Source organism: Muntiacus reevesi, chromosome 2, assembly GCF_963930625.1.
Source record: "Muntiacus reevesi chromosome 2, mMunRee1.1, whole genome shotgun sequence".
Lineage (NCBI taxonomy): Eukaryota > Metazoa > Chordata > Mammalia > Artiodactyla > Cervidae > Muntiacus > Muntiacus reevesi.
The window spans coordinates 61,155,433-61,299,611 of NC_089250.1; the positions used below are offsets into that span (position 1 = coordinate 61,155,433).

The window sequence follows — 144,179 nt, forward strand, 5'->3', positions numbered from 1 at the left end:
TGGATGCTTTCACAGGATGATCCGAGGAGGGTCTGGTTCAAGCTCACCCTGAGGCCCAGCACACTGGAACTCAGCTTGAGCAAGGCCATCTGTCCTCTGGGCTCATCCACAAAGAGTTATGATCAAGTCCTCTGCGGCCCTTGCCTGTTGTGAGAGTTCACTGCCAGTCTGAGAGCTCAGACCGCGAACTAAGCGGTGGATGATATGCCATCCTGGGGTTGTAAACACAACAGACAACAGAGGGAGCAATACTGGCAGCCTTGGCACATCAAATAGGAAATCTCCTTACGTTGCCCTTAGGAACATCCAATCTCACCAATAAACAATTATTTTTTTATGGCATTTTTTGTTTAGCTTCCCTTTCTAATTGAAAAGTGAGCACCAAGAAATATTTCTTTGATAGGGATGTGACCACAGAGAAATATATCTCTGTTATACAAGAAACATATTGTCGCCCTTATAATGATGCACAGTAAAATTGCACATGACCCTCGGCCTGGTGGGGACTGTAGTAAACTGGAGCGCATGTGGCCCATGTCCCGCTCACATCAGCCGCCCTGTGAGGACACTGACCCAGAGCTGCCAGACCTTTTAGGTTTTCCCAAAGTTGGAACTCCGTGTTTTTAATGAGCCCTCCAGACAACGGCAGGGCCCCACCTGCCGGTGAGTTCTGGACTCTGTCTTGGGCTGTGATTTGGAGCCTGCCCAGACACGCTGTGCCTATAGGATCCTGCGGCTCAGAGTCATCAAGAACATCCGCATCGGGGCTCGGCTGGAGCAGACGGGGAACAAGACCCACGTGGCCTTTGAGGAGTGCCACACCCCACCAGGGTACCTGGGCATCCAGGTTCTGGAGCAGTGAGTACCCACCCCCTTCCTGTACTCAGCCCTCCACTGAGACTCCAGGCGGGGGCTGCCTCTCCCCAGCCTAGCCTGTCAGGGACAGGGTCATCTCCGAGGCCACCAGCTGTACACACCCTCCATCAGCATCTCCTGCCCCCGTGCTGAGTGTTATGGTCAAAGTGTGCATCCATGCACGTTGAATCTTGGCTCAGCTGTTTCCTAACACTGGGAGCCCTGGCCAAGCTATCTGACTTCCAGGAGCCTCAGTTTTCTCGCCAATAAACAGCATCACTCAGAGAACCCTGGCCACCCAGGGTGGTTGTCGGGGAGAGATGAGCTAACCTATGTGAGCTGCTGAGCACAGAACGTGCCACATAAAGTGGCCACTGCCTGTGACTCTTTTTAAAAAGCTAATATGTATGTATTTATGGCTGTGTCGAGTCTTCATTGCAGTATGCAGGCTCTAGAGAGCATGGGCTTAGTTGTCCAGCGGCATGTGGGATCCTAGTTCCCTAATCAGGAATCAAACCCAGGTCCCCGGCCTTGGAAAGTGGATTCTCAACCACTGGGCCTCCGAGGAAGTCCCCTACCTATGATTCTTAGTATACCTAACACAAAAGCCACCTCCTCCAGGAAGCCTTCCATTGACTTCCACTGCCAACTGTGATCTCGACCTCTTTGAAAATCCCAGAGAACTTTATCAGAGAGAGAAATAAAGCGACAGAGGCAGAGAGGAGGCTCACGAAGAAATAAAGTTGAGGAGGACAAAGTCTGGGAGAGAGAAAGCGAGAAGGCAAAAAGGGGAGAAAACAGAAGAGGAAAGTGGAGAAAGAGGGGAGCGGTGAGAAGAGGAACGCCAAGCTGGGAAGGAAGCAGCCATCCTGAGCCTCCTTGTTACACAGACTCGCTGGGATCGCCTCTGCCCTGTCTGGACTACCCCCTCTGGCCTCAGTCTCCCCTTCCATGGTGTCTGAGACCCCGTCTGCTCTCCACGCCCCTAGGATGAACCCCCTCCTGGTGAACAAAGCTCTGCAGTTGGTGACAGATGTCCTGGATGAGGCATTGCCCTTCCTCCTGCAGAAGATAGTGAGTTGCTCATTGTCCCTGTCCCCTGAAAGAGGGGTATGTCTCCTAGGTTGGCCCCTTGACCTCACACCAACCTCAACGATGACCCCCTCATGCCTTTGCTCCAGGTGTGCCCCACTGCCACAATCCTGCTCAACTCGCTGCTGGAAGTCCTGTTACATATCACTCTGCGTTCGTAGCTCCTTGCCAAGGGGAAGTGGGGCTTATCTGCTGCCCCTCAACTGCATGCCAGGAACTCATCTAGGCTCTGGGAATATGGTGGGAAATAAAACAGACAAAGCTTTCACATGGGGAGCCTACTTCCTAGTGGATAGGGGAAAGGGGAATTATTATGCCTTATGACCTTGGTAACTCATTTCCCACTCTGAGCCTCAGTTTCCCAATCTGTAAAATGGGATTAACCACAAGCTCGCAAAACGGACTATTGTGATAACATGTATAACCTGGCGCAGAGTTATGGCTCAGTAAATGTTCATTGTTACAAGTTGCTCAGGCCATCCCACAATGAACATAAAGCTAAGCAGAGAAGGAAAAGGAATTTCTACTGCTTCTCAGCCTCCCCTTCCATCCTTCCCCCTTCCATCCATCCCCCAGGGTGGCTGGGGCCCAGCTTCCATTTCTTTGTTGCAGCTCCAGCCAGCTCGGGCCCTGAAGACTTCCAGTACTATGTCACCACCACAGAATTCACAAAAGAGGCCATCCTGATGAAAGTCCAGGTGAGCCAGCTCCTGGCCAGGGCAGACCCTCTAGAGACATCCACAGGTCTGGGGGAGGATAGGCATGGAGGAGAATGAGGTGAGGCTTCTCTGGATAGGAAGAAGACAAGGAGCAAGTAAAGAAAGTGGTGGGCAAAAGAGGAGGAAAGAGGGGAAGAGAGAAGAAAGGACAGAAACGGCAGGCCCTGCCCTCCAGGGCTCACAGTGAGCCTGGGGAGTCCTGCTCAACCCTGGAGAGCAAGAGAGGCCACAGGGTTGTGTGTTCCATGAGCGAGAATTAGGATCCAACATAAGGGCAGGTGGGGCAGCCCGGGAGCAACAAGACAGTGTATAGTGCTCAGCTGGAAGGGACCCTCAGATGAGGAATCTGAGGCCAGGAGAAGGGACGAGGCTAGCTGCCCCCTCCTCTGTGGGATGGTAGCAGGTGGGTCAGGAGGACAGGAGAATTTGAGTGGACAGGAAAGAGGCACTGTTAACAAAGTCACAGAGAAAGGAATGGAGTTACCTGAGCAATAAGCAAGGAAGCTCATGGTTTCAAAACCAAGCACCACCTCTTACCATGTATAGGATCTTGAGAAAGTCACCCCAGACCCCTGGGCCTCACTTCCTTACCTATCAAATGGTTTCCATCTCCCGGTGCTACTGTGAGCTTGAAATGTGCCTGTAAGTGTTCAGCACTGTGTCTGGCACATAGTGAATCCTCTACGTATTAACTGTAACCAGGTTTTGGCCAGGGAGGTTGTTCTCACTGAATTTCTCCTTCCTCCTTCATTTTTCTGAAGCTTGTGACCCCATGCGGCCCAGGCGAGACAGTCCCAAGGCCTGACTATCTGACCCCCAAGCCCCTCCCAAAATTAGCCCAGGGCAGCCTAGCAGACCTGGTCTTTTCACTGGAAACCTACAATGACATCCTGTCCTGCCTGTACACCAGCAAGGAGATCCATGTGAACTCCCAGGACCCCATGGTGAGTGCTTGAAGAAGGGGAGTATATTACTTTATTGCTCTATTTTTCACATGAAGAAACTGAGGCCCAGATGACAGAAGTGCCTTTTTTTTTTTAAGAAGTGCCTTTCTGGTGGGCCCAGGTAAGTCACTTTCTCTCTCTGGAGGGAGAGAACTCCTGGGGAACTCCTGGAGAACTCCTATTCATCCTTCAGAACCCAGTATAGAAGCTTCCTCCTCTAGAAAGACTTCTTTGAACACCCAGGCCCCTTTGTTTTTCCTCTCTTCATAACATTTATTCTGCAAATATGTATTGTAGGCCTACTATGTGCCACGCCCTGTACACACAGGGTCTCTGCCCTTGAAGAGGTCAAAGTCTATTGGGGAAATAGAAGCTAAACAAGAAAACAATCAGATAAATAAATAATGTATCTATTTATAATGAGCAGAGCAGTGGATAAGCAAGTGACTGGTGGAGGTGAGAGGGCTGCCCTGGACACTGAGGTCAGTAAAGATGTCTCTGAGGAAGTGGCCTGAATGGTAGCAAAGAAGCACACACACACACACAAGTCTACAAGAAGAGCAAGTTCCCAGGGTCTACAAGGGGGTCAAATGGAAAAATCCAGATCGATTACTGCTCAATAGCTCCCAGCATCTCCCCATCACACTCTGAATAAAATCCAGCCTCCTCTCTGCAGCCCTGGAGCCTTGTGTGGTCTGGCCCCGCCCACCTCTCTAGCTCTGTCTTCTCACCCACTAGACTCCAGTCACACAGGCTGGACTGGTGCTCACCTCAGGGCCTTTGCACACACTCTCTCCCGACCTGGAACAATCTTCCCTCCACTGTTGTTCTCAGTGCAAATGTCATCACCTCAGAGAGCCACTCCCCGGCCACCACATCTAAATAGCTAGAGTAAGTTTTTTCTCTCTCCACCCTGCCTCTCTCTTTCTATTCTCTTCTCTTCAAAATATAGATCAAACTGTGTATATGTGTATGAGTAAAGTTATATGTGCAGAGTCATATATTATGTATACATATGTAATACATACACATAAACACACACATGTATATTTGTGTGTTCATTTCCTTAGCTTTGCCTGTTCACTGTCTCCCTCATTCTGAGGTTGGGGACTGTGAACAGTATACTCTGTGAATACTCTGTATACTCTGTACACAGCGAGTGCTCAGTAAACATTGAAATACAGAATCCCAAGATCCATATCTGGAAGAAATCTAGTGTTATTGCTCCATTTTCTACATGAGGAAACCAAGGACCAGACAGGGAAAGTGACCTTCCCAAGTCACCCAGCAGGTAGGATCAGGGCTAGAGCCAAGACTCCTGCTTCTCCACACTGTTCCCTCCTTTTCACACAGGTGATACCTCTAAGTCTAGATATGAACCCTGTGAACCCATGTCCACAGAAATTTTTACACCACTGGGTGAGGGTACAAATGCAAGGGTACTTTGCAGCTTCACTTGTTACAGGGTGAAAAATAAAGTTAAACTAGGAGTCCATCAATAAGGAATTGGTTAAAAAAAAAAATAATAAGTCATGTTATGGTCATATACGGTGGAATACTAGGCAGGTGTTTAAAAGAATGAGGTTGTTCTATATGGACTGATGTTGAGAGGAATAAACAAGGCGCAGGACCATGTGGTTAGAATGTTCCCATCTATTCATTCTTCTGTGTGTGTAGAAAACAGTCTGTCAGGATATACTCCAAAATGTCAACAGTAGTTACCCTGGAGAATAGGATTTAGGGGAAAAGGGTTCAGATGGACTTTTAATTTTTACTGTATACATTTTATAGTGTTTGCTCTGGTGATTTATGATTTTCAAAAATCAATAGAGCACAGATAGTTAATACAAACATGATAAAGCAAGTGCAGGAAAGTGTTAATAAAAGAATCTAGGTACTAAGTATACACATGTTGTCTATAAAATTCTTTTAACTTTGCTGCATGTGTGAACATTTTCACATAGTACTTCCCTGGTGGTCCAGTGGCTGGGAGTGCAAGCTCCCAATGCAGGGGCCCAGGTTTGATACTTGGTCAGGGAACTAGATCCTTTATGCTGCAACTAAGAGTTTGCATACAGTAACTAAAGATCCTGTGTGCCACAACTAAAACCTGGTATAGCCAAATAAATAATTATTATTATTTTTTAAAAGAAAGAAAATTTTCACAATAAAATATTGGCCGGGGACTGGGGGGAATCATTGAAACAATAACGTCAACCTTTCCAGGTAAATCATGGTGAGAAGCCAAATGAATGGCTCCTCCTATGCTGAGACTGAGTGGTGTGTCGGTATTACCTTCAGCCAGGGACAATTACATCTCACTGAACCCCACTGACACCCCTCCCAACCCATGAACCTGCTCAGAAAGGATCTGCAGGATTCTAAAGGCCAACGCATATCTTGCCCTTTTTCCAGGCTGCCAACCTCATCCAGCTATTGTCACTGAGTGCACTGGAGCCTGAGCCCAAGGTGGGTGTGTTGCCTGCTTCTCCCCCAGCACCTCGGGCAGGATCTCAGGAAAGATTCTAGAACAGAGGACAGGACTGGACCACACAGGCACGTTGCATTTGGCTAGACTTTCCTACTGTGGACTCTGGAAATCACTGTACCTTCTTCATAAGTGATTAAAAGGGACAGTTCACTTAGCTCATTGTCCCACCCAGGTGACATGGCCATGAGGCTGTCATTATTCAGTACTGAATAAAACCCCAAGCCTGCTAAGGCATACCCAAACACATGGCAGATAGCAGTGACCAGAGACTGTGTGCCAGACCGCTCTACCTACATCAACGTAATCCTCGAAAACCTGCCCTCTCACCCCCTTTTGACACTTGTGCAAACTGAGGCTGAGCAGAGTGACTTTACTTGCCCACACTCACATTGCTCAGTAAGAGGCAGAACCAGGATTTGTTCTGGTCCCAGACTCCAAGATCCATGCTCAGCATGCGCTCTCCAAAGGCTCTGAGAACAGGGAACCTGATGAACACAGAATAATGACAATAACTACAGTAGACAGGGCTTCCTTGGTGGCTCAGATGGTCAAGCATCTTCCTGCCACGTATGAGACCTGGGTTTGATCCCTGGGTCAGGAAGATATCCTGGAGAAGGGAATGGCAACCCACTCCAGTATTCTTGCCTGGAGAATCCCATGGACAGAGAAGTTCATGGGATCACAAACAGTCGGACACAACTGAGCAACTAACACACACACACACACACACACACACACACACACAATAGATAACAATAGTGCTACTAGGAGCAAAGTTCCTTTCTAGGCACTTTACATTAATTTACTCATTTAACCACCACAACAACCTGCTGAGGTAGGTATGAATATTATCCCCATTTTACTGGGTTGGCCAAAAAGTTTGTTCATTCCAAAAGCTGTTATGGAAAAACCCAAATGAGATTTTTGGCCAACCCTATGCAAAGCATGAAAGTTGAGGCACAGAGAAATTAAGAGAGTTGTCTCAGGCCACACAGTTTAGAAGCAGCAGAACTAGACTCTGGCTCCAAAATCTATACTCTTATTCACTTTGCATGTCCAGGAAAAGGGGGATGTCATTTCATGTCAGAGGAGCTCAGGGAGGGTATGTGACCTTCCCAAGGTCACACAGCAAGTTGCTAGAGAAAGAGAGTGAAAACTCAGACACCCTGACTCCTAAGATGGCCTTGTTCCCGTCCTTCCCAGCCGGGGGCTAAGGAACACCTTCTTCTGTCCCAGCCGGCACCTTCTCTGCTTTCACCTTATTTAGACTTCTGATCAATCCAGAGGGAACGTGGGACTGACCATCAGCCTCCCTGAGCCTCCCATCGTCCACCTTGACGGCCACACAGCCTCCGTCATCCAGCCGGGCTCCCTGCTGCTGCTGGGGTCCAGCAACACCTCCCCCATCTCAGTTTCTTGGGTGAGTAAGCCTCTAGGTTCTTTGTTCCTCAAGGAACTTGGGGTCACTTGAGGGCCCCTCCAGGGCCAGCTGACTGAGGCAGTGTGACAGAGGGCAGTGGCAAACCTTGCCGCCATGACATCTGCTAACATTTCATAGCCGTGCCTGTTGTGAGAAAATTAAAATACTTTCACACCTGCTCCCCTAAGTCCAGCCCCCGTGCTCCCCTAGAGATCTCTTCAGCAACTAAAGAATTTTGCCTCTGATACCTTCTTGACTCTCTCTTCTGGACATGGCTACATTTAAACCTTTGTCCACAAAACCAGGAGAAAACTCAGAGAGATAGAGTTCATGAAGGGCTAAATGTGATTGTATTCTCCGCTCCCCGAGAGAGAGAGAGGTGACCCAAGCTAGAGAGGAGTGGACCCTGGGAGGAATTCTGGGGAAAGACAGCTCCATCGAAGTTTCAACCCCTCTATCCCGAGCCCCGCTGGGGTTCCTACTTCCCACTCCGCAGACCTTGAAACTGGGAAGGTGCTGTGTCTTAGCAACTAAACAACTGTGGGGCAGAAAGGTCGCTCCACTATAGGTGAGTTTAGGAGCATCTGGTGTGTGTAACTGGATCCTGGGAACTTAGCTGGCATGATTCTCTGGACCAGAGATCAGTCATATCTGACTGGCAGTAAAAATTCTAGTTTAGGAGGTAACCGTATAAATTATGGAGACCCAGGGACAAAACCAAGGGGTCCTCTGGCTTCCAGCAAGTGATTCCACCACCAAATGACTCACTGCAAAAAGCTTTCCCTCCACTGAGCTGAGCTTCCGCCTCCTCTCGTATCCAGCCCTGGCCTCCAGGAGCACCCAGCACCCCACCCCCGGCCCCAGTGCTCTCTCCCATGGCAACACCCACACATTCGTGGTCTGAACTCACAGGAGCCAGCAGCTGGGGCTGGGGAGAGGATGGGGTGAGGGGGGCTGGCCCTGGACAATGTAGGGTGGGGGTGTAGGAAATCCCTCCGTCTGGAATGTGAATTCCTCTCCTGTTCTGATCTAATCTCCACTCCTCATAGAAACTCCTTTCAAAGGCTGTGTTTTCCTCAAAAAATCAGGAATTAAAACTTCAGTTCACTCCAAACAGGTAAATATTTTTTGGTTTGGGATGTTCAGGAAAAAAATGAGAGGGTTGACAGAGAGTGTGGTTTCGGGGTGCAAGTCTCCCAGCTCACTGTCAGCTGAATGGAGCCATTGAGAGGAGGAGGGAAGGAAAGGGGCAGGGGGAGGTGTGTTGTGACTTGAAGTCACTGAACATTGCACCCTTCTCCCACCCCAAGCAACTGCCATGACCTAAAGGGGTGACTTCTTTCCCAACAGCATTACAGTCATTCTGGGCCCTTACCCCGCTGGCCTTGCAGAGCAGGTGAGCCTCTTTCCTTACCCTTGGCTTCTCATGGTTCTGAAGGACCCACGCACAGGCCTGAAAGAAGGCCCTGAGCCTCTGATGTGGGGGTGGGAAGCCTCACTAGCTTTCTGGGTGATCTTATCCTGCCCACAGGGGTGGGGAGAACCCTGAGAATGTCAACTTGTCTGTTTCATTCTTTGATCCACTTAACAAGTTGGTCCCCAAGAAGCTCTGGCCCTGGGGTTTTCTCTGGCCCAACCGGTTTGCTGGACTGCCCTGGAGAGAAACAAAGAATCTTACTGTGACCTGGGGTGAGGCGACCCTTTTTCAGGGCCCCCAGTGTTCCCCAGTCCCTTCACGAATCTGGTCGTCTGGCTCCAATGCCCTTTAATAGTGGAGTTCCAGAACTACTCCTGATCTCCTGTGGGCACCTGGACACTGGAGTCCCCCCATTCCCATGGTCGGAATCTGCCAAGCCAGCAGAAGTGACCTTCTTGTTCCACTTTCATTTCTTGTAGAAAGAACGTCTGGAGGCCTTTCTCTTCGAGCTTCTGAACTGGAGGGTCCTGCCCCATCACAACAGTGAGCACCACTGTGTTTCTACTCAGGCCCGCATACCACGCGGCTGGGAGCCACATCAGCCATGCCTGCAGCCCCACGCAGACAGCTGGCTTCTGCCTTGTCCCCTGGGTTCACTTGAGAATTGCAGAGACCCTGAAGTCTGGGGGTGGCAGATGGGGGGGTGGGAGAGGGGCCACCTGTGCCCTCCTGTTCTTTGCTCAGGCCACTAGTGGTAACAAGAGCTCAGAGTGGGGCGAGGAAGGGCTTCATAGGGAGGTGGGGGTAACATGACGGAAAGTAAGAAAAAGAGAGGCCCTCAGAGGTGGTGCAGCCCACAGCTCGGAGTTCCTACACCTGCAGAGGCCAGGTAGGTAACACACCTAAAGGAAGCAGCCCAGATCAGGCCTGTGGAGAACACGTCCCATGTTTAGTGGGCAGCTAGCACTCAGCGGTGGCTTCCCAGGTGGCTCAGTGGTAAAAGAATCCACCTGCCGTTGCAGGAAACAGGAGAGATTTGGGTTCAATCCCTGGATCCGGAAGATCTTCTGGAGGAGGTCATAGCAACCCACTCCAATATTCTTGCCTGGAGAATTCCATGGACAGAGGAGCCTGGCAGGCTATAGTTCAGGGGGTCCCAGAGTCGACACGACTGAGCAACTGAGCACGCATGAGCACTCAGCTCAAATGAGAGCAGGGAAGATATTTTTTACCTTTGCAAGACGCCAGAAAGCTGAACTTTTTGAGACATCACCTCCATCTTAGATAACAGCAACAAAATCAAACTTTCCCGAAACACCCTTGTCTTAGTTTGGGTTTCCTGGGAAGCAGACCCTGAGGTAACAGAGTGCAGGCAGCAGGAAGTGGTCCCAGGAAGATGGAGGGGTGAGGAAAGTAAGTCTTCCAGAAATGCAGAGCGCAATCAGGCTCTTCTGCCCCGTGGCACTCACAGCTTCCCTCTCCCCTTCCACCTCCCCTGATGCGGCCTGTCTACCCATCACTGCCTACCCAACACCCGCTGCTCATCACCCGTCTACCCACATGATTATTTAGCCATTGCCTATGACCCAGCCAGAGGGTGAGCTGCCGGAGGGCAGGGACCCCTGGTTTTGTTTTTTGTGTTCCTACACCTTGTCCAGGACTCCCACCCAGGAGACCCTCAGGAAAGACTAATACAAGTGGGATAAACAGTTCAGACCTCACTCACCTCTGAGAAATCATCTGCCTTAGCCTCCTCCTCTTTCAGAGAGACCCAGAGATGTCCCCCATGGAATTACTCAAGGTCACTCTGCAAGTCTGGCAGATCTGAGCCCAGAACCCTGGCTCCTTGTTTCCCTGACATGAGCTTTCCTCTGTGCTCCAGCTCCAGGACTCGAGTTAGAACTGCAGAGTGAAGCCAGAGAAGCAGAGAGCAGCTCAAATGCTGAGCAGGCAGAAGGATTTACCATCTGTTCTGTGACCCATGGTAGCCAGGGAAGGTTCTGGGCATGAAGTTAGCCAATTCATTTTCAAGAAGGGGAACCAACTGGAGGTGGAGGATGGTAGTTACAGACAGTCCAACAAGGCAGCCAGAGTTCAAGTGGGCAAGTGTTAGTTGTATCCGACTCTTTGCAACCCCATGGACTGTAGCCTGCCAGACTCCTCTGTTCATGGAATTCTCCAGGCAAGAATACTGGAGTGGGGGTCTTCTTCTCCTTCTCCATGCCCTTCTCCAGGGGGTCTTCCTGACCCAGGGATCGAACCCAGGTCTCCTGCATTACAGGCAGTTTCTTTACCATCTGAGCCACCAGGGAAGCCCCCAGGTGGGCAGGGATGCAACTTTACTTGGGAGAGCAGAGAGGAGGACACACCCAGCCCCACAGACACCTGCCCACAGCACACTGAGCTTCCCCGCCCTCCCCTCCTGCAGACCTGCTCAGAGAACAAGGCCTCCTGCTGCCCAACATCAAGGGCATCTCCTTTGACCAGGCGCAAATGGAGCCCTCCGAGGTAAATGCTGGGAAAAGGAGCTTCCCGGGGCCCACATGGGAGGTCAGAGCTACAGGGGCCGTGGGGTCCCATAGGGGCTTGTCCCCATCCCACAGATGGGGACGCTGAGGCTCCAGCAGAGGAGGTGCTCCCTTGACCTTGCTCATCTCACTGTCTGTTCACAGCCATACTGGGTGGGCTGCCCCATTTACAGATGAGGAAGCTGAGGCTCTGAGAGTGGGAGGCTCCATGAATCCCTCCAGGAGCCATACCCCTGGCTCTCCGAGAGCTTCTAGGCCTTACACAGGTGATCTTCACAATTAGCTCCATGAAGCTGATGCTATTACTTTTCCCATTTTACAAAAGAAAGGTAGAGAAACTTGCCCAGGGCAGCAGAGCCAAGATTCCAACTGGGGTTCATCTGACTTCAAAGCCTGTACCCTTAGCCTGGAACACCCACCATGCTAGAATTGGGTATCCTGACCCCCAAAAACAGGGCTTCTGCCTCTTGCACCTACTATCTGAATGCCAGGAAGGGAAGATGCAGGTGATTCCATTGGCATTTGCCAGCTCTGAATTTTCCCCCAGAGTCGCCTCGCCCCTTCGGCCCTCTGGTCTTCCCTCTGTGCGTGAACCTGAGAAGAGGCTGACAGGAAAGGACAGAGCTTAGAAATACCCTTCATTTCTTTGTTCCTGCCTTTAAAAGACCCCCACTCTTAAACAGCAGCACAGGGAAGGATGTTTGGTGCAGGGTAGAGAGAGTCACAGAACTTCCTGGTTCTGAGCCTGTACAACCTCAGGCAAGCCACTAGCAGTCTCTCAGCCTGTTGTCTCTGTTTGCGTAATGGAGAGAAAGATAGTTCTCCCCCTGGGCCAGAAGTGAGGGTTCCCCTCACAAACACAAACAACCGATAAGGTCAATATTTGACAGAATGTGACCCACCACCCCAGACATACAGTTCGAGCTTCAGGACCCCCAGTTATGCCAAATCCTGGACCCAGCACTCCTAGTTCTCAGTCCTGACATTCAGGAAACACTAGAAATCTGCTTTCAAGGACCAGAAGTTACTGAGCAGAAGGAGGCAGGGGGGACAGCAGCAGTTCCTATCACAAAACCTCAGCTCCTCGCCTGGGCTGCTCCCCACCCCCAACCTCATACTCTGCCCTAGATTCAACCCAGGATGGCCCTAGTTGGGAAGGGTCGGCTCCAGGTGACTCTAGCAGGTCAGGGCTGGAAGGGCTACTAGAGGTAACATAGGGGCCCAACTGCTCAGAAATGATGCCACAAATCCTGGCTGTTGGGGCCACTACCCGGAAGAATAATCAAGGCATAGCCCCTGCAGCTACTATATAACCCAGACCTATAGAGGCAGAGGGAGAAGGAAATGGCAACCCACTCCAGTACTCGTACTTGGAGAATTCCGTGGACAGAGGAGCCTGGTGGGCTGCTGTCCATGGGGTTGCACAGAGTCGGACATGACTGAAGCGACTTAGCTGCAGCAGCAGCAGCAGCAGCATAGAGGCAGGGAGACTTCCTAGTGGCTTAGTGGTGAAGAATCTGCCTGCCAGTGCAGGAGATGCAGGTTTGATCCCGGGGTCAGGCAGATCCCTTGGAGAAGGAAATAGCAGCCCACTCCAGGATTTTTGCCTGGAAAATCCCATGGACAGAGGAGCTTGGAGGGGCTATATTCCATGGAGTTGCAAACAGTTGGACAGGACTTAGCAACTAAACAACCATAACAACAACCAAGAGGCAAGGGGAGAAAGTGTGGGTGGGCTCAGTGGCTCACTCGTTAATTCACTTCTAGACTGTCCCACAGTCAAGTTGATGACATATGGTACAGCTCTAGAATGCACCACCTATACTATAGTGTACAAGAATGACACCACCTAGAGTTGGACAGTGCACAACCTCCACATCCTTCCATGGCTGCCCTCATCACTCACTAATTAATTCAGTCAATAAATGTGACTGGCTGCTCTGTGCCTGGCCCTGTGCTAAGTGATGCTGAGATACAAATGAGTTAGACCCAGGGCCTAAACCTTCCAGGAGCTCCCATTCTTGTGGGAAAAGGGTGCAGGAATGGATGGATTCCAGCAACATGGTCAGGTCTGGCAGAGGTTTAAGCATTGTGGTTGCAAACAAGTGAAAGGCTCCAACCCACCTCAGGGTGACCCAAGCAAGACAAACCCCATTGCTACAAAAATATGAGAGTCACCTTGATACACAGGCTCTCAGGACAAACCCCAAAGACTGGTCTGCCCCTTCACTCACAAACATTCCCAAGAACCTCCTCCCCCTGTCCAGCCGGTTCCTGACTGTGCCCTCTGGCCACCAGGGGAAGGCATGTCCTCAGGGCACACAGTCCCTCTCAGGGGTGCCAGGAGCAGTCTCGGGGAGAGCTGGCTTTGTGCATGGTGTGGACTGAAGGGACTCATCTCCCTCCTTCTATCCACAGGACTACCTGCTGCTGACCGTTCCGAAGGAATAACCAGTTCTTACTGAGAGCCAGTCCCTCCCCTCAGCCACAAGTACTCCAGGCCCTGAGAGTCCAAGAATGGCTACAGTCACAATGGGAAATCACAGTTGCAGTAAAGATGATTCTTGCTTGAGGACTCTAGTTCTGAATTTGTTAAGGGGTTCTGGGAAGTGGTCAGGCTGTTCTGAAATGTTTCAATGAAGGGGTTGTCTCCCTGGCCATTCCTGTTTTCCTTTAGCCCCTCAGAGGGGTATTCTGAGTTCTGTATTCAGTGTCTTAGATGGTGGAAGTGCCTCAGAAAATGTAAAAGGGACTTGAACTCTGAAAGCCTAGCCCCTGAGAGGATGGAATATGGACAGGATGGGAGGAACATGTGCACACAGGAACGCTCCCCTGCTCAAGAGGGAGGAAGAAAAGGAAGCAGGAACAAGAGTCCCTAAGAAGAGAGGGACCACAGGAGACAGATGTTTGGGAGGCCCTGAGCAGAGAGGGAAGCAGGCAGACCCTCAAGCAGGTGAGTGCCTGTGAGATGGCCACACCTCAGAGCTCCCCTGGCCCCAAAGGCATGGTGAGCAGCAGAGTGATTTTCATGTGCCCAAGAGCAGGGCCTTGGAGGGAGAGAGCCAGAAGCGTCCTCCTCACCAACCTGCCAGCCCCATGTGGCCCAGGCAGGGCAAAGCAGTGAGCAGAGAAAAGCCAGGCACCAGAGGGCTTTGCAGTCTGAACTGTAAACAGCACCATGGTTGCCAAGGATGGAGGGATGGCCAAGCAGAGGGATGCCCCCTCCCACACATGGGCACCTGTCAAAGCCCACAGCAGGTCGGGCCCCGCCCCTGAAAAAGGCAGATGGGGGGAAATTTCAGACTCTTATAGAGACTCATAGCAGGCTCTGCCTTGAGAATGAATAGGTAGTCAGTCGCTCAGGAACCCCAGCTGGCCTGTGAAACTGGAGAAATTGCTGGGGAGGCCGTTCTGGGGCTGATTCTCTACCATGCAGCCCAAATAATGGGGGAACTCACAGGTCTGCTGCAGGGTCCCTGATGGTAGGAGAAGGTGGGGGCCCAGAGCAGACCACTTGTGAGTTCTTTACCTGACTCCTCAACCTGTTTTACAAGCCTCACCTTGAAGGAAAAAAGCCCCCCACAGGAGCCCCCAGTGCAGGAGCCACCAGGAGGACTTCGGGCAGGAGGGCAGGACCGTCCTGATCTTGGATCTCACCCTTGATGTGTGTATGACACACCCAAGATAAGGTGGAGGCTGGAACATGCTTTCCCAGAGGAGATGCGAATCTTTACCCCCAGCCCAGAATTTTCCCACCTGTGTGTGACCACATCACCTGGCACAAGGTAGATACTAAGTGCAAAATGATTGAATGAAGACTTCCTCAGGACCCTGGCTTGCTCGTCATCAGGAACGACCTGTCCAAGCAGGACAGAGCCTCTCCCTCAGGCCTTAGAAGATCCTCATTCCTCTCCTATGGCTTTACCAGATGCATGTCACTCTGCAGTCTGCAGACACTGTTATCCCATTAAACCTCGTGATAACAGTGGGTGCTCCCTGATAGGGTGTGAGATCACTCCCTTCTGCCAGCAGAGCAACACCACTTCCGATGCTAGAAGTCAAGACAGGGGCTCCAAAGACCACCCTCCTGCTCTCTCCACCCCACGTGGTCCCTTCCGGCTGCCACCCCCATCCCAGGCCTCGAAGCTCAGCTAAGGAGCAAACAGCCCAAAACACCTCCCCTGCTCACCTGCTCTGGTGATCTAAGGTCTTCCCCAAAATGATCCCCCCTGAAGGTCTTCTTAAGAAATACATCTTTATAAGAAGTGATTTTCAATTTATCAAGGCTCATGACCCATGTCTTCAAATAAAAGCTTACAAAGAAATCTGATACATAAAATAGATGACAAGAGAGCTCCTCTGATGGAATGAGACAGGGGGCTGGATCTCTGCCCTCTCTCGTTCCACTTTCTAATCCCCAAAGTGGGCACCTCTGAGAAGCCTCTGTGCTCCATGGAGTGAAGTCATTGAGTCACCCAGGAGGGAGGCCATCAAGAACCCAGAGTGTTGAGTGACATGACATAGGATGGATGTGTTTTTACCAACTGGGATAATAGCCTAAAGAATGGGGAGAGATTTATTGGAAGAAAGAAAAAGGCCCAGAATGAAGAACATGGAAGGCACTCACTCTTCACCACCCAGACCACAACTCCCCAGTTAAGGGCTCTGATTCCTCCACACCCAGTCCAACGCCTGGTCCAATCCTGTTGTCCTACTTTCTAAATAGTTCTCAGATCCACCAGCAGTACCACATTGAACAAGGCTTCCACCATCTCTCACCTGGATTATTCCAGCTGCCTTCCCCCTGGACTCCAAGTAGCAGCCAGAATAGACTTTTCATAACATAAACCGAATCACGTCACTTGCTGGTTAAAAACCTCTAATGGCCTCCAACTCAGAAGAAAATCCATGGTCTTCATCACGGCCCACAAGGCTCTTCCTGACTGGCTCCAGATCAGCCCTCCATCCTCCTCAGTTTCACTGGCCTATGAGTTGCTCAAACACACCAGATCTTCCCTACAGCAGGCTGACCCGAGCTGTTCCCTCTCCCTCATCCCCTCACCCTGTCTTGGGTGGTTTCTTCTTATCAACTAAGGAACCATCCCCTCTGAGAGGCCCTCAACTACTGTCATCTCAGGCTTCATTTCTTTCAAAACTCTTAACACAACTTGTCCTTTATTTCATTGAATTTTATTGGTCTGTTTACTTGGTCTATGTCTGTCTCTCTGACTATAAATCATGAGGGGAGACACCATGGCTCATTAATGCATTCATGGTGCCTGGTACATAGCTGGTGCTTAATAAATGTCTGAGGAATACATAAATAGATGAACTGATGGATGGATGGATGGATGGCTGAACTCTCCTTGCCTCACATGTGGCTGTCACTTTACACACTCAGAGCCACCGTGTTATCTGACTCCCATAAGAGAAGCAGGCAAGGAACTGGTAGCCAATTTAACAGTCAGGGAGAGAAAGTGAGGCTCTGAGAAGCTGAGCCATTCATTCATGCAACCATCCCTTCCTTTGTTCCATGTTTACTGCACACTGAGGGAGACAGGGATGTACAAGATGAGTGAGACAGGCCCCAGCCCTCAAGGATCTCACAGACCAGTGGCACGAGAAGACAAATGGCATATCCTAGGTCAAGGCTTCAGTTTCAGGCACATCTGCCACTTTTGTAGAGAAATAACAGCTTCTCTGAGCTCCAGTTTCTTCATCTCGGAATGGGGATGTAGGTGAGGGTAATGTGCTGCTGCTGCTGAATGCAGGTTGTTGTAAGGATGGAGAGCATTTTTTGAGTGCTTAGGGTTTGGTGGTTGTGGTCACGGTCTTGTATCTTTTCAGTATGATTTCCATGACGTAACCCTCTCCCCATCTCAGGCAAAGCTAGATCCATCCACTCCTCCACCCCTACCCCCATAAAACCCAAGCTGGCTGATATGTAAAATGCCATCAGAGCAACACCTGTAGCTATATATGGAGCCAACTTGTTGCACTTTCAAGCAGCGAAATGTAGCCCATGGATGGTAAAGTCACTCAGAGTGAAAGCAGCAAAAACAATGTGTAGCCCCTCAGGGAATGAATGAAAAGCTCCTCTAGGCATAGACATATTCAGCTTTGACCTACAAACAAAGCAGAGACCATAGCCCTAACACATTGACATCTGTGGGGCAACTGGGTGGAAAAGAAACAGAGTCAAAACAAAGACATCTGCAAATGTCTTAAATACTTAACCTTTTGAAACCACTCATGTATCTGTGACAAGATATATTCACATGTATCATTGTAGTAGGATGTGTCAACAAAACTCTGTCCTCCCACTGAAAGTAAAAACTTTAGTGACATTAAAATGTCTCTATGCCTGCCTTAATTCTGGTAAAAGCATTATAAAGAATCCAATATTTCAGTAAAAAAAAAAAAAAAACCAAATCCAGATTTTCTTAAAGCAAATAAAGTATAAATAGTTGCCAAAGTCTAGGAAAATGGTATAAAATCTGAGAGAAAGGTAGACAAAAAAAAAAATTCTGAAAAAACTAATGCAAGATTACATGATGATGATGACGATAATAAATTATATCATATATGCCAAGCGGCATTCCTGGTAGCTCAGATGGTAAAGAATCCACCTGCAATGCAGGAGACTCAGGTTTGGTCCCTGGGTTGGGAAGATCCCCTGGAGAAAGGCATGGCAACCCACTTCAGTATTCTTGCCTGGGAAATCCCATGGACAGAGGAGCCTGGTGGGCTATGGTCCATAGGGTCGCAGAGTCAGACATGACTGAAGCAATTTAGCACACTCACACGCATATATGCCAAGCATGGTGCTAACTGTTTGACATATTCACCTCACTTGATCCACAAGGCAACCCTATGATAGGTACAATATTATCCTTACTTTATGGATGAGGAAATTAATGCACAAAAAAAAGGTTGGATGACAGCCCAAGGCCACACAAGAGTAAGTAACTAAACCAGGATTCACAGACAGGTCTATCTGGCCCCAAAGCCTGTGCACAGAAATTTTGCCTCTTCCTAAAACACTAACCTTTCACCTTTGATAAATCACAAAGCTCACTGAAAATCTCATGAAAGATATGTACCCTAAAAATGAAAATTAACCCAAATTTTACAGGCAACTGAAGAGTTCAGGGATGTAAGTTCTCACAGGAGGCCTCTGTGAATTCCCATTGCTGGCAAAGATCTGAGAGCAAGTACACAAGAGAAGGAAACTGAGGAAGGAAAGTTACACGTGACCTACAAGGTCCAGGGGACTAGATGACATAGACAAGCATATATGCAGACCAACAAATAAGTATGCACACGGCTGTATGCATGTCACTAAAAAAACACCTATGGGACATCCCTGGTGGCCCTGTGGTTAAGAATCTGCCTGCCAACGCAGGGGACACGGATTCAATCCCTGGTCTGGGAAAATAACACAGGCTGCAAGGTAATTAAGCCAGTGCACCACAACTACTAAGCCCACACGCCCTAGAGCCCCTGCTGTGCAACGAGAGAAACATTGCAATGAGACGTCCACACACCGCAACTAGAGAGCAGCCCCGCTTGCCACTAGAGAAAGAAAGGCAGCACAGCCATAAATAAGTGAATAAATAATTTTTTAAAAAATACCTATGAAAGGTCAAAAGCCTGATGCCAACCAAGATACCCATGGCTCAGCCAGGCCTATTAAGACACCTTCACACAAAGGTCATTAAGAATTGGTCTCTGCCTTATCTTCTGGAACTGTGATCCAGCCAAGACTTGGCTGGACTTGAAAGGGCCCTACCCTTTGAGAATCAGCAGGCCAAATCACTTAGAGCTTGGGAACAAACATGTCCTTGTGTCCAGCCTGGTAAACCATACCTGCCTGAAACACCTTTCCATGAATCCTGGATTAGCAGAATTCAAAGGCTGCCCCACCTCCAAAAGTTCAAGGAGGGAGAGAGACAAAGACCTGGGAGGCCCCCAGGGCCTTCAGAGACTGCATTCTGGATATGCCCCTTCCAGACCATGGAGTTGGGTTCATTCCTTGGCACCAAAGAATCAATGGAAGCACCGATATCAAAGTTTACACCCACCAACAGGCATGACAAATTTCACCTAAAAGATGATTCTGTTTCCCTCAAAGGTCCAAGAAAAATAAAAGCCAGGACAATTGGTTTTGTCTCCTGCTATCATCAGGTACACGTTCTGCCCTCTGAGAAAAGGTCAGCTGTCATTTGTTCTAGGCATCTGACATTTCAGCAAAGACGAAAACGGGACCTTTGGCAACCGAAACTGGAGCTGAGGTTCACAGTATGAGACCAGTGAGGTCGGAAGGGCCCTGCAGCAAAATGCTGAGCCTGCCTGAAGGCAGGGACCCAGCCCAATCCCCACCCCAGCCCCCAATCCCCGCTTAAGACATTAACCATCCCATGAGTCCAAATCGCCCCCTCTCCCCTTCTCTTACATTGTAAAGCTGCAGGAATACCATGGCATGATCATGTCAGGATACACCCCATCACAGAACATGGAGTGCTAGGAACCTAACAGATGACTGGGGCTTCTCTAAAATACAGAAAAAGCCCAAGGCCCAGGGGATAGGCTCTAGAATTGTGGGGGCCATTAAATGAGATAATAAGTGAGAAGTCTGGGCTAGAGACTGGGAAATCCTGAATACAGATGAGCCCTACAGCAGGCTCCTGACACCCTTCAAGCCTCATTCCTGCATGCTAAGTCACTCAGTTGTGTCTGACTCTTTGCCAACCTATGGACTGTAGGTTCCTCCAGGCTCCTCTGTCCATGGTGTTCTCCAGACAAGAATACTGGAGTGGGTTGCCATGCCCTCCTCCAGGGTATCTTCCCAACCCACGGATCAAACCTACATCTCTTAGGTCTCTTGCATTGGCAGGTGGATTCTTTACCACTAGCGCCACCTGGGAAGCCCTCAAGCCTCATTCCGGGGCAATTAGGGAAAGGAAAGGGGGCTGAGCAAATCATGTAACAAGCATGTTTAAAGTCCCCCAGGCCTGCATTCATGCTCCTGCCCACTTGAGACACGGCGTACTTTCATCCTGCACCCATTACTTCTCTCCCAAATCTCTGTATGTTTGGATCCTTCATGTCATACATTTCTGATACAATAATGTCACTTGACTTGGAGGCCATCCCTGATCACCTTGTCCAAAGGGACCCCACACCCTCTCTCTCAGATCCCCCACTGTAGTGAAGGTCACTCAATGCTGAGTGCCAACTATGACCAAGGCATGGCACTGGCACCATGGGGTGAATCTTCAACCATAACACCTAAAAGCCTGCCAGGGGTCAATGACATATTCGTTTCCATTAAGTCTAATGTACAATCCCTGTGAGGCATTTGGACAATGATAACCATGTCCTGACTAGTAGGACATGCCCAGCACAGGTCCAGACACTCAACAGACAGTATAGGAGAAAACAGAAAGTGTCGGCTCACCCACCCACCCATCTCAACCACCCAGGTAATGCAAACCTAGACCATGAGGAGTACTGAAGAGAGGGAAGGTTTTGGGCCCACTTCTGTGAATCCATCTGTCCTAATCATCCTAAGAATAGATATATTAAAGAACAATGAAATACAGATACTGCTGAAGGGGAAAGGGAAAAAAAAAACTAGAAAAGAATAAAAAGGAAATATTCAAGCCAAGTATGAGATCATTAGGTGTTTCCCCAGGGGCTCAGTGGTAAAGAATCTGTCTGCAATACAGGAGACTCAGGTTTGATCCCTTGTTCGGGAAGATCCTCGGGAGGAGGGCATGGCAACCCACTCCAGTATTCTTGCCCGAAGAATCCCATGGACAGAGGAGCCTGGTGGGCTACAGTTCAAGCAGTCACAACAAATCAGACATGATTGAAGCAACTTAGCACACACACACATGAGATCATTACAAAGTTTTCAAAAATTGTAATGGCATACAAAAAATGCTTTTGATGGTACAGCTAATTTTTCAAAAGCAAAATAAAAATTATATTCAGTATGCAAAAAAAAAAGAAGAAATACAAATGCTGTCACTCAGAATCTCTTTTCCCTTCTCCATATTTCTCTGAACTTGAACTTTACAAATTTCCTGCCATGTGCTATTTGCATCTTTTTATAAATAGAGAACACAATGCATATGACAGGAGGAGGTGTTATTCAGTGGAGGCCAGAATTCCATATATAAGATGAGCCTTGAGCTTGTCTGACAAGAAAGTCAGTCTAAGGTTCAGAGAACTGTGAGTTAGTTACAAACATGCATACACACACATGTTACTTGAAGCGATACTTAAAGTAGGGAAGAATTCACCTGAAAAATGAAAATGTCTCTTGGAAAATCAGAGGTTGGAGGACCGAGTCATGCTGTCCCAGAGCTAATCAGCTGGAGACAGCAGTGTTTCCTCCTGTATAAGGGGCTCCTCTGCCCCGCTACTCCTCCACAATCCCACAGCAAGGGGGCTGGGAGGTCAACTGCCCTTTGTCTTCTTGCTCATCCACTGCTATGTTCACACAAGGCCACCTCCATCCTCAGAAACAGTGAGATATGACTACACTCATGACGATGTATCTACTAGAATGGGTGAAATACAGAGCACTGACAACACCAAATGCTGGCAACAGGAACTCACATCCATGGTAGTGGGAAGACAAAATGGTACAGACACTTCGGAAGACAGCTTACAGTTTCTAACAAAGCTGTAATACATATACAGCATAATACATCTACATATGTGTAATACATACACAGCATACAGAATTTAGTCCATAATATTGTTATACTTTTGTAGGGTGACAGCTGGTAACTAGATCTGTCACAGTGAACATTTCATAATATATAAAAAAGTCAAACCACTCACTATGTTGCATATCTGAATCTAATATAATGTTGTAAGTCAATTACACTTTAATAAAAAAACTGAACATACTCATACCATATAACCCAGCAATTACGCCCTTTGGTATTTATTCAAATGAGTTGAAAACCTAGGTCCACAAAGAAACCTGCACATGGACATTTAGAACTGCCGTATATGTAACTTCCAGAACTTGTAAGCCCCCAAAATGCCCTTCAGTGGTTGAAAAAACCATGGCATGTTCAGACAGTAGAGTGTATTTAGCATTCAAAAGAAATGAGCTGCTAAACCATGAAAAGATACGGAGGAAACTTAAAGATGTATTTCTAAGTGAAAGAAGCCGGTGTGAAAAGACATATATAGTATGATTCTGACTATGTGGAATTCTGGAAAAGGCAAAACAAGAGACAATAAAAAATATTAAAAAAAACAGTGGTTGCCCAGTGGATGTGGGATAAATAGGTGGAACAGAGCCAATTTTTAGGGCAATGAAATTATGCCACAGATCGTGAATCTTAGTGTCAACTAAGGACTTTAGTTAATAATAATTTTTCAATACTAATTCATCAGATGTAACAAATGTACCACATTAATGTGTGTGTGTGTGCTCCATCATGTTCAACCCTTTGCAACCTCATGGACTGTAGCCCACCAGGCCCTTGTGTCCATAGAATTTTCCAGGCAAGAATACTGGAGTGGGTTGGGAGATGTTAAAAACGGGGTAAATTGCTTCAACAGAGAAGAAACATGGAAACTATGCACTTTCTGCTCAACTATCTTCTATAACCAAAATTTCTCAAAAAAAAAAAAAAAAGGTAATATTCCTCCCTTTTTCCCTCCCTTCCACCCTCCATCCCTTCCTTCTTCCCTTTTCTTCTCTCGTTTTTTCATTATCTTATTCCTCCTAGAGTGAGTTTAATTAGAATTACACAGTATGTAGCCTTTTCAGATTGATTTCTTTCACTTACTAATATGCATTTAAGTTGCCTCACGTGTTTTTTTTAAGGTTTATTTATTTATTTTTGGAAGCACAAGCTGGAATCAAGATTGCCGGGAGAAATATCAATAATCTCAAATATGCAGATGACACCACCCTATGGCAGAAAGTGAAGAAGCACTAAAGAGCCTCTTGATGAAAGTGAAAGAGGAGAGTGAAAAAATTGGTTTAAAGCTCAACATTCAGAAAACTAAGATCATGCACCCGGTACCATGACTTCATGGAAAATAGATGGAGAAACAGTGGAAACAGTGGCTGACTATTTCTGGGCTCCAAAATCACTTCAGATGGTGATTGCAGCCATGATATTAAGATGCTTACTCCTAGGAAGGAAAGTTATGACCAACCTAGACAGCATATTAAAAAGCAGAGACATTACTTTGCCAACAAAGGTCCGTCTAGTCAAGGCTATGGTTTTTCCAGTGGTCATGTATGGATGTGAAAGTTGGACTATAAAGAAAACCGAGCGCCGAAGAATTGATGCTTTTGAATTGTGGTGTTGGAGAGGACTCTTGAGAGTCCCTTGGATTGCAAGGAGATCCAACCAGTCAATCCTAAAGGAGATCAGTCCTGGGTGTTCATTGGAAGGACTGATGTTGAAGCTGAAACTCCGATACTTTGGCCACCTGTTGCGAAGAGCTGACTCATTTGAAAAGACCCTGATGCTGGGAAAGACTGAGGGCAGGAGGAGAAGGGGATGCCAGAGGATGAGATGGTTGGATGGCATCACCGACTCAATGGACATGGATTTGGGGGGACTCCGGGAGTTGGTGATAGACAGGGAGGCCTGGCATGCTGCAGTTCATGGGGTCGCAAAGAGTCGGACACAACTGAGCGACTGAACTATTTATTTTTGGCTGCACTGGGTCTTTGCTGTTGTGAGCAGGGACTGCTCTTTGTTGTGTTTCACGGGCTTCTCACTGCAGTGGCTTCTCTTGTTGCCAAGCACAGGCTCTAGGTGTGCAAACTTCAGTAGTTGTGGCACCGGGGGTTAATTGCTCCAAAGCATGTGGAATCTTCCAGGGATCAAACCCGTGTCCCCTGCATTGGCAGGCAAATTCTTAACTACTAGACTACCAGGGAACAACCCCCCACCCCAAGTCTTGCTATGGCTTGATAGTTCTTTTTTAGTGTTAAATAATATTCCACTGTCCCTATTGAAGGAAGGGCATCCTGGTTAGTTCCAAGTTTTAATTATGAATAAAGCTGCTATAGACATTCTTGTGCAGTTTTTTTGTGTGGACATAAGTTTTCAGCTTCTTGGATAAATACCAAGGAGCACAATTGTTAGACCATATGGTAAGAGTATGTTTAGTTTTCTAAGAAACTGCCAAACTGTCTTTCCAAGTGGCTGTACCATTTTGCATTTCCACCAGCAGCAAGTTCCTGTCACTCCATATCCTTGCCAGTATTTCATGCTGTTGGTATTTCACATTTTGGTCATTCTAGTAGGTGTGTAGTGGTGCAAGATTTCTTTTGGAGGAGTTTTAAGTTATGAGCTCAATTTCCTTAATACTTATAGTGGTACTCAAATTATCTATGTCATATCAAGCAACATGTGGTAGTTTTTATTTTTCAAAGAATTTGTCTTAACAAAACATGCACAGAACTTCTATGCTGAAAACTGGAAATTACTGATGAAAAATATCAGAGAAGATCTAAATAACTAGAGGGACATACCACAATCATGGATTGAAAGGCTCAACATAGTAAAAATGTCAATTATGCCCAAATTGATACAGGATTAACACAATTCAAACACTTATCAAACTCCCAGCAAGATTTTATTTTACCAAATAAATATCAAGATTTATTTCACCAAAATCCCAGCAAGGTATAATTTAAACAAGAGTATTCTAAAATTCATAACGGAAAGGCAAAGGAACTAGGATGGCAAAAGTAATTTTGAAAAGCAAGAATAGGGACTTCCCTGGTGGTCCAGTGGTTAAGACTCTGTTCTCCCACTGTAGGGGCCACAAGTTTGATCCCTGGTCAGGGAACTAGGATCCCACATGCCACATGGGGCAGTCGAAAAATTTTTTTAAATAAAAAAGCAAGAATAACATGGGAAGAACCAGTCTACCAATATCAAGACTTATATAGCTATAACAATCAAGACTATGTGGTACTAGCAGAGGGACAGATATATAGATCCATAGGTATCTCATTTTTATACAAAGGTGGAGGGTGGGGTGAACTGGGAAATTAGGATTGACATATAGACACTACCATGTGTAAAACAGTTAATTAGTGGGAAGTTGCTATATAGCACAGGGAGCCCAGCCTTATGTTCTATGTTGACCTAGAGGAGTGGGATGGAGGGTGGGAGGGAGGCTGGCTTAAGAGGGAGAGGATATGTTAATATAGATAGATAGATAGATAGATAGATAGATAGTTATGACTGATTCACGATGTTACACTGTTAACATAACAGTGTAAAGCAATTATCCTCCAATTAAACATAAATTAAAAAATTTTTTTAATTTTAATGGTGAGATCCTAGAGAGAACATCACAGGGTTGTTTTTTGCCTGCTGAATTTTGAGAGTTCCTTACATGTCCTGGACACAAGCCCAACTTCAGATTCTCTCCCAATCTGTGGCCTCCCTGTTTTTCACTCTTTTGACAAACAAAATTTTGTTGTTCTTTTTAGAATTGTTCTGGTTATTCTAGTGCTTTGGGTTTTCAATATTAATGATAGAATCAGACTGTCAGCTTCTAAGAAAAAGTCTGCTGGTTCTTGGGATTGCAATTTGTAAGGAATGCACTTCTTAACAATATTATACCTTCCAACCCATAAACACTGTGTCTCTCCATTTTTTTTAGGTCTGCTTTGATTTATTTCATCAGCTCTGTAGTTTTTGACACAAAGACTGTTTAGGAACAGGTTTTGAGGGATTTATATCTGAATAGTTTATTTTTTGAGCTACTGTAAAATGTAGTCTTCATTTTAGTATGCAGCTCTTAATTGTTAGTATACAAATGCAATTGATGTTTGTATCTTGACCTTCTATCCTGTTATTGACTTAAAAAAAATTGTACAACATGAGAGTTGCAAGTTAAGTTTTATCTTGGGAAATATGAGAACTACAGCACAGAGACAGCACCTCACATAACTCTGAGAGACTCTTCCAAAGAGGGTAGAGCGGAAGGACACTATATACATAATTTTGACAAAGGAGGACTACATGCAATCAAGCACGTCTATTAGAAAGTTTCTTGTGGCCACCTGATGTGAAGGGCCGACATTGAAGAAGACCCTGATGCTGGGAAAGACTGAGGGCAGAAGGAGAAGGGGGTGACAGAGGATGAGCTCATTGGATGGCATCACCTACTTAATGGACATGCGTTTGAGCAAACTCTGGTACAGTGAAAGACGATGCAACCTGGCAAGCTGGAGTCCATGCGGCCGCAGAGTCGGACACGACTTAGCGACTGAACAACAACAGTAATCAAAGAATATACTTTGATTTTTTTTAAGTTTGTTTTACGGACCAGCATACAGTCTGTTGGTGAATGCTTCATACAACCTTGAAAAGACTGCATTCTTCTGTTGCTGGGTAGATTGTTCTGTACATATCAGTTGATTCAAATTAGTTTGAAGTGTTGTTCAGCTTCTTCATGTGTTTGATTTTCTGTGTACTTTTTCTATCAACTGAAAGAAGAATGTTGCTTAATCATTGGTTAATCTGTTGGTTAATCAAAGAAATCTCCAAATGTAATTGTGGGTTTGTCTATTTCTCTTTTCATTTCTGTCAGATTTTCCTTCATGTATTTTGAAGATCTGTTGTTAGATATAGACATGTTTAGGATTACTATGGCTTACCAGTGAACCGACTCTTCTATTATTATATAACGTCTCTCTTGATCCCTGATACAATATCTTGTTCTAAAATTTACATTGGTTTGATATTAAGATAGCCCCTACAGCCATACATATATATTTGCTAATCTTTAACATTTTTCTTTTTAATCACACTTACACATGCCGACAGTTTAATGTCCTTCAGACACTGGCTGCATCCCCAAGCTGTTACCTGTGCTCCTGACCAACCAGCTACAAACTGAAGGTTTCCATGGCCCCCTTCCTTGGGTTTAACCTGTTAGCACAGCTCACAGAATTCAAAGAAATTCAGTTTATAAACTCAGTTTACAAAAGGATATGATAAAGGATACAGATGAACAGCCAGATGAAGAGATGCAGGGCAGAGTCTGGGATGGTCCCAAGCCCAGGAGCTTCTGTTCCTGTGGATCCAGGGTGCATCAACCTCCTGATGTAAATCTGTTCACCAACCTAGAAGCTCTCCAAATTCTGTACTTCTGGGATTGTATAGGAGGTTCCTCAATTTGGCATGATCAATCATTAACTCCATTTCCAGTCCATCTCCCCTCTCTAGAGGATGGGAGGTGAGGCTGAAATTTCCAACCTTCTAATCATGGCTTGGTCTTTCTGGTGGCCAGCTCCTATCCAGAAACCATCCAGGAGCCACTATCCAGTGTCACTTCATTAGAACAAAAGATGCTCTTAGTGCACTTATCACTTAGGAATTTACAAGGACTTTAGGAGCTCTGTGCCAGGAACTGGAGGCAGAGACCAATATACCTATTTTCTATTATCTCATGAGCTCAAATGAAGCCCATTTATCCGGTCCTCTAGCCAGAATAATGGAGAAGGGAATGGCCACCCACTTCAGTATTCTTGCCTGGAGAATCCCATGGACTGAGGAGTCTGAAGGGCTACAATCTATCAGGTCACAAAGAGTTGGACACAACTGAGTGACTAACCCTTTCACTTTCATATGACTTGGCTTCCATGGTGGCTCAGACAGTAAAGAATCTGCCTGCAATGTGGGAGACCAGGTTCGATCCCTGGGTTGGGAAGATCCCCTAGAGAAGGAAATGGCAACCCACTCTAGTATTCTTGCCTGGAGAATTCCATGGACAGTACAGTCCATGGGGTCACAAAGAGTCAGACATGACTGAGCAACTAACACTTTCACTTTCAGCCAGAATACAGAGGAAATCTTACGGAGATTTTGTAGTCCCATGTGCTGCACACTTCCATCACAGGGGCCCCCCATGAATCAAAGAAGGAAAACTAAGGGAAAAAGGAAGTTTATGCCTGAAAACTTTTACCTCCTTCCCTTACCTATTATTATTTACTCTCAAAGCTTTGGGGTATTTTCCTTTTATATTCTGTTCAGAGTTTTAAATTGTGATTAGTGGGCAACATAGCAGGTGGCTGGCTTACATCATCTTGGCTCACGCATAGCCAAAGAGCTCATGAGTTCTTCATCAAGATAGACCACATGCTGTGACATAAAACAATACTCAAAGAATGCAAAAAGTTTAAATACATAATCACAATATCATTAATTAAAAATCAATAACAGATCAAAACATTAGGAGACATGAAGATGATTCTAAATTAGACTACAAACCTCTAAGTAACTCAAGGGACAATGAAAGCAAAAGGAAAATTGGAAATGTTTAATTTTTTAAATTGTTTTACTAATTTATTTTTGGCTGCACTGGGTCTTCCTTGTGGCATCCACGGGCTTCTCTTGTTGTAATGCACAGGCTCAGTAGTTGCAGCACACAGACTTAGTTGTTCCGAGGCATGTGGGATCTCAGTTTTCTGACCATTGGAAGGTGGATTCTTAACACTGGACCACCAGGGAAATCCCTGGAAATGTTTATAACAGAGTAGTAAGGAAAAGACAACATACCAAGAATCAAAGGTAACATTTGCCCATATAGTCCTGCCTTACAGTCATTCTACCCCTCTTCTCTCCTCTAGTACCTGACTCCTAAGATCCAGTAGAGAAAACAGAGGCAGGTTACAGCATTAGCATCAGAACTGGGGTCTAAAAAGCACTAAATCCAGAGTCATAAATGAAAACCCCAGAAAAAGTAACTCATACCAAAATGAATTTAGAGAGAGAGAGACAATGGGAAACAGGATGCCCCCAACTTGACCTGGTTCGTTGTGACATCTTCACATAGAAGCCATCAAGGGCCTGCACTCACCCAGCCTCCTGTGGGGCTAAGTCTCAGCCAGACTTGAAAGGGCCCTACCCTTCAAGAATCAGCAGGTCAAATCGCTGAGAGCTTGAGAACAACTACACCCTTGTGTCCAGCCTGATAAACCACATCTGCGTGAAACACCTCCCATGGATCCTGGATTAGCAGAATTCAAAGGCTGCCGAATCTCCTAAAGTTCAAGGAGAGAGAGACAAAGACCAGGAGGCCCCATCAGAGGTTGCATTCTAGATATGCCCCTTCCAGACCATGGAGTTGGGTTCATTCTTTGGCTCCAAAGAATCACTGGAAACAATGAAATCAAAGTTCACACCCACCAACAGGTGTCACAGATTTTCACTTAAAAGATGGTTCCATTTTCCCTCAAAGGTCCAAGAAAAATGAGAGCCAGGACAGTTGGTTTTGTCTTCTGCTATCATCAGGTACATGTTCTGCCCTCTGAGAAAAGGTCAGCTATCATTTGTAGGCATCCAACATTCCAGCAAAGGCGAAAACGGGCGGGACCTTTGGCAACCGAAACTGGAGCTGAGGTTCACAGTAAGAGACCAGTGAGGTCGGAAGGGCCCTGCAGCAAAATGCTGAGCCTGCCTGAAGGCAGGGACCCAGCCCAATCCCCACCCCAGCCCCCAATCCCCGCTTAAGACATTAACCATCCCATGAGTCCAAATCGCCCCCCTCCCCTTCTCTTACATTGTAAAGCTATGGGAACACCACAGCAAGATCATGTCAGGATACATCCCATCACAGAACATGGAGTGCTAGGAACCTAACAGATGACTGGGGCTTCTCTAAAATACAGAAAAAGTCCGAGGCCCAGGGGATAGGCTCTAGAATTGAGGGAGCCATTAAATGAGATAATAAGTGAGAAGAAGTCTGGGCTAGAGACTGGAAAATCCTGAATACAGATGAGCCCTACAGCAGGCTCCTGACACCCTTCAAGCCTCATTCCTGGCGTTATAAGGGGAAGGAAAGGGAACTGAGCAAATCATGTAATGGCCCTGCTTGAAGTCCCCCTGAAAAAGAAGTTCCTAGCTCAGGGTAGCACTGAGGATGCCTCTGGGCCTAGGCTCATATTTGTTTCCCTTCACTGGTGTCCAGAGCAGGAGTAAAACCTATACTTGTCTCCCAGGGAAGTTTTCTCTACCTTCAGCCAAGCATCTTTCCTCCCACCTCTTGAACTAGTCAAGTTCTTGCCCGTGTCAGGTTCTTTGTACTTTTCCAAGCCCCAGACCTCTGCATGCCTGGATCCCTCATATTTCCCCCATCAGGGATAAAATGTCACTCATCACCTGTCACCCTGTCCAAAAAGAACCCACTCCATCGTTTTTTCATATCACTATCAGAAGTCAACCTATTAACAGTGTCCCCCACGTGAGCTCCGTGAAGGAGAACCTTGCGTGTCTGGCCCACTGCCTAGTCCCCACAGCATACCACAGTACATGGCAAAGAGAAAGTACTCAGTGATATCCACTGAGTGAACACATGCATGTACACATGCCAAGGGTCACTGAGGGCTTCACACTTTACTTCAGGGATAGGAAAGAACTCACTGACGATCCCATCTCCCTGGCTCACAGAAAGTAACAGTGGGTTCGGGGGGAGATGATTTGATATCTATTAATAGCAAGAAGATTTGCATTCAGATCCTAAATCAGCTGGACTTCTTGGTGTCCTGAGGCACATACATAACCTCCTCTCTAAAACTCAGTGTTCTCATCTGCAAAAAAAAAAAAAAAAAAACAAGGGCATGGAATGCGCTAGACCAGTGGTTCTCAAACCTGGGCTACTGGGCCTGGACGATTTGTGGAGGCTTTTTAAACAAATTTCTTCACATCAACCCTGACTTACTAAAGTATTCAAGAGTTAGAGAAAAGGATCCAAGAACTAAAACTTTTAACAATGACCCATCCCCACCATCCCCTGCCAGGTGATAATGACGCCTGCAAGGACATCCAGTTCTCTCCACTAGGAAAAGAGGGCAGGGCCAGGCCCACACCTGACCTGAAGACTCCCAGAGAACCTTCCAGATGCTCTGCCCAATGCAATCCCAACTAGTGAAGCTTCCAGAACCAGCTTCATTTGCCTCAGACCCTGATCCATGATCATTCACTCATCTGTGGGTAGGTTGGCGAGTAGCAGTCTCTCTCACTTGAACCATCAGCTGCATCAGGGCTGGGACCCTGTCTGAGCTGTACACCTTTCTACCACCTCCAGGAACAGTGTGTGTGTATTAGTCGCTCAGTCGTGTTTGATTCTTTACGACCCCATGGACTGTAGCAGCCTTCCAGGCTCCTCTGTCCATGGAATTCGCCAGGCAAGAATACTGGAGTGGGTAGCCATTCCCTTCTCCAGGGGATCTTCCTGACCCAGGGATCGAACCCAGGTCTCCCGCCTTGCAGGCAGACTCTTTACCCTCTGAGCCACCAGGGAAGCCCCCAGGAACAATGCCTGGTACAGTATATATTTGCGGCAATAGAGGAATGACTGAGCACACAGGTCCTTTATGGTGGACAGCTGAGAGGCCTAGAGAGGCAAATATACTCTGAGAATCTCCAGGAGAGGGCTCACCGTGATGTTACTACCCAGCTCAGTTGGACTCAGAGCCCTTTATCATGAAGCAGCAGATAATAAGCATGTTACAGGGGACAAAGACTGCCCAGTGCGGGGCACGTAAGAGGCAGTCAGTACCAGAGGAGTGCAGGGGAATTTCATGTGGCTGGAGAGCTGCTTAAACCCAAGAGAGAGGGACTGTCTAATCCCTTTGAACTGAATTCTTAGCCCAGACTCTCTTTTTTTTAATTAAAAACTTCAATTATTTATTTATTTATTGGTTGTGCTGGGTCTTCATTGCTGCACGTGGGCTTTCTCTAGTCATGGTGAGCAGGGGCTACTCTATAGTTGCGGCGCACAGCCTTCTCATTGCGGGGGCTTCTCTTGGTGAGGAACACAGGCTTTAGAGTGGAGGCTCAGTAACTATGGCCCATGGGTGGGGTTGCATCGAGGCATGTGATACCTTCCGGGACCAGAGATCAAACCCAAGAAGCCTAGAGCCCCTGCTCTGCAGCAAGAGACGCCACAGCAATGAGAAGCCCGTGCACTGCAACTAGAGAGTAGCTCCCACTTGCTGCAACTAGAGAAAAGCCCAGACCAAAAAAGATAATTAAATGTAAAAAAAATTTTAAAGATAACAGGCCTGTGAAGATTAAAAAGAAGGGAACAGTTACTTGACCTGCCAGCTCTCTCCAAAAGAATTCCAAGAACCCTGAACATCTCAGAAAGACACTGACAGACATCAAAGCCATTAGTAGGTGCTGATCTTGGAAGTCAGCCTGTATCACATCACCCTTATCAGCAGGCTTGGATGGTGTTCCTACATGTCCAACAACTTTTCCGAGAGACACTGGTCTATAAAAATGGGATGGAGCTTTTCCTCTGACAGACTGGAGGCAGAAGCAGGAGTAACGCACCTCCTGAAAATTTTGCCCACCAACACCGACCGATCGGCACCAGACAAGGTAAGAACTCTCAACAAACAATATGCAAGAGAAAAGGTCGAAACTCCTTCAAAATGGAAACAAGCATAGGACAGCTTGTCAAAGGATAGATAACTTGGGTTCTACGTTTTGAAAGCATAGGACAGCTTGTCAAAGGATAGATAACTTGGGTTCTATGTTTTGAATCTCCTTAGCCATACCACTCCCCTGCTAAAACGTACAGCACTCTGCCTAGCACAGTAGGGTTAACAGGGGCCTGTTAGGCAACTGCTTTTAAAAAATGGGAGATTTATTACTAGAATTATCAATGGGCTCCTCTCAAGACGATGTCTAACAATACTGCCATCGACTCAAGTCACAGGCATAGAATTTTATTATTTTTCCCTCACATGACACTTACATGTTTCATGAGACACTAATTCTAATTCCTTACTGATGAGGATAAAATGAAAAAATAATGAAGAGGTGAGTTTTTTCAAAAAGCAAACTTATTCAATGTGAAGGATTGTTAGTGGAGTCCCATATGTCCTTCCCAACATTTCCGCAATAGCAGTTCTTCCTCTGGTGTCATAAATAACAGGCAGCTTGACTTGGGCAATGCCAGCACATGGCGAAAGTCGACAAGCCCAAATTTACAAAACTTGACTGATTAGGAAATCCAAACAGAGAGGAGCTCAGAGTCTACTTGCTTCACTGAGAGGAAATGCCCCAAGACACAAACCTCCATGTTACCCAAAACATGAGCAAAGAGAAAGACAGAGAATCATGAGAACAGAGGAATCTGACCAGTAGGGGAGGGAAGTGATCTCCACTGGGTCACACAGCTGAGCTCAGAGTCAAACACAGCTCTCCTGCCTGGGTCTAGACCCTGCCTTCTCATTAGCACTGAGGCTCCTCCGCTGCAGAGGATGATAATAATACTGTCTAGTGCCAGATTCACTGGGAGAATTGTTGCAGATGAAGGGCTTAACACAACTGACTAGTATGAACATGAACCAATACTCATTAAGGAAATACCTATGGACACATCCCAAGAAGTAGAGTGGAAATTTACACAGCTTATACATTCACAGTCACTAAGGCTGCTCAACCCCAGCCAAGAGGAAGATGCCCCAGACTCAATGGTCAGCAGGAGCATCCAGTGCCCTGCCCACAGGAGGGCCCCAAGAAGTGGATGAATAGGTTAACTCAGTCATTCAATATACACACAGGTGAGCTTCCTCCATTATGGCTGCCACCAATATCATAGTATGGACTGACCAGTGCCACCATCAGAACAAGCCAGTGGCTCTCCCAGAACAAGGGACTGGGCTTTAAAAAGACAGAGAAGCCCTGAGATGGTCTCACTCATAGGGAGATGACTCTGGCCTCGATGCACTGAGCTAACATGCTAGGATAGCCCAATGACCAAATGAGTAGCGGATGCCAAGCCTAGGGCTGATTCCTTGGGTGGTTTAGTCCTGATCAGGCAAAACTACCAGCTGGGGGTGGACAGTGGGTAAAGGTGAGCATGCTGGCCACTCTGTAAACACAAGTTTCACCAAGTGAAAAATGAAAACATAGGCCTTCCATCTCAGCACTATGCAGAGTTTAGAGCAACTGATGTCCATTCACACTCCACAAAGGGACTGGCACATGATAAGCTCACATCAACATGGACACTGCTATACATTAGCTGCCTGAAAACAAGGAGAGACCTTGACTACCATAGGAGTGATAACTCTCACAGCTCGATCATTTAAAACATTTGAGTTCCCCAGTTGGTGACTCAGATCACTGCAAGCTATTTGAATCTGGAAGACGGGTAGGAGAATGTGGGACTATACAGTTAAGATCTGGGCAGGGCATAGCCTGTACTCAAAGGGTGCCATCAGCCCATAAACACCTCAGCACAAAGTTAAAGAAGCTGCAGAAAAAGGGGCCCTTTCTCAAGATATTGACTGTCATGGGCTAAAACGCTGTCCCTCGAATACGGTATACGGATCAGAATATTGACAATGTGAGCGGCACCTTCCTACAAGAGCTAGGACCCTGGCATGTGGACAACCAATACAAATATACTGGCAGCCCTGTGGTCCACTGGGAATGTGGTGTCTGACGAAGCCCTCCTTTGCAGATATCGGCCACAAGATGCTGACCCTGTGGGCCTTGGCCATCATGCTAGCTGTCCAGGCAGGAGCGCTTGACCTATCGACCTCACCTTCACGGCTGGGAGCCCTTCCTGACAAAATAACCTCTGGGCTCCCCATTCATTTCCCGATCAGTGTGCCTGACCCACAAGTCCCCAGAATTTCCTCAATCAGAAAAGGCTCTCCACCTCCCAGACGTGCAGCTGGGACCTCAGGAGGCAGATGTTCACCCGTGGCCAAATACCTTGTGTCTAGCAGCAAACTCAATGACTGTAAGTAAGATTCATTTTACCTGCACAGGTTTGACTTTCTACCCCTTCACACATGCTTTTCATCTCCAAGCCCAAAGGCTAGTTACACCTTCTGGACAGGTGGTTCTGAAATAAGAGGTGATAGCAGTATCATCTCTGGAGCTTGTTACCAAAACAGCTGCCTGGACCCCACTCACAGACATTCTGGTGCAGCAGTACCCCCGAAGGCCAGAGGGAAGTTCAGACAGTGGTACACGTGATAGTTCTAACCCATCAGTAACTTGGTGGTAGAGGCTGTTAATTTCACTGTCAGACATTAAAAAAAAAAAAGCCTTAAAGATATGAATATAGAATTAACACCCTTGTGTTACCTTGAGCTACCTTCCCCGGTAGCTCAGTGGTAAAGAATCCACCAGCCAATGCAGGAGATGTGGGTTTGATCCTGGGTCAGGAAGATCCCCTGGAGAAGGAAACAGCAACCCACTCCAGTATTCTTGAGTTGGAAATCCCATGGACAGAGAAGCCTGCCAGGGTTACATTCCATGGGGCCTCAAAAGAGTCAGACAAGACTTAGTGACTAAACAACAGCAACACCCTTGTACCCACCACTGAGATTGAGGAATAAAATGGGCCATAGGACTGAAGACCCCCAGGCTCGTACTGGGGGTGCACTGCTCCACCCTCCCTCTATCTCCTCTCTTGAGGAGGCTTCTGGCCTAATTATTTTCCTCCTGCCATTTCTTTATGTTTTATGACATGTAGATATTCCTTCTCAAGATAAATATTTGCACTAAATGCTGTAAAGTTTTCTAAAGGTGACCTGCTTGCACTGTCTCTCAAACTTACCTTTCTGAGGTAGTTCATCTGTGCTGTAATGAGAAATTCTGGTCCATTCATTTTCGCTGCAGTATTGTACCCAATGAATCCTCCATGATTTATGCAGCTAATCAATTTCCTTTTTAAAAAAATTGCAGTATAGTTGATACAACGTTTCAAGTGTACAGAAAAATGATTGTTTCTTATATATATATTTTTTTCATATTCTTTTCTATTATGGTTTATCATAAGATTTATCATAAGATATTGGCTTCCCTGGTGACTCAGATGGTAAAGAATCTGCCAGCAATGCAGGAGACCTGGGTTCAATCCCTGGGTTAGAAAGATCCCGGAGAAGGAAGCAGCTACCCACTCCAGTATTCTGGCCTGAAGAATTCCATGGACTGTATAGTCCATGCGGTTGCAAAGAGTCGGACACAACTGAGTGACTTTCACTTTCATAAGATATTGAATATAGTTCCCTGTTGTATACAACAAGTCCTTGTTGTTAATCCTTTCCCCCACCCACTTGGTAACCATAAGTTTATTTTCTAAGTCTGTGAGTCCAGTTCTTTTTTGTAAATATTAAATATGTTCACTTGTATGGTTTTTTTAGATTCCACATATAAGTGATATCATGCATTTGTCTTTGTCTTACTTCAGTTAGTTTGATAATCTCTAGGTCCATCTGTGTTGCTGCAAGGGGCATTATTTCATTCTTTTTCATGGCTAAGATTCCACTATGTGTGTGTGTGTGTGTGTGTGTGTGTGTGTGTGTATACACACCACATCTTCTTTATCTATTCATATGTCAATGGACATTAGGGTTACTTCCATGTCTTAGCTATTATAAATATTGCTGCTATGAACACTGGGGTGCATGTGTCTTTTTGGTTTTTCATTTGCTTGCTTAATTTCTATTTCTTATTTATTTGGTTGTACCAAGTCTTAGTTGTGGCACACAGGATCTTCAGTCTTCACTGCAGCAAGCAGAATCTTTAGTTGCAGCATGTGACCTCTTAGATGTAGCATGTGACCTCTTACATGTAGCATGTGGGATTTAGTTCCCCAACCAAGGATCAAACCTGGGTCCCCTGCATTGGGAGTGGGGAGTCTTATTAGCCACTGGACCACGAGGGAAGTCCCAGCATGTATGTTTTTTAATCAGTGTTTCTGTCTTTTCTGGATACATGCCCAGGAGTAGAACTGATGGGTGAAATGGTAACTCCATTTTTAGATTCTTAAAGAAACTCCATACTGCTCTCCACAGTAGCTGCATCAATTTACATTCTCACCAACAGTGGAGTAGGATTCCCTTTTCTCTACACCCTCTCCAGCATTATTAAATGCAAAAGTCTACATTTATAAATGTAGACTTTTTGATGATGGCCATTCTGATTGGTGTGAGGTGCAGAACCACACAGATGGAGAACAGGAGATCTAGATCAGTCAGCTCCATCACCTCCCTAGCCACCTCCTGCCCTACACAGCACTTAAAATCAGTGATCACTCACTTGGCCTGCCCCCAGTGACTCATGCTGCAGGTTCCATCATATACTGCTGGACAAGACACCCCTGAGGCAAAACTGGGCCTCAGAAAAGAGAAGAGCCTGCCCTAGGCCACTTGGCCTTCAAGGGTCAGAACCTAGACTACATGTATATACTCTGGGCTACTAGGCTCAAAAGCAAAACTAGGTCCTTTCATGCCATGCTCAAATTGCTTTAGAGTAATATACTCAACACCAGGTTGGTCTCAGGTAGGTGCTAGTAGAGGCTAACTCCTAAGAGGGGACAGGTATGTTTCTGGAACATCAGGCTGTCCTTGTGGGGAGCAGTGGCAGGGATTGATATTTCAGGGAGGCATGATATTCAGTGCCTATGGGTCCCACAACTCAATGGTGCTGGCTCTCCAGCTGGAAAGCTTGCTCCGGCTGAACCGGCTGGGCAGCTAGCGGCAGGATCATGTCTCTCGACCCTTTTCAGATCTGAACGCCACCCTGATCCCAAAGATAGAGAACATGCTGAGGTGCGAGGAGATAAATCTGGCTGGTGTGTTGGGAGAAGTGATATCCACAGTGTCCAACTCTGACCTGCTGTCTGTGTTAGATCTTACTTCATCCCTCGATATCCTTGGAGGTGGTGGCCTTGGTGGTGGCCTCGGTGGTATCCTGGGCAAGGGGACCGCACCCCTCGATATCCTTGGAGGTGGTGGCCTCGGTGGTATTCTGGGAAAGGGGGGCAGCAACAAGTCCCCAAAGCACCAGCAGTCATTGCTCTCAGAAGCCACTGGTGCTGTCAGTGACCTCGGCCAGGATGCTCTGGGCAGCCTGCCACTCCTTGGTGGAGGGAATGCTGTCAAAGAACTCGTCAGCAGCACTGGTCTCTTGACTGGCGACAAACTCAAAGAAACCACCGAGGGCATCCTGAACAGTGCGGTGCCAAAAGACGTCAACAGTGCGCTCACAGGCCTGCTGGGAAACATCGACTTGGCAGACCTCCTGTTAGGGTAAGTGCTTCCCTGACCCTAATGTCTGGCACAAGACGAAAGCTACTGTTTGGAGATACTGATGTTCGGCTCCCAATGATCCCATGGAAAAGGGCAACCATGTTTTCATGAAGCAATATTTTAACTCGGTGCTGAAAGGGTATCCTTTCAGGTGGAAATATGATCAAGATTTCTTGACCTTAAAGAACTGGGCCACCTTTTTTTTTTTTTTGAGAGCGGCACTGGTGTCTGTGGAACTGCCCCCAAGAGTCAGAGCTATAGTATTGTTTAAAAAACAAACAAACAAACAAAAAAAAAAAAAAAAAGGAAGGAGGAAAGAAAAAACCAAGTGGGTAAGGTGGCTGGGGAGTCCCAGAGATAGATGGGTGGGTAGGTTTGTTAACTGCCTGTTTCAACGGTGTTTCTCTTGTTACCCAGACTGATTCTTTGAGCCAGTACTGACACTTATTATTTGATACTGTCACTTTACAGATTAGAGGTTGAAAAAGTGACTGTGGAGAACATGACATCAACCATGACAGGCAATGGTATCCTTGTCCACGCTGTGACTACTGCCTTCATAGGTGGAAACGGGTGAGCCTATTTCCAAATCAGTCAACTGAAACAGCCTGGACTAGTGACTTAAGATCTAGTGTCCAAGAGCCAAACAGAGACAACAAAGAGTAAGGCAGGATGGTTGAGGGTGGAGCGAAAGGGGCACCAGGCCCAGCTGCCTCGCTCTTCCAGCCCCGAGGAGCAAGGTGGCAACATAACACCACGGAGCCCCACTCTCAAATAGTACTAAAAAAAAGCCAGAAATCCAGATCTCCATGTGAAATCTGCATAATTTGATAGATGAGCAATGAAGACAGAAACCATGGAGAACTCATTTCATATCAACATGTACACTGGTCTTAGGGGAAATATGCCTTCCAAATAATCTTGACTCTCCAAGAAGAGTCAGCTCACTCTACAAACACTGTGCTAGGAAGTTGAGGGGAAACAGAATGATTAAAATGCCCTCAGGAAACTAGAGATTTTAAACACGCACGCACACACACATTCACTCATCCACCTAACGGGTAGTTAATAACTGTTGCTCTGTACCAGATGCTGTGTTTGACAGAGCGAAGACTAAAGGCAGGCGGTCCCTGTCTTCAGTGGGTGTCAACTCACTTGGGGGAGGGACAGGTTAACAGAGGAGACCCAGGGCACACAGGAAGATGTGAGAGGGGCAAGGGAATCCACACTGGAGAGAAGATTTCTTGGACTAATATATTCATATCCCTGATACCTATCACTGATTGAGCTCCAGCCAGGCCCTTAACTGAGACACTCTTTAACTCAGGAAGCCTCTTAACAACCTCATCAGGAAAGCAGTCCTGTTTCTAGACTAGAAAACCAGTTTAAACTAGCAAAACCAGTTATAAACCTTGCTCAAAGTCCCTCAACCAAACAATGGCAGTGACAGGACTTGAGCCCAGGTGTTCTACTTCCAGAGTCCACATCTTGGACCACTATAGTTAACAGTGTCAGGGAGAACCATCTATCTTCTCCAAAATATCTGACTCAAAGAAGACCAGGCTCTGGTAAATGGTGAGTTTTTCCTATGTTGTCACCCACACAACGGACAGCTGGGAGTGTGGGGCACAAAAGTGACCTTGTTACAAGTCAGCCTGGTGCCACCCAACAAGACCCTTGAAGACTGGTTAGGAGGGTGATTTTGACAATGTTTATTGAATACCTCCTTTGAGCCAAGCTCTGAAATCTATGTATAGGAGATTGGCCAACCACGGGGCATACTTATTGGAAAGCACCAAACTTACCCTCACTCAAATAACCTGGTGATTCCCAAAATGCCTATTGCTTTGGCTGAGTGACATCTTGCAATGGGACCTGAGTTCACCTGCATCTTGTTCTCCACAGCCTAGCAGGACCTGTAGTCAGCATACTGGGATTTCAAGTGCATGCAGATCTAACTCTGCAAATTGGAATTTCCACCAACACCACGCAATGTGTCAACCTCCTAGTCCAGGGGAAGAACATAGAAGTCAAGAAAGTCAACATACAGATAGTGGAAGAGTACGTGAGACCATTTTTTCTCATTTTCTGGATCAAGCGGCCTGTATGTCCAAATAAACTTGCTGGTACTACACTTAGAGACCAGCTCAGCCAACCCAGAAGTTTGAACCATCAATAGAGGAGGCCCAGAGAAGGGCCTCTGCTTGCAAATGGCCCACTGGGTCTGAACACAGCCTTCTCTCACTCTGCCTGTGTTCTCTTTGCTACTTTTTTGTACACAGTTCTAATTTCTTGCATAAGTAATCCATTTACCTAGATCAAAATTCAAATGATTCAAAAAGCCATACAGTGCAATTCTCCCTCCCACCCATATTCACCAGCTAATTATCCTTCCTGGAAGCAACCAAAGGACCCAATTTTTCCATTGGCTTTCAGAGATATTATTTGCATATGCAACAAACATGTGTATGTATACACACAGAGAAATGGGCTGGTTTATTATATACACTTTTCTGGCCTCTGTTGATATTTTTTAAAACTGCTTTGAATTGGTCACATCAGAATATAAATCGCTTCTTCATATTTTATGGCTGCCTAGCACTCCATTATGAAGACAAACTATCACTTACTCAACAGATCCTATCAAGGAATAGTTGCTTTTTTCCCAGCTACTAACTTTTGCACTGAACAGGTGAATAAGGTCCCAGACAAGTCTGTTTACCACTGTCATGGTATCTGAAGGATAAATTCCTCCCTGTGAGATTGCTGGGTCAGCTCTCTGGCTTTGGGAGTTTTCTCAGGTATCCTTCCATCTTTCTTAGTGACTAAAACTGAAGGTGAAGGGGCTTAGGGCACAAATTAAACAGGACATCACTGCCACTGGTTCATCAATGGATGTTTGGGCAAAACCAGAAATGTTAAGGGTCACACAGGCATACATGTGTGATATATGTTCTCCACATGTATCTTCCCCAGGGTCACAGGTATTTTGCCTCTGCCTCTGCCTCTGCCCTTGGAAGATACCGTTTCTCAATTGCTAACAGTAACTATGAACGACAAGGTAAGTCGTGGGACAGGGGAGGGCACGGCCTCGGAGGTCTACGCCGCTGGGGGACTCAGGAAGAGGCCCTTCAGATTCAGTCTGGTGCTAGAGGGACATCAGGCCTCAAGAGTTCCGTTTCTACGGAAGCATCCCCTCCCCCACCCCCAGCCCAAAATACCCCAGAAGCAGGATAGGATAATGTTCCAGGTTGGGGCAGGGGTGGGGGAGGATGAGTTCTGGCAAAAAGGAAACCAGGAAATAGGACAGGGAGAAGAGGAGGACCGAGGGAAGGGGACAGGCGGACAGGACTGCTGCACTCCCTTGGCAAAGCTAACAGATGAGCCCTTTAACAGATTGAAGACTCAAAATCGTGTGGCATTGAGCTCAGTGATGTCTATGAATGCGAGAACTGTGAGTACAACCACCAGACCCCCACCCTTCCCACCAGGGCTGCCCAGGTCAATGGAGGCAGGTGGGCCAGGCTCCTTTGGGATCCTATAGGTGATAGGCAGGAGAGGATGGAGCTGTGAGCTGCCTCCCCAAGCACCCAGGCTGAAAATATGGCAACTTAGCAGCTTCGCTGAACCACGGTGACTCATTCTCCAAGACACAACAGGACACAGAGCCCCTCTGGAGTCTCTGGTAGTGCCCCAGTCCCAGTGGGGTGCAAAGTACCCAGTGTGGAGTTTGAGCAAGGAGCACCCTCACACCAAGGAGGCTGGGAAGCAGAAAATCCCTCTCAGGTCTCCTAACATCCAGGAGACCAAGATAACAGGACACAGTAGGATGGCAGCTGCCAAGACAGTCCAAGCAGGAACCTGTTGACATGTCCCATGACCCAGAGCAGACGAAATATGGGGCCTGGGCAGCAAGACTCTTAGTGGTGTTGTCACATCACCTTCCTCTCCATAGTCTCCTCCTAGACACACGTGGAAAAGCTAGTGAGGCAGCAGGTTTCTGCCTGGGACCAAGGGAAAGGGAGGCGTCCAGAGCACAACCTCCAGGAGATTGCAAGTATCTCCACATGCTCTCTTTTCCTCTCACCTGCAGCTACTGGCTTGTTCAACTACCAAGTTAAAGGTTCCAGGATTTCTGCAGAAGGTCTTTCAATCCTCTACTGTGTAAGTGTTCTTCGTGCTTATGATGGGTTCTGTAAGAGGCGTGGAGATATCCCTGAACTCACCAAATAAACTCCAAATCATGACAAACCAGCCTTCCTCCCTCCTCGGATCCCCAGACCTTCACCCTGTGGCGATCTCCAGGCTTCTACCGTAACAGCTAAGTGCCTGCTACAGGGGCCAGCCATGCTTTCCCTTCCATTTATTTCTAATGCACAGTGCCTGAGATGCATACCCAATGATGACAACTTTTTCTTGACGAGCAGGATGTACCCAACACCGGTTAGACATTCAACAGACTATATTTAAGGAAAGAAAAAGTGTAGACTCTCCCACCTACCCTCTCAACCATCCAGGGAATGGAAAACTAGGCTATGAGGAGTACTCAAGAGAGGCAAGGTTTTGGACCCACTTAACTCTACTCATGGGAATCCATCTATACAGACATCCCAGGTACAGATATATTTAAGCACAAAGAAATACAAGTATTAATGACAAGGGGGAAAAAAAAATGGAAATGAACTGGAAGGAAATAACTAAGCTAAGTATGAGATTATTAGAAATGCTTACAAAGTATGAAGGTATGGTTAATTTTTTAAAGCATAATACAAGTGATATTATATACAGGCAAAGAAAGAAAATAAGGTGAAATATTAGTGATATCCACTCAACTTGTCAAATTTCCTGCCATGTGCAGTTTGCATTTTATAAACAGAGAACACAATGTATACGGAAGAAAGAGGAATCATTCAAAGGAGGCCAGAATTCCATAGAAAAGATGAGTCTTGAGTGTGCTTGACAAGACAGTCATTCTAAGGTTGGGAGAACTGTGAGTTAGGTACAAACATGCATTCACACACACATATTACCTGAAGCAACATTTACATGGAGGAATTCACTGGAAAATGAAGCCACATAACTTCTCTTGGAAAATCGGAGGTCTGGGGGACCGAGGAGCACTGTTTCAGGGCTAATCGGCTGGAGATGGCAGTGCTTCCTCCTCCCTCAGGGCTTCCTCTCTCCCACGACTCCCCTACAGTCCTGCAACAAGGGGGCTGGGAGGTCCACTGTGGGGCTCGCACGGGGCCACCTCACTCCTCAGCATCAAGGACGGGCCTTTGAAGACCCTGAAATTGACGGCAGTCTCACACAATAACACGGATGTTTCTCTTGTTCTCTCTCTAGGCCTACTTTAACCAAAATAAATCCCCTGTGCTTGGAAGGCACCTTCCTCCAGATCCTAAAAACGTCAACACTGCCGTGATTTTGTCCCAAATGATGCTCAGGGAGATCATCACTAAAAGTGCCAAGGAGAGCTCTGTTAAGGTGAGCCTCATCCACATGGCCCCTCCACCCTCCTCTTTGCTCAAGTCTAGCCCATCAACCTCTAAGTGAGAGAAGACAGGGATGCCAAGAGGGTTCTGGAACATTCTTCCAGAGATGAAGATGAGGAAATGTTTGGGATACACATTTTCCCTGAATGGCCGTCTACTTGGGTCTTGTATATAATGCACCAGGGGAAGGGAGAGAGCAGGGGCACAGGGCGGGCAGGAGTTCTGGGGGGCAGAGCTGCTCTTCCCCATTTTACAGGTGACCAAAGTGAGGGAAGCGACTTAACCAACACTCTCAACATGTGCGAGGGAGTGGGTTTATCTACGTAGGAGGTATTCACTTGCTTCCTGCCCAGAAAGTGGTAGAAGGCAGGCAGTTACAACAAAATCATGATCTTCAGTACTCTCCATGTGCAAGGTCCTATTTCAATGCTTCCTTAACAGTCTCCCAAAATCATCAGGTGCAGAGCTATCTGCTACAAGAGCACAGAAAGAAATGGGCTCTAAACTGGATGAGGAGTAACAGAAACGTGTTTCTGTGCCACGGGCCCCACTGTCTTTTCGAGAGAGGAAATGAGATAAAGGGAGATGTCTGGAATGAGATGGTGTCTTGTGTGGTCATATCAGCTGTGGCAGCACCCAGCAAGGTGACCAGCGCATACCACAGGATCCAGAAATATCTGAATAACGGAATCGAGCAATGCATGGGTATCTCACCATGCAACATCCTGCAGCCCTTCTCCCTCTCTACACTCTAAACGATGACTTCTTTACTACAGATAAACAACCTGGACGCAGTGATCACCAAAGTCGCTTACAACCACCTGCCGAACAACAAAATCAACGCTACATACTGGGTCACTGTGGCAAGGAATGGTGAGAAGATAGCCACTGGGCAGACGGTGAGTGCCGAGTAACAAACTGGGAATGAGCTGTGAGGAAGAATGAATAAGAGCAGAGGTCCCATGGAAAGAAGAGTGCTCTGTAGGGGGAACTAGTACCAAAACTCTGGGGGTCAGAGTGTCCCTAGGAGGAGACCAACCAGGCTGGTAGGCTGTCTCCTAAGACCTGGTCATCTCCACTCCAGGCCTCCCCTGTCACTTTGTTGGTTATATCACAACGTGACACGTTTGCTGAGTAGCCTGGTGAAAGTATTTTTCAACTTACGTTTGTTTTATATTCATGCAGAATGTCATCATCTCCCATGCAAGTGAGATTTCAAACAACAAAATCAAAACAACCATCAAGATTGAGAGGTACAGTCTATTAACTATAAACTCCTCTTGACATTCATCAGCATAGGATGCAGTATCAAGAAACCAATTCAAAAACTACTGTATAGGCACCGGGAGCTCAACCCGGTGCTCTGTGACAACCCAGAGGGTGGGATGGGGCGAGGGTGGGGATGGCTCAAGAGGGAGGGGACATATGTATACTTATGAGTGATTCATGTTTGTTGTATGGCAGAAGCCAACACAATATTGTAAAGCAACTATCCCCCAATTAAGAAAAAAAAAAGAACCCAATTCAAATCACATGCAAAGAATAATAGACAAGGCCTTTGAAAAATACTTGGATCATTACAGGGAAATCAGAAAGAAGTTTTACTCACATGCTGTTATGCACCTTAAATCTGCTTTCTCCTCTGTATTTACTATAACATTTTATAAGTGACTTCAATAAGCAACTGAGCTAATAATCTACACTCTACTTTAGTACTGGTTAATAGCTGTTATTTGAAAATAATTTTTCCTTATATTTTATTTCCTGACAGGGCTGTATACAGCGTGACACCCCCTGAGGCTGTAAGTCAATTTGATTTTTCAAAATATTTATCTATGATAGGTGAGAAATTATTTTAAAGCCAGGCACTCAGTAAAACAGGACTCTGCCCAAAAAAAAAAAAAAAGTCATGCAGACTGGATCACAGACACAATGTGGAACAGGACTGCAGGTTCCAAACCTAGGTTCTCTCTGGGAAGCTCTTAAAACCCGGTTCCCCAACCTCATTCAATGACCTCAGTTAATGACCTAAAGGAAGGCTTAGAATCTGTGCTCTTTTAGTGTTGGGTGATTCTGATATACCAGGAAGTCTTGGGGGTCCACAGAAAGGAAGAAAAGATGATGTAGATACTAATTATGCCTTGGCTCACCAGAGCATCTCACTACCCCCACCTTTATGACATTTGATCTTCCACATGCACATAATTATGCTTTCATTCAACAAACATTCAAACATTTAGTGAGCATCACTACATGTCTGATGCTAAAATCTGTAACATGAAACAATGGTGAGGTCCCAGGTTCCAAGAGTGACTCTCTAGTTTAAGTAGGAGGACAAGGACAGATTAAAACCATATAGAAATTAAGCCCCATCATTAAGAGTCTGGTAACCACACACTGGCTGAAGGCACACAATAGGCACCCAGAGGCAAACAACCTTATGTCTATGTCCCAGGTGTCAGCTCTGAGACAGGGGCATGTCAGCTGAGAGGTAGACTCTGGGAGTTAGTGTAAACCCAGGCTGCTTCATCTTACCTGTACTGGGCAGCTACGAGTTAGGGCAAGCTCTGTGCAGGGGAAGGATCACAGAAGGCGTGAACCCTGACCGCATGTAACTACCCACCAGACAGGGAACAGACACTGGTGCAACAGCTATCAACTGACCATGAAAAAGACAAAGGGCAGAAAGCATGAACTGGTAGGCAGACTGTGGGTTCACTGAGAAAATGATGCCTGAACTCAGCCCTGAAGAAGGAGCAGGAGTTTACCAGAGAGCAAAGGTGCATACCAGGTAGAGGAAATAGGATGTGCAAAGGGTAGGCAGCGTGGAATCACAGGCCTGTTAAAGTGAATGCAAAAGAAGGAACAGAGCACCAGATCTCGGAGGGACCCAGAATGGATCCAAAAGAGTACAGTCCATCCTCCCAAAATACTGAAACTGCATCTGGCCTAAAGGCACACAGCTGCATCTCGGTGCCGACAACAATGTCTGGAACATGACAGGAGCCCAATAAACACTGGCCAAGGAGCCATCCAAGGCATCAAAAACCTAGGTGAAGGGCCTGTGAAAATCCCCAAAGAATTAGAGGCCTGAGGGACAGATTGAGATCCACCTCCCCACATAGCCTTGTCGAGTACCAGGAAAAAAAAAAAAAAGCCCACATGTCCAGAGGAATGCAAGACCACTTTCCACCATGTGAGGACTAGCTGGGAGGTGAGCAGAGGTACTAACAAAAATGCTCCACCCAACTTTTTCAGGAGGATGAAGGAAGAGATGTGCTACCTGGAGTTCTGAAGGGATTTCTACCTGCTGTTATCGGTAAGTGGAAGTAGTAACATGAACACCATAAAAGTTAGTGTCGCTGAAAGGTAGAGACGGGGCAGCACGCTGCAGCCTGTGCTGCAGCAGCAAGCAGACTGTCGTCTGGCCACTGTGGGGTTGAAGGGCACGTTTCTGTTATCAGATACGGACCGCAGCACCTTGAGATGCAAAACATGAAAACCAAATCAAAATGTCTCTTCTCCTGGTCCAAATGAAATCCAGCCCACCAGGTGTCTTCAGAATAGCATTATGCCACTTAGAGGAAAGAAACATGGACCACGTCGCCTAGTCACATAGATAACAGAGTTTGAGAAATTTAGGAGTATGAGTTCATAACCCTGATGATCATCAAGAGATAGGACACAAAATGCCATCTATGCTTACTAATGATGAACTCTAGAGGGATTGATGTATTGCAAATGAAATCAAAAGAGCAAGGCTTAATTCTTCTGGTTTCTTAAGAGAAAGAGGGAAGACATGCCAGCATATCTCTTGGTATCGATTATACCCATCAGATTTCCAGTTAGCTCTAGGGTCCTTGAGAACTCACCCTCACACACACAGAAGACTGGGAGAAACTGTGTCTTAACTCAGATCCCTCTGCTGAAGGGGTGGGGGAGAGATTGCTCCTAGAGCCACACTCTGCCCAGAGACATTCTCCAGTTGACTGTGGCTAAAACAACCCAGTCTAGCCATTGTTTCTTTCAATTCAGATCATAAGATGTGCCTTCTTTTTTTCAGGAAATGTAAATCAATGGAATATTCCACTAGGAGTAATCCCAAATTCTCTAAACAGTGCCAAGCTTCAAGTGCTTAACTCGGTAAGAGAAAGAAATACAAACATTTTTCTTTCACATTAAAGTCCACTCTGCGCTCAGTCTTCAGAGTAATGAATAAGGCCAGTGGGCCCTGGCATCAAAGTCTGCCTGGGCTGTCTCACCAGCTCCATCTAGTCTCCCTAGTCTTTCCTAAGCAGATTCATTGACTACTGTCCCTTTAGTTACCATGTAAGTTCTAACCCTGAGAGTGGAAACACGTGCACGTATGCCCAGACATGTCCACCTCTTTGTGACCCCATGGACTGTAGCCCACCAAGCTCCCCCGTCCATGGGATTTTCCAGGCAAGAATACTGGAATATGTTGCCATTTCCTCCTCCAACTGATCTTTCCAAGCCAGGGATCGAACCCATGTCTTCTGCATTGGCAGGCAGATTCTTTACCACTGGGCCACCGGGGAAGCCCTGCATCCCCACTACGTACGCCTGATTCATCCACACTGTCACCTTGTGACAGTGAAGCCTCTGGTTCTTCACCACCCTGACTCAGATTTCCCCTTCTTCCCATCTATCTAACCTCACACTTAGAGAAACCTGAAAAAAAAACTTGCTTTCTGAAAAACAGTTAAAAGGATGGAACTTTTATGTAAATTTGCCACCAGGAAAACAGTGAAAGAGGGGAGGAACTAGAGAAGATATACGAGAGAGTAAAGAAGTTTAGAATCTCCATCACCCTTACAATGTTCCATTCTTGATAAACATGTTTAATGAGTATGCCATCTGACTGGGAAAACATTAATTTCTTTCATGTTGGCTCCAATTTCAGAAGTCTTACATTTCAATTTTTACTTAAACCCCCAAAGTCCATGAATCTGTGACCAAATCAATTACTAGAGTGCAGAGGCTGGTAAAATCAGCACTTGCCTCAATGTTAGCTTTCTACCTCCTACTCCTATGCTCCGTAACTATGAGGGGCCTGAACATATTACTTAGCCTCCCCCGTTCCACCCTAGTTAAGGGACTGGATGAGATGAATGCCAATTGTGTTTCAGCTGCAAGTGACAGGAAGCTCAACCAAAATTGGTTCAAGCAGTAACACAGAATTATTGGTCCTGAACATCCAGGGATGGTGCTAACTTCAGTAGTGGCCCAAATGTGACCCCAGAATCCATCTCTTGACTCTAAATCCTTTGGGGTGGGCTCTATTTTGGCTCTGCATTGGGGGTCTCCCACTACCAGGAACTTCACCCTGTTTCTAGAATAACAAATGACAGTCATCCAGAAGTAACATCTGGGGTTCCCAGTGGCCTGAATTGTTCCACATCCCCATCCTTAACGCCAGTGCTGTGGTCAGGGGGATGGAGTACGCTGGCTGGCTCAGCCTGTGCCTGCACCAGCTTACATATTTAAGAGTATAACTGGCTGTCTTTTGTCTCCCCACAGAACGATTTTCAAGCCGCAAACTAAACCCAGCACCGGAAGCCAGGGAATGTTTCGGAATGAAAGCAAAGACACTCTGTAATACCCTCTCTATGAAACACTGTGGACAAGACATCCTTTTAACTAAGGAATTAAGTACAGTTAGTGTTCTCAACATGTCCAACTATGCTTTGGAATTTCACCAACAATACCCTGAATTAACAAGTGTAAGAAAGGCAGGAATCCAGGGATAGGAGGGACTTTTCTAATTATCTCACCAATAAATAACCTGTTTTCATGCAGAATAAAAAAAAAGTGATATGTCTTTAATTCTTACAAATAGGAATTCCATTGTATGTTTATGACTAGTAAAAGTACTTCTTACTAGGGACACAAAATTAGTAATATGAGTGATGAGGCTACAAAACTCAGGATTACTTTACTGAGTACTCTAGGGAACAATCCTGACAATGATTAAGACTTTTCTTCCCATAGATCAGGCCTCCCCTCCCAAACGCGAAACCTTCTCTTCTGTTCATTGGCCCAACATGAAAATCACACAGGGGTTAGGATCCAACTTCCCCGCCATCACACGTTAAAAACTGAAGGGCACAGTCCAAACGCTAAAAGCTGGATGGAACAGAGCAGATAAGTGTCCGATAATACCATAAACAGGGCAGCAAAGGATCTAGATCCCAGCTCAGAGACTACAGGCCAGGCCAAGTGGCTGTGACAGGAAAGCCAATCAACGTTAGGTCAGTAAATGCAGAGGAACCCAGAAAAATATACAACGCGGATAATGAGAAACACAACTATGAACTCTATACCAGGCAGAGACTCTCTGCCCTATGCCAGTGTCTTGCACAACTGTGTGCTCCGGAACCAAAACAGCTCAGGTTGTGGACACAAAAGATCAGAAAGGGAAGCAAGGCCAGAGACGAGGCGTGCCTTACAGCAAGGGACAGGATCGCACAAGACAGAGACCCAGTCACACTCTTAGTGGGTATGGTGTTCCATTCTGGAGCCATGGCTTGGAACTAGATAGAGGTTGTAACTGAACAATTTAATTTTATGTTATGTGAATTCCACTTCCATTTAAAAAACAAAAAACGGGACTTCCCTTGTGATCCAGTGGTTAAGACTTCGCCTCCCAATGCAGAAGGTGAGGGTTTCATCCCTGGTCAGAGAGCTAAGCTCCCACATGCCTCACAGTCAAAAAACCAAAACATAAAACAGAAGCAATACATTGACATGAATTGCCTGTAATTAGCCTCCAACTAATAAAAATAAATGAAAAAAATAAATAAATAAATTTTTGAAAAAAACAGAAGCAATATTGTAACTAATTCAATAAAGACTTTAAAAAAAGGTACACATAAAAAAATTTTAATAAATAAAAAACAAGAAACCTTCCAAATCACATTAGCAACGAGTATACCTAGTACTCAAATGTTGATTTCTACACCATTCTTTATCAAAGGAACCTAACCAGTCCCCTTGGAGAAATGGCTAATTCTAGGACTAGAAAAGAAATATAAAAAATGACCCAGAACAGCTCAGGTGCAAGGACGAAGGCACTCATACAAAAGTGGAAGTGTGTCAAAAGGATAGAGGGCCAAGAAAAAGAGCTTCCAGAGCTGAAAAAATTTGGCCAATGAAATATATAAAGGAGTACTAGATTATCAATCCTGAATATTCATTAGAAGGGGTGCTGAAGCTGAAGCTCTGATACTTTGGCCACCTGATGTGAAGAGCCAACTCATTGGAAAAGACCCTGATGCTAGTAAAGATTGAAGGCAAAAGGAGAAGGGGGAAGCAGAGGATGAGATGGTTAGAGAGCATCACCAACTCAATGGACATGAATCTGAGCAAACTCTGGGGAAATGGTGGAGGACAGAGGAGCCTGACATGCTGCAGTCCATGGGGTCGCAGAGAGTCAGACGTGACTTAGTGACTCAACAACTGGACTATAATCCATAAAGTAAAATAAATACCTAGCAGCCTATAGTAATATAAATAAATGACTCAGTAAAGACACAGGTGAGAACAGGCAAATCTCCTGTGCAGAAGCCAAAATGATTTATACAGCTACTGCACCCTTGAGGAGGTAGGGCATAACTTCCATTCAGTAAGCTCCAGCTGCACATGGTGACTTTTCTCCAAAGAGCACAGTATGGAAAGGAGAAAAAAAGAGCAACTGTACAATGAAAAACCTGACAAACACTACCTAAAGCCAAGTGATCAAGGTTAGTATAAACAGTGATAAATCATATTAATAGTATGTACCCTTATGATGGAATGAGAATGGTATTTTACCTTCGTGGTCTTCCTTCCCAAAACACGTAATTCCAATCTAAACATGAGAAAAACATAACAAATCCCAACAGAGGGACACTGCAAAATATCTGACCAGTTTTCCTCAAAACTATCAATGTCATCAAAATTACAAGACTGAGTCAAGAGGAGCCTAAAGAGACATGCCTGTAATGTGGCCTCCCAGATGGGATTCTGGAAAAATAGAGATTAGGGAAAAATTGAAGCTATCTGAGTAAAGTATGACTTTCAGTAAATAATGCATCACTATTGATTTATTAATTGTAACAAATGAAACATAAAAAAATATTAAAATAGGAAAAACTGGGTACAGTGTATAGAGAAACTCTCTGCACCATTTTTGCAATAATTCTGTAAAACTACTTTAAAATTTAAAATTTAAAAACATGAAACAAAACATTAACAAAAACTAAGAAAAACAAAAGGGCACGAGAGGCAACCTGAAAGAGCTCCCAATGCCCAAACTGGGATCAATTTGAGCAAAATTAAATAAATATCAGAGTATAAACCATAATATAAACACCCATGAGTCCATTCTGACATAAATGATGGAATAAATACATAAATAGGGGGAAAGAGGCATCTTTCCTATAGAATTCCAAATAATACATGTAAATAACCCCCCGCTTTGGAGTTTGGGCTTAATCCCCACCAACTAGTAGGTGATAAAAGATTAACTTCAACAATGATGTTTATATCATGTACACTCTGGTATGATTTGATAATAAAGGTACTAATCATAAGAAAATAGCAGAAAAATCCAAACTGAGAATTTGTGACTAGTACTCTTCAGAAGCATCAGTCACAAAAAACAAGGGAAGACTGAGTAACTTTCATAAATCACAAGAGACCTAGGAGACATGGCAACTAAATGCAATGTAGTATCTTGGACTGGATACTGAAATAGAAAGGTACATTCATTAGAGGAAAAGCTGGTGAAATCTGAATGAAGGTTTGCATTTAGTGAATAGCAAAGTGCCAATATCAATTTCCTAGCTCTGACAAATGAACACTATGCTGTGTGATGACTTAGGAGAATGCTCTATGAACTCACTTTGCAACTTCTCTGAAAGTCAAAAATATTTAAAAATTAAAAAAATTAAAAATCATCCAATGCCTCCCCACTGTATTTAAATAAAACCCATCAGGCCTCAAAGGTTCTGGACAATGCACCTAAAGTCAACCTTTCCCATCTCATCCCATATTAGACCAGTCTTTCCCTCCCTGACCATATTTCATCTACACTAAGCTCCCAGTTTTTTTCAACTCTCCCAACTCATCACCAAACTCTTTCTCTTGCCATGAGTTCTGTGGCAGACTATATTCCAAAGACAGCACCAAGACCTGCCATCCCATACTCTTCAGGAACCCAGCCACTTCCCATTAAGAGGAGGAACCTTATTTTCCTTTATTTAAATCTGAGTGCAAATGTGAGTTCCTGAAAATCAATAGTAACTCCTTTTTCTTTACCCTGTATGATTCAGAAGTGAATTAAGTAAAACAAGAATTATAAATCTATGTTAAGGGGTACACAGTGCATTAAGATGTATTTTAGAACAATAACAACAAAAAGGGATGGAATGGTACCCTTCAATGTTTTTGAATCCTATTCAAAACTAAATTAATATCAATTGGGCTGTTAATAAATTAAGATAGTATAACTCACAAAGCAACCACTAAGGGCTTCCCAGGTGACATAGTGGTAAAGAATTTGCCTGCCAATGCAGGAGATGCAAGAGATGCAGGTTCAATCCTTGGGTAAGTAAGATACCCTGGAGCAGGAAATGGCAACCCACTCCAGTATTCTTGCCACAAAACTGCACGGACAAAGGAGCCTGGTGGGCTACAGTCCATGGGGTCGCAGAGTTGGACACGACTGAGTAACTAACACTTTCACTTCTCACTTTCACCTACTATACATTAGGCACCAATTTTTTTTAATGATTATTTATTTATTATTTATTTTGGCTGTACTGGGTCTTAGTTGTGGCACGTGAGACTTCTTAGTTACAGCATGCACACAGGACCTAGGTTCCCCAACCAGAGATCAAACCCAGGCCCTCTGCATTGTGACTGCAGAGTCTTACCCACTGGACCAGAGAAGCCCCAAATGCTGGCCTTTTCTGATCCAGGAAAACAGTAAAAGGCAGGAAACTGACCAATTACAGACACCTGTTGTATCGTTTAAATTATTTACCACATGTATGATTTACTTTTTCATAAAAAGTAAAATTTCCAAAAGTTTTTCATGTCTTCTGAATAAAGAACTGAGGTGAAGAGCCATAACAAATATTTCTTGAATAGAAGATGGATTTTTTTTTTTTTTAATATTTACTTTTATTTGGCTGCAACAAGTCTTAGCTGCAGCATGCAGGATCTTCAACTTTCATTGTGGCATGTGGGATCTAGTCCCCTGACCAGGGATCGAACCTGGACCCGTTGCAATGGGAACTCAAAGTCTTAGCCACTGGACCACCAGGGAAGTCCCAGAAGATGGATTAACCCCCTCAAGCCATGCCAACTGGTACGGAAGAGGTTCCTAGCCTGGGATTCTCAAAGGTTTCTATGCAGGTCAGTGGGAAGGAGATCATAGCCATACACACAATAAAAGCCTCGGCATATCCTAATATAAACAGTGTGTTGTAGAAGCAAAATTTTTCAATGATCACTCTTCATCTGTTAAGATTTTACTGTGTTCCACAGACAGTGCTAAGTTCCTCACAAGTACAATCTCACTGAACTCCAGATGAGATAAGCATTATATTATTATCCCATGTCACAGAAGAAAATCAAGGAACAGATAAATAATAAAATAACTACTCAAGTTCACACAACTCTGAAAAAATGGAGCAGGAACTTAGACCAGAGTCCTTCTGACTCCAAATATTCTATACCACCATCTTTTGGATTTTTTCACATGATCCCCACAGAATGACATAATCTTGGCAGATTAAGGAGCCAAGAGTGACTCCTCAGAGCCTACTAGAAGGTAATGATGTTTTCTAAACTCCAAATGCTGTCAGTGAAAGTGAAAGTGAAGTCATGTCCAACTCTTTGCGACTCCGTGGACTGTAGCCTACCAGACTCCTCCGTCCATGGAATTCTCCAGCCAAGAATACTGGAGTGGGTTGCCATTTCCTTCTCCAGGGGATCTTCCCTTCCCAGGGATCAAACCCAGGTCTCCCACATTGCAGGCAGATGCTTTAACCTCTGAGCCACCAGGGAAGCCCCTGAAGGCAAAGAATAATCTGACAAGCTTGAAAAAAAAAAAAAAGGGGGGTCCATGAGGGAATTTCTCAGGTAAAATAAAGTGAGGAGATAGGTAGCTGAGTCAATGTTATCAAACCAAAATGTTAGACAGATCTAGAGCAGTTTTTTCTAAGCAAATGGTTCTTTCTACCTTCCCCAACCCTTTAGTCTCCAATTCCTAGGGTACATGAGAGAGAACCAGAGAAGTATTACAGTCCACAACAGAAACTGGGCTGGGAAATCCGGGAAAATCTCAGAGACACTCACCAAGGCAAAAATGAAGTAAAAGTAGATAAAAATGAACTACTTTAGGTAAATTTAATGACTGTAAACGCTGTTCACAAAGCAGCAAAGAAATGCATTTTCCATTTCATAGAAAGTTGCTTCACCACTTGAGGCTTGGCTCCAAAGCTTCATCTTCCATTAGTGACCAGTCATATTTCTCTTGCTGCCAGAAAGGACTGACACCAACCACTAAGGTCAGCAATATGCTGTGGAGTCCTTTAGAGTGGTCTTGCGGAGAACATGTCCTTTAAGTGTCTGAGAACTGGCTGAGGTGATCTGAAAGAAAACCAATCAGAAGAAGGCAAAGTAACTGGGACTGAACTACAGGGACTTAATGTGAATGGTCCAAAGGAGAGGCCACCAAATGGAATCTAATGGGAGATGACAGGCCAGCATCTCGAGGCTGCACGGTTTCCTCTACACCCTCAGAGGCATCTGATACAATACTGATGTATATAATTTAAGAAGTCCAAAACACGTCAGTCCCAGACAGCCACTACTCCCTTTTCTCTTGGGAAATGGCCTTCCACAGAGCCAACCACAAGGTTTATGTACGAGCTGCCTAACACAGACATGTGTGCGTGGTAAGTCACTTCAGTCGTGTCTGACTCTGCGACTCTATGGACTGCCAGGGTCCTCTGTCCATGGGATTCTCCAGGCAAGAATAATGGGAGTGGGTTGTCATGTCCTCCTCCAGGGGATCTTCCAGACCCAGGGAACAAACCCGAGTCTCTTGCATCTCCTGCACTGGCAGGCGGGTTCTTTACCACTAGTGCCACCTGGGAAGCCTCCCACAGACGCTGCCCTCCCAACCCCAAGGGCAGCTGTGATCCAGGCTATACCAGTCAAACACCTTCCTAAGACATTTATTGTGCCAAGGTGCATTACTACGAACAAAGCTAGTGTATGTGATGGAATTCCAGTTAAAAAGTGCTGTACTCAACATGTCGGCAAATTTGGAAAACTCAGTAATGGCCATAGAACTGGAAAAGGTCAGTTTTCACTCCAATCCCAAAGACGTGCAATGCCAAAGAATGTTCAAACTACTGTACAACTGCACTCATTTCACATGCTAGCAAGATAATGCTCAAAATCTTTCAAACTAGGCTTCAGCAGTATATGAACCATGATCTTCCAGATGTTCAAGCTGGGTTTAGAAAAGGCGGAGAAACCAAAGATCAAATTGCCAACATCCGCTGGATCACTGAAGAAGCAAGAGAGTTCCAGAAAAACATCTATTTCTGCTTTATTGACTATGCCAAAGCCTTTATGACTGTGTGGATCACAATAAACTGTGGAAAATTCTGAAAGAGATGGGAATACCAGACCACCTGACCTGCCTCTTAAGAAATCTGTATGCAGGTCAGGAAGCAACAGTTAGAACTGGACATGGAACAACAGACTGGTTCCAAATAGGAAAAGGAGTATGTCAAGGCTGTATATTGTCACCCTGCTTATTGAACTTATATGCAGAGTACATCATGAGAAATGCTGGGCTGGAGAGAGGACAAGGTGGAATCAAAATTGCCGGAAGAAATATCAATAACCTCAGATATGCAGATGACACCACCTATATGGCAGAAAGTGAAGAAGAACTAAAGAGTCTCTTGATGAAAGTGAAAGAGGAGAGTGAAAAAGTTGGCTCAACGCTCAACATTCAGAAAACAAAGATCATGGCTTCTGGTCCCATCACTTCATGGCAAATAGATGAAGAAACAGTGGAAAGAGTGGCAGACTTTTATTTTCAGGGGCTCCAAAATCACTGCAGATGGTGACTGCAGCCATGAAATTAAAAGACACTTACTCCTTGGGAGAAAAGTTATGCCCAACCTAGACAGCATATTAAAAAGCAGAGACATTACTTTGCCAACAAAGGTCCATCTAGTCATAGCTATGGTTTTTCCAGTAGTCATGTATGGATATGAGAGTTGGACTATAAAGAAAGCTGAGCGCCAAAGAATTGATGCTTTTGAACTGTGGTGTTGGAGAAGACTCTTGAGAGTCTTGGACTTCAAGGAGATCCAACCAGTCCATCCTAAAGGAAATCAGTCCTGAATATTCATTGGAAGGACTGATGTTGAAGCTGAAACTCCAATACTTTGGCCACCTGATGCAAAGAGCTGACTCATTTGAAAAGACCCTGATACTGGGAAAGATTTAAGGCAGGAGAAAAAGGGGAAGAGAGGATGAGATGGCTGGATGCCGTCACTGACTCAATGGACATGAGTTTGAGTAAGCTCCAGGAGTTGGTGATGGACAGGGAGGCCTCGTGTGCTACAACCCATGGGGTTGCAAAGAGTCGGACACAACTGAGTTACTGAACTGAACTGATGAAGATAAAATGGGCTAATGTAAACAGTAACAAGAGCAAAGGAGAGGGAAGTTGCTTTCAGCACTAGTGAGCTTTTCAAGGAGGTGACATTTAAGAGAACTTGTAAGGTTTAAAAGAAGGCAGCCAGGCAAAAATCAAGACCCTCCTAAGTGACACAGCATTTTCAAAGTCCCTAACACTAGAACAAAGTCTGAGAGGCAAAAAAAAAGAGGCCACTAAGACTAGAGGAAAGAGAATAAAAAGAGGTCAGAGGACATGAGGTTGGAAAGGTAGCTGGGAAAGACCATAAAAGGCCTTGGACACCCTGCAGCTCCAATGAGAAACCACTGGAGGGCTTAAGCAAATGAGTGAGTGATCTGATTTAGAAGATCAAACTGAATGCTATGGGGCAGGAAGACTAGAGGAGGGCAAGAATGAAAGCAGGAATACAAAGCCTCTGAAGTACTCAGGTACTGTGGGTGAGAGTGCAAAACGGTATAATCATTTTGGCTCTTTCTATTATATATACCCAGTTTCCCAGCAATTTCAAACCATATACCCCATAGAAATGCACTGTAACACATACATAGCAGCTCTATTCGTAATAGCTCCAAACTGGAAACAACCAAAGTGGCCATCAAAAGTACAATATATAAATTGTGGTATATTCATATAATATGGATAACTATTATCATAGATGAACTGTACAACATCCGTGTTATCAAAAATCTACACTGGATGAGTCAATTTTATATCAAAAACAAGAAAAACTGAACTATGGTATTAAAAATTAGGATGGCGGGAAGAAGAGTATGGTAGGAAAATGAGGGGGGTTTTGGAGGTTCTGAAAATACTGTTTTTTGATTCAGGAGGCAGTCACACAGGTAGGGTCACTTTGTGATGATTCATCAAGTAGTAAGTACACTTTTGAGCAATTTTATACATTTATGATATGCTTCAATAAAATAATTCACTTTCAAAATACAGAAACAGAAAACCTGTGAAAAGGCTGCACTAATCTAACCTAACCAAGATGACTGCTTAGAGAAAGAAAGAGATCCAAGATACATTCCACAGGTGGAGCTGAACAGGTGAACTACTGATGGGGAGTACAAGAAAATAAATATCTAGGATGATGCCTATATTTTTGGTTTTAGCAACTGAGTGGTGCTATTTGCTGAGATGGAAGAGACTTCAAAAGAAGAAAATTGCAGGAAAGTGGGAAGAATTTGTTCTATTTTGGCCACATTAAGTTTAGGACGCAAGAGAGAAAGAAGAAAAATGCAAATCTGGAGAGGATGTGAAGGGATGGAAGCAAAAAGCACAAGCAGCAGTGTGACAGAAGATGCAGACACTTCCTACACAGCTCACGTGAGCAGACAGCAGGGACAGGCGGAGATGCGTGTGAGTGGGTGCAAACAACGATGAGACAGTGAGATGTCACGCGACCGCATCTATTTTCTCTACACAAGATGAGACAAAGACATCAGCTAAGACTAGGATTTAAAGACATGAGTGAAGATTTAGGGAGAACGAAGAGTGGAAAAGCCAATTTATTGGGAAAATACTGTAAAATTAGGATTTCAGGGCCATGCTGAGCGTTCAATTTGAACTTTATGGCATAAATGTGAACTAAGCGCAGTTGGTTTCTGTGAAGAGACTGTTTCTTGTCCCCCAATAGTTCTCTTCCTCCTCAATAACAGAATGCCCAATTTTTAACTGGGCACGTGGTCATTCGGAATGAAGACTGTACTTCTCAACTTCTTTGCAGCCTTTGTGTGAAACTTCTGCAAAGTGTCTTGAAAGGAATAAGGCATGCCCTTCACCTCTCTTCCTGCTTCCTACAAGCTAGGATATGGTTGCTGCAACAGCCATCCTGAATCGTAAGATGACCTTGAGAATGGAGGCCACACAGAGAAGAGCAAAAGACAGAAGCAGTCAAGACCCTTGGTGATCATGAAGCCATCAAAGTCACCAGCCCTGGACATTCCATATATCTAGATTTTTATGAGAAAGAGAACTTCTGCTTATTTAAGCCAGTGTATTTTGAGTTTTCAGTCACCATCATCGGACCTAACCTATGTCATACAGATTAACTGGGTGCTCTTCCCCAACAATATTTAGCTGTTTTCACGCAGATACAAAGTAAGCAGATAATCATTTTCACCAAGGTTGGAGTCTAGACAAATAAGCACCACAGAAGAAAGGGCAAGAAGAAAATGGAATTTATGAGGAAATGGTTCTAGTACTGTCCAGAGACTCTAAGTGGAGAAAGATGAGAACAGCAGATACGAGTGACAGAAACAGCCAACAGATCCCTGGTTTCACAGTTTCTCCTTTATTTTGCTCCCTCCACTACATGTCACTTGTCGGGTTTATTATGTCACTTTAGAACAACAAGAGTCCCAAGTATCACCTTTCTGTCTTTCTTGACAAATGGAATTTTTCCATTTTACAGAAGAATATCATACTAACATTATAACCCAACCCACTAACCTCATCCCTTTTATCTATAGTAGAAAGGGAATAGGAAGAGGTATGATAAAAGCAACGGAAAATCAAAGAAGCAAAAATTCAGAAAACGAAGAAGAAAACAAGACAGTGCCTCTCAGTTTGGGCTCGAGGCCTCTGTCGAAACCATGCTCCGCCAGATCATCGGTCAGGCCAAGAAGCATCCTAGCTTGATCCCCCTCTTCATATCTATTGGAGCAGGAGGGACTGGAGCAGCACTGTATGTCACACGCCTGGCATTGTTCAATCCCTATGTCAGTTGGGACAGAAAGAATAACCCAGAACCCTGGAACAAACTAGGTCCTAATGATCAGTACAAGTTCTACTCTGTGAACGTAGATTACAGCAAACTGAAGAAAGAAGGTCCAGACTTCTAAATGAAATATTTCACTTAAAGCTGCTTAGAATGAAGGTCTTCCAGAAGCCATCCGCACAATTTTCCACTTAACCAGGAAATATTTCCCCTCTAAATGCACGAATCATGTTGGTGTATTGTATTGGGGTTTACACTGATGAATAAATAGTCTGAAACTTGAAAAAAAAGAAAACAAGACAGTGTCAAAAAGAAAGAAAGAATAAGTGGAAAAGCCTGAGAGACTGTTTCCACATCAATCAGGTTGCTACCTAGTAGGAATTCCTCCCCTGAGGAAACCTCTGGGCAATGCTGAAAGTTAAGACAATCCCCTGTCCGAACAAGGCCAGAAAGGAATGAGACCACGGAAGTCCCCAGCCTGCAAAATCACTGTTTTTGTCCAATGGACAGAACAGAAAAGTTCTGAGCGCTGGTAAAATTTCCAGGTGAATCTACAGAAGTTACACACCAAGGAAATGAGACTCCTTCTACTGCATACCATGAACCATGGCTCCTATGATTCAAGAGGAAGGTGAAGTAACAAGGACGGAAGAGTAGAGGGTGAGGCACCAAGGAACAGCGCAGAGGAGATAACTCTGAACAACATCAGCAGAAGAACCACCCTCTCGCCACCTCTCTCTTTGCAGATGCTTCAGAGATCAGTGTTGGAAAAGTACTTGTGCTCCTGCCCACCTCATCAGCACATGTCCTGCCAGCCTCTGGCACTGGGCAAAGTGGAAATGAGGGGAAGAAGGGAAGATGGCAGTGGTAGACCTGTGGTGGTATGAGAAGGAAAAGAAGAGAAAAGAAACTCAGGAAGGGGGAATATCTTAGTGAAATGAGAGGAAAAAAGGAAAAAATCCCACAGCCATTCAACTGGGCCTATAGTCCAGGGAAGGAATGCAGAAAACTTGTAAGTTAGGAACATCTGGGGCATCAGAGACCTCGAAGGGAATGCTTATCTCTGCCAGAGAGAACTATCAACTCACATGAGAACTTACTCTTCCTGGCCTCTCTCCAGCAGAAAACTACTTGTTACTGTTATTCCAACCTCACTAAATTCCCAGAAATAATCCTTTCAGGGCAGGAGAGAAGAGAATAAAAACAGAAGGCCTAGTTAGGAGTAGTTTAAAATTTAATTCAAGTACCCTTACATTGGTGGGGTTAAGAAGAGATTTTTATCTTACTAAAGAATTTCTCAGTGCTCGGGCCTGGTGCACTGGGAGGACCCAGAGGAGTCGGGTGGATAGGGAGGTGGGAGGGGGGATCGGGATGGGGAATACATGTAACTCAATGGCTGATTCATGTCAATGTATGACAAAACCCACTGAAATGTTGTGAAGTAATTAGCCTTCAACTAATAAAAAAATATTTTTTTTAAATAAATAAATAAGAATTTCTCCAGGAAAAAACTTCATTCCCTCAAATTATCCAATCCAACTCCCATTTCACAGCGCAAGTCAAAAGCACAAAAAGAACTCCTTACCTTCACCAGCACATAGTCTCCAGGCTGAGCTCGGACCCTGAGCCCAGAGCCGGTGACATCCTCCACCTCTACATCAGGAAATATCACCTTAAGGTTTCCATCATTCCGGCCACACAGGTCAGTGGCAGAGCGTTTACTGGGCTGCAAAAGAATAGATGAGAGGTTATGAATTTGTCAGTCATCAGTTCTTGGCCTGTCTCAGATCCCCAAGGGTCTGAGCCATAGATCACTTTTTAACCAAGGAATCACCTAAGACTAAGTGCTTCACTGCTGCTTTACCAACAAGGTCAGTAAATGGTACATGACAGAAACTCAATAAAGTTTTGCTGACAACATGTCAATATAATAAATGTCTCAATCATTGAGTCTTTGATTTACAGAATTACCTTTCACAGGACTGAACCTCCAACAGGCTTGATGCCAATGGCATATGGGTGATATATTTGGTAAAATGACTCTCACTTCACAGAGTCTCATAGCAATCACCCGGGAGTATTCTCGGGTTGTTTGGCCTAGGTTACGTGTCTCAGTGAATAGGAGACTGGAAGGCAGAGCCTCCATTGTAACATGTGAATGACTGGGCCAGGAGAATAATAAAAGCAGTATGCAGTATGCAGTTCTGGGTATTAATTCCCAGAACATACACAAGCCTTTCTCTTCCAGTCATCAGGAAGTGACAAGAACAAAATTCACCCTCAGGCCTTAAATAACCAGGAAATCGGACAAAATATATGAAAAACCTGTTTTCTGAGATCGGACAACAGATTGTGCAAAACTATGATCCCCAAGAGAAGAAAACAAATGGAGAGAATCACCCCTGCATTCTACCAGAGGACACGTGCCAGACCAGAGGACACAAAGCTGGGAGGGAGACCTCAAGGCAGAACATGGTGGTTCCCTCTGAACTGAGGAAAAATGGATCAAAGTCCAGGGAACCTGCAATAGCTAGAAACTGTAGAGCAAGTTCTAGAGAAGAGGGGGTGAAAATCCATGAAGTCACACAAAGAACCCAGATCTCACTGGGCTGAGAATCATTTGATCTAGCAACAAACAGTCCTCACTGATTCCTTGGGACACGCAGCAGCGATTCCAGAATCTACAGCCACACCTAGCACTAAGGCCAAACTTTTCCTAGAATAAAAAAACTTCTCTAGCAAAGATTAAAAATAAACCTTAAAATGATCAAACAAAACCATGAGTAATGAGACTGCTTATTAAAACAAAGCCCAACACAAATTCCAGACATTCAAAAATAATGTCCAACAATACAATTTCCAACATCCAATCAAAAATCACTAGATAAGCCCAGAAGCAGAAAAATGTGACTCATAATCAAGAAAAAAATCATTGAAGTAGACCTAGAAATGATGGCAATGATGGGATTATCACAAAGACATTAAACCAGCTATTTTAATTAAGTTCAAATACTAAGTTTCAAAAGAAAACAAGATCAGAGGAGAGAAATACTAGAAGATGTTTTTAAAAAAAACAAATGTAACTTATACAGATGAAATATACAACATCTGAATGTTTTAATTCAATACATAATAGCAAATGAGACACTGCCAAAGAATAACAAAACTGAAGACAGAATGATAGAAACTGAATTAGTCAAAGTGAAGCACAGATATAAAAAAAAAAAGACAGGGGAAAAAAAACTGAACAGCCTCAGTGACCTATGACACAGTATCAGGTGGTTGAACATATGGGTGATTAGAAGAGAGAACAAAGGGGAGGGGGTGGCAGAAAGCAGGAGGGGTATAGAAAAATATCTGAAGAGTAATAAATGAAAAATTTCCAAATCTGATGAAAAGTATAAACCCATAAATTATGTAGCCTCAGTATATCCCAAACAAAACCATGCCAAAACACATTAAATTTCTAAGAAGTGATAAAATGACAACACAACATGTGATATTGAACTGAATCATTTTCTTATAAATGACAGTTCTTAGGCAAGTGGAGAAACTTAAGCGGGGTCTAAGGACTGGATGGTAATAATCTAACAAGCTTAATTTTCTGACTCTGATGGTTGTACTATAGTTATTTAGAAGAATGCTCCTGTTCGCACAAAATAAACACATTAATGTTTGGGGAATTGGGGCATCAGAGCAACTTATTCTCAAATGCTTCAAAGAAAAAAGTTCTTTGTACTATACTGCTACTTTTCTGCAAGGTTTGTGATGGCTTTACAATAAATTTTTTAAAAGAGGCAGCATTCATGTTCCATGATTTGAACCAACCAACCACGAGCATTTATAAGACAAACAGGGAAACTAGAACATTGACTAGATATATGAAAATAATAAGAAACTACTGCTGGGACTTCTCTGGTGATCCAGTAGCTAAGACTCTGCACTTCCAATGCAGGAGGTCCAGCTTCAATCCCTGGTCAGGGAACTAGATCCCACACGTTGCAACTAAGAGTTCACATGTCACAACAAAGATCGAAGATTCCTTGTGCTGCAACTAAAAATCTGCAGGCCACAAAAAAAAGAACCTGCATGCCAGAACAAAGAGTGAAGATCCCAACTGAGTCCCCACACAGCCAAATTAATTAAATAAAATTAAATTTCATTTAGTTATTATAAATAAAATAAAGACAAAAAAAAAACTTTCAAATAATTACCATGTGCTCTCTGTGGGGTCAATGAAGTCATGGATTAGTAACCTCTGAATACTTACTCATTCAATCAAAAGGCAAGTACACTATTCTGTACCAGACCTTGTGTGAGGAGAGCTGGGGATACAATAAGACCTAATTCCTACTGGACAAAATAAGGATTGCTAATAGACATGTTCATGTATGGAGATCTTCAGAATCATAGCTGATACCCTAAATAGCAAAGGATTTATCAAGGCAAACACTTTGGGGATATTTCACCAGCTCAGTATCATCAACCAACAGCAACTGCTAGACCAGACCATTGGAAGATTCCTAACCCAAGCTGAGCAGATCAGACTCCCTCGCCAAGAAATTTTAATTGGAGCTGAAAAACAAAACGTTGGTCTGTGAATAGCTGGAACTATATACCACAAAACACAGGAACTACAGGGCTGTTGTACTCTGCCACACAGATAAAAAATCAGGAAAAGCTGACCTGAGGAGGAGAAAAGTAAGTCTGAGCCTCAAGGGCTTCCCAGTTTGGGTACAGTCCCCTCCAGATACCTGGCAGTATTCTTAACCTTGGACGCCACAATATACTCCTGAAGTCTTACACAAAGCAGAATTACATAGCTTGAACAAATTTCCCACAGTTACTCATTACTGGAGAGTCCTAACAAACAAACAAACACCAAGCAATTGGTGCTTCTGAAGTTGCCATATCCTAAGGCATAGAGCAGGACTCTCCTTTCTCAACTCAGGACTTGGGAGAAGTCACAGAAAGGGTGCTGCCTCTCTCCTTCCCCTTCTCTTCAAGAGCTGAAACATGAAGCTTCACAGAAGGTCAGGTTCCCTAACATCCCTTATCCTAACTGTTTAGTGCTCGAAATGATGACTAGGTTCCCAAGCTCGACCATGGAAGACTACAGAAGCCCAAACTTTCTGAAACGCAGTGTATTTCTAAGACAGTGTGATTTTTTTAAATCAGACAATAAAATTGGTACTCAAAATACACACATGATGCTTCCAGAAAGATGCAACAGAAAAACTTTTCCCTAATCCTTCCACTAAATACAAAAACATCCTTCGGGAATGAAGAAGAAATCAACATTCTAAGATGAAGGAAAACAAAGAGAATCTACTACCAGAATGTCTGTTAAAGGAAGTTCTCTAAGCAAAAAGGAAACAATAAAAGAAGGAACCTGGAACAACAGGAAGAAACAAAAAACCAATAATATGATAACTTCTAAGAAAATCCTAAGGAACCTACTGAAAAAACTCCTAGGACTACTGAGTTCAGCAAGATCATGGGCTACAATATAAAAATCAATTATTTTTTTTTTAAAATCAATTATTTCCATATACTAACAGTGATCACATGTACACCCAAAATGAAAAATACAATAGCAATTACAATAGCTAAAAAAAAAAGAAAGGTATAAATCTAACAAAACATGTACAAGACCTATATGCTGAAAACTTTAAAAACTGCTAAAATAAATCAAAGATTTAAATAAAGGGAGATATACGGAGCTCTAAAAAACAAAAAGACAAACAAACAAAAAATACACATATACACATAGCCTCACCCCCTCCACCAGCACCAGTTGGGTACAACCCACAAAGGATTTGTTGGCTTTTGTTGCTTCTTCTCGGAAGACAGTGATAAGTTCCTCCAAACGCCTTAATTTTACCTCTTCGGGAACATCATCCTTCAACCTGTGATATGCTCGTGTCTTCTGTTTGAAAAAAGAGAGATGGAGGTCACCAAGGACTTGTAGGAATCCATTTTTAAGGCAGACATGCTCATCCAATTTGCAATTTACAGACACATGTACAGGAACTCAAGCCACACCACAATGGTTCTCTAGTTCAGAGGCCTTCTAAGAGAAAAAGGTGCAAGAGAGTCACATTTTTACAAGGGTTAAACTCTAAATTTAGCACATGAAAATCATAGACTCAAAATTGTTCTTGATACTTTTATAGCACACATATATTAAATAATTCATGTACCAGGTTTCTGAGCAGCATTATAAAGACACAAGATGCAAAGTGAACGTTTATCAATAAGTAACCTGTGAAATAAATTATGGTTTATCTACACAATGGAATATTACACAGCTGTGAAAAAGAATGAGATAGCTCTGTATATACAGATGTGACTGCTCTCCAAAATATACTCTGAACAGAAATAAGCAAGGTACAGATCATCATGTATACCAAGTTTGATATAGAAAGGATACATATAAATATACTTAGAAATACATGAAATATCTCTGGAAGGTTACAGAATAAGTTGCTAAGAGCACTTGCCTTCAGGGAAGGAACTGAAAAACCAGGCAATCTAGGAAGAAAAAACAACTACTTTGCACTGCACACTATTTTGATCTTTTGAATTCTATACCGTGCACATGTATTACCTAGTCAAAAAATAAAATAAAATTTACCCTTGAAAAGCTTCTAAATCATCCAAAATCATAGTGTACATACATCTTTATATATAAATATATTCATACACACATGTTTATACATATCTTTATTAACACAAGCTCATAATACAGCTGGAGAACCACAGAACTAAACAAAAGAGGAAAGTCTATACACCAGAGTCTGGACATTCAAACCAATCTGCCTAACTCTAATCCTCTAAGAGAGGATTACCAAAGAGAACTACCAAATGGATTACTAAGAGAACTACCAAATCCAGAGGAAAATGAAGAATGGGTAGAGAATTCTAAAACAGAATTCTTTTACAGGGCTTACTCTAATTCTGTCTTATTATTAACAATAGTAATTTACCTCTGCTGTGCACTCAACTACTATATAGCACTATTTTAAGTGCTTTATACATATCTAATTTAGCTAATATATTACTTCAAAGCAATCTGATACAGTTGGTATTAATGTTATTCCCTTTCACAGATGAAGAAAAGACTTCCCAAGGTACACAGCTATTAAACAGGAGAGGCACAATCTGACTGTTCTTACCCACTATGCTACCTGATGAAGTCTCTATAACTTTCACTCTAATCTAGGAATTATCAAATAGACTCCTAAATCAACATTCATAAGCAATGCCTGTAGGACACGCTTCCACCACACACTGAAACTCATTTCCGACTCTAGAGTTAAAGAGAAATTTCTCTTGCATATTTGTGACATCCACAGAAATGAAGCAAATTGGAAGCCAACAGCTCCTCCGATGCTTTATCCTTGAAACAATTCTGTAAGAGACATCAATATACACACTGGCCCACTTACACTGTCTATAGAACACTTGGCAGTGGGCTTTAAAAGACGTGGATTAGCTTGGTTGATGAGAGACAGCTAAGTGACATTCATGGCTCAATCATTCATCAGACAGCTTTTCCTTGACCATGGAAGCCCCTCAGTCTCCAGCCCAAACACAAAGCAAGTGACCCCTGAGGTGACTTCCCCTGAGGGGAAGATGATAAGTGACCCAAGCAATTCACTCCTGCTATCAAGAAAACCGCAGGCAACCAAGACCATTCCTCTCTGCGCATTACTCGCCCTTTTCTTTCCATCTCCTTCTGCTTTGTTTTCCTGGGAATTGTGTTATAGGAGAAACTCTAAAGCAGAAATCATCAGTGGGTTCACTTGGCCTAGAAAAATGGAAATTAAAAATGACCGAGGATGAGACTTCCCTGGTGGTCCAGCGGTTAAGAATCCTCCCTTCAATGCAGGGGACATGGGTTCAATCCCTGGTCAGAGAACTAAGATCCCACACGCCGCTGAGCAACTAAGCCTGAGTGCCACAACTACTGAGCATGTGAGCCACAACTACAGAGTTCATGTTCCACAACAAAGATCCCATGTGCCACAACCAAGACCGAACGCAACCAAATATATAAATACTAATAAATATTGCTTTCAATGGTTGAGGATGGCTAGGAGGGCAACAAGGAGCTTCCATAAAACAAATCATATCTGTAGGCCAAAAAAGAAGTTATGCATGTTAGTAAAGGATTTGCACTTTCTTTTAAAGAGAACGGTGTCCCTCCTTGCACTTTCAAATTCTAAACAATAACTCTAAATATTCTAATAAAGGGTGGACTTGGTGATAAAGAATCTGCCTGCCAATACAAGAGACACAGGTTCAATCCCCGATCCAAAAGATCCCACATGACATGAGACAGCTAAGCCCATGGATCACAACCACTGAGCCTGTGCTCTGGAAGCCAGGAGCTGCAACTACTGAAGCCCACACACTCTATAGAGTCCATGCAATACAGTGAGAAGCCTGTGCACAGCAACTAGAGGGTAGACCCTGCTCACCACAACTACAGAAAAGGCCGTGCAGCAACAAAGACCCAGCACAGCCAAAAATTAACCAATTAATTTTTAAAAATATTCTAATAGAGAGGAATAGTAGCAGAAGCAGTTGTTTTTCATCTCAAGTTGCTGAACTGCATAAAAGAGTAAATAGGTTTATTAGAAAAAAATAATGAATGGTTAAGATCCCCGTGGTTTCTCAAGAAAAACCTTGCTGTCTCTTTCTTTTCTTCCAGCAGTTCACAATCAATCAGAAACTGGTCAGGAATGATGTCTCAGAATTAGAAAGAGCTCATCCCCCCAGTCCAGGACTCACCTGTCTCATGCTATAGGCAAAGAGGAAGCCTATGTTGTACTGAACTTCCCGAAGTAAAGACACTGTCTGAAGGTGATCTTCCTCCGTCTCACCACAAAAGCCAGCAATGAAATCACTGCTGAGGCTCACACCTGTGACATATGACAAATGACAGCACGTCACTGCCGCTTACCTTCAAGAGAGGCCGTTGGCACTTGGAGATTTCAGAGGGAGGGATAGTAACTGTACAGCCTTTCCAGGAGCTATTTAACCCATGTGCAAGTGAAACAGATTAGTCAACCCAGAGCAAGAAGGGACATGACTGCTCATTGACAAGATTCTCAAGCCAAAGCCCGGCTTCTCAGTCTACATTCCCCTCAGCTTCACACCAGAAAAGGTATTTTTCACTTCAAACATTGGATTGAGGGACAGGGACACAGTAGGAGTTCATATTTTCAAATCTGCCCTGCTTTTACTTTTTTTTTTAATCTTTTATTTTATATTGGGGTATAGCTGATTTATAATGTTGTCAGTTTTAGGTGTACAGCAAGGTGATTCAGTTATACACATACATATATCTACTCTTGTTCAGATTGTTTTCTGATATAGGTTATTACCCAATATTGAGATCACTGTGCTATACAGTGGGTCCTTGTTGGTATCTGTTTTTTTTTCATTTATTAGTTGGAGGCTGATTACTTCACAACATTGCAGTGGGTTTTGTCATACACTGACATGAATCAGCCATAGAGTTACATGTATTCCCCCATCCCGATCCCCCCTCCCACCTCCCTCTTGGTATCTGTTTTATTTATAGTACATATGTTATAGTGTATATGTTAATCCCAAACTCCTAGTTTAACTCTCCCACCACTTTTTCTATTTGGTAAATATAAGTTTGTTTTCAAAGTCTGTGAGTCTGTTTCTGTTTCATGAGTTCATCTGTGTCATCTTTTTAGATTCCACATATAAGTGATATCATATATTTGTCTCTGTCTCTCTGACTTACTTCACTTTAGTATGGTAATCTCTCAGACTATCCATGTTGCTGCAAATGGCATTAATTCATTCTTTTTATGGCTAAGTAATATTCTGCAGTGTGTGTGCATATATGTGTACATATGTGCACACACGTGCATGCACACACACATATGTATATATACACCATATATATACACACACACACACATATATGCATGTATATATGTATGTATGTGTGTGTGTATATATATATATATACACACACACACATCTTCAGCCATTCCTCTATTGAGGAATGAGGCATTTAGGGTGCTTCCATGTCTTGACTATTGTAAATAGTGCTGCAATGAACACTGGGATGCACTTATCTTTTTGGATGTTTTTTTTTTCCAGATATATGCCCACAAGTGGGATCGCTAGATCATATGATAGCTCTATACCTAGTTTTTTAAGGAACCCCCATACTGTTCTCCATAGTAGTTACACCAATTTCCATTCCCATCAACAGTTTAGGAGGGTTCCCTCTTCTCCACACTCTCTCCAAGATTTACTGTTTGAAGACTTTTTGATGATGGCCATTCTGACTGGTGTAAGGTGATACCTCACTGTAGTTTCCCTCTGCATTTCTCTAATAATCAGTGATGTCTGAGCATCTTTTTATGTGCTTTCTGGCCATTTGTATGTCTTCTTTGGAGAAATGTCTATTTATGTGTTCTGTCCATTTTCTGACTAGACTGTTTTTTGATACTGAGCTGCACAAGCTGTTTGTCCATTTTGGAGATTAATCCCCTCTTGGCTGCTTCATTTGCAAATATTTTTTTCTATCCTGTGGGTTGCCTTTTTATTTCATTTGTGGTTTCTTTTGCTGTGCAAAGGCTTTTAAGTTTAACTAGGTCTCATTTGCTTATTTTTATTTTATTTTCATTACTCTAGGAGGTAGATCCAAAAAGTAGTGCTGTGGGACTTCCCTGGCAGTCCAGTGGTTAGAACCTGATGCTTTCACTGCCATAGCCCAGGTCCAACCCCTGACTGGGAAACTAAGATCCCTCAAGCCAAGCAGTATGCAAAAAAAAGAAAAAGATATTGTTGCGATTTATATCACTGAGTGTTCTGCCTATGTTTTCCTCTAAAAGTTTTATAGTATCTGGTCTTACATTTAGATCTTTAATCCATTTTTACTTTATTTTTGTGTATGGTGTTAGAGAATGTTCTAATTTCTTTTATATTTCTTTTATATTAGGTTGGTGCAAAAGTAACTGCAGTTTTTAAATTTGCCGTTTGACATCCATTCTATATAAATGTAGATGTCGTATATAATAATAATATGCATTTCTAGCTTTATGTTTTTTGGGCTAATGACTTATTACTTGCTGTTTATTTTATATTTATTTTAGACTATGGAAATGATGTTAGACAAAAAGACAAATTGGAGCAATTTTCTTATTTGAGTTCAAAATGGCTCATAAAGCAGAAGAGTAAACTCACAACACCAACAACGCATTTGGCCCAGGAACTGATAACAAATATACAAAGGAGTGGTGGTTTATGAAGTTTTGTAGAGGAGAAGAGCGCCTTGAACATGAGGAGCATAGTGGCCAGCTAGCAGAAGTTGACAACGACAACTGAGAGTAATCATCAAAACTGATCCTCTTACAACTTCATGAGAAGTTGCCAAGGAACTCAACACTGACCAATCTACGGTTACTCGGCATTTGCAGCAAATTGGAAAGGTGAAAAAGTTTGATGGGTGGGTGCTTCATGAGCGGACCTGAAATTAAAAAAACATTGTTCTGAAGTATTGTCTTCTCTTATTCTACACAACAATGACGAACCGTTTCTGGATCAGATTGTGATGTGTGACAAAAAGTGGATCGTATAAAACAAGAGATGACCAGCTCAGTGGCTGGATCAAAAAGAAGCTCCAAAGCACTTCCCAAAGCCAAACTTGCACTAAAAAAAAGTCATGGTCACTGTTTGGTGGTTTGCTGCCAGTATGATTCACTACAGCTTTTGAACCCCAGCAAAATCATTACATCTGAGAAGTATGCTCAGCAGATCAATGAGATGCACCAAAAACTGCAATGCCTACAGCCGGTACTGGTCAACAGAATGGGCCCGATTCTTCTCTACAAGAAAACCTAACTGCATATGAGACAACTAACACTTCAAAAGTTGTGCTACAAAGTTTTGCCTAATCTGCCATATTCACGTGACCTCTCGCCAACCAACTACCACTTCTTCAACCATCTTGACAACTTTTTGCAGAGAAAACATTTCCAAAACCAACAGCAGGCAGAAAATGCTTTCTAAGTGTTTGTCTAATCCTAAAGCCTGGATTTTTATGCTATAGGAATAAAGAAACATCTTGTTGGCAAGAATGTGTTGACTATATATAATGGTTCCTAATAAAGATGTGTCTGAGCCTAGTTATCATTTAAAGTTCACATTTATACTAACCTAACATACAGTTGTCCGTCTAGTCAAGGCTATAGTTTTTCCAGTGGTCATGTATGGATGTGAGAGTTGAACTGTGAAGAAAGCTGAGCACCGAAGAATTGATGCTTTTGAACTGTGGTGTTGGAGAAGACTCTTCAGAGTCCCTTGGACTGCAGGAGATCCAACCAGTCCATCCTAAGAGAGACCAGTCCTGGGTGTTCATTGGAAGGACTGATGCTGAAGCTGAAACTCCAATACTTTGGCCACCTCATACGAAGAGTTGACTCACTGGAAAAGACCCTGATGCTGGGAGGGGTTGGGGGCAGGAGGAGAAGGGGACGACGATGAGATGGCTGGATGGCATCACCAACTCGATGGACGTGAGTCTGAGTAAACTCCGGGAGTCGGTGATGGACAGGGAGGCCTGGCATGCTGCAATTCATGGCGTTGCAGAGAGTCAGACACAACTGAATGACTAAACTGAACTGAACTGAACATACAGTTGTCCAGTGTTCCCAGAACCATTTATTGAAGAAGTTGTATTTTCTCCACTCTTCTTTCTTGCCTCCTTTGTCATACATTAACTGATGAAAGGTGTGTGGGTCTATTTTGGAGTTTTCTGTTCTGTTCCATTGATCTATTATTTGTTTTCGTGCCAGTACCATACTCTTTTGATGACTGTAGCTTTGTAGTATGGTCTAAAGTCAGGAAGCCTGATTCCTCCAGCTCTGTTTTTCTTTCTCAGGATTGCTTTGGCTATTCAGGGCCTTTCTGTTTCCAGATAAATTTTAAAACTATCTGTTCTATTTCTGTGAAAAATGTCAATGGTAATTTGATAGAGATTGTACTTTTGATAGGGATTACACTGAATCTGCAGATCGCCTTGGGTAGTACAGTCGTTTTGACAATACTATTCTTCCAATCTAAGAACATGGTGTATCTTTCCAACTATTAGTATCACTTCAATTTCTTTCATCTATGCTTTACAGTTTTCAGAGCACAGGTCTTTTGCCTCCTTACGTAGGTTTATTCCTAGCTATTTTCCTCTTTTCAATACAGTGGTAAATGAAATTGTTTAATTTCTCTTTCTGATCTTTTTGTTCTTAATGGACAGAAATGCAAGAGATTTCTGTATATTAATTCTGTATCATGTAACTTCACCAAATTCACTGATGAGCTCTAGTAGTTTTCTGGTAGCATCTTGAGGATTTTTATATATAGTATCATGTCATCTGCAAACAGTGACAGTTTTACTTCTTTTCCAATTTGGATTTCTTTTTTTTCCATCTCTCATTGCCATGGCTAGGACTTTCAAAACTATGTCAAATAAAAGTGTTTTGTTCCTGATCTTAGAGGAAATGCTTTCAGCTTTTCACTCTTGAGTATGATGTTAGCTCTGAGTTTGTCATATATGGCCTTTGTTACATTGAGGTAGGTTCTCTCTATGCTCACTTTCTGGGGAGTTTTTACCATAATAGTTGTTTCAGTTTTGTCAAAAGCTTTTTTTCACATCTACTGACATAATATGGTTTTTACTCTTCAATTTGTGTGGTGTTTCACACTGATTTGCAGATATTGAAAAATCCTTGCATCCCTGGGATAAATCCCATTTGATCGTGGTATATGATCCTTTCAATGTATTACTGGATTCAGTTTGGTCTTATTTTATTGATGACTTCTGCATCTATGTCAGTGATATTGGCCTATAATTTTCTTTTCTGGTGGTGTCTTTTCTTCTCTGGTTTTGGTATCAGGGTGATGGTGGCCTCATAGAATGAGTTTGGGCACATTCCTTCCTCTGCAATTTCTGCACTAGTTTCAGAAGGATAGGCGTTAATTCTTCTCTTAAATGTGTGATAAAATTCATCTGTGAAGCCATCTGGTCCTGGACTTTAGTTGGAAGTTTTTTAATTTCAGTTCAATTTCACTACTTATGACTGGTCTGTTTATATTTTATTTCTTTCTGGTTCAGTCTCGGAAGATTTTACCTTTCTAAGAATGTGTCCATTTCTTCTAGGCTGTCCATTCTATTGGTATACAGTTGCTTAGAGAAATCTCTTATGATTCTATCTCTGTGGTGTCAGCTGTGACTTCTCCTTTTTCATTTCTAATTTTTTTTAATGAGCTCTTTCCCTTTTTTCCTTGATAAGTCTGGTTAAAAATCACTTCTCAGCCTTTTGGCTAAGATCAAGTGAAGTCTGGTTAAAGGTTTATCAATTTTGTTTATCTTTTCAAAGAACCAGCTTTTAGTTTCATTGGTCCTTTATATTGTTTTCTTTATCTCTATTTCATTTATTTCTGCTCTGATCTTTATGATTTCTTTCCTTCTAACTTTGGGTTTTGCTTGTTGTTCTTTCTCTAGCTGCTTTTGGTATACAGTTAGGTTATTTCATTGAGATTTTTCTTAGATTGTATTGCTACAAACTTCCGTCTTAGAACTGCATTTGCTGCGTCCCACAGATTTTGGATCATCATGTTTTCATTTTCATTTGTCTCTAGGAATTTTCTGATTTCCTCTTTGATTTCTTTGGTGATCCACTGGTTGTTCAGTAACATATTGTTTAGCCTCCACATGTTTGGGTTTTTTCTTGTAGCTGATTTCTAATTTCATAGAGTTGTGGCTGAAAAAGATGCTTGATATGATTTCAATTTTCTTAAATTTACTGAGGTTTGCTTTGTGGCCCAGCATGTGATCTATCATGCAAAATGTTTGCGTACCTCATACAAACATATACTTTTGAAATTAAACACAACATTCCAACACACTTCAATTATCCCAACAATCCAATAAGGTGAGTACTATTAGTTCCACATTATAGAATAGGAAACTGCAGCCCAGAGAACCTCCATGCTATCCTGCCTCATCCAAATCAAAGTTTTGGTGCAGAACACATTACAGTAATTAGAAATTTGTAAAACAATGTAGACACTGTCAACAAATCTAAAAACTAGAGCAAAATGGATATCCAAGAAGGACCTACTGTATAGCACATAGAACTCTGTTCAATGTTACTGGCAGCCTGGATGGGATGGGTTCAAGGGAGAATGGATATACATATACATACAGCTGAATCCTTCACTGTTCACCAGAAACTACCACAACACTGTTAACTGGCTATATCCTAATACAAAACAGAAGTTAAAAAAAAAAAGATATCAAATGCTCCCAAATCAGAACTAATTTAGACCATAACTTTGCTGCTAACAAGCAGAAACAAGGTCTCTCTCATGTTCAGAAACATGAAGACTCTAGAAAAGGAACCTCTTTAGTTTGAGGCCACAAGCTAATCCACATCTCTGAGTATTTCTACCAAGACCAAGATATTTGGTCAGAAAGAAGTAAGAGAAAGAAAGAAATGAAGAACAGTAAAAGAAGTGTTGAAGGTGACACCATGTACTACCACAAGTGTTGCCTGTATCTAACCAAAAAAATGGGGGTCACCGGTAAAGTAACATGCCCAGCAAAATATGTTTCTTAAATGTACCTGGGATAGACTCTCTGATATGCTGAACTAATTCCACATAAGCTTCTCTTGAATACCTGCAATAAAAAAACAAAAAGAAAAAGCTCAAATTAACCAATCTTCTTTAAATGAATGCTATAAGAAGATAACTCTATGAATTACCTCACATAATCACTTTACATTCACACAGGACAGTAAAAGAGTAAGTTAAATTATCCTTAAAGGCCCTTCAGATCCAAATCATGTACTGTAACCTAATCCAGAGCCTATAAAATTTTAATTCAAGAACGTAATTTCAAATAGCCATTTTTATTTAACTAAGAAATGAAGACAAACTAACACTTAATATTTCTAAGATTCTTTGCCAATGTGTAACATAAGGTAAATCACTAATTCTATACAATGTGTCATCTGACACTTGCTCCTTTCAGTCTTCTCTTTGCTATACTATTTCCAAAGTAAGTAAACACAGAAAAGCTATAAAGATGAAAAATCTCAGTGTACCACACAGTAGGTGCTTAATAAGACACATGCTAAACAAATGAGTGAGCCAATCCTCAGTCTATACTTATAGAATGAACAAAGCAAGTTATAAAGTCCATCAGTTTACCCATGTAATAAATCTCTATTGAGCAGCTACCATGTGCCACACACTATCCTAGGTTCTTAGACACTGCTTGGTCCTTAAATATGGATTGGTATGGAACGCCCCTCCCCAAGCAAGTCTGACCCCCTCCGCATGGCCTCCAATACACGGCTGCTTCCACTCTGGGCTGGTAGGTGGATCTGTTTACAGATGTTGTCCCTCTCATGAATCAGTTGCAGAACCTGGTCAAATAGAACACATTAAAGGTTATCAAAGTCTCACAAAATAATCTTGCAGAAAGGAATACCACTCCCACTGTTTCTCCATCAACATTAATTTTTAAGAACTAAGAGGCTGACAAAACCAAACATGTAAATCACCCAAATTCTTTACTTTTGCTCAAGCCACATTCTGTCTGTCCCAGACATTTCACCTGATGATATCTACTTTTTTTTCCCCCAGTGGGTTTTGTCATACATTGATATGAATCAGCCAAAGAGTTACACATATTCCCCATCCCGATCCCCCCTCCCACCTCCCTCTCCACCCGATTCCTCTGGGTCTTCCCAGTGCACCAGGCCCGAGCACTTGACTCATGCATCCCACCTGGGCTGGTGATCTGTTTCACCATCTCTCTACTTTTAAAGAGTGAAGAAAGCAAGCAGAGGTCAGATTCAGGTCATGAGGCTATACAGGGACAGTGCCAACAGAGACCAGAGAGGAAAAACAGCATTTGTCTCACCCAGTTTACAAACTAATTAGCCACTTTAAGACACCATCAAGAAACTAAAACTAGGAGAAAATACTTGAAAAAATTTACTGACAAATGATTTGTACCAAGAGTACATAAAGAAGGTTCACAATTCAGTAAGACAAATATTTCAGAGGGGAAAAAGTAGGGGTGGGGCCAAAAGACAGACATTTCACCAAAACAAAAAACTTTCCCAACAACCCAAAGCAGACAGTGATTATTAACCATTTTACAAATGAAGATGACAAGCTAAAAAGGTCACCTCTACGTTAGTGACAGACAGGTAAGCCTGGCGTGCTGCCATCCATGGGGTTGCAAAGAGTCGGAGAAGACTGAGTAACTGAACTGAACTGAACTGGTAAAGCAGTGGAAGAGCCAGGGCTGGACTCAGTGCTATCTGAGGCCAAAGTCTAAACTGTTTTCTGCTGCATTACATTGCCTCCCTACCTGTCCTTCCCACACCATCTTGCAATAAAACCTCTCTCTGCACAGCCCTCATGGTCCATTGATGGTCTCAGCATCAATCCTATACCTTAGGGGACCAAGGTATAGTCCTCCACCTTAGCGGACCTCAAATCTTTCCATAAGGGGGTAGATTCAGAGGGCAATACAGTAACACACCTCAGGATCCCCTGACCTCTGAGGACAGATGTCTCTGCCACACCCTACTGGCTCCAGCCTTTGGCATGCTTAGGGATACTGATGTCAATCTGGCACAGTAAACTCTCAATACTCACCTCATCAGGAAAGTCCTTAGGGTGCGGAGAGGTGAAACGAATCCTCATTTCAGGATCTATTCTGGACACCTGATCCAGAAGGTGAGCAAAACGAAGGCCTCCTTGCTTCGCTTTATAGTTGGTGGAAAAGCCACGACTGAGGTTGGTGGACACTGCACTGTTGAACTGGACCTCTGAATTGTCCCGAAAACTATTAACATTCTGACCAAGGAGTGTCACTTCTTTCAGCCCCTGAAAAAGGAAAAAGAAATATATTGGAAGCAATTTTAAAACTTGTTTGGCAGCGTTACGCCAAATCTCCAACTAAAATTAGCTAAACCTGCCAAGAGTCATCCATAAATATACTCCCTCTTTAACTCAATAATTTCATCTTGGGCATCATGTCCAAAGAACTGAACTTCAGGATAAAACCATATGTAAAAATCTTCAAAACATTTTTTAAAATAGCAAAAAAGCTGGATGCAAAGCCAATATTCAAAAGTAACAGCTAATTTATAACACCAAAAATCAAATTATGATACCACTCTGTCCTTTGAAGGTTATATAATCATTATCTATGCAGTATTCTGGCCAAAAATATTTAGTCTAAATACAATCAAGCTTTTACACCTAACTTTCAGTTTACCACAATTCAGGGGAATATTTTAAATAACAACATGAGGAAGCAATCAAACAAATGGAGATATGTCTAATGCATCATTTAAGAAAAAACAAAAAAGTGAAAGGACTGTTTTAGGTTTAAGAGAGACTGAAGAAATATTACATACAATCAAATGAAACTATACAAATCTTAATGGGATCTTGGCTTAAAAACAGAACAGTAATAAGACATTTTTGGATAATTAAGATATTCTGAATATGGGCTACATGTTAGAAAATATTAGTTAATTGTTTCCTACTTATGATAACAGTATTATGGTTATGAAGGGAAAAATTTTTCTTTCTGAGAAGATGCATACTGACAGATAGAGGGCAAAATGGCCTGATGACTACCACTTACTCTCAAATGGTTCAGAAAAAAATATATTTATATATCTACAGAGATAGGCAGATAAAGAACATATGACAAAATGTCAATAATCATGTTTATTAATCTTTCAACTCGTATTTGAAAATCTGCACTGTAAAATTTCAGAAAGCAAAAGAAAAATAGTTGCTAAAAAGACTGTTTTTTATTATTTTATTTTGACATAATTTCAAACTTACAGAAAAACTGAGAGGGTATAAAAAACTCCCATAAACTATTTGCCCAGATTCAGTAATCGTTAACATTGTGCCTCATTTCTTTATCATTCATTCACACATCTGTTCTGTCTACACACACATCAAGCCAGAGAATGGTGGAGCCCGAATTCACAATCACCTCATTCATGCTCTCTCTATTCTACTGTACTCCCTCCTAAGTAAACCTCTCTGTGGATCTGCCTATATTTTGTGGGCAGCAACCCAAGATATGTACACCCAGAAATTTCTTTCTGGCCAGGTATAATTCTAAACATGTACAGCTGAGAGACAGCACAGGCTGTAAAACTAAAGAAAAGTTGTCCTCATCCTCCAACAAACACACTCACAGTCAGAAGGGCTGTGAGAACTTCTCACCTGCTCAGAAAGCTTCCTCACTTCCTCCAGAATGGAGGCAATAGGCCGACTCCTCTCCCGGCCACGTGTGAAAGGGACAATGCAGTAGCTGCACATGTTGTCACAGCCTCGCATGATAGACCTGGGGAGGAAAGCACCAGAACTCAGGAAAGGAGCAGGACGATCTGGTCCAACCCACGGAGAAGGTCACAGCTCCTTTGGCATTTATCCCTTAGCTCTGAATTCTCTTGGCAATATACTCACAAAGGACCAATCTGAGATCTAAGAAGCAATAAAGCAGACATTTTAGATAAGAAAAGGTATAAAACCAAGTATATAGAGCCAATTTTTAGGAATAAACACACACAAAGCATATGCATGCAAACACAGAGGAAAGAATAGCATGATATACACCAAAATGATAACAGTGTTTATCAGTAAGTGGTAAAACGTGTAAGTAATTCTTACTCACTTCTCTATGGAATATCTTTCCACATATTCTTCAACAACTATGAACTATTTTGTCATTAGATCTTTTTAAGTTAAAAGGTCAAGGGAGGGAAAAAAAGATGATAAGCCTAAGACATTTTCTTAAGTGAAAAAAGTAAGAGAAGGGAGGGTAGAAAAGAGTCCATATTATATATATGAATGTATGTGCAAAGAATACTTCTGAAAGGATTATATAAGGAACTACAAATACGGCTGCCTCAGAGTTAGTCTAGAAAACTAAGGATGAGAGTTCTGAGGGAGTCTTACTATACCATTTTTTGTCTTCAGGTTTTTTTACTATGTGCATTATTTTTTTAATGTAATAAAAGCAAGATGTTACTTTAAAAGCAAGGAAAGAGAAGCTGACTCCCCATCTCTTGGTCAGTGACTCACACGAAGGCAGAGGTAGCACTGGGGCTCGTCTGGACTGGCATGACGTCAGCATAGGTCTCATCCAGAGACAGCAGCACATTGGCAGCTTGCTGGCCTGACTCAGCAACAGCCAGCAATCGAGGAAGGTCCCTATAGGCATCTGGGCCAGCCAAAATATCCACCATTTTCTCCCTGTTGAGGATCTCCTGCTTCAGTCTCTCAGCCATGCAGCCTGGGAGGGAAAAGAAATAAGCTGATACCCGTTCCCAAATTCATCTGGTCTCACGACTTCTTTACAGTACACATTCTCTCCAGGTGGATCAAAGACAAAAGCACAGAAACTTCTCTAAGAATTTAGCATCATCCCTTAAATTTGCCCAACACTCTATACCTCTGGAACTTGCATATTTCTATATAAGAAAATCAGGAAAAGGGCTCTACAGCAATTCAATTACATGCCTGACAAAAATTAAGCCACCATCCAAAAATATTTCTAGACATGAACCATCTCTTTTTTCAATTTAAAATTACTTGGTACTACACATAAAAACTATTTTGTGTCAAAAACTTATTTTTTTTAATAAAATTTATCTATATACAACTGCCCTTACACTCTTTTTCTTTCTTGTTGCCCATGTGCATGTGTGTGCTCAGTCGTGTTCAACTCTGTGACCCCAGGGACTGTAGCCCACCAGCTCCTCTGTCCATAGGATTCTCCAGGCAAGAATACTAGAGTGGTTTGTGATGCCCTCCTCCAGGGAATCTTCCCAACCCAGGGATCGAACCCACACCTCTTGCATCTCCTACATTGGTAGGTGAGTGCTTTACCCACCTGGGAAGCCCTCCTATCACCCATAATATGTATCAAAACCTGTAAAAAATGAGTTATCCATCTATGCTGGTATCTTCCATAACCAAGAACCATTACTATAACCAAGAACCATAAACCACTGCTGTTAGTAAAACTATAGAATTTGAAAGTCCCTTTTCTTAAAAATACCCTTTAAAAACATTTAAGAACAATTCTTGATTGTACAATCATGTTTCTTTTTTGATTGTACAATCCATATTTATAGCAGCATCATTCACAATAGCCAAAGAGTGAAAGCAACCCATGTCCATAAACAGATGTCATACGTACATACAATGGAATATTCAGCCTTAAAAAGGAAGGAAATTTTGATACACACTACCACGTGGATGAACCTTGAGGACATTCTGCTAAGCCAGTTACAAAAATACCATATGATTCCATTTATATGAAGTACCCAGAGCAGTAAAATTCATCAAGGCAGAGAGTAGAACGGCAGTTGCCAGCAACTGAACTGAGGGAGGAATGGGGCAGTCATTACCTAACTGGTATGGAGTTTCAGTCTGGGAAGAAGAAAAGGTTCTGGAAATGGATGGTGGCAATGTTTGTGCAACCACCTGAATATACTGTATACCACTGAACTAACTGTGCCTCTGGAAGAGGTTCAAAAGGTAAACTATATGTTACATATACTTTACTAGAATTTAAAAAACAAAAAACTATTTTGGAGATTTCTAACACTCCAAACATATATATATATATATATATATACACACATACACACATATATATATATATTCCTTCTATAATGAAGGAATTGAAATGGAACAAAACATCCTAGCTAATCCGTCCATCTTTCTGCATCACTTAGTACATTAATCTGTGTAAAAGAATAAGCTCCAACCTTTGTTTTGATCCATCATCAAGATGACCAACTATTTCACGATGGACACAATCTATTTTTAAGGTTAAATACATTGACTAAATTCTGGGACCATGAAGGTACAGAATATTTATTTTTGAAATACGCCACCCAGCTCTTTAGATCAGAGGTGCTCAATAGAACTTTCTAAGATGAAGAAAATGTGCTTTATCTATGTTGTTCAAACTGGCAGCTACTAGCCAAGTGTGGCTAATAAGCAGTCAATATGTGGCTAATGGGACTGAAGAAGTGTATTTTTAATATTATTTAAGTGTAATTAAATTTAAATGACCACATGTGACTAGTGGCTGTCATACCGGTCAGTGCATAGCTGGATCTTCACTTGGGCATGTTTCAGGAATCAAGATGAAAGATACCTACCCGATAAATTCAAACTGTCCCTTCAGACTCCAAACTCTCTCCTATCCATTACTCTATGCTACCACAAGCCACGTTAGACTAGGAAGGACAAATCACTTTCTGAGTACCTGTTACTTTGAAGGCACTAAGAAAAGTCCTTTTATGAGCTTCATCTCTTAATTCTATAGCTTCTGACATTAAGTACAAGGGCTGAATGGGATGTATAAGACTGAGAATCCAGCATCTAAAGGAAACCCTAGCATATAAAGCTACATGGTACCCAAGTCTCAAAAAACTCACAAAACCTGCAAATTACCAGATACCTAGAATCCCAATCCTCAGAGGCATTCGGGAGCGGAGCCGTTTGGACTTCAGGGATTTGAGCTGATGTAAACGATTCCAGATGGTCTGTTCAGCCTTCTCCCTATAGAGATCAAAAAAGGTAGACCTGAACCTGAAAATAAACTACAGAGCAACCTAAAAGAGCACGACAATGGGAAAAATGGGAATTCCCTGGTGGTCAAGGGGTTAGGACTCCAAGTTTTCACTGCCAAGGGCACAGGTTTGATCCCTGGTCGGAAACTAACATTTCACAAACAGTGCAGCCAAAACCATTCCTAAAACTAGTCCTCTGTACACATCTGCAAATCCTGACGAGCCTTTAAGCCAAACTCAAAAACAACCTATTTCACAAAGACTTCCCAAACTCTCCTTGGTTAGAGAGTTTGTTCTCCTATCACTTTAACTATTCTTTTCCCTGTAATCAGCAATTTCTCCATTTTACTGTTTGATTTTTTTACTTAGTGCTTTCTGCCAGATGTTAGAGCTATTTGTGTATCTGTCTTAGTTCCCATATCAGACTAAGCTCCGTAAAGTCGGGCTCCACGGAGGAAAGGTTCATTTCTGAATCTCCCAAAGCACCTAGTTCAATGTCCTGCAACAAAGACCCTCAGAACAAAAATGCTGGATTGACTGACAATACAGCCAGCTGAGGAAACACTAACATGCCATGTACACAGAAACGAAGTAATAAACAGGGTATGTTCACTTGTGATGGATGCCACCCATCTCTGTCAGAAGAACTCTGTCCCTAGCCACTGACTGGACCTAGCCCTTATGACGTGAGGTACAGCATAAACATGTGCAAGAAAAAACCCAGGAAATGTTGGGCAAGTCAGCACACTCTCGGTTTCCTCATCGATAAAATGAGTTTGATAACAGCACCTACCTCATAGGGTTGTTATGAGAATCAGTCAGTGCGCATATAGTGCTCAGCACAGGACCTGACACAAGGTATACGCTCCGCAAATGCTGACCGTTCTACCAGCACTATATTCACTTGGAAAACTGCAAACCTGCTGACTCATCACCATGGGTTGGGTCACCCTGGTACTGCTGGCTCTGGCATTTTACATAAATTTATTCACTCTCTAGGTAAAGAATAAATTCCCACCTGATGGAACATGTGACAAGGAGAATCACATCAGCCTGGGTAGAGAGCAAGGAAAAAGAGGAAAATTATCATCTTTGAAATCAGCCTTGTAGAATCATTACCCACAGTCCTTTTTCTCCCCCCAGATTGTGGTGAAACACACATAACATAAAATTTACCATTTTAACCATTTTTAAGTATACAGTTCAGTAACATTATGGACATTCACAATGTTGTTCAACCATCACCACCATCAACCTCCAGAACTATTTCACCCTCCCCGACTAAAACCATAGGCATTAAACACTAACTCCCCATTTGCCTTCTCCTAGCAGCCCATTTTCAACCTAGTTCCTTGCCTGAAGGTAAGCACCACCATAACAGTTTCAAAAATAACTGCAACAAAATTACACCTCGGTCCCATACTCCTCACTTCCCTCAAGAGAACTCACTCTCACAAGGTCACAGACTGTTCCTGAAACTCCACCTAAGAACTAGCACAAAGCAGAATCTCACCCAGGCCCAGGAAACAGGGAAAGAGGGAAACGTGTATACCTCCTGAAGGTTATTGGTCCGCAGGTAGCCACTCTTCTGTAAGATGGACCAGGCTATCTCTGTGTCATTCACATTCATCTGGCAGCCATAGGTCTCAAGGTAGACTGCAATGAGAGGGCAATTCCACAGGTAAGAAGACAAAAAGGGACCACATGTCTCAAAAGGTTGCCTCCCCAAATGTCCCAGAAACACCTGAGGCACCTGGTTAGTCGCTTAAGTCCCCTGATGCCTCAATTCAGAGACACCATTAATTGCCAGATGTACCCCCAAATTATTAATAAAAAAGCCTTTCGGAACAAAAGAAATACTTCATTACATACACACATCAACTATAAGTCAGATCATTTAAAAGTGGGGAAAACATGCTCCTAAGACTCAGGAAATATAGTTATATAGAATGGGGTTCTCCAGCCTCTAGAGAGAACAGCGGTGGCTAGAGGGTCAATAAAGTCACAAAATAAAAAATGAGGCAACTTCCTACAGTAACTCAAAACATCTTAAATGAAAGTAAGCATGGCTAACATGACATAAAACACATCTGCACAAAGTTTTAAGAACATCAATTTCATACCCGAGCAAACCCCTTCAAACTAAATCCCTCTATCAACCCCTACCCCACCAACACACTTTAATCCACAAACCCAAATAAATTCTAAATGGGGTTAAGAGCTGAAGGACAATCACATGAAAACCAATAGAAAATAGCAGTAATTTTCAAAAAAAAAATAAACAATCAGAAAAACAATTTTTCTAAATGTTCCTTGGCTCCCTTTCTTTGTCTAAAAAGAGAAAACACCAAACTTATGTCAGGGAGAGACAGAAGGGAATAACAAATTTTAAAGGACTACAAAAATCTGAAAAGTCATGAGGTATACAGGCTCCTTGATTTACCAACTCAATGCCTAGACATTTACTCTAGAAAAAAAATTTTGAAGAAGCAAAACTATCTCTATACATGTGAATATATGTATCTGTGTGTGTATACATACCAAGGCACTTTGAATAGTGTTATTTATAAATAAAAATTTGTGAAACAACCTAATGTCCCAACAATTGGAAAACATCACGGTACAGCATGTGATATTTTGCAACAATTTTTTAATTTAATTATGAAGACTGGTACTTGGAACAATATTAAATGAAAATAGAATATTACAAATAATTTGCACCATATGAATGTGACCAAATCATTAAGAGTTATAAACGGAAGTTTTTTTTGAAACAATGCACAACGGGAGAGATCTGGTTGTCTCTTAACGTCTTTTCAAATTTTAACACATTTTAACTAGTGCATTATGTTTCTAAGAAAACCTCTGCCTAAGCATAATGATTTTCTATAGCACCAATTGAGAAACCTGCCTTGTAACTTAGGATGAACAGAGATTGCAGGGTTTCCAAAGGTAACCAAAGAGAGGACTCCCCAGGACTTCCACCCGCAAGTTGCGCATATCAGAACTGTTAAGTTTCTTTATATTATTGCTGCTTGGTAAAGGCTGATGATTCCATAACTTAGCAGCCTTTCTACTCTGTTAACCCTCTACTGAGGGTTAAGCTTCAACTGAGTTAACCCTGTTAACTCCAAAGCCAGGTCTATAAAAGATCTGTTAAGAATCAGGCCATGAGCACTGAAAGGAAGTAAAGCAGGAAGTCCAAACAGAAGTAAAGCTAAACCAACCTCTTCTCTGCCTTCCTAAAAGTTCATCCGCTGTGAGATACGGGGGTGGGTCCTCCACTTCTGAAGAAGACGGTTTCTCTGGAGGAACTGAAGCACTTCTTAAAAAATCCTGAAAAGTCGGTCCAGCAGCCAGCCTGGAGCTGAAATCCTTCCCAACTCCATCCCCCTGCAGCCTCTCTGGACTGGGACACGCAGAGCTGGGGACACGGCTGTGTGCCCTGCAAGTCCTGAGCAGGAGCCAGGACACAGAGGCCAAGGGCCCCCGCCGCAGACACCTCTGGGCTCGGAGGGCGCACTGTAAAGGCTGCATGGCACTCAAGGAGCCCACAGTCTGCAAGAGAATGACAGACAGCACCACAACTTACTGAGCACTATTCACAGGCACCACTCTAAGCATCTGAGATATAGTAACACATTTAGTCTTCATAAAAACCCAAGAACGTACTCTTAATAATACTGTCCCCTCAATAATACTTTAAAGATGGAAAAACTGAAGCAACGTGCCAAATATCACAAAAAGTGCTAGAGATGAGATGCAAATCCAGGCAGTCTATTTTCAAAACAGAGGAGTGACAGAGATGAAATAAATGAGAAGTCCTGACAAAATAACAAAGTAGCACCTTGAGCCAGGAACAGTTCCAAGGACTTTAAGTATATTAATTATTTAAATCTTTACAGCAATGTTGAGTAACATAGGCAACAGACACTATTATTATCCCCATTCAGAGAGGAGGAAATAGACACAGAGAAGGTGAAGGACTTACCTAAGCTCCCACAGCCAGTAAGCAGCAGGGTGGGGATCCAAATAAAGGTCTGAATTAACATAAAGCTGAAGATGAAGCTCCAGTATTTTGGTCATCTGATGTGAACAGACATCTCGTTGGAAAAAATTTCTGATGCTGGGAAAGATCAAGGGAAGAAGGAGAAAAGGGTGTCAGAGAATGAGACGGCTGGATGGCATCACCAATCCAATGAACATGAACTTGGGCAAACTCCAGGAGATGGTGAGGGACAGGGAGGCCTGGCATGCTGTAATCCACGTGGTCGCAATGAGTCGGACAGGAATGGGTCACTGAACGACAACAATTAACACAAAGGCTGTGCCCCTAACCACCCTGATACACTGCCTCCCCACACTGTGAAAACCACTTACTGAGGGTATCTTCCTCTGTTTTTCTTCAAAAGTAAAGTATCTAACGTGGGGGCACCATAGGCCTGATCAGTGACTCCTTCTACCCTCCAAGAGTTTCACATTACTACCTTCAAACTTCCCGCCCAGACCCTCTCACACATGGCTGGGGGGCATAGAAAATGGCACAACATTTACAGTGACCATTTTGTCACGTTCCATCAAAATCACAAACACACAAATCCTAAATAATTAATAAGGACCTACTGTATAGCACAGGGAACTCCACTCAATACTCTGTAATGATCTATACGGGAAAAGAATTCAAAAAAGAGTGGATATATGTACATGTATAAATGATTCACTTTGCTCTATACCCAAAACTAACACAACATTGTAAATCAACCATATTCCAATAAAAATTAAGAAAACACACACACAAACCTTTTGACCAAGCAGTTCCATTCCTAGGTACTTATCCTACAGATAGACCCTTTCGTGCACAAAATAACCTGTGCCTAAGGATACTTGATGCCTAACAGCACTTGATGCCTAACACTGCCTAAGCAGTGCTTCTAACAGCAAAGAAATGGAAAAGATCTAAAGATCTAAAGATCATCAATAGGGGACTAGTTAAACAAGTCATAGTACATCCATACAATGGAATAAGATGCAACTGTTAGAAAGTGAGGTTGAATAACAAAAGCAGGGAAGCAAAGTCCTATACTAGATTATAGAAGGCCATCCACAGATCTGTGTAGGGAAAAAAGCATGAAAATTCAGGTACATATTTGTAAATATACACAGTATCTCGAGAATGCATAAGAAATAGTGGGTGCCTCCCAGGAAGGAATCTAGGTGACTCAAAGTATTAATACAAAAGATGGAGACTTGCTTTCCACCACATAGTTTTAATGGACCCCACATCTCCAGCCTGACTACCTCACTCCACTCATACCATACATTTTTGTACCAATTTCATTAGCTTCTAGGCTTTTACATGTGCTGACTTCTCTGGATGGTACATCTTACCTCAACTGACTTAACCAACTCCTACACTACTTTTAGTTTACTTTACTTCCTCTTGGAAGCCTTTTCAGGCCACCACCGCCAAAGTCTAGGGGTCCTCCTCTGGGTTCTCAAAGCCGCCTTCTAACTATCACAAGACTCATCACATCTTGCTGTTAATTACTGCTTACCCCTTATAAGCCAGAGGTCCCTAAAAGCAGGAAACAAATTTCATTCATTTCTACATCCTTAGCATCTCCCATTCTAGTAACAAACATGGCAGGTGCTATACATGTAAAATGAGACCGACGTGGCTTGTTATTTCTCCAACCTGGTCACCTGTTGTACATGCTACCAGCACTTAGAAGCAATGTCAACCTACTTTCAAGTGATGGAGAACAGCAGACTTTCAGTGTGAGTTTTAATCTCACCCGTTTCTGCCCCTTACTTGCGTGACCTTGGGCAAGTCAAATACCTATCTGAGTCACCAATTCCACCTCTGTTAAATAAGGAAAAAGTAATACCTACTCTCAAAGAGGTGAGAATTAATGACACTAAAACCTAACTTTGCATACAGTAAGTCTTCAGTAACTGCACTTTTGCAGCCCACACCTCCTTTATTGGTGGATATTGTTGTTGTTGTTCAGTGTCCGACTCTTTGCGATTCCATGGACTGCAGCAAGGCCACCTCCCTGATGGTGGATATGGAGCACTGAGATTAAGACCTTAAGAGTTAAGAGTCTGATCCAACTGCTGCTTCTGCAGGTAACTTCAGGCACCTGGAATCAAACTTCTGGGACCTTCCATTTCCTCATGTGTAAACGGGAATAACAGTATCTATTACAGCACCTATCTCCATGTCTGTTGTGAGGATGAAATATGATAATACAAATAAAACGCTTACACAGCACACTGTAGGCGCCTCTGTGCGGCCCTACATTAATTTGTAGTTGACAATAACGATGTCAACGATTTCAGCAGCCTCTAGTCAACATAAATAAACAATAAAGCATCCCAAACCTTTTACTGGGTGATTACAACGTGGTAGGCGGGGCTGGGCGCTTTTCACGGATCACCGTATTTGATCCTCGGAGCAACTGTGAGGCAGGTTCTATCATCCACTTTTTCACAGGTGACAAAGCTAAGGTTCAAGGGGAAGAGAGGTGACTCGTCCAAGGTCACAAACGAATAAGCAGCGGAGCTGGGGTGAGAATACCGAGAGTCTGACTGCAGGCTCCGCGCCATAACCACCGCCCCATTCTCCCCTTGGACACTGCGCATTCCTGGGTCACCGTGGTCCCTCTAGCCCCAGACATGAGCCACAGGCGAGGGCGCAGGCCACCTTAACCGCGCGCCGCTCACCTTCCGCAGCCCTACATTCCAGCGTCCAGCCGCGGGTACTCCTCTCGACTAGCAAGCTCCCGGCTCGTCCGTCTGCGGCTGCGCGCGCATACACGCAACTTCCGTTCCGCCGCAATTTCGGTCCGAGGCGTTCCGTCCGGCAGAAGTGCGTCGTCTATAGTGTCCGGGGTGGGCCTCAGCTTCTGCTCCACTGCTGCCGTGAACCAAGTGGTAAACCCTAACCGGCATGCGGCAACGGAGCGCTTGAAACGTAGCGAGTGCTAGTTAACTATGTTCTAAGTGTAAAACACACACTGAATGTCGAAGAAAGAAGGCCAGTTGTCTCATCAAAAATTTTTATATTGCTTAGGTGCTGAGATAACATTTAGGACTTACTGTGCTAAGTAAGTGTATTATTAAGTTAGTTTCAACTGTTTTTTGTTTGTTTTTTACTGTGGCTATACTCTGGTTTCTCTTCAGATCGTATAAATCTTTCGCCTTTTTTTACTGTGGCTACTGAGAAATTTTTAATTATTTACGCGGCTCACTTTCTGTTTCTGTTGGACAGCGCTGCGCTTTAAAAAGACTTCGCAATTCACGTTTCCAGCATAGACCACCCCCTCTTACCGCCCCTGCTGGAGTCACAGACCCAGAATTCCACTGTCTATGGGGCACCTCCCCTTTGGATACCCATGACCACCTCTAACTTAATACCGAATTCGTCATTTCTACACACATATCCTCACCCAAAACCTGTTTCTGCCTAGTCTTGCCCACCTCAGACCCAAGCATCCTCCCAGTTGCACTAGGAGAAACTCATTTTTGTTTCTTCCCCCTCAGTCTCCACAGTCAGAAAGTTCTGTCAGCTCTAACTCCCAAAATGTCTCAAATCTGTCACTTCCTATTCTCCTGTTCTACCCCTGCTGCAACTCTAGCTCAGGCAACCATTGTCTCATCAGAAACGACTGCAATAGCCTAACTGGTCTCCTTGCTTCTGCCCTTAACCTAGTCTCCTTCCCTGGTGGCTCAGAGGTTAAAGCAACTGCCCGCAATGCGGGAGACTGGGTTCGATCCCCGGATCAGGAAGATCACTTGGAGAAGAAAATGGCAACCCACTCCAGTATTCTTGCCTGGAGAATCCCATGAAAGGAGGAGCCTGGTGGGTTACAGTCCACAGGGTCACAAAGAGTCGGACAGGACTGAGCGACTTCACCTACAGACTTATCTCCCACACAGAGCCTAAGGGAATATACTTGTTTTTTTCCTGAGGTCACAGGAATTCGCTGGAGGTCCAGTGATTAGGACTCTGCCCTTTCACTGTGATGGGCTAGAGTTGGATCTGGATCCCTGGTAGGGAACTAAGATCCCAAAAGCTGTCCAGCCCCTCAGGAAAAAAAAGAAAAGTCAGATCACATCACTCCTCTGCTGAAAATTCCTGGTGGCTTGTCATTGCCTTTACAATAAAATCCAAATTTCTTACTGTGTCCTAGGACCTGCATGATCTAGCTACTGCTTTCTTTTACTTCTCCAACCCATTTCTTTCTTTTTTTTCCTAGCATGATCTCTCTAGTTGAATACACTTCAACTACATAATTTTATTTTGCTTCTTCAATACCCCAAGCATCTATTTATCTCAGAGCCTTTGTATTTAACTAGCCTCTTTCTGGAATGTTCCCCAGATTGTTTCAAGGTTGGTACCTTCTCATTCTTCATGTCTCAGCTTAAATATCAGCTCTCCAGAGAGGCCCTTTCTGACCATCCCATTTAAAATGCTCCCATTACTATCACCTCACTTTCTTTTTTTTTAATTACATCATTTTCTTCACAATACTTGTCACCATCCAGAATGATAGCATTATTTGCTTACTTACCATTGCCTAGTTCCTAGACGTTCAACTCCCTGAGAGCAGGGACACAATCTGTCTTGTTCACTGCAATATCCCCAGGATCTAGCACAAAGTCTGACTCATTGTATGGCTTAATAAATATTTGTTGGATGAATAAATGACTGCTTTATGTATTAGTTTAAGTTCCCCAGAAGCAGACCTTGAAAAAAGGGCTTGAGTGCATGCAGGTGATCTCAGGAGACACTGATAAGATAGTCAGAAAAATGAGACAGAGAAGGGGAGACATCCAATAAAGAGTGTGTTACCAAGCCAGTTACTGAGGTGGGCATCTGGGTCTTAATTCTGTTGCTGGACACAACTGAAGCAACTACACACACATGCACACATACCTAACAAATTTCATACTGTCTCAAACTGCCCTGGGAGTGGATGCCCATTCATCCTGGGGTCCAGAAGGAAAAACATAAGAGTAGACCTGAGCCCAACCCACAGCCTGGACCAAAGCCACCCAGCCAAGCCCAGCTTCTAATAGTCAAACTGCAGTCAACATGCAGTCCCAGAAGCATGAAAATAAATGCCTGTTTCTGGGGCAACAGAAATTGGGGTTGTCTGATTTTTAGCATGCTCCTTCAGATGCACATCAGCTTCAGGTCCTTAGAGAAACCTGCACTCACCCTCAGAGCAGGTCAGGTCCCCACTGGCCTCTCTGATATTTCCATGTGTCTACCCAATCAGTCACGCATTTGATTGTGAGAGCTTCTGCTGAATTTCTTTCCCCTGCACATGGGGACCTGTCAGTCTTGCTCCCAGCAAAGCTGCTCCTGGCCCCAAAGATTAGCACAGACTAGGTGTGCACTATATATTTCTTGAATAAACAGTGGATTGACAGCGGGCAGATTGAGGTGGGCAAAGCTGAAATATCTCTGCTTACCTGCATTCCCCCAGCTTTCTAGGACCAGTTCTGGTTCTGGCTTGTTACATGAATTCATGTGGGCCTCAATTTCCTCATGTGGGTGCTCGGTTAGAACTACTTAGTCTAATACAGTAGCTACTAACCACATATGGCTACTGAGCATGTGATAATGCAGGTAGTGTGAGTGAGAAACTAAACTTAATTCCATTCTGATTAATTTTAAACACCAATACTCAATTCAGTTATTGGAAAACTTTAGTATATTTGGAAATAACTTGATTATGTGAATCTAATTTTTCAACTGTAAATTTTATGAAAATACCAATCAAAGGTTTCTAATGAAAATTTGACCACTGAATAGAGATATAGGTATAAAATACACAAATTTCAAAGGCTTACTATGAGAAAAAGAATGTAAAACATTTCATTAATGAATTTGTACATTATGTACTGAAGTTCTAACAGTTCGGCTCTATTAGGTTAAATAAAACACTGTTAAAATTATTTTCATCTATTTTTTCCTTACATTTTAAAAGGTGGTTACTGGAAAATTAGAAATTACATATGTGGCTTGCATTATAATTCTAGTGGATAGTGCAGGACCAGAAAGTCTCTAAGGTGAACAAGAGGTCAGAAGTCAGAAAGACATCGTTTGATTCCAAGCTCAGAATTTCATAACTGTGTGACTTTGGGCAAGTGTCTCTCCCCCTCTGAGCCTGTTTTCTTATCTGTGAAATGGAGATCGTTGTGCTTACCACACAGGTATGTGGTGAGGACCCCATAAGGAAATGCATGCACAGTGCTGTGCAGATAGCAAGCACTCTCTGAATGTATGCTATAATTACTATTATCATGGTGGTTTTCTGGACAATGCAAGCAAGTAAAACCTGGTACAGCTTCCAAAGAAACACTCCACGAAGCACTCGCCAAGCATCCTCTCTTCTGCAGGAAAGAGGCCAGAGGCTCTCAATGATGGTTTTTAAATAGGACCACAAATTCTTTGACATTCCTTTTTTCAAGAGGTAGAGCCTAATTCCTCTCCCCTTGAGAGTGGGCTGGGATTAGTGACTCACTTCTAATGAATAGAATAGAGCAAAAATGACAGTATGTGACATCCAAGACTAGGTGATAAGAGGCACAGTGGATTCCTCTTGGTTCTCTCTTCTGTGTCACTCACTTTGGGGGAAGCCAGCCACACTGTCATAATGAGGTGACTATGGTAAGGAATGAGGGCTTCCTGCCAACAGCCATGAGTTAGAAATATTGAAAACAAGTCCTCTGATCCCAGTCAAGCCTTCAGATGAGTACAACTGACACCTTGACGATAACCTCATAAAAGATCCTGAGACAGAAACAATCCAGCTTAGCCCCTCTCAAATTTCTAACTCACGGAACTCAAAAGATAATAAATGTTCATTGTTTCAAGCTGCTCAATTTGGGGGTAATTTGTTCCACAACAGTAGATAACCAACAGACTCTTTTTTCACCCTATGGTTAAAGGTCTGCTCTTCTCTAAGGAAACGGACTCCAGTCTTCGGTCTGGTCCATCTTGGACCACAAGGGCCACCACAGGACCCATAGGCCAAGGCACAAACCACAGACACTGGGCCAGGCTGCCTATGTGCTCACAGGCTGTTTATTTCTCCAAGAGTAAGGAGGAGAGAGAGGCCAAAGAGAACAACCTGATGCCCCAAGGTGGTGGAGCTGAGGGGAGAAATGAATGAAAGGCTTCTCTGTGTCTTGCCGTGGGCCCCAGGTAGCTCCAGTTTCAGGTGGAGCCTCTGGGGACAGTTTAGGGGCCTCTAGGAGGGCCAGGGGTTGTTAGCTGGGGTCAGGATCCCCACAGGGGCACATACTGGGCTCGGAATGGCTTCTGTGTACACAAAATATCTCTCCACAAAAGGCACTGGTCGGGGTGGGGGGAGCTGCAGGGACGCTCCCCTATCACTGATGGGATCCGCTGTGTCCTGAGCTGGGTCTCTGCCTTCTTGCTCTTCTCCTCTCCCTTCCCTCAGCCCAGCAGCAAGCAGGCAATCAGCGGAGGGCCAGGTCAGGCCATGCGGTGGACACTTCCCCTTCAGGGCTAATGCATCTGACCATCTCTAGGCTAAGAGCCCCAGACGGGTGACCTTGGCCGAGAGGAAGGAGTGGATGATGAACACTATGGTTTTGGGGCACGAATGCAGGTCCAGCTGCTACGGGGTGAACAGAGAGAAGGGTTAGGAGCCCACCCAGCCTGGCCTTCAGGAGAGCATCACCCCTCGACCCCTTCCACTCACAATCTCGCCTTCAGCGCCCCCGAAGTCCAGGAATAGGAGACTGGCACCATCATCCGAGGACATCTGCAGCTTCTCAAAAGGCTGACGCAGCAGCACGGCTCGGGCCGCACCTGGCTCCGCCGCCCACAGTGTGAAGCCATTGTCGATGTGCACGGAGAGACTGCAGGCACGGCCGTTCCACGTGCAGGCTGCGGGGAGGGCGTGGGCACGGACACAGCGGCATCTCAGAGACCGCAAGCCCTCCCTCCAGTCCCCACTGGCAGCTCCAAAAGTGGGGCTTGAATGCCACCGGGGGTGGGAAGCTCACTGTCTGTCATGCCATTTGTACACCCACCCTGTAGAGAGTCACCCACACTCTAAAACACAGAAGGATGTGTGGGCAGAAAACCTATACCCCACTTCCAGACCCACAGCCAGCAGCACCAAAGGAGGAAAGGGGGATCTTCAACCCTGCCTTGGACAGGAGGCCCACTCCCTGTGAAGGTAGACCCACCAAGCCTGGCTTTTGGCGACCTTAGATGCCTACAGACTTCTTGCCCAGTTAAATGTGAATTTCAGATAGGCAATGGGTAATTTGGACCTCCTTTAACTAAAAAATTATTTGCTGTTTACCTGAAATTCAAATCCAAGTGAGTGCCCTGTACTTTTTCTGGCAACCCTACCCCAAGTGCCACCTCTCATATCCTCACCAGCGGAGTCACAAAACCAGGACAAGAAACCCCTGGGAAACAAGTCTCACTACCTTCCAGGACACCTGCACATTCAAAACAGAGGGCCCTTGGAGACCCCAAATCCCACTCTTGATCCCCCTCCTGAAGCATCCTAAAGAAGGAAACTTGAATGCCCCTGGGGACAAGCGGCTCATTTCCAGAAAGGCACTCCCAGATCCACCCAGCCCACCTGTCGACACCTCCTGCACACCCTCAGCGGCCCGGTGACAGCCATCCACCAGCTGGCGGGTCCAGGCAGCCAGCTCCTGCGGTGACTCCACGCTGAACAGGTGAGTGTCCACACCGTGGCGCGTGCCCGTGCGCAGGGCAAAAGAGAGCTCTGCATCGTAGGGCACCAAGCCCTTGGAGGGGCCTGAGTGCACCAGCCTGGGGGCAGGGGGCAGAGGGCTAAGCATGAGGCCTCGAGCAGCGGGGAAGTAGTTCCGGGCCAAGGGGACGGTGACCTGGGAAGGGACCCTGCGACTCCTTTTCCACCCAATGGGGGGAAAGGACATCCAGACGTCACTGATGGAGTCACAGGAAACCATCTCCTGCCACCCTCCTCCTGGCCCCCTCAGCTCCAGCCACTCTAGCGTCTTCAAACACGCCAAGCACACTCCTGCCTCAGCCCCTCTGCTGTTCCCTCTGCCCAGCACACCTTTCCCTGATTATCTGCATTGCTCTCTCCCTTACCTCCTTCAGACCTTCACTCAAAGGCCAACTCCTCTGAGAAGCCTTCCCTGACTTTCCTGCCTAAAATGACACCTCAGGACTTCCCTGGCAGTCCAGTGGTTAAGACTCTGTGCTTCCACCTCAGGGGGCCCAGGTTTGATCCCTGGTTAGGGAACTAAGATCCCACATGCCACACAGTCAAAAAATAAAAATAAAATAGCACTCTCCCCTATCACTCACTAGCCACACTTTTCTTTATGGTACCAGAAATTATACTTACTTTTTACTGTTTCAGTTGGCCTTTGATTGCCTTTTTCTCTAGAATATCATCTAGGGTACAAATGTTTGTCTAGCTTGTTCACCGCTATAGTCCCAGCAACTAAAACAATGCCTGGCACAAAGTAGGTGCTTAGTAAACATTTGTGACCTGAATTAATGAATCACTTGATTAGGTAGAACCTCCATGACCCGCTCATCCCTAGTAGGCAGCAGGCTCCTTACACGTGTGCCAGAACGCAGCCTGGAGTGAGGAGACATGAGCAACAAGGGCCCACGCCTCTCAGCTTGACTCCCACTTTCTGTGTAATCTTGGGCAGTTCACTGCCCCTTTCTGGGCAGCAGACCCCAGGGTTCTACACCTTCACCCTCTTTGATCCTCACTCCACATGCTTTCTCTTGTAGCTTCAGTTCCCCCTCAGAGCTGTTTCAGTCTCCTACTTGGCAATCCTAAGCAACAGACTCACAGGTTCCCAAGTTTCCTACCCAAGCTCCCTACCTACCCACCCCCCCACCGACACTTTGGACTCAACATCTTGATCCAACCTCCTCTCTTTGCACTCCCACCCCCACTCCTACTGCCCACCCAGACACCAGCTCCAAAACTCCCGTTCATCCATTCATCAGGACACCTCCCTCACCCTCCCCATCTGGCAAGTATGAAGCCTGGTTAATTTTACCACCATGTGTTTTCCAATGCAAATGCGGCCTTTCTTCTCCATCTGCTGCCTCTACCCACCTCCACTGTCTCTCCAGCATAACTGCTCCCATCCCCCTCCTCCAGTATATTTTCTGCATGGCAGCCACACAGATCCTTTTTAAAACAGGACCCGATGAGACACTTTACTCTCAGGTTAAAACTCTTCTCACTCTGTCTGCCACAGCTCTTAAGATAAAGCTAACAGTCCTTATCCAGGCAACAGAGGCTCTGCAAGATCAGGGCCTGCTAACTCCCTGCCTTATTTCTCTCCCCTTCCCAGACAGTCTACACCCTGGTTACAGCACACTCAGAGCTCCATGAACCTGTGAGAGCTCTTCATGCTTCTGTCCCTTTGACTATATTGTTCCCTCTGTGTAAGATGCTTTTCCACTCTTCCTTAAATAGCAAATTTCTACCCATCTGCCAAAGTCCAGCTCAAATGTCATCTTCTACCTGAAGCTTTTCCCCACCCTCACCTGCTGGCCAGGTAGAGTTAAGTGGTTCCTACCCTCTGCATTGTAAAGGCTGTTCCCAGGCCAGTCTCCTCACCAGGCTGGGTACTCCCTGAGGACAGAGACCTCTGGGGACTGTCTTTCATCTGAACCAAGCAATACCAGATTGGACAGAGCAGGTGTCAATGAGTGAGTAACTGATAGGACCTCACATCCTTCTGTTCCAAGTCCCCATTTTACAGATGAGAAAACCAAGGCCCAGACTGGGCAGAGACTCACTTCAGGCCACCTGGAGAATAACTCAGGGTAGAATGGGGCTGGAGTTCCCAGCTTCTGAGACCCATCTAGAGCATCACCCCCCCCCCCCCAAGCTCTGGGTGGGACACACAGTCCTGCCCTACCCGCAGATACCTGGTGGTGATAAGGGGGGCAGTACGCGCCGGCCGGCTCAAGGCCTCACGGGTCTGGGGGAGACAGCTGTAGAGGAGCAGCTCCTTTTCGGTCAGCAGGGCCAAAGTGGGTGCCGTGCCCCCGCTGGGCAGCTGCAGGAGGCAAGGCAGCAGTGAGGCGGGATGGGGAGGGGTGAAGAGAGGTGAGAGGGCCAGGATGGGGTGAGGCAGTGAGGGGAAACGGGATTGGGAGAGAGGAAGAGAGGGGAGGAGGGGCCCCCGGGCCCCGCAGGCACCTGCTCAGTCAGCCAGCCGATCCGCTTGATGTCCTGACTCCCGGCTGTGCTGGTGGCCGACAGCAGCGCCTGCAGCTCATCCTTGACCCGGGGCGTTAGAGTGTTGACCTGGGCTTGGATGGCAGCTGCCCAGGACTTGGCGCTAGCCTCATCCTTGGCCCTCAGGAAGAGGGTGTCCCGGCCATCAGCCGAGCAGATCTCCAGATACCTGCAGGCACAAGTGAGGTAGAGGGGAGGCCCATCCACTGGACAGGTGCCCAACCCTGAAACCTGAGCCAAGGGGCCCCCATCTGCCACAAACCAGAGGAAAGCACAGGGGATGTCCATGAGAGAATCAGGAGGGATGCTCACTGCAAGGCTCCGGCCACAGTTGGGCCTCATGGGGTTTATCCATCTTATTTATCTTATCTTGGGATAAGAGACTATATCTCTCACCCCAACACACATATACATACAGGCATATACACACAAATACACACACTCAAACATGTGGTAGTAGTAGGGTTAGTCGCTCCGTTATGTCTGACTCTGAGACCCCATGGACGGTAGCCAGCCAGGCTCCTCTGTCCATGGCATTTTCCAGGCAAGAATTCTGGAGCGGGTTGTCATTTCCTACTCCAGGGGATCTTCCCAACCCAGAGATAGAAGCTGCGTCTCCTGCATCGGCAGGTGGATTCTTTACCACTGAGCCACCAGGGAAGCCCCGCTACAAAGCGCACTGTATGGTTAAAAAAGAAAAGAAAAAGGCCAGGGAATGGCAAAGGGAAAGGGTGGAGAGACAAAAGCCACACAGACAAGTGTAAGGGGAAGGTCTCAAGGAGGTCCAAGAGGAGACAGTGGCCGGGAGAGGACCTTCAAATGTCCTGTGGGGCTTTAAAGATCCACTCCCCTTTGGCATTTCCGTAACCAGTGCAGTGGGGCAGAAACTGGAGAATGGCTCACACATATCCATTCCAATGCCTTCACCTCTGCCTTCCTCCACTACAGATCTCCCCTGCAGCTAGCACTGGCCATCGACTCAATTCTGACTGCTGAGATAGAAAGGGACGTCTTTGGGGAGGGTGTCCCTTCCCATCTGAAGCATTCCTAACTGTGGCAGTTAGTTCCCAAAGACGGCCTCCACCAAATTCATTTCTCCCTATATGCACAGTGTACCTCCCTCACCAAGAGGTGAAGTTTATTTCTCCTCTCCTTGACCTTCTGACTTGGTTTGACAAACAAAATGTGACAGAAGTGCCATTTTGGCATTCCTAAGCCATCACGAAATCCAACTACCCCAAGGTCACCTACGCTGAGAGGAAAAACAAGCTAGCCACGTGGAAAGGCCCTACAAAAAAGAGGAATGCTTAGCCAGCCGCCAGCTGTTCCAACCACCCCTGCTGAGGAAGCAGGCACATAAGTGAAGCAGCTATCTTGGATTTGCAGCCCCTGCAGATGGCATAAGGAACAGAAGAACTACCTGGCTAAGCCAGCCCAGATTACAGAATTGTGAAAAATATCAAACTGCTATCTTCTAAGGCACTAAACTTTAGGCTGGCTGTTTATGCAGCAATAGAACAAAACACCAGGGGAACAATTCCTTTGTCTTTTGCCTTCTTCCTGTCTAGAATATGGACACATGCTTAGAGGTGCAGCCACCAAGCTATTTCCAAGAAGAAAATCCACACTAAAAACATCAGGAGGGGATTTCCCTGCCAGACCAGCCATCAGGACTCCATGCTTTCACTGCCAAGAGCCTGGGTTCAATGCCTGGTCTGGGAACTAGGATACCATAAGCTTCATGGTGCAGCCAAGAAAAAATTTTTTAATACAAATTGTAAAAGATAGCAGAAGAAGAAGCTGGAAGCCTGATGCCTTGAGAGTATTCTTGGCCATCAATAGCAGCCTAAATAGCTGACTGCTGGGTTTCTTTTTTATGTATGTATGTATGTATTTTTGGCTGTACTGGGTCTTCATGACTTTGCACTGGTTTTCTCTCTTAATTGTGGCAGGCAGGCGCGACTCTTCGTTGCGGTGCTCAGGTTTCTCATGGCGGTGCTTCTTGTTGCGGAGCACAGGCTCGAGGCACATGGGCTTCAGTGGTTGCAGCACCTGGACTCACTAGTTGCAGTACACAGGCTTAGTTGCTCCGCAGCATGTGGAATTCTCCTGGACCAGGGATGGAACCCAGGTCCCCATGTCTCCGGCTTTGGCAGACATATTCTAATCCATGGTGCCACCAGGGAAGTCTTGGACTTCTTTTTAAACATGTGGAAAATTAACTCCTCATTTTTTTTTAACTCCTCATTTATTAAGCCATTGCTTGTTGGGGTTTCTGATGCTTGCAGACCAATGTAATCTTAACACTAAGTAAAAGTTCAAAACAGTTTTCATTATGTTTTGGTTACCGAATGGTGTTCCTTTGACTGGGATATTGTGCTGACATGGAACCCTAGTTATATTCAAGTTACACATGTGTGCACAGGTCAAGCACATGTACATAAATGCATATGCACATATAGATATTAACACAAATACACGCAAACACACATGCACAAATCTATATCCCTGGCCGTGCAAATGCTCACATATACACACAAACACTTGCATTTACATGCCATCCACACGTACACATACATAGAAATACAGGTACACACATGCTTCAGGTGATGTCTGGGATCAGGCTGGGAACCACAACTAACCTCAAGTTCTATGAGTCACAGGAAGGACTGATACCACCTCACCTTCACCCAACACAAAAGGCCCCTTAGTGGAGCACCTGTAAGTAACCTGTGAATCACTAGTTCTTGCTTCAGGGAGGAGGCTGGGGCTAGGGCATCAAGCAGGGACAGGAGGTCTGAATGCTGAACATTAATCAGACCCCCCTGGCCAATTTGGGCATTGACTGGGCATTAAACCTCAGCTTTAATTAGTACCCAGAGCACAGGCCTTTTACCCCCACCCCTATACTGCACACCTCATTCGATCAACATGGACCGCATTCACCACTGTCATCACTCAGGGAGCTTCTGAAGCTGAGAGGGCTACCTGGAATGAGGCGAGCTCCATTCCCTTCCTGGCTGTGTGATCTTGGGCAGGTTACTTCCTCCCTCTGTCCTCATCTATAATAGTGGGGTGAAACAATAGGACTTTGCTCATAGGGCTGCTGTGAGAGTTAAATTCAATTGTTCACGCTAAGCACTCAGTAATGTCGGCTAGTATCTATCTTATCGTCAATGTGAAGGGCTGCTCAGATGTGAGGGATGGTAACCTTTCATGGCCCTGAGTGAAAGTTACCAGGTATCTTGGAACCTCGGCAGAGTTGGAAGAGACTTGAGGGGATCACTGAGTCTGATATCCTTATTTCATAAGGGAGAATCTAAAGGTTAGTGAGGAAAAGGGCCTAGTTCAAGGAGAACCAAGACTGGAATCCAGGGCTCCTCAGCAGACCAAGTTCCTCCTCAGATGTGAACTACCCAGAGGAAGAAGAGAGAGGAAAAGCACACCATCATCCCCATAACATCACTCTTGTATTCATTCAACAAACATTTCTTAAGCACCTACTACGTTCGGGCATGTGCTTGTCACTTGCAACACAAGGGATCTTTCCTTTGGCCCCACCACCTAACATGAGGGCATGTCTGTCTGAGTCGCCCCCTATGCTAGGCTTACCTGGTCTCTGGGTCTGTAGGGGTGCACCTCCTTGAGACATATGCCATCTTCAAGGACATGTGTTTGGCATCACGGAGGTCCCGGGGTAGGGGGCCAGGGGAGGAAGGCTGCCGCTGAAGGGGTGAGGCAGGAAGCGAGTCCCAGCCAACCGAGGTCCCGCTGGCAGAGTTCTTGAAATATGGTGAGACCTCTTTCATGTACTTGACTGGTTAGGGGAGAGGTCAGCAGTTACCACCATGACATGGGCTCCCATGTAGCACATGTAACAACTGTCACTAATTCAATAAGTTTTAGTTTATGTCCACTTCCCTTCCCTATTGGCTCAGATGATAAAGAATCTGCCTGCAATGCAGGAGACCCAGGTTTGATCCCTGGGACAGGAAGATCCTCTGGAGAAGGGAATGACTATCAACTCCAGTATTCTTTGTTTGTTTGTTTGTTTGTTTATTTGTTTTCAACTCCAGTATTCTTGCCTGGAGAATTCCATGAACAGAGGAGTCTGACGGGTTACAATCCATGGGGTCACAAAGAGTCGGATACAACTAAGCAACTAACACACACACTTTCACATCACTATCCTCCTCTAGGCTAAAGTTTTTGACAGGGCTGCATGGTAGAAAAGTCTGGATGCAGGGCAACATTCATTCTTTCACCTTTCTTATTCATAGACCCATGACCACCTGGTAGACTACATTTCACAGCCTCCTTTGCAGCTAGGTATGGCCACATGACTAAGTTCTAACCCCGTAAGTTTAAGTGTTTAGAGTTTCAAAATGGCTGCTTGAAGAGAATGGGCAACAACTGCAACAAGGCAGTGAGCAAGTGCCAGGACAAGAGTCAGGAGATAGAACTGCTCTGCCACTATTTTTTTTGTTTGTTTTTTGGCTTCTCTAGGTCTTAGCTGTAGCATGTGGGATCTAGCTCCCTGACCAGGGATCGAACCTGGGCCCCCTGCACTGGGAGCTCAGAGTCTTAGCCACTGGACCACCAGGGAAGTCCCCCTGCCACGGTTTGCCTCTCTCTCTTCAGTCTTCTCATCTGCTAAAAGGAGGGGCTGCATGAGATAGTCCTGTGGTGGAGGCTGCCAATTTTCCTCCAAAATAGTGATAGCCCTCCAACTTAAGACTTCAGTTTCCAGGTTCCCTTGCAGCTACAAAGGCCCACGTGACCAAGTCTGGCCAATAGGATGAGAACAAAAGAGATGTGTTTGGCTACCAAGTTCTGCCAATTAAAAAAAGGGGCATGCCCTTCCTCTCCCTGCCTTTTCCCCTGACATGGTTGAGCTGGCTGAAACACAGACTGGTGGAGCACCATCTTGACCAGGAGAACATGAGCCACACTCCCAAAGGCTGGCCAATAAAACAGAAGACATCAAGTCAGATGTCACATCAGACTTGAACTGCTACCTAAGAAAGCAAAGAGCTTCTATTATATTTGTGCCTGTACTTAGTCCTTCAGTCTGACTCTTTGCGACCCCATGGACTGTAGCCCACCAGGCTCCTCTGTCCATGGTATTTCCCAGGCAAGAATCCTGGAGTGGGTTGCCATTTCCTTCTCCAGGGAATCCTTCCAGCTCAGGGACCCAACCTACATCTCCTGCACCGGCAGGTGGATTCCTTACCTCTGAGCCACCTGGTAAGTCCATGCTAGCCATTATCAAGCCATTAAAGCTGATTGATAATAAAATATTTTGGTCCCTCTTACTCTATCAATTAGTTGGGTTTGGCTACAAATAATAGAATATATGATACTAGTGCCTTAAGCAAGAAAAATATTTATGATTTCATGTGACAAGAAGTCTAGAGGAAAGCAATTTCAGGGTTGGTTCAGTGACTCAATGACATTGGATCCCGGACAGGCATCCCTACCATTCTCTTGGCCTTCCCCTCATGACCACAGGATGGCTGCAACAGAGCCAAGCTGATGATTCCTCACATGACAAAACCAGGAAGGAAGGAGATAGGCAGCAAAAGGACTGTCAACTCATACCTCCCTCTTAACAGAGAGGTAAATACTTCCATGAAACCTTATATTTCATTGGCCCAACTGGACTGGCCCAACTGCATGCCAACTTCTAGCACAATCATTAGTAAGAGAGAGTAGTCATGATTGATTTAGACCAATCACAAGTCAGCCTCTGGGGCTGACTGAACATTAAAGTGAAAGTCACTCAGTTGTGTTCGACTCTTTGCAGCCCCATGGACTGTAGCCTGCCAGGCTCCTCTGTCCACAGAATTCCACAGAATTCTCCAGGCCAGAATAATGGAGTGGGTAACCGTTCCCTTCTCCAGGGGATCTTCACAAGCCAGGGATCGAACCCATGTGTCCCACACTGCAGACAGATTCTTTACTGTCTGAGTCATCAAGGAATCCCTGGGGCTGAGCATATTCCCACCCAATTAAATCAGGCTCTGGTAGCATGGAAGAAGGGGAAATGGTCGAAAGGCAGGCAACCAAGGTGTCCACCACATCCGGCCCAGCATCTGGACTGTCTCCAATTCTGATGAGCAGCAGTCTCCTTGTCTCTGAAATGAGCTACTAGGAGGACAGTGTATATGTCAAGGTGGTTGAAAGTCTTGCCCAAGGGACTTCCCTAGTGGTCCAGTGGCTAAGACTCAGCACTTCCAATGCAGGGGGCCTGGGTTTGATCCTGGTCAGGGTACTAGCTCCCACATGCTGCAAGTAAGACCTGGTGCAGCCAAACAAATAAATAATTTTTTTTTAATGTCTTGCCCAAGCACTGGTCTTTCTTCTCCCAGTCAGGCTGTTCCCTCAGCTGCCCTACTGAAGAATGCCTATGCCCACTAGCCATGGGCTGTCCTCTTCTCAGCCACCTCTGCCTCCACGGCCATCTAGTCTGTTGGCCATCTGATGCCTGCATTCAAAGCCCAGTCGGTATGTTCTGGCTGTGAGTGGACAGACCAGGAAGTAGGGAGAAGTTCTTGGCCCAGCTCCCTGGAAGAGCCAGATAAGAGGTTATTTCTGTCACAAGAGACTGCTCAGATAGGATCCAAGGTAAACAAGGGTGAAAGTGAGAGGGACAGTGTTGGAGAAGAAGTTGTGTTGAAAACAAGAGCAGAGTTTTTTTTGAGAGAACCAAGCCTAGGTCTAAAGACTGGGAACTAAGGCTAAAAATGACTCATCCTCACCATTACAGCAATGACTTACCCCAAGACAATGTCTCAGGGGGCAATAGAGGTGGGACACATCATAGCCTCTCTTCAGTTAAACCATTTAAAAAAAAAAAAAATCTACCTTTTTTTTCTCCTTGCTAACAGAACCCTGAGCTCTAAAGGCTGGGCTTCTCCCGAGTCCAGAGGGAAAATCTTAATTGGTTAAAGCTAATCATGATCATTCCATCCTTCTTACTTGTGATTGGCCTAGAAAGGGGCAGATAATACAATTCTGTCCAATGAGCTGTGACGGAAAATATACTCCCTTCCCTTCCTCTCCTCTAGCCTTTAGAAGTTGCTGGGAAGCAGGGAGTTTGTTCTAAAGCAATGATAGTTACTTTGACCACAGAATTGGGGTCCACACATTGAGGAATGTGAGACCTTAAGTTAATTTACCCTGGAGCCATGCTGACTTTAGGTATTCTGGAATAAAACCTATTTTCTTCAATGTTTAAACCTGTTTGAATGGGGTTCCTGTTACTTGCAGACAAAAGCATCCTAACTAATACAGCACACACCCATCCCCCACCCCCATTCAGGGTGCAAATGATATATCTCCCTACTATATTTAGCTATGCTCCTCCCCTGCTTAAAGCCATGCTCTGGCTCCCTGCACTCTTCATCCAACTTCAAGGTTTTCCAGGACCTGGGCCCTGCCTACCCTGCTGGCTTCACCTGCAGCCACATCTAGCCCTCTAATCCAATCCTCCTGACCTGTTCAGAGCTCTCAGATGGTGTAGGAGCTTCCAAACACCTTTGAAAATGCAGCGTCCCCTGCACAGAATGACCTTAGTACATGGTTAGGGGACAGGTACTCTCAGACTTGAATTCCAGCTCTGTCTAGCTGTGTGGCCATTGTTGTTGCTGTTGTTTAGTCGCTAAGTCGAGTCCAATTCTTCTGTGACCCCATGGACTGTAGCCCACCAGGCTCCTCTGTCCATGGGATTTCCCAGGCAAGAATACTGGAGTGGATTGCCATTTCCTCCTCCAGGGGATCTTCCCCACCCAGGGGCTGAACCCACATCTCCTGATTAGCAGGTGGATTCTTTACCACTGAGCCACCAGGGAAGCCCCTGAACAAGGGAATTCACCTCCCTGGCCCTCAATCTGAATAACAATGTATATTCATTAATTTAATTTAATTTAATGAGATGATGTAAAACACTTGACACAGGTTCTGCCCACACTCCTTAGAACTCGGCAGTGCTTCTGCATGTTGGGGTTTTCTCTCTCACCAAACTGGGAGCTCCTAGAGAACAGAAGGGGCTTCCCTGCTGACTCAGATGCTAAACAATCTGCCTGTAGGAGACCTGGGTCCGATCCCTGGGTCGGGAAGATTCCCTGGAGGAGGGAATGGCAACCCACTCCAGTATTCTTGTCTGGAGAATTCTATGGACTGAGGAGTCTGGCAGGCTACAGTCCATGGGGTCACAAACAATCAGACCCAACCGAGCAACACACACACACACGCACAAAGAAGACACAAAAGGGGTTTGATTCAAATTCAAGAGTCAGTGTTCTGTGAATGGAGAAGTGAATGCCAGGACAGAAAAAGTTCATTCAACAAGGAGAAGTTGCCACAGCCCAGGAGGTCCCAGCTCAGCCCAGACATTGCCCCTCAAGAAAACCTTCCCAGATGCCCACTAGATCCTGCACACCCACCACCTCTGCAGGTCCCTAGACCCCACTTCCCTATATGTCCATGTGGGAATCTGTGTCCTTCTCCAGGCTGAGAGCACTGGGAGGGCAGGGACCTTGACTGACTGGTCTCTGTATCCCTAGAATTCAGCAGGGATCTCTGATGCTATGTGCTCAGCAAATGGACGTTTATCAGTTTTGAAACCAGAGAAACTGCTAGAGGCCTTGCTCGCTCAGGCCATCCTGGAAGTGGGTCCTCCTTCTCCTTGCCCACAGGAACACACCATAAATGGACAGCACAGCAGCTGATGTCTGAAACAGGGCTGGCATTTCACAAACCAACCAGCCTGTCCCAGCGTGGGGGTGGGGTCCTGAAGGCCCCAGAGTGTGGCCGTAAATAGCCCAGCTCTGAGGTCTCCTCCCTGCCTCTGATTTCTGTCTGAGTCACCCTCCCAAGCAGGGCGGGGCTGCCCAAAGGCAGTGGCCTAGAGAACTGAGAGCAAGAACGTGGCCCTGTGGCAAGGATTCTTTGAGTCTCCAAGTATAGACCCAGTTGGTGTGCACACCCTCTCCAGCCAAACCTCTGGCCCAGGAACCTGGTAAACAGTGATACTTGGGCCCATCCTCCTCAGAGAAGCAGAAACAGACACATACAGGACACTCTGCCCTTTCCAGAGGCCCCGATTCCCAACTCTGCCAAGGAGAGAAGCCAGCACTAACCCCAAGGAGCCAGGAATAGATTCCACAAGAAACACAAGGAACTGGGAGTTCCCTGGTAGCCTAGTAGATAGGATTCTGGGCTTTCACTTCTGTGGCCCGGGTTCAATCCCTGGTCGGGGAACTGAGATCCCACAAGACACATGACATGCCAAAAAAAAAAAAAAAGTAAAGAAACACAAGGAAGAGAGACAAGGCAGGACACTTTGTCTGGCCCAGGACAATTGGGAGGGAACCTATGTGTTGCAGAGAGAAGCGGATAAATCCATCTGGCTCAACACAGCACACCCAGTGCGTATCCTGGTGCTCAATAAAGGTGTATGACTGAATGTCTTGGTTTTGAGTCTTGGCTCAAGCCTGTCCTCTAAGATCAGATTGTTCCTTGTCTGTCAGTGGGTGATCACTCACTTGCCCCTGCCTGAAATTACATGATCTATCCACTTGCTTACTGTCCATGCCGCTCTCCCCCATACAAAATGTAGGTTCCATGAGGACAGGGGCCTGTTTTCTTTTTTTTTGTTTTGTTTTGTTTTGTTTTCTTTATTTATTAGGATATCCCCAGCATCTAGAATAGTACCTGACATATCCAGGTAATCAATAAATAAGAAATACATTAAATAAACAAATATTGACAATCCTGAGGCTTCCCAGGCTAGAGACATTGAATTGGGCTCTCAAGTGATGCAGGCTTGTGTTTAACTTCCCTGTTCTGTGACTTTGAATAAGTGACTTGACTTCTGTAAACCTCCATTTCTGCATCTTCAAAATGAAAATAAAATATATCTACCTCCTAGCATACTGAGATCCAACACTTGTAAAGCACTTTGCCCTGCCTGGCCTAGAACAGGTCTTCAACAAATTGTAATGTGATCAGTTATTATTTCTGCTGCTGTTCTTAGTATGACAGTATAAAATGAACACAGGTGACAGACAAAGATTTCTTTCTTTTTTTTTTTCCAGACAAAGATTTCAATCCAAGTCCTGTCACTTGCATTCTGGTCTTGGCAAGTCCTGAGGTCTCTGTGAGCCTCAGTTTGCCTGCCTATATAACTGGCACTGATATGCCAGCTCTCTGAGTAGGGCATTGTGAGGATTCAAGTCCAGGCTGCCCACCTGTCCACTCAGGATGTTGTGACATCCCTTGGGAAGGGATGACCTTTGAGGTACTGTTAGTCCAACAAGGCTGGACTATAAATAGTTCCCAGTCATTGGCAGGCCCTGCAGCAGAGCTGCCTGGATTGCCTGGGGCAATAGTCTGGGGCATAAAATCTCACCTTCCACACCCTTGTACAGTCTGTCCAACTCTTTGTGACCCTATAGGCTGTAGCCTGCTAGGCTCCTCTATCCATGGAATTCTCCAGGCAAGAATACTGGAGTGGGTTGCCATGCCCTCCTCCAGGAGATCGTCCCAACCCAGGGATCGAACCCCCATCTCTTATGTCTCCTGCATTGGCAGGCGAATTCTTTACCACTAGTGCCACTTGGGAAGCCCTATGTGTGCAGTATAAGGGGCACCGTCTATCACACACAAACATGTTGAACTTGCAGTACCCTTTCCTCTTCAGATAAAGGAATCCTCTTCAGATAAATGTTCACAGGTGCACAAAGGGGTCATGACACCATTGTCTATAGTGCAGGAAGCTAGAAACAACATGAATTCCTTGAATATGGTCTTGCTAAACACAAGAAGTGAGTTCTTTGGCAGATCACTCAGTCCTGCTCACAGCTCTATCCCCAGTGCCTACATTGAGTCTTGGCACAGAACAGGGGCTCAGTATATATTGGGTAAATGAATGTTTGAATCCCAATAATGGGATATTGTGCAACCATTAAAGAGAATGAAACAGAGCTACATGAGCTGAGTTGGAAAGAGGTCCTCAACTTGCTCAATGATAAAAACAAATATGGAAACCTCTCTCTGGAAGTGTGTGAAAATATTAGCCATGGGTAACATTAATCTATGAGAAGATAATTGCTTTGCACTTTCCTGGGTTTTTTTAACTTGTGTTTAGTCACTCAGTTGTGTCTGACTCTTTGCGACCCCATGAACTGTAACCTGCCAGGCTCTTCTGTCCATAGAATTCACCAGATAAGAATACTGGAGTGAGTTGCCATTTCCTTCTCCATTTTTTAATTTAAGTATATACTATTTTTGACATTTTTTAAATTCTATTTTTCAAAAATATACCACATTCCAAACCATCTTAGCCAGGATTCAAAGACAAGGGCCTCATCAACTCAGGAAGCCTACTAGGCTCTTAGTAGTGGGAGAAAGAAGCACTTATTGAGCATCTACTATATACCAAGCATGAAAGCTCAAATCTCAGTAACACAACATCACTTAATCACACCAATTCAATGAGACTGATGCATTGTTAAACTGTTCTATTTAACAGTTGAATAAATTGAATAAACTGAGTCTCATGGATGACATGGCTTGCAGTGCAGGATAAACATTTAAGAACATGGGCTTTGACATCTGACAGATCTAACTTCAAATTCCATCTCTGCCTCTGTATGACTTTGGGCAAGTAGCTTCACCTCTACAAGTTTCAGTGTTCTTATCTGTACAATGAGATGAATGATGTACCTTGAATCATAGCAGTGGTTTTGAGGCTCCAATGAGATAACATACAGAAGGCATTTAGCACAGTATCCAGGACATTGTAGGTGCTCAATAAACAGCAGACATACCATCACTATTATTAACATTCTTATCATTACTGTTATAAATCCCTCCACTACCATCAGCAACCAGCCCATATTGTTAATGGAGGCCAAAACCTGCCTCCAGAGTCCCACAAGCATTTTAATCAAAGATCCAAGGAACAGACCAGAGCTGGAGTAAGCCAAGTTTTGTCTGTGGGGAATCATATGGCCCTAAGCCATGTATGTGCGCAGCAAATTAATGTTTTCTTGAGAACAATGATTAGAACAACAGGTCTTTGCAGTCACGTGGGGGACCAGACAAGGGCTCCATTCTCACCTCTGTTCCCAGGACAAAAGTCCCTCAGGCACCTCTCAGACACAGCTACACTCATCTAAACTGAACAGGGTGACCTCAGAATAGTTGCATCAGTTAACAACATCCCACTTTTGACAGTAGTGATATATGGAGCCAAATTTCAGGCAGGATATCTGGCAGTACCCATCTGCCAGAGGATGGGCTGGCAGGGACCTGGTTGTGGAGTTCTGAGGACTCATAAAGGAAACTCTCAGGAGTCAGTCAAACCCAGCATAAGCCTGGAACCCCCTTTTAAACATTTAGGAAAGTCAACTGCAATTGAGGAGGTTAAAGGCAAAGTAGAAAGAGTCAAAAAAAAAAAAAGAAAAAAAGAAAAAAAAAAAGAGATGTCCCCTCCTAGGGATCACTTCCCCCAAACTCACCAGCATCTAGGCTTGGCGCCAGGCCTGGGGATCTGAGACAAACTACACATGATTCCTGCCCTCAGAGACCTTCAAGTTTACTGGAGAAAACAAAAATTGCTTCTGATACGATGATGATAAAGGTTGACATTGATCAAATGATTACCATGTGGAAGACACTGTGCCATAAACTTCAAATGCACTGTCTCATCCTTTTAAATAGCAAACAAAATAAACATAAATGAGTGCCTACTTATGCACACTGGCCTCAGCACATAACATGCATTATTTCTTAATCTTGCAACTACCATGAGAAGTGGGTATTATCCAAGGCAGGGTCAACAGTGGCCTCTGCAATCAGAGAAACCTAGGTTTGAATTCTTTTTTGTTGTTGTTGTACCGCATAGCATGCAGGATCTCAGATCCTTGATCAGGGACTAAACCCCTGCCCCTTGCAATGAAAGCACAGAGTCTTAACTACCAGAATGCCAGGGAAGTCCTTAGGTCTGAATTTCAATTGAGTCCTAATTGAGTCTGCCAATTTATTGGTTGTATGACTTGAAGGAAGTTACTTATTTTTAACAAATCTTGGTGACTTTATCTGTAAAATGGGGATTATAGCAATTCTTACTATTCTTTGTATTTTTATGTACATACTATTCTCTGCCTGTATCTTTTAAAAGCCTGATCTTTCTGTGAGGTGAACCTTCTCTTCTTTGTACAAAGTACTAAAATTTACTTTATTCATTTTTGTCCTTTAGAATTATCTTTCAATGCATCAAAGGCTCCCAGTTGCCAGCCTTGCTGGGGAGCTGTGGAGGGAGTGGAGGCATTTGGCGGTCCCTCCCTTTTCCCCCAGGCACAGTCTCCAAGGGCCTGACTCCAGATCCTTGGACACAATGGCCCTCTCTAAGAAGCAGACAGACAAGTCCTGGCTGCCAGTTTGGGCCCAGACTCTGGTCACAAACACATCCCTGTAGCTGAGAATAGGCTCAGGACACTTGTGCAAAATCCTGACCTCACAGAAGAAAAGGTCCAGAAGGCAGGCTGGGGTTGCTGAGCCCGTTAGGCTGGGGATATAGGGTTCTGGCTGGCAATAGCAGTTTGCCAGTGACATCTTTCCTTCTAGGAGGTTCTCAGGGAGCTCTGTACCCACCAAGCCCTAGACCTCAGGGAAGATGCCCTGCTACTCTGCTAAGTTCACATCCAAAGGATAGGCCACGGCTCCTTGGAAAGTGAAAGTGAAAATCGCTCAATCGTGTCCGACTCTTTGCGACCCCAAGGGGTATGCAGTCCTTGGAATTCTCCAGGCCAGAATACTGGAGTGGGTAGCCTTTCCTTTCTCGAGGGGATCTTTCCAACCCAGGGATCGAACCCAGGTCTCCCACATTGCAGGCAGATTCTTTACCAGCTGAGCCACAAGGGAAGCCCAAGAATGCTGGAGTGGGTAGCCTATCCCTTCTCCAGCGGATCTTCCCAACCCAGGAATTGAGCCCGGGTCTCCTGCATTGCAGGTGGATTCTTTACCAACTGAGCTATCAGGGAAGCCCCTGGCTCCTTGGAGGTGGCCTTAAGAAGTGGGATGAGGGCAGGGAATTTCTGAACAATGTGATCACTGATTGAGTGCTGGGGAGGAACCTAGGCCCAGAGAGGCTTCTAGGAGCTCTGGCTCCAGACTGGGGCAGCTGCCTGTTCTCCACAAACTCCCCCAAGTCTCAAGGACCAGCCTCAGCCCAACATCTTAGCTTCCTCACATCTTCCAGGCTCTTCAGATCACCTGTGTAATTCAAAGATTCTTGACCCCAGTTCTCGCCCCCAGCCCTTTGCTGCCTTGGGTGGAATTATCTCCTTCTACAAGGCTATTGGAGAGCAGCTGAGACAGATTTCAGCTAAGAAAAACCTGGGCAGGGGGGCGGGAAACAAACTAACAAGAAGGCTACAATATCAATTGCATGCTTGCGTGCTCAGTCATGTCCATCTCTTTGCGACCCTATGGACTGCAGCCTGCCAGGCTCCTCTGTCCATGGGATTCTCCAGGCAAGAATACTGAAGTGGGTTGCCATGCCCTTATCCAAGGTATCTTCCTGACCCAGGGATCAAAGCCTCAGCCTCCTGAGGCTTCTGCATAGGTGGTTTCTTTAATGCTGAGCCAGTTGGGAAGCCCCACAACCTCAAGACTCTTCTTTTATCCAAGCCTCCTTAGGTCAAACCACCATGATCTCGCTTCTGCTCATGGCCCCAACCTCCTTGCTGCCATTCTTTTTTTCTTTTAATATTTATTTATTTATTTGGCTGCCTCGGATCTTAATTGGGGCCCACTGAATCTTCACAGCATCGCGAGGAATCTTTCATTTCGGTGCACAGACTCTGTTGTTGTAGCACGCAGGCTCAGTAGTTGCCACGCACAGGATAGTTGCTCCGGGCATGTGGGATCTTAATTCCCCGACCAGGGATTGAACCCACATCCCCTGCATTGGAAGGTGGATTTTTAACCACTGGACTGCCAGGGAAGTCCCTCCTTGCTGCCATTCTGCATCTATTGTTGTCTCCATCCAAACCAAGTTGATGCTGTAAAGCCCAAAGCTGAACATGTGAGTCCCTGCTGAAAAACCCTTGAAACAGCTCTGTTTTCCTCCAAATTCCTTTAGTCTGGCACTCAAGGCCCTGCAAGATCTGTCAATCTGAATAGCCTCCTCTTTATCCACCCGCTTCCTCATACCTAAGCTCGGATAAAGCTGAATTACTTCCCTGGCAGTTCCCCCAAGTAAGTCAAGTCATTTCACCCTTCCCTTTTGCTCAGACAACTTCCATTCCTGGAATGCCCTTTCTCTACCCCATTCCCACCTCTGCTTATTGTTCATAAGGTGCCAGCATCCCTCCTCCAGGAAGTCTTTCCTGACCACTTAGAGAGAGGAGACCACTGCTTCCTCCGACCTCGGGGCAGACTCCATCTCAGCACCCATGCCAAGATGGTAATCTGGTAGGTTTGCTTAGCTATCTGCTCCATGAGACAGAGTCCCCTTGAAACCGCTGAGTAGGGCAGTATAAAGGGAGGAGGAGAGAAAGAGAAAGCAGGAGAGTGCTTTCATCCAAAAGGGAGGAAAAATACACGAAGATTATAAACAACTTTATGCCAAGAAATTTGGCAGCTTAAATGAAACGGACAAATTCTTTGTAAGACATAAACTACAAAAACACAATCAAGGAAAACATAGAGCATCTAAATTGTCTTACTAAAGACATTAAAATCGTGACTTCCCTGGCGATCCAATGGTTAGGACTCTGCACTTCCACTGCAGGGGGCCTGGCTTTGCTCCCTGGTCAGGGAACTAAGCTCTCATATGTTGCAAAGTGTGGCAAAAAAAATAATAATAAACTTTTCTGTAAAGGTAGCTTCCCTGGAGACTGCTACCAAACATTTAAGCAGGAAATAATACCAAGTCTATGTAAATATGATGGAACAGGAGAGGAGTCACTAACAGAAAAAAGTGAAAATGTTAGTCTGACTCTTTGCAACCCCATGGACTGTAGCCTGCCAGGCTCCTCTGTCCACGGAATTCTCCAGGCAAGAAAACAGGAGTGGGTAGCCATCCCCTTCTCCGGCCTACTGTGTGCCAAATGCTATGCTGGGCAAGAGGCAGGCCAGGCTCCACCCAGCAGCCTGCAGCAGGGCTTGCCAAGGAAAGATCTTGCCCAATGAAAGTTTTAGAGAACACAAGTGCCGGAGACCCTCAGTCCTGGGATGGTACGTATACTATATCTCTTTCCTACTCTGTCGGCACTAAACATTGCAAATCAATTCCAGCTCCCTTCTGCTGCTGAGTTCAGAGAAGACTTCCCAATCTTTCCAAATATGGAACTCCCAGGAGCCACCAAGGAAACTGACACTCAGAATGAAAGCTGTTGGACATCTCCGATCTAGCTTAACCCCAGCAGATACGAGAACTGAGACCCAGAGAAGATGAGGGTCTTGCCCAAGGCCAGATTAATTACAGAGCAGACAGGATTGTAGATGCTGATTTTTTAATGGCTTGTGTGGAGTCAGTTCCGTCACTCAGTCATGTCCAACTCTTTGCGACCCCGTGGACTGCAGGACACCAGGCTTTCCTGTCCATTACTAAGTCCCGGAGCTTGCTCAAACTCATGTCCATCGAGTCAGTGATGCCATCCAAGCATCTCATCCTCTGTCATCCCATTTTTAGACAGTGTTCATATTTTGTCCCCCCATTCAATAGTGGGCTCTTTTAGGCAGGCCCTGGGTCCAGTTTAACTTCTACCCCAATGCTCTGCACATCAGGTACATAGTAGGTCTCTGGAAAGGCATCTTGGCTTTAATGAGGAAGGAATGGAGTGAATGAGGTAGACAGAGGCTTGGGTATTAGCCCCGATACCAGAAAATGCTTCAAATGTCTAACACTCAAAGACACTACCGTTTCAGAATGATCCACACTAAGAACCCAGAAAGAGACATTCTCTACCTAAGATGAGGAGGGGAGGGGGACCTCAGTGTGGATTAGAGACGTCTCTACAGTAGAAATTTTACCATCTATGAACTAAATTTTCAAACAGCAAGAGACTAAAAGAGCTTTTCAAGTCAACCGAAATATGACATTTTGATGAATTTCAACTATTTCAAACTGCACTACTGGCTATAAATATCAAAGTGATGAGGCATGTGGAAAGAAAGTCTCCTATATCTATCTCCTTTATGTGTGATCTCGTTATTTAACTTTGCTGTTAAAATGTGATTGATATCCTTAAGCTTTCAGGGATCAATCCTGCAGAGTCAGCTTTAAGTGTATATTTAAAATTGCAACAGCAGTATTTGAATAGACACACAGTACATTTAAATAAATAATAAAATGTAAAAATAAAATAAAACAAAATGAGAGAGAATCGAGGTCAGGGCCATAAGAATGCCAAAGATCACCCAGGGATCCAGAGCCTGTTGGTTTCTGTGGCCTCTTGGAGACCTCTTTGGCAACCTATCAGGACCTAGGCCTGGCTCAGTGCAGCAGTTTCACCGGCCATGGCATTCTCCATCAGCCCCCGCCACCTCCCTGTGCCTGTTCTGGGCCAGGAGCCAAAGACACATTCCTCGGGCCCCCATGGCTTCCGGAATTGACAGAGTAGAATTTGACGAAAGGGCTGAACAAAGCAGAAACCTCCTGACAGGAGATGGCAAAAGGCAGAAGCAGGACCACTCCAGCAAGAGACTATAACAAGTGAAGGGAAACTGAGGCTGGGAGAAGGCAAAGGTCTCATCTAAGACCACACAGTGAGGGGAGAGTGGCAGGGAGCCACCAAGTTTCCCTCCCCTCCAAAACATATTCCTCTTGGATCCTAGCTGGAAGTAGCCAGTGTCCTGCTATATAAAGGCCAAGTACCCTCCCAAGGCAGAATGGGTCGCAGGGTTCTAGGGCCCCTGGGTGATAGGAGGATTCAGAGTTGAGAGCTCCCCTGGTTTCTCAGGCAAGATTCTAAGTCTTCCCTTCCCCAGTCCCCACCCGTTTCCTCCCTTGTGTCACTCATCGAGTGGCAGTTCCTACCATGGACCTTTCATCCTAGTCCCACAACTCAGCAAGGCAGAAGTTATATCCCTGCCCTACAGATGAGAAAACTAAGGCTCAGGGAAATGAAGTGACTCATCCAAGGTCAAACAGCTAGGGAGTGGGAAAGAGGAAATGAAGTCCAGATCTGTCTGGCTCTGAAGCAGCTCTATCTCCACCACACCAATTTCTCAAGGCAGGTTTCCAAGCTGTTTCTGTTTTCAACTCTGGCCACCTCCCAGACCCCACTGCTTGAGGCCTGGGGGGTGGTAGGGAAGAACTGAACACCCCTGGGGTCCCCAGTGCTTACCTTCCAGCACCACCTCTTTGCCTGTCTTCTTCAGGACTTGCACAGCTTCGTCATGGGTGGCAGAGGAAAGGTCCTCCCCATTCACGGACAGGATGGCATCCCCCACGAAGAGGGCCTCCGTCTGGTCGGCTGCCAGCCCCTTGAAGATCTTGGAGATGAGAATAGGCATCTTGTTCTCTCGGCCCCCTGGACAAGCACAGAAAGAGGAAGAAACTGAGGCAGACACTCCAACACTTGCGAGTCACAACAAGGCAAAATTATTTCTGAAGGTCTCCCACTGTGTCCAGCCCAGCACTGGGAAAGTGGCAGCGCAGTGCAAAGAGAAACTCAGAAAAGAGCCTTAGAAGTCTGGGGCACTAATGATACCTAAAAGGCATTTTCTAAATTTATAATGTTATAATGGATCTTTTGGTTAAGTTCTTTGGGTGGTCACCAATGTTTGAAGAACTTACAAGATGCTTCAATAACTTCGTCTTAATTTTGGATTTTAAGTGAGTTTCCCATAATGGGGGAACCCACTGATAACTTCTAATCGAGAATAAAGATAGAAGTCAGTTACTGCTATGGCCACAAAGCTAAAAGCTTCACAACCTAGGTCTCAGGCTAGAAACCAGGGCTTTAAAGTTTAGAGATTTCAAAAACCTATCTGAATTGCATCTCTGATGCAAAAAGACCAAAAAAAATCAAATATTAATACATTTTACCATATAGCTTTATTTCTAAACTCTTGAAATGTCCTTTTAAAATAATAAACAGTAATAACAGTTCACATTAGTTCCACATACCAAGTGTCAAGCACCATGCTAAATGCTTTCAATCTTGTTTCATTGCATCTTCACAACACCCAATCACACAGGCATGCTCAGATTCCTATTGGGAAGGTTGAAGTGTGGAGAGAAACCCCTTGTCCAAGGTCACCCAGCTAATTAGTGGCAAAGCCAATATCTGAACCGAGGTCTCCTGGCTCCAGAACCAATACTCTTAACCCTCTGGTAGGCTGCAAGTCAGGCCCTCAGATACCACACTATTGCTACATCCTCAAAGCTGAGGAACAAGTGGCCCAGGGAGAGGAGGTCATAATTTCAAGGTCACTCAACAAACTGGTGGCAGAAGTAGGACTGGAATGCCTCTCTGGACCCCCACATAGGCCCAGCAGTTTGCTCACTGCAGTGCAGAGAGCTTGAAGCCTAGGAAAGGAAGGAGTTTCTATTTATATTGAGTTGGCCAAATGTTCATTCAAGTTTTTCTAAAAGATGATATGGAAAACCCCAAATGAACTTTTTGGCCAACCCAGTATCTATCTGCCCTCTTCCACCTGAAACTAGGGATTTCAGGTCAGTTTGAATCCATGGCCATTCCTCGATGCCTTGGGCTGGGCTGGACCCTAAAGGAAAGGTCAACACAGCAACAGGAGTCCAGTCTCCACACATGGAGAATTGAATGGAGCTGGTATTCCTCCTGACACCTCCTAAAAGTCCCTTTACCACCACCTGGGAGTATGAAGCTAGGGAGTAACTTTATGTGACCTTGAAAAATCCTCTTCCTCTCCAAGACTCAGTTTGTCTACCTGCAAAATGGGATGCTATATGAACATTAAGTTCCTTCCTGCTTTAACACAAAGTGTACAATTTCTGCATTGATCTGTTGCCCTATCCCACACTGGTGTTTGAGAGCAAAACAGGTGTCCACTCCCTGACTTTCTCATTACCCCCCTTTCAGATCCCTTTGGTCGGTTGCCTATAAGTTTGCCCTTCCCTGGGGAAAAATCGACTTCTCTGAGCACTCTTTAGTGGCTTGATAATTGAGGTTCAAATCCCAGCTCTGTCACTCACTGACTGTGTGATCCTAGGAAAATCATTTTACTTTTCCAAGTTTCAATCTCCTCACCTGCTAAATGAAGATCATACTTCCTATCTTTTAGTACTTGTTGCCAGGATGAAATGGATCCTGAGCCTAGAGTACTGGGCATAGCACTCGGCACACAGTGGTAGCCAAGTCACCAGCATCCCCACCCCCTTAGGAAGGAATGGTGAACGCACTTTGGGAGTCTTTACTGACCTTCATTTTTCCTCTCATCTAACAGCAATAACTATCTAGGCACCTATTATGTGTTGGCACAGCTAGTATTTTGGACACCTATTTTCATAGAAACATCCCAATTCTATCATTACTCTCATTATATAGTTGAGGAAAATCAGGTCCAGAAATGGGAAAGGGCTTCCCAGGTGGCACTAGCAGTAAAGAACCCGCTTGCCAATGCAGCAGACGTGAGAGATGTGGGTTTGATCCCTGGGTCGGGAAGATCCCCTGCAGGAGGAAATGACAACCCAGTATCTTTGCCTGGAGAATCCCATCGACAGAGGGACCTACCAAGGTACAGTCCATGGAATCTTACAAGTTCACACAGGTGATTCTGGACTTCAGTCTGGATTGTACCTTAAAGAAAGGTGTCAGTCCTGGGGGCTGAAAGCCCATCTCAATCCTGTGATGGTGGACAATTAGGACTCTTCACCTACATATACAGGCTTCCTAGGTCCTGAGATTTTCAGGTCCTTTCCAGTCCCCTGTCTGTGAGCCCAGTCCAGTTGGCACCTCCACCTAGTCGCCATCCCTGCCATGCTTCCTACGCCAGGCCTTACCCCTCCTTCCCTTCTACTTTGACTGTATCTTGAGGACTTTCTCCTCCTTTCCCTAGCAGCACCCCAGGCCTCAGTCTCCCTTCTCTACCCTTTGCTCTCCTGGGGTCCCTCTTGTCCTTGATGCCCATGCAACTCCTGAGAGGCAATCAGTCTCAGACCTCTTTGCCTCGGCACACAACTCCCCACCGAGCTGTCCTTGGTGTGCCCCCAAAGCCGTCCACACCTGTGCCTTCTGACTGAGACCTCAAAGCTCTCTCCGACCTTGGTGCTCTGGTGCCCTCGGTTCTGTCCTCCCAGACGCCGTTACCCCGGACAGAAGTCCACCAACTCCACGTCCTCAATACGCTGCCAGCCCCCGCGATCCCTGCGCCTTAGCGGTCCCACAGACACCAAGACCCGTGCCCTCGGCGCCCCCGCGCCCACCTTTGATGCTGATACCCAGCCCGCCGGCGTCGGCCTTGCGCACCGTCACGCGGCGCGGCTGGAGCAGCAGCGCCTCCGGCAGCGGCGGGGACGCGGCGCCCGGTTCGGCGGCGCCGTTGAGCTGCGCGGGCTCCGGCTCCCGCTGGGCACCGGGCTCCGGTCCGGGCTCGCCGTCGGCGGGGCTAACGGTCAGCGCGTCCTCCTCTAGACTGAGCAGCACCCGCTGCCACCGCTCGCCGCCAGCCCCCGAGCCTGCCCCGGCGCGCAGTTCCAGCAGCCCGGTTCGCGGGGCGCGCCTGCCTGACGCCATCTTCGCCTCCGAGCCCCCGGGCCGCCGCGCTTGACCTGCCCCCGCAGTGCCCGGCCCGCTCCGACCCAGCGCCCAGAGCTGAGGGCAGCGGGGGCCCAGTTGGGCCAGCCGCCACCCTACCCAGGCCGCTGGGGGTGGAGCCTCAGTGGGCGGGGCTGTGTTGGGTGTGGCTAGCAGCGAGGGGCGTGGTCATCGGCAAGCTAGAATGGGCTGTAGCGGGCTCCGGAAGCCAGAGGGAATACTGTGAGACTACATTACTTTGCCCACAAAAGTCCATATAGTCAAAGCTATGGTTTTTCCAGTAGTCACGTATAGATGTGAGAGTTGGACCATAAAGAAGGCTGAGCACTGAAGAATTGATGCTTTCGAACTGTGGTGCTGGAGAAGACAATCTTGACAGCCCCTTGGACAGCAAGAAGATCAAACCAGTCAGTCCCAAAGGAAATCAACCCTGAATATTCATTGGAAGTATGGATGCTGAAGCTAAAACTCCAATACTTTGGGCACTCGATGCTAAAAGCCAGCTCATTAGAAAAGACCCTGATGCTGGGAAAGATTGAGGGCAGGATGAGAAGGGGACGACAGATGAAGACATGGGTGGATAGTATCACCGACTCGATGGACATGAGTTTGAGCAAAATCTAGGAGATGGTGATGGACAAGGAAGCCTGGCGTGCTGTAGTCCATGGGGTCACAAAGAGTCGGACACAACTGAGCGACTGAACAACAACATGGGCGTGGGGACGTAAGGGTGTCCAGGCGGGACCCGAAGTTAAACCAATGAGAGAGTGAAATGGGGTGGGCGGAGCCCTGGGGCGCGGCTTCGTGGTCCAGCCCGGGACCAGCAGGAGACCGCCGGGCGAAGCCGTCGAGGGCCGAGGCCGTAGCTCGCAGCCGTTGGATCACAAGAAAAAGAGACAGAACCATGGGTCGTGGTGCAAGGGTTTGGGCTTTGGGGTGGTGCTGCATGTGGCGGAGCGCCGGACTCCAGGGACAAGGCTTGAGTTTAAGAGGCAGACATCGAGCTGCAAGGGACTTCACAGGCGGGCGGCTAATAGAGGAGAGATTTGAGGCCGCGGGTTTCCCATTGTGGGGCCGGAGCTTTGGTCTGTGGGCATGGCTTTCTGTGGGGTGTGGTAGCTAACGCTGACTGGCCCCGCCCTCTGGGATAAGCGCGGTGCTGGCTGTCGAGGGGTTGGGGAAGGGGTGACACTCCCCACGTCGAAATTAGAAAGAAGTTGCAGAGATTAACCCCCTGTTCTTCACAGTCGATTACAGAAAAGCCTGAATTCCACACCGGCCAGAGAAGAACCCAGAACTCCTGCTGCGGGGGAAGAAGGCTGGACGGTGGGGCTCTGGGTCTCGATCTCTGGAGACCGTTTTGAACCCTGTTCAGAAACTGTGAGCTCCGTATCAACCTTGGTCCTGGCACTACAGTTCTCTAGGCCTCAATTACCTCGTCTATGAAATGGGGGTCCTAATAACCCGTACCTCACAGGGACTGTGTCAGGATTAAATCAGTGGGGAAATATATTTTACTCTGTGCATCTTATGCAATCAATATAGTCACTTTCATTTATTGAATCCTTACTTTTATTGAATCCACTTTTATTTATTTATTGAATTGGCCAGGCCTAGATCTGAGCATTTTCATGTGTTTTCTTAACTTTACAGTAGCCTCGTGAAGCAGCTACAGTTAAGAACACTACCACTATTCAGAAAGGAAAATTTTGATTTAGAAGATCTAATTGGCCCAGTTCACACATTTGTGAATAGGACAGAGTTGGAATTCAAACCTAGTCTTGTCTGACACCAGTGCCTGGACACTGACCCTGGGCACTAGACAGATGAGATGTGATCATTACCAGAAAAAACACACTACCTCACATACCTCAACCAGCCGTCATACCTGCTCCTTGTCTCCATCTTCCACTCCTACCTGGGATGCTGTTGGACAATAAATAGGGCCACATCAGTATACAGATTCCCTGGCAAGTAGAATCTTCCACATAAGATACCATCAAGGGGGAGGGAAAAAAAGCTCACAAGAAAACAGGTCCAGTGACACAGAGGAGCCTGTTTGCAGGGCAGGATAGAGACCCAGACATGTGGACCCGAGGTGGGAGGGGGAGGGGGTGAGATGAATTGGGAGAGTAGCATTGACATATATACACCATCATGTGTAAAACAGATAGCTAGTGGGAGGCAGCTGGATAGCATAGGGAGCTCAGCTCAGTGCTCTGTAATGACCTACAGGTGTGGGATGGGAAGGGGGAGGGAGGCTCAAGAGGAAGAGGCGATATAGATACATAGATAGATATAGATATACACATATCACTGGTTCACTTTATTGTACAGCAGAAACTAACACAACATTGTAAAGCAATTACATGATTACTCCAAGAAAGAAAGAAAGAGAAAACAGTACAAGTTGTCCTCATCAAACATCTGTTTGCAAATAACTAGGGATGAACTCAAGTATCCAACAATAGGGAGTGGCTCTATACCACTGAAAACCTACTATAGCTACGTGCATAATGCAGATGCATTGTATGCGCATGTACATGTAAAAATAGATGTCATTTGTTCAGTTTGCTATAGATAGGCACATGAGCTGGCTGATTAATATATATTGTCATTTAAATTTCACATGAATTCTGCTCGGTCTGTATATTATCCCCATTTTATAGATGAGAAAACTGAGGCACAGCACTGTAAGAACAGTTCTCTGTGCAAACCTTGGTCTGCCTGGCTTCCAAACTCATATCCCCCTTACTCCTTTCTGCAACCCACAGAGCAGCAAAGGATGATTCCACAGTTCATTCGTTCAATCAGTAGTGCTTATTGACTATCTACTCTATGCCAGACACAGTGGTCAGTGTATAAATAAGTAGTTGTAAACAAGATAGCCTGTGTCTCACTTCATAGGACATACAGGCCACTGTGTAGGGGGAGGATCTCATGGTGCTTAAGAGCAGGAGCTTTGGATTCTGATTTTCTGTGTTCAAATCCCTACTGTGCCTTTTCTTGCGATCTTTACTGAGATATAACTGACATATAACACTGCGCCACTTTGCAGCTCTGTGGCCCTGGATGACTTTTTTAACATATAAGCTTCCATTTCATAATCTATGATATAGGAATATTAAAATTACCTGGGATTATTATGAGGAATACATAAAATAATATTCATAAACCACTTAACATAGTTCTTGTACTACATAATTAGCACTCAAAAATATGAGTTGTCGGGTTTCCCTGGTGGTCCGGTAGTGAAGACTCCACGCTCCCACAGAAGGGAGCACAGGTACCATCCTTGATCATGGAACTAAGATCCCACATTCCTCGAGGGGTGGCCAAAAAACAAAACAAAAAACAAACAAACAAAAAAGTGAGTCATGATAATCTTGGAAAACAGGCATCAATCAAATAGCTTTAATTTAGAGTGATAAGTACCTGACTCTTTGCGACCCCATGGACTGCAGCCTACCAGGTCCTCCATCCGTGGGATTCTCCAAGCAAGAATACTGGAGTGGGTTACCATTTCCCTTTCCAGGGGATCTTCCCAACCCAGAGATCGAACCCTGGTCTCCCACATTGGAGGCAGATGCTTTAACCTCTGAGCCATCAGGGAAGCCCCTCAAAACACCATAGACACAAGAAATACCTAGGGTCTGACATATACCTGATACTCAATAAATATTGGATAAAATCCAATTGAACTTTTTGGCCAACCCAATGTATAGAAGAAAGAGACAAAGTAAGAAAGAAAGGAAGGAAGAATGGAAGATAGAAAGAAATTTAACACTATATATACACATATATTTATGTGTGTGTATATATATATATGTGTGTGTGCATTGATATTTTTAAAATATGGTTGTACTTCAAGGTTGTAGAGGAACCTGAGAAAATTGAGGCTAAACAATGATAAAAGAGAACAGCATTTTATTTGACTTTTGAAAGCTTCATTCTGAAGGAGGGGTGGGTTGGGGGGGGAGGGAAGTGGAATCAGGCAGGAGGCAAGAGACCAGAAGTGAGATGAGATTCCTTTCCCAGGACCAAATCCTAAAGCCAGATCCTTAAAAGTCACCCCACGTACTGCCCTGCTTAAAAAAGACTTAATGAGCCCCAGACAAACTTGGTGAGAAAGAGTTCCTCCCCTGGGGGACTGTTTTCTATGGTTATAAAGAGAAAGGAGGAAGGAGAGGGGTGATGTGTGTAGAATAAAAGGAGGCTAGCAGAGAAGGAAGAAGGATGCAAAAACAGAGAAAACAGTGGTGTGTGTGTGCATGTATATGCATGTGTGTGTAGGTGTGTACGTGTATTTTTTCTGTGTATCTGTGAGAGAGAGAGAGAATGTGTGTGTGTGTCTCCATGATCATGCAGTGTGGGCGATGCCAATCAGCTGTGCCCCCATCAGGCCACTCGCAGCGGCGCTGTAGCTGGAGGAATACACTACCCCTCCACTATGTCAGCTGGTGCCACTCTGCTTGGTTCAGAAACTGACCTTCCAGACACATACAGGCAGGACTGGCTCCTCACCAAACCCCAGGGCAGAGCTCCCAAGGGAAACCAGTTCACTCCCAAGAGATAAGAGAGGGGGCCGGGGAAAGGAAGGAGAGAGGAGAAGATCAGTTCACCAGTCTCAAATTCCCATAGAAGGTCCTGCAGGCTCAGGCTTTTGGACCAAGAAGCTCAGGGCCTCACCCAGACAAGGAGGCCTCTGTGCTTGGGCTCCTAGGCAAATAGCAGAGATTCCTACACTCCTGGCCTCCCAGACTCAGTGAAGGCTGTAATAACGAGAGTTTACATGACCAGCATGCTTTCTGTGGATCATCTCATTTAACCTTCAAGATAATCATCAGTCAGTCAGTCAGTTCAGTCGCTCAGTCTTGTCTGACTCTTTGCGACCCCATGAATCGCAGCACGCCAGGCCTCCCTGTCCATCACCAACTCCCGGAGTTTACTCAAACTCATGTCCATCGAGTCGGTGGTGCCATCCAGCCATCTCATCCTAGGTTCTGTTATTATCCCCATTAGGCAGATGAGGAAACTGAGGCTCAGCAACAGGAAGTACTAAGCCCAGCAAGTCTGGCACCAGAGCTCACTGTGACACCATACTGCACGCAGGGAGACATTTGGGTCTCAGCAGAGGGTAGGAGGTTTCCAAAATCTAAAACTGTGGTATCTTGTGGGATAGAAATCAAAGCAAGGGCTGCCCACATACCATGTCTTAATCTTCATGCACCTTGTGAGGCAGGCACTGTCATCTCCAATCTACAGGCCAAGGCTCAGAGACAGAAAGCAATTTGCCCAAGATCACACAGCTAATAAATGAGAGAGCCTGGATATGAACCAAGTTATTTCTAATTCCAAAGTTTTGGCCATTTCTGGGCTACCCTAAGATCCAAGTTAAAATCAGACTCTCAGAATGTTTAGGGAATTCAAATTGTAGGCTTGTGGAATTTAGAGTAAAGGAATGTTAGCATCCAAAAATCTTGATGTGGGGCTTCCCGGGTAGTCCATTGGCTAAGATTCTGGCTCCTAATCAGTTCATTTATTCACTCATTCAAAAATATTATTAAGTCTCTACTCTGCGCCAGGCACTGGCTTTTGAATTTATTCACTCAAAAAATATTTATTAAATCTCTATTCTGAGTCAGTAAGGTGCTAGTCATAGACCATGAACGAGATGTATATAGTCCCTGCCATAATGGAATCTACAGTCTAGTGGGGGAATCTTTATTAACCAAACATGCAAGCTTGCTAAGTCACTTCGGGCATGTCTGACTATTTGTGATCCCGTAGACTACAGTCCACCAAGCTTCTCTGTCCATGGTGGTCCTCCAAGCAAGAATACTGGAGTGGATTGCCATGCCCTCCTCCAGGGGATCTTCCAGACCCAGCAATCAAACCTGGGATCCTTAGGTCTCCTGTTTTGGCAGGCAGGTTCTTTACCACTAGCACCACCTGGGAAGCCCTTATTAACCAAGAAAACAAGTCAAATAACTCCCAAAACTGATGCATGCCGGAAAACAACTAACAGGGCACAATGATGGAAAACAGCAAGGAGAACCTATTGGGGAGTAGTCAAGGGAAGAGGTATATTCAAACTAAGATGTAAAAGTTAACAAGGAGCCAATAGTACTGACAGGAAACAGCCTGTGCAAAGGCCTTGAGGTATGAAAGACCTTGGCTTCTTCGGGTGGTTGTAGTTTAATGGCCAAGGGAGAAAGTGCAGAGAGTTCACGGGAGCCAGATAATGCAGACCCCATGAGGCAAGGAAGGCATCCAGAGTTATTCCAAGCTGTCAGGCACTGGAGGGTTTTAATAGACAACTAACATGGTTTGCTTTATGGAGTTACCCTTTATTTTTATTAAGTATTTAAAATATTTAGGGGAGGATTTCCCTAGTGGTCCAGTAGTTAAGAATCTGCCTTCTAATGCAGGGAACCCGGGTTTGATCCCTGGTAGGGGAACTAAGACCTCACATGCTGCAGGGCAACTAAGCCCGCATGCCACAACTACTGAGCCCCCGCACCATAGAGCCTGGACTCTGCAACAAGAGAAGTCCCCGAGCACAGCAACAAAGAGCCCATCAGCCAAACTAAAATATATACATACATAATATTTAGGGGAATTCCTTGGTGGTTCAGTGGTTAGGACTCTGCTCTCTCACTGCCAAGGGCCTGGGTTCAATCCCTGGTCAGGGAATTAAAATCCCCCAAGTGAGACAATGTGGCCAAAAACTAAAAATAAATAAACTAATAATTAATTAAATATTTAAAATAATGGAGACATTTAGCAAATGTGTAAAGAATAAGAAAATAAGGACTTCCCAGGTGGCTCAGTGATAAAGAATCCACCTGCCAATGCAGGAAGATGCAGGAGACTCAGGTTTGATCTCCGGTCCGGGAAGATCTCACATGCTGCAGAGCAACTAAGCCCCTGCATCACAATTATTGAGCCTGTGCTCTTGAGCCCAGGAGTCGCAACTACTAAGCTCACATGCTGCAGCTATTGACATCCCCACACCCTAGAGCCTGTGCTCTGCAAAGAGAAGCTGCCGCAACAATTAGAGAGAGTAGCCTGGGCTCATTACAACTAGAGAAAAAAAGCACAGCAATGAAAAATTTGAAAATTCAAAAGATTTTTTAAAAGAATAAGAAAATAATCATGTAAATAGCACCCGGTTTAAAGGCAAGAACATGATCAAACCACCTGTGATAATCCCCCCTCCCTTATCACATTCCCACATCCAGAGATGATTTGCTATAATCATGCCCTTTTATACTGTTACAGTGTTAATGTATATGTATGAATCCTAAAAAATCTATTGTTTTACTTTTTTTCTTTTTTTGCCTGTGCTCCTAGCTTGTCGGATCTTGGTTACCTGACCAGGGATTGAACCCAGGCCCTGGAAATGAAAGCACCAAGTCCTAACCACTGAATCACCAGGGAATTCCCATTTTTCCAAACATCTTACAAATGGACATTTCTCCTTCTATTATTTAGAAGTTATATCCTCTAATTGTATTCACTGCAATCTCTGATCTTCAGTTACTCTCTTGCAAATTATTTGCTGTGTTGTCTGGTATTGTAACTCTCGCTCTTTCTTAATCCCACAACATAACATGGTCACTTTATACAGTCAGTGTCTATTCAGCAGTACCTACATGTTTACCATTTTCTTTGCTCTTCACTCTTTCTTGCATCAGAATTTACTTTGGGGACTATTTTCCTTTTTCCTGAATAATATCTTTGAGAATTTCCCTTAGTGAGGGAGAAAGTATACTAATGGTAAACTCTTTGTTTTTTTATATTATGCTCTTATTGAAAGAGAGCCTCATTGAGTAGAAATTCCAGGTTGGCAGGTTTTCCCTCCAGCCTTGAGGATACTCTGTCCCTGTCTTCTGACGTCCACTGAAGCTACTGAGAAGTCAGCTGTCAATCCAATACTTCTTTCTGTAGATGATCTGTCTTTGGGGCTTCCTTTCAAAAACCAGCAACCCAAATTTAATCATGAGAAAAACATCATACAAATCCCTACGGAGGGACATTCTACAAAATAGCTGACCAATTCTCAAAACTGTCAAGGTCATCAAAAATAAGGAAAGTCTGAGAAACTGTCAAGAGGCAGGGATCAAGACAATCCCCAGGGAAAAGAAATGTAAAAAGGCAAAATGGTTGTCTGAGGAAGCCTTACAAATAGCTGTGAGTAGAAGAAAAGCAAAAAGCAGAGGAGAAAAGGAAAGATATACCCATTTGAATGCAGAGTTCCAAGGAATAGCAAGGAGAGATAAGAAAACCTTCTTACTAAGTGATCAGTGCATAGAAATAGAGGAAAATGATAGAATGGGAAAGTCTACAGATCTCTTCAAGAAAATTAGAGATACCAAGGGAATGTTTCATGTAAAGATGAGCACAATAAAGGACAGAAATGGTATGGACCTAACAGAAGCAGAAGATATTAAGAAGAGATGGCAAGAATACAAAGAAGAACTATACAAAAAAGATCTTCACGACCCAGATAATCATGATGGGGTGATCACCAACCTAGAGCCAGATATCCTGGAATGTGAAGTCAAGTGGGCCTTAGGAAGCATCACTACGAACAAAGCTAGGGAGGGTGAAGGAATTCTGGTTGAGCTATTTCAAATCCTAAAAGATGATGCTGTGAAAGTGCTGCACTCAATATGTCAGGAAATTTAGAAAACTCAGCAGTGGCCATAGGACTGGAAAAAGGTCACTTTTCACTCCAATCCCAAAGAAAGGTTATGCCAAAGAAAGCTCAAACTACTGCACAATTGCACTCATCTCACACGCTAGTAAAGTAATGCTCAAAATTCTCCAAGCCAGGAGTTCAACAGTTCAACAGTAGTAAACCAGATGTTCAAGCTGGATTTAGAAAAGGCAGAGGGACCAGAGATCAAATTGCCAACATCCATCGGAGTATAGAAAAAGCAAGAGAGTTCCAGAAAAGCATCTACTTCTGCTTTACTGACTACACCAAAGCCTTTGACTGTGAATCACAACAAACTGTGGAAAATTCTTCAAGAGATGGGAATACCAGACCACCTGACCTGCCTCTTGAGCAACCTGTATGCAGGTCAAGAAGCAACAGTTAGAACTGGACATGGAACAACAGACTGGTTACAAATCAGGAAAGGAATACATCAAGGCTGGATATTGTCACCCTGCTTATTTAACTTATATGCAGAGTACATCATGAGAAATGCCGGGCTTGATGAAGCACAAGCTGGACTCGAGATTGCCAGGAGAAATATCAATAACCTCAGATATGCAGATGACACCACTCTGATAACAGAAAGCCAAGAGGAACTAAAGAGCTTCTTGATGAAAGTGAAAGAGGAGAGTGAAGAAGTTGGCTTAAAACTCAACATTCAGAAACCTAAGATCATGGCATCTGGTCCCATCACTTCATGGAAAATAGATGGGGAAACAGTGGAAACAGTGACATACTTTATTTTGGGGGGCTCCAAAATCATTGCAGATGGTGACTGTGGCCATGAAATTAAAAGACACTTGCTCCTTGGAAGAAAAGTTATGACCAACCCAGACAGCATATTAAAAAGCAGACATTACTTTGCCAACAAAGGTCCATCTAGTCAAAGCTATGGTAGTCATGTATGTATGTGAGAGTTGGACTATAAAGAAAGCTGAGCGCCAAAGAATTGATACTTTTGAACAATGGGGTTGGAGAAGACTCTTGAGAGTCCCTTGGACTGCAAGGAGATCCAACCAGTCCATCCTAAAGGAAATCAGTCCTGAATATTCTTTGGAAGGACTGATGCTAAAGCTGAAACTCCAATACTTTGGCCACCTGATGGGAAGAATTGACTCATTTGAAAAGACTCTGATGCTGGGAAAGATTAAAGGCAGGAGGAGAAGGGGATAACAGAGGATGAGACGGTTGGATGGCATCACTGACTCAATGGACATGAGTTTGGGTAAACTCTGGGAGTTGGCGATGGACAAGGAGGCCTGGTGTGCTGCAGTCCATGGGGTCACAAAGAGTCGGACACAACTAGCGACTGATCTGAACTGAACTGAGAAACTGTCAGAGCTAAGAGGAGCCTAAGGAGACAGGACATCTAAAGGAAATGTGGCGTCCTGGATGGGATCCTGGAACAGAAAAAGGACATTCGGCAATAAAAACAGAAAAAATTTTAATTAAAAAAAAAAAAACAACCACATTTCCCTGGTGGTCCAGTGATTAAGACTATGCTCCCAATGTAGGGGGCACAGGTTCAATCCCAGTTCAGGGAACTAAGATTCATGCCATGAGGCAGGGTCGAGAAAGAAAACAAACAGAAACAAGGGAACTTCCCTGGTGGCTCAGGGGTAAACAATCCACCTCCCAATGCAGGAGACACGGGCTCGATCCCTGATCCAGATCCCACACACCTCAGAGCAACTAAGCCCATGTGCCACAAGTATGGAGCCTGTGTGCTGTAGAGCCCAGGAGCCACAAGTACTGAGTCACCACCCTGAAACTCCTGAAGCCCGCGGGCCCTAGAGACGGTACTCTGAAACAAGAGAAGCCACTACGATTGAAAAGCCCACACACTGCAGCTAGAATCGCCCCTGCTTGCCTCAACTAGAGAAAGCCCAGTCACAGCAAACATGACTCAGCACAGCCAAAAACAAGCAAATAAAATTATTAAAAAATAAAAATCAAGAAAACCTCTAGCCTATGTCAACATCAAACAAAACAGTCAAGGTATCCAACAAATATGTGTGCAGGTCTACTCTTACTTGGTCAAGGAACTGCACCCTCAGATCACAAGACAGAAAAAGGTAAAACCTATATTTTTTTAAAAAATTAAGAGGTTGTTTAAGCAATAAATGCTGGAGAGGGTGTGGAGAAAAGGGAACCCTCTTACACTGTTGGTGGGAATGCAAGCTAGTACAGCCACTATGGAAAACAGTGTGGAGATTCCTTAAAAAACTGGAAATAGAATTGCCATATGACCCAGCAATCCTACTCCTGGGCATACACACCGAGGAAACTAGATCTGAAAGAGACACATGCACCTCAATGTTCATCGCAGCACTGTTTACAATTGCCAGGATATGGAAGCAACCTAGATGCCCATCAGCAGACGAATGGATAAGGAAGTTATGGTACATATACACCATGGAATATTACTCAGCCATTAAAAAGAATTCATTTGAATCAGGTCTAATGAGATGGATGAAACTGGAGCCCATTATACAGAGTGAAGCAAGCCAGAAAGATAAAGAACATTACAGTATACTAACACATATATATGGAATTTTAAAAGATGGTAACGATAACCCTATATGCAAAACAGAAAAAGAAACACAGATGTACAGAACAGACTGGGACTCTGTGGGAGAAGGCGAGGGTGGGATGTTCTGAGAGAACAGCATTGAAACATGTATATTATCTATGGTGAAACAGATCACCAGCCCAGGTTGGATGCATGAGACAAGTGCTCAGGGCTGGTGCACTGGGAAGACCCAGAGGGATCGGATGGGGAGGGAGGCTGGAGGGGGGAGCAGGATGGGGAACACATGCAAATCCATGGCTGATTCATGTCAATGTATGGCAAAAACCACTACAATATTGTAAAGTAATTAGCCTCCAACTACTAAAAATAAATGAAAAAAAAATTTACACCTATCATGACAACATGGAGAAATAAAATAGGTAATTTTAAAATTTAAAAAAAAGAGGTTGTTTAACAAAATAATTCCAGTGGTTAAGGGTATGCCTGCCAACGCAGGGAATGTGGGTTCGATCCCTCCAGGAAGACCCCAGATGCCGAGGGGCAACTAAGCCCTTGCACCATAACTACCACATGCTGCAACTACTGAAGCCCATGCAGCCAAGAGTCCGTGCTCTGCAACCAGAAAAGTCACTGCAGTGAGAAGCCCCCTCACCACAGCTAGTGAGTAGCCCTTGCTCGCCGCAAAGAGAGAAAGCCCACTGGCAGCAACGAAGACCCAGTGCAGCCAAAAGTAAATTAAATAAATAAATATAAAAAAAGAATAGCAATTTCAGTTTTAGAGTTAGGCAGCTCCTTAAATGTTATAAAGCATAGTTATCATATGATCCAGCAATTCTGTTCTTAGGTATATGCCTGAGAGACATGAATCCAACTGATGAGTGGATAAACAATGTGATATATTCATACGGTAGATTGCTATCAAGCAATAAAAAAAAGAAGCATGAGGTACTGATACAGGCTACAACAAGAAAGAACCTCAGAAACATTGTACTAAGTGAAAGTCTCTCAGTTGTGTCTGACTCTTTGGGACCCCATGGACTATACAGTCCGTGGAGTTCTCCAGGCCAGAATACTGGAGTGGGTAACCTTCCCCTTCTCCAGGGGCTCTTCCCAACCCAGGGATCAAACCCAAGTTTCCCATATTTCAGGTGGTTTCTTTATAAGCTGAGTTACAAGGGAAGCCCAAGAATACTGGAGTGGGTAGCCTTTCCCTTCTCCGGGGGATCTTCCTAACCCAGGAATCAAATCAAAGACCCTGCATTGCAAGGTCTCCTGCAATGCAGGCAGATTCTTTACCAACTGAGCTACCAGGGAAACCCAAGTGAAAGAAGTCAGTCACAAAAGACCACATATGGGATGATTCCATTTATGTGGAAGGAATAGGCAAATCTATATCACTAGGCAAATTTTTAGAGACTGAAAAATAGATGGGCAGCTGCCTAGGCTCGGATTGGGAGGATGAGGAGAGTCTATCAAGGGGTGAAAGGTTTCTTTCTCTCTTTAATTGGAGTACAGTTGCTTTGCAATGTTGTGTTAGCCTCCGCTGTGCAATGAAGTGAATCAGCTATATGTACACATACAGCCCTCCCTCTTGGACCTCTCGCCCTCCCCACCACTGCCCAATCCCCCCATCTAGGTCACCACTGAGCACTGAACTGAGCTCCCTGTCCTATATATACAGCAGCTTCGCACTAGCTATTTTACACACGGCTGTGCACACACATCAATCAAATCCCCCAGTTCATCCCACCCACTCCCCATCCTTCTGTCCATGTCCGTGCTCTAGTCTGTTTCTCTCTTCCTGCTCTGCAAATTGGGTCATCTGTACTACATCAGTAGATTCCACGTATAATGTGTTAATATACGGTATCTGTTTTTCTCTTTCTGACTTAGCTCACGTGGTATGACAGACTCTAGGTCCAGCCAGGTCTCTACAAATGATCCAGCTTCATTCCTTTTTATAGCTAAGTAACACTTTAGGTGATAAAAATGTAATGAAAATCCATTTAGAGTATGCTGCTAGTCACACAACTCTGTAAATATAATAAAAATGATTGAGTTATACATGAGTGAACTTTATGGTAGATGAATTGTATCTTAGGCTTCCCAGGTGGTGCTAGTGGTAAAGAACCCACCTGTCAACGCAGGAGATGTAAGAGACATAGATTTGATCCCTGGGTCGGGAAGATCCCCTGGACAAGGGCATGGCAATCCACTCCTGTATTCTTGCCTGGAGAATCTCATGGACAGAGCAGCCTGGTAGGCTACATACAGTCCATGGGGTCCCAAGGAGTTGGACATGACTGAAGTGACTTAGCATGCATGCAAATTGTGTCTCAGTCAAACTGTGTATCTATATAGTTTCAGTTTAACTACAATTAAAAATTTACAATTTTCAGAACCAAAGATTCTACTGTCATAGTTGACTCATGTTCTCCAATATGATAGAAAAGGTCTAATATGGATGATACAATTGCCCTTTCTAAAAATGTTTGAGATTTACATGTAACAATCCTTCATGAGTTGATTTTCATGAGTTGATTTATTTTCATAAGTTATATGACTCAGATATTGCAGAAATACTTGTGTATGAAAATAGCTTTTGCTCTACCCCTTTCATTCTTAGCTGCTCATAGTGTATTTTTAGGTTTTACCCAGCACTTTTAGATTTTTTTAAGCAAAAGAGTTGTTCAGAAAAAAAAAAAATAGAGTTGTTCAGTATTATCTAATCCACTAAATTGCTGACTGATTTATGCTTTAAAAATAACTCTCTGGCCACCAAATAGATTATGGACAATGTGGGGGGGGGGGTGGATTAGAAACAAGGAGAGTATTTCAGGAGGGAGGCCCTAGAGAGCCTCACTAGCCCTGTTTCCAGAGCCCAGTATGGGTCACTCACGAAGAACACTGTCAATAAGCAGGAGACAGGCTGATGTTGGGGGCCTTACGGATTCCACAGCCTAGTGCCACATCTGTCAGGTGCCAGCAGAGGGCAGCAGAGAGCCAGGGCTGCAGAGTCCTGGGCAGGCTGGCCATCCAGCTCTGGCACCAGAAAGATGGAAATCTAGAAGAGGGTGGGAAGCAGGCATCCTTGAGATTGCCACTTCTGAAGCATTTTCTTCTCTTCCACAGATCAGAATTACAAATTCACTTCACAGATGGTGATAATTATTATTGTAACCATATTATACCAGTCACCATTTTTTGAACTCAAACCATCTGCACACTCTCAACCCCCAGTCACGGACCCCCCCCCCAGTGGAAAGAGAACCCATTTGGGTGTCAGACTGACTTGGCCTCAACCCTGGCTCTTCCATTAACATCGAATGTGCATGTTAAGTCGCTTCAGTCATGTTCCACTCTTTGCGACCCTATGGACTGTAGGTTTCTCTGCCCATGGAATTCTCCAGGCAAAAATACTGGAGTGGGTTGCCATGCCCTCCTCCAGGGGATCTAACTGACCCAGGGATCGAACTCGCATCTCTTAACGTCTCCTGCATTGGCAGTCAAGTTCTTTACCACTGGTGCCCCCTGGGAAGCCCCCACTAACATCATATGACCTCCAGTAGCTTTCTCTTTGAGTCTACTTTCCTGTCTATAAAATGGAGATAATAAAACAAAAGGTTGGCGGGCTCTGAGAGAATTAAATGGACCCTGTGTAAGGTGCCTAGCACACAGGAGGAACTCCATAAATTTCTATCCCTTCTTCTGACTTCTATAGATTGTTTTATTTAGATGAATGTTATTGATGTCACTCAATGGACATTCACTTGGTGCATACTCTATGCCTAGATCTATCCTAGGTGCTTGGGGACACATGGGTGGATCTCCCAGATCGGCAGAAGCCAGGAAAGCACCCACAAAGACTATCTGGATTAAAAGTCAGGGTTCCAAATACCTGTTGCCTTGCATTAAATTTATGTTGCAACCCCTCAGTTTATGACCTTGGGCAGGTGATTCTGTTGCTATGAGCCTCAGTTGTATCATCTATAAAATGGGGATCGTTGCAGTACCTAGAGGATCAAGGTGATAATTAACTGTACAATGTACAGCAAATGCACAAAGTAAGTGCTCAGTAAATTTAAAAACAAAACAGTGTCAGGAATTCCCTGGTGATCCAGTGGTCAGAATTCAGTACTTTCACTTCTGGTGGCCTGGGTTTGATCTTTGGTTGGAGAACTAAGATCCCTCAAGCTGTGGGGAAAGAAGCAAAAACATAAATTAAAAATCAGAGTTAGCCTCCCTTAAAGTTACCTCTCCTTTTGCTGCTCACTTTAGCCACCAAACACCTCCTCAGATTTACCAAAGCAAGATGGCATATGAGAGGAAACAAAAACCCAGCATCTGAAGACGCATTCTATCACTTACCCACTGTGTGACCTTGCACATTTATTCGGCCTCTCTTTCTTCAGTTTCCTATCCAAAAAATTGGGGTTATAATAGTAGATACCTGTTAGGGTTTTTGTGAGGGTTAAATGAAGATAACACTTAGAAATTGTTAACATAGTGTCAGACAGAGTAAGTGCACAATACATGTTCAGTTGCTAATATTATCAATGTTATTATTGTTACCACTATACTACCATGCTATCTTCCACATCCACTCTGGCATCAATTTCTATGATTCAGCTTCCTCAAAGCTTCTCAAAGCAGTCTCCATCCTCAATTCCTAAGCCTAGCCCTGTCCATCATTTCAGGCCTCTATTAGGGGCTTGTTAAAACACCAATTGTTGAGCCCCATTCAGCCATTAATAAACCCAGAGTTTTGATTCCGTGGGTCTGCCATAGACTCATTTGCATTTTTAGCGAGTTCCCAGATGACAATGATGCTGTGGTCCAAGAATTATCCTTTGGCAACCTTGACTTCTGAGCTCTTCTCAGCTTCTCTGATTCAGGATTTTCCCACCTAACCCTTCTCCGGCCGGTGGCCCCAGAACTGGGGTGACTTGGGGGTGGAGATCATTCAGTGAGAGTCAGAGGTTACAGATGGGTATGAAAAGGGGATTGGCCTCTGGTTCCCCCGTTTGTTCTTTACCCAGCCCCCTCCCCAACACACATACACACACAGCTCTTCTCTGCCCCTCCTGAGAATATGTATACATACAGCTCTTCCTCACCCACTCCAGGAAGAGTCCCAAGCTGTGGAGGGAGCCCCCCGGGCTCAGAGCTCACCCGTGCTCGTGCTGTGTCCAGAATAACCCTTCCTTCCTCTCCTCACAGATGTTTCATTCACCCTCCTCTCTGGTCTGAAATTCCCTCAAAAGCACTCACTAGTAATTTTTCCAAATCACAGTAATTACCTCATTACTTTGATATTAATAGACTTCACTTGGCATCCAGGAGCCAGTTGAAACATGCCCAGACCCTGTGCGGGGAGATGGATTCCTGGAGGCAGGACTGCAGGAGGGCCGGCCTGACTGCAGCCCCGTGGCTCAGCTCTGCTCACCTCCCTCCCCACCGCCTTCTGCCTTCATGCTCTTGCCCACATCAGAGACTATTCTGGAACCACAGATTCCTGAGAAACAGCAGAGGCCAAACCATCCACTCCCCAGAGGCCTAGAGTCTCCCAGCAAAATAGTTGTGAATCCAGAGGAAACCCAGGGCTCTTGACCATCCAGGGCAGCCTTGTTCCCTTCCTTCCCTCCAGCTACGCCCAAGATCTGACTTGGAGACCCTCTGAAACCCAGCCTGGGTGAGGAGGCAGGGGTGACTCCTAACCTCCTAGTAGTAATGAATACTTACTGAATATGGTTCATAAACCCTCCAGGTGATAGCTTATTTCATCCTCATAGCCTCCTAGGAGATAACAGTTCTCATTTAACCCATTTTACAGAGAAAGAAACTGAGTCACAGCCAAGAAAAAGGTTGCACAATTGTATTTGGGGGCATCCTTGGGGAGGACTCCAGGACTGAATCAATCACCTACAGATGCTCTGGCATCCTCCTCTCCCCACCCTGAGGCTTTCTTGTCTCTAGCAGCACCTTAAACCTCTTCCTTGTTTCCAGGGACAATGGTGAGATTTAGTTCATAAGTATTGAGGGCTAACCCTGTACCAGATGCTTTCCTTGCCTCGTCTTCCCTCTCCCTCAGGACTGTTCTCTATGATAAAGATTTAATTAGCCCCATTTCAGATGAGGAATGAGAGTTTAGGTGATCTGCCCAAGGACTCACTCTCAGTAATAGATCTGGATTAATTCAGGTGGGCCTGACTCCCAAGCTTAATCTTCTATCCATGAGACTCTCCTGCCAGCACCCTTCTCTGTAGGCTTCAGCTTCCCCATCTGCAATAATCAGAGGGACCATCAGTGAGGGCTCCCTGAGGGCCAGGCGCTGGTTTGCCACAATCCCTGCATGGCCCGTTGCACTTGATCTTCTTAGTGCATTTGAATTGGTGACCTGTTATAAAAACAGAGCCACATTGAGTCACATCTCCCCCCAACTCAGATGGATGGTAAGTGGGTTTCCAAGTTCAAGTCTCTCCAGGAACACTGCTTGGGAAACTTCCTCCACAAATAGCACAAGTGGGAGGGACAGTTTCGGCAGAAAAGCTACGCAGGGCAAGGCAGGCCACGGCTGAGAATGACTGGGCAACCAGAGACTAGACTAGCCAAGCTGGCCAGGGCAGGGGGGCTGGGGGGCAGTATAGAGGATCCTTTGTCAGACCAGAAGCTACAAGGCTGCCCCATCCCCACCATCTGGCTCCAGCTCCAACCCAGTGATGCATGATGGGGGAGATGGGGGTGGGGTGCCGGGGGCTGCCCACCTGCTCTGCCTCCTGGGATAAATCCAACCCAAGACCTCCCAGGCCCATCTGGCTAACATATCCCCGAGCCCTGACTACCCCTGGGGACTCCTTTCGACAGGCTGGAATTGGCCGGGAGTGTGGCCAGCCTGTCAGGGTCACAGGTCACTGTTAATCTGCTAGAACAAGGGAGGGCAGGCGGGCAGGTGGGCAGGCAGCCAGTGTGGGCAAAGCCCTGGCAGTTCTTGCCTTCTGTTCTGGTGGTCTCAGAGGGAGATTTTACTCTTCTGGAGTCAGGGAGGTGGGTTAGAAAGAACACAAGACTCTAAGAAAGTTGCAAATGCTCATATCTAGCTACCTAGCAATTCCTCTTCTAAGTAAGGACTCCAGAGAAACTCTCACCCGTATGCTCAAGATGTCATTGCAGCACCATATGTAATAGCTGAACACTGGCAATAACCCAAACACCCATCAATAGGTTCTGATAAGTCCCCAACATATGAACCTTCAAGTTTCGAACTTTCAAAGATGCGAATGTGCATTCCATCAGCGTCAGGCATGAGTGAAACTGCAGCTTGCCCTCTGTCTCCTACTGTCAATGACCCTTCAACTCTAATATCCCCATCTCCTCTCCATCCTCCAGTCACTCTTCTTGCCTGCTCACTCAATGCCAGCCCCATATGCCAGCTGTTGTTTTGTACTTCTGTACTTTTCAAGGTACTGTACTGTAAGATTTAAAATGTTTATTTTTGTGTGTGTGTTGGGTTTGTTATGTATTATTTGTGTAAAAAGTATTATAAACCTATTATAGAGTAGTACTGTGTAACCAATGGTGTTAGTTGGGTGCCTAGGCTAACTTTGTTGGACTAACAAATGAGACTCATGAATGTGCTTTCTTTTTTTTGAATGTGTTTTCTGAAATGAACTTGTTCTTAGGTAGGAGACTTACTGTAGAAGAACCTAGACCATTTCCTCACTGTTACTCAGTTATTGGGTATGAGAACTGAGGTCCCCCTATGTCAACGGGACTTGACCATTTGTTTCAGGAAATTCTTGCCCGGAAAGATAAGACTGTAAACCAGTAAATAACTGCTATTTGCCTCAGGAAATTCTTGCTAACCAGTTTGTTTGGGCAAACAGTTTGCTCACTTTGGCAAATATTTCTCTTATCAGACATCAGTTCATTTGTTAAAGTTTCAAGAATCTCTTCTCAGGTGTCCACCAACTCCAAACTGTTTTGTCACAAACTTTGCGCAATCACAGTCAGTTTTCCGCTTTAAGAGACTTCTACTTGGGAATTCCCTGGTGGTCCAGTGGTTAGGACTCCTTGCTCTCACTGCTGAGGACGGAGATTCAATCCCTGGTCAGGAAACTAAAATCCCACAAGCTATAAATAACCCTATAAGTATTCTTCCCTGATCATCCTTTTTTGAGGCACTGCTGAGACTCCCTGGAGATACTGCTCCCCCTTATTGTTTAGTCACCAAGTCGTGTTCGGCTCTTTTGCAACCCCGTGGACTGTAGCCCGCCAGGCTCCTCTGTCCATGGGATTTTCCAGGCAAGAATACTGTGATGGGTTGCCATTTCCTTCTCCAGGAGATCTTCTGACCTAGGGATCGAACCTGAGTCTCCCGCATTGGCAGGCATATTCTTTTCTTTACTGCTGAGCCACAAGGGAAACCCACTGTTTGCCCTTGCTGCAACAGATTTCATTAACTCAGCTTTACCTAAGAGCAACAGATTTTCCTGGTGGTCTTTCTGGAGAAGTTGACAATAGACAAAATAAAATGTGATCTGTTTATATGACAAAATTACAACAGGTAAAGAAAATGAACTAGAAATGGATGGATCCTGAAAAATGTAAGGTGAAAAATTCAGGTTGCAGCAAGATGTGGGGAACAATACGACAAATTATGTAATACTTTTAAAACACACAAATAATATTGTGTATGATTTTAGGACAACTCATAAAAAGGAGTACAAGTATAAACTATGTACAGTGCTCATGGAAACCCAAACTCAAGGCATTTATGAAAACCAAACTCCCCTGTAGGGGGCAGGAAGGGCAGTGGGATAGAGGAGTAGAGGAATTCAATGGAATGGAAGCTCTATGGTTTTATCACTTCTGTAAAAAACAAAAATAAAAAACGATTTGAAAAAAATTTTTAAAAACGATAGTATTTGAGTATTTGGGGAAATAGGTACCCATGTGATCTTTTCATTTCCAAAAACTGTTTTTTTTTTTTTTTTTTTTTAACTGTCTACTGGTCAAAAGCTTACTCTTTAAAAAAATTCTAGTAAAATATATAAAACATGAAATTTACCAATTTAATCATTTTCAAGTGTGGAGGTGTGTGGCTTTTTTTTCTTTTTTGAGAATAATTGCTTTACAATGTTGTATTATTTTCTGCTTTACAATGAAGTGAATCCCTTGTATGTATACACATTTCCCTTCCCTCTTGGACCTTTCTCCCACTCCCCCCACCTCCCATCCCACCCACCTATGTCATCACAGAGCACCAAGCTGAGCTTCCTGGGCTACACAGGGGGTTCCCACTAGTTACCTATTTTACCCGTGGTGGTGTATATATGTCAGTCCTAATCTCTCAGTACATCCCGACCTCCCCTCCCCTGCTGTGTCCACAGGTCTGTTCTGTAGGTCTGCCTCTCTATTCCAGTTCATTCACATTGTTATGCAACCAGCACCACTATCCATCTCCAGAACTTTTGCATCTTTCCAAACTGAAACTCCATATCTATTAAATAATAACTTCCCATTCTTCCCTCCCCCACCCCCTGGCAACCACCACTCCACTTTCCGTCTCTATGAATTTGACTACTCTAGGGACCTCACATAAGTGATATCATACCATATTCGTCCTTTTGTGGCTGGCTTATTTCACTTTGCATAATGTCTTCAAGATTCATCCATGCTGTGGCATGTGCTAGAATTTCCTTCCTTTCCAAGGCTGAATAATCAGTTCAGTTCAGTTGCTCAGTCGTGTCTGACTATTTATGACCCCATGGACTGCAGCATGCCAGGCTTCCCTGTCCATCACATACTCCCGGAGCTTGCTCAAACTTATGTCCATTGAGTCAGTGATGCACTCCATTGTATGTAGAGACCACATTGTGTTTATATATTCATGCATCAATGGACACTCAGCTTACTTCCACTTTTTCACTATACTGAATGATGATGCTAAGAACATGGGTGTACAAATACTGTTTGAGATCTTGTTTTCAGTACTTTTAAGTATATACCCAGAAGTGAAATTGCTGTATCATTGGTAATTCTATGTTTGATTTTTCAAGAAATTACCATGCCATTTTCTGTAGCAGCTGCACCATTTTCCATTCCCACAAGCACTAAGTGCACAAAGGTTTGAATTCCACACCCTCACCAGCCCTTGTTGTTTGCTGTTATTTAACAACAGCCATCTTAACGGGTATCCGGGGCTTCCCAGGTAGCTCAGTGAGTAAAGAATATGCCTGCAGTGCAGGAAACACAACAGACAGATTTCATCCCTGGATCGATAAATCTCCTGGAGAAGAGTATGGCAACTCACTCCAATATTCTTGCCTGGAGAATCCTGTGGACAGAGGCGCCTGGTAGGCTGAGTCTATAGGGTTGCAAAGAGTTGAACAAGACTGAAGCGACTGAGCGCAGCACAATGGGTGTCTGAAGTGGGCTTTTTTTTTTAAGTGCAAATCATCTTATATGCTTTTCTATATTGAAAAAAAGATGGGGGGGGGGGGGAGGAAGGAAGTAAAAAGGAAAGAAAGATAAAGAAAAAAAGAAAGAAAACATTTCCAAAGTTAAAGGAAGGAGGACAGGTTGGCTCAAATCCATAATTCAGTAGTTAGGTCTGCACAGCAATGAACAAACACCAGTTCACCTCTCTGAGCCCCAATTCTGTTACCCAGGAAAATGGAGGACTAGTAATCCCACTTCTAGAATTAAGGAAGTAACAGTTGTGCAGATGTTCATGCAAAGAAAGGAATCTGGCAGAGAACCAGTATATCTCCCTGCAAAAGTCAGGAACCAGGATCTGCGTGAAGGAAATGGAGCCTCACTAGCCTTTTACGAGGGCCAGGCACTTCCAAACTTTAAAGTTCTCCCCATTGTACAGAAAAGAAAGTGAAGGTGCAGAGGGTCCAGGGACCTGCCCATAGTCACATATGGCAGACCTGGGACCTGACCCCAGACTGAAACTCTCAGCCCCTGCTTTGTATGTGACCTGATCCTAATCCCAAGTGTTCACTGGAATAGGGCCCTGTAGATCAGAAAGTTTGATTACCTCTATAACAGTAACTAATATTTAAAGAGTACTAGTCCTGTGCTGGGACTTCCCGGGTAGCTCAGCTGGTAAAGAATCAAGCCGCAATGCAGGAGAGCCCGGTTCGATTCCTGGGTCAGGAAGACCCTCTGGAGAAGGAATAGACAACCCATTCCAGTATTCTTGGTCTTTTCTGGTGGCTCAGATGGTAAATAATCTGCTTGCAAAGCGGGAGACCTGGGTTCGATCCCCTGAGAGGGGCATGGCAATCCACTCTAGTGTTCTTCCCTGGAGAATCCTCATGGACAGAGGAGCCTGGAGGGCTACAGTCCATGGGGTCACAGAGAGTCAGACACGACTGAGCAACTAAACACAGCACAGCACAGTCCTGTGCCAAGCACCACTCTAAGCTCTGAATCCTCACTATCACCTTGAGTAAGTATGCTTCCTGCTCACTTATTTGGAAATGAAGTTTCAGATAAGTCAGAAGATTTGCCCAAAGTCACACAGCTAATAAAAAATAGTGTCTGTTCTATATGGCTGTAAAGCCAAATGCCCCACTGAGTGGAAGACTCAGGATTCCCACTCAGAACACTCCAGGACTCCAAGCCAGCGCACATTCTTGGTACCCTCTGTCTCTCACCCTTGTGGCCCACCCTTGCTCCCAATCCTGGGCAGAATGCAGGGAGAGGCGTCTCCTTCAACTTGGAGGCTGGACCTGCCATAGGTGCCTGGGCATAACTCTCAGGGCCATAATTTTTAGGCCATCTCTGATCCTCAATGGCACCTTTCCAGGTTGTAGATACTTCTGTAGCTGTGGAAACTTCATCCTGGTCTTCTTGACCCCCAAAGCCTCTTTCCAGGCCCAGCCAGCCCTAAGCAAGGTAGGCTCCTGTTCAGCAACAGATACCCATATGAGGCCCAGAAAGAGCCAGGACTGCCCCCCACACACACACACACAAGAAATGGCCCTGGGTCATTGCCACCTCCAGATTCCCAGCTTCTACGCCTGTCGCTTGCTCCCTTATCAGCTCCTCCTTCAGTAATCAGTTTAGACTCCAAGGCCAGTTTATGTCTTAGACTTGGTGGCTCAGATGGTAAAGCAACGCAAGTAGAGCTGAGTTCAATCACAAGGTCCCCTGGAGAAAGGAATGGTCACCCACTCCAGTATTCTTGCCTGGAGAATCCTCTGGCAGAGGAGCCTGCTGGACTACAGTCCATGATGTCCCAAGGAGTTGAACACAACTGGGCAACTTTCACTTTTTCTTTTTTTTTTTTGGCCACCCCATGTGACATGTGAGCTCTTACTCACAGAGCTTGAACCCACCTCCTCTGCAGTGGGAGTGCAGAGTCTTAACCACCAGATCGCCAGAGAAGTCCCAAGAAACCATTCTTTGAAAGCAGGGGAAAGAGTGCTAGGCTAGAATAATTATGAATAATTATTAGTACAGTCTAAATAAATAAATATTAAAATAGGGAGAAAACAACAATAATAGCTGACCTTGAGAAGTTATCTATGTACTAAGCACACGTTGTCTCACTTAATCATTTAATTCTCTCAAGAATGTTATTGAGAAAAGAAAAAAAAAAAAAAGAATGCTATGAGGTAAGGTTGATCTGTTTCCATTTTGAAAAGTAAAAACCAAGCTT

General features: G+C 44.7%; 3 protein-coding genes and 1 pseudogene across 4 annotated transcripts in view; 2 read left to right on the top strand and 2 right to left on the bottom strand.

The window, feature by feature from the left end:
- LOC136158208 (BPI fold-containing family B member 3-like) overlaps positions 1-13,917 on the top strand; it is an 18,217-nt gene extending 4,300 nt beyond the window's left edge. The window contains exons 4-15 of the mRNA XM_065919992.1: positions 727-858; positions 1,845-1,929; positions 2,037-2,100; positions 2,560-2,645; positions 3,428-3,610; positions 6,026-6,079; positions 7,369-7,521; positions 8,571-8,638; positions 8,872-8,917; positions 9,418-9,481; positions 11,367-11,446; positions 13,885-13,917. Of these exons, the coding sequence (XP_065776064.1) occupies positions 727-858; positions 1,845-1,929; positions 2,037-2,100; positions 2,560-2,645; positions 3,428-3,610; positions 6,026-6,079; positions 7,369-7,521; positions 8,571-8,638; positions 8,872-8,917; positions 9,418-9,481; positions 11,367-11,446; positions 13,885-13,917 (1,048 nt within the window). The remainder of the gene's footprint in view (positions 1-726; positions 859-1,844; positions 1,930-2,036; positions 2,101-2,559; positions 2,646-3,427; positions 3,611-6,025; positions 6,080-7,368; positions 7,522-8,570; positions 8,639-8,871; positions 8,918-9,417; positions 9,482-11,366; positions 11,447-13,884) is intronic.
- Positions 13,918-55,453: 41,536 nt separating this feature from the next.
- On the bottom strand, positions 55,454-90,370 carry CDK5RAP1 (CDK5 regulatory subunit associated protein 1). 2 transcript variants are annotated; one of them, XM_065921832.1, is made up of 16 exons: positions 89,936-90,370; positions 89,594-89,714; positions 87,201-87,335; positions 86,437-86,767; positions 84,762-84,865; positions 84,228-84,262; positions 83,098-83,198; positions 80,703-80,913; positions 79,842-79,962; positions 78,243-78,473; positions 76,899-76,996; positions 76,190-76,245; positions 69,309-69,439; positions 66,289-66,438; positions 62,095-62,235; positions 55,454-55,710 (listed from the first exon to the last, which is right to left on the bottom strand). In XM_065921832.1, exons 4-16 carry the CDS (start codon positions 86,744-86,746, stop codon positions 55,630-55,632), a joined length of 1,770 nt encoding a protein of 589 aa, XP_065777904.1. In that variant the 5' UTR covers positions 86,747-86,767; positions 87,201-87,335; positions 89,594-89,714; positions 89,936-90,370; the 3' UTR covers positions 55,454-55,629. The 2 variants fall into 2 exon arrangements, with proteins under 2 accessions (XP_065777904.1, XP_065777903.1); XM_065921831.1 differs by lacking the exon at positions 89,594-89,714.
- On the top strand, positions 60,357-60,807 carry LOC136157976 (cytochrome c oxidase subunit NDUFA4 pseudogene; annotated as a pseudogene).
- Positions 90,371-93,028: 2,658 nt separating the features above from the next.
- SNTA1 (syntrophin alpha 1) lies at positions 93,029-120,348 on the bottom strand. Its single transcript, XM_065921833.1, has 8 exons — positions 119,915-120,348; positions 116,853-117,038; positions 102,100-102,304; positions 98,449-98,656; positions 98,175-98,305; positions 95,854-96,050; positions 94,954-95,141; positions 93,029-94,869 (listed from the first exon to the last, which is right to left on the bottom strand). The coding sequence occupies exons 1-8, from the start codon at positions 120,222-120,224 to the stop codon at positions 94,777-94,779; spliced, it is 1,518 nt and encodes a 505-aa protein (XP_065777905.1). The 5' UTR covers positions 120,225-120,348; the 3' UTR covers positions 93,029-94,776.
- Positions 120,349-144,179: the final 23,831 nt, after the last annotated feature.

What these genes read in the sequence shown, in the direction of transcription:
- SNTA1 (XM_065921833.1), bottom strand. Translation starts at nt 120,224, where the DNA reads ATGGCGTCAGGCAGGCGCGCCCCGCGAACCGGGCTGCTGGAACTGCGC. An exon ending in GCCCCCCTTATCACCACCAG is followed by an intron (nt 96,051 to 98,174) that starts GTATCTGCGGGT and finishes CCCTGCCCCCAG; the next exon opens with GCTGGTGCACTCAGGCCCCT. An exon ending in GGGGCGCTGAAGGCGAGATT is followed by an intron (nt 94,870 to 94,953) that starts GTGAGTGGAAGG and finishes TTCACCCCGTAG; the next exon opens with CAGCTGGACCTGCATTCGTG.
- CDK5RAP1 (XM_065921831.1), bottom strand. Translation starts at nt 86,746, where the DNA reads ATGCAGCCTTTACAGTGCGCCCTCCGAGCCCAGAGGTGTCTGCGGCGG. An exon ending in TTGGAGGCCATGCGGAGGGG is followed by an intron (nt 76,246 to 76,898) that starts GTCAGACTTGCT and finishes TTTTTATTGCAG; the next exon opens with GTATTCAAGAGAAGCTTATG. An exon ending in AACTGGTGCTGGTGGAGGGG is followed by an intron (nt 62,236 to 66,288) that starts GTGAGGCTATGT and finishes ATTCTTTTGCAG; the next exon opens with CCCAGTAAACGCTCTGCCAC.